At 35.8% G+C, this 144,179-nt stretch overlaps 1 protein-coding gene across 1 annotated transcript; it reads right to left on the bottom strand.

The window, feature by feature from the left end:
- Nucleotides 1-55,465: 55,465 nt before the first annotated feature.
- On the bottom strand, nt 55,466-123,257 carry LOC149566948 (signal peptide peptidase-like 2). The gene is made up of 8 exons (XM_089820164.1): nt 122,993-123,257; nt 102,646-102,804; nt 84,256-84,367; nt 83,955-84,074; nt 75,177-75,334; nt 74,807-74,989; nt 55,910-55,944; nt 55,466-55,760 (listed from the first exon to the last, which is right to left on the bottom strand). Exons 1-8 carry the CDS (start codon nt 123,116-123,118, stop codon nt 55,499-55,501), a joined length of 1,155 nt encoding a protein of 384 aa, XP_089676290.1. The 5' UTR covers nt 123,119-123,257; the 3' UTR covers nt 55,466-55,498.
- Nucleotides 123,258-144,179: the final 20,922 nt, after the last annotated feature.

Raw genomic sequence — 144,179 nt, 5'->3', positions numbered from 1 at the left:
AGTTTCTTAATGTGGTGTAGAGAAAAATAAATCATCAGCTTCCTGGTGAAATGGTGCTCTTGATTAGCATTACATAGTTGTGAAGAAATTTGAAACTGAAAGGAGTTTCTTCCAAGTGATTGTGTAGGATTTTACAAGTCTTGTGACTACAACTCAAGTTGATCTAGTTACTAATGTTTGGGGTAATCAGGCTAGTGAATTGATTCTTGCTATCTCTCCAAATATGGGTTGGAATGTAGCTCTACCCTCAAAAATAGTGTTTTGGCTATCAATAGTGGTGATATTGCTTTACTTATAGGGAAGAGTTATGATATTTCTCCAAAGGTGGGATTTTCCTCTCTGTTGACACTCTTTCCAAGGTTATTGGTGGTACCTTGTATGACTTGATGGCTTAGGAAGTTGAGGTTGTGAAAGTGGAAGAGGGTGGACAACTATTATGGGTAAAAAGGCTAAGATGTCCCAACCCTCTTTTGACAAGACTATTTGCTCCCACAAGAGTTGTGCTAAAGGTAGATCTTGATGGCTCTTTGTTGGGAAAGCTTGGGTTGGGATCCCTCTAGCCCTTTCATTGTTTGATGGTTATTTTCTTGTAGTTTTCATTTTTGGGTTATGGGAGCCTATTGGCTTTTCCATGTTGTTTGTTCATTTTAGTTTAGGTGAACTTTCTTGGTATATCTTATGTGATCTTGTCGTAAAGGGTTTAGGGTCCCTTCAAAACCTATTTTACTTTAATAAAAGAAATTTAGACTCCAACAAACTTGAGCTCAAGATGACTTATTTAGACTAGTGCTTATTTAAAAATTATTGTTGTTGGGTTTATTTTGAATAATGTTTATACAAGTTCTTATATTATCCTATGTACAATGTTGCTAAAACCATTAAGTATTCTTTTTTGTTTTTTTAGGAAATAGGTTGGTTTAATAATCTAGAAGAACAATTTCTTGGTGTTTAAATTTTATTTGGTTTTGTGAAATCTTTTGAAAACTTCTTTGATACTGTAGTTTAACTTATTTATATTCGATGGCACTTGGGGAAGGTTGGGAATAATTAGGTGGTTAAATAAAGACACTTATTGACTAATTGGGAGCTCACATTCTCATTAGGTTCCAAGTTACCATGATTATGAAGATTAGAAATTAAATCTTATAATTGATGGACCATGGGAAATTTTTGTTTCAAAAGTCTAATATAGTGCAAGATCCATCATGAAAAGACATTTATTGAAATAATAGATGGTTGAAAGATAGTGAGACTATAAGATATCATGAAATAGTAGATGGTTGGGCTATAGTGAGAATATAAGATATTATGAATTCTACCCTACTAGTTTGTGTTGGAAGTTTAACTAGGAAACTAAGATATTAAGAGAGCCGGGTGGGGGAGGTGAATCAAGATCTATAAAACTTTTATCCTTCAAAACAACTTTATTGTGTTCACCATGTTAACCATCTCATATCTAGTTTATGCATGACATAACTTGAGATATCAAATGCTGAAATATATCTAACTATCAATCACATCCATGAAATGTAAACACATAACACAAAAATTTGATAATCCAAAAATACTTCAAGTTAAAGGTAAAACTGGGGTGAGGATGACACCCACAAATCTTCACTATTGTAATAATAAAGTTAACCTGTTAGCTTTTAATCACTTTTGATGATCTACCCTATCAGGGGTCATCTCTGCTAAAATATTTTAAGACTATTAGGTCTTACCTTGATTAAAGGATTTTACACTTACAATGAAGTAAGGACTCTACTAGGAAATTTATAAGGGTCTGTTAAAACCACTCTATTAAGAGATTTACCCTGATTCAATCTATCAAAATTGATTTAGTTCCTAATCCTTTGGTCTGCACTTATAATTTCTACAAATCTTCTCCTCCCAATCTCTAATCTAATCTCCAATATGATATAGCTATTCTTTATCCTTCCCTGCTTCATTAGGTCGCTAAACTTTGTTCTTCACAACTTTTGCATGCAACATCAAAAAATTAACTCCTTTACACAATACTCTACTTCCTTAACACATTTCACAATCTTTTTTACAATAGCTCATTCCACACTTATGAAAAATAAGGTTTGGATCTTCCTATTTAAAGAAATCTATAGAGTCTTCTAGACAATTCCCTTTTTCCCTCTTCATATAAAATGTTGTTCTTTTCTCATAGGGATTGATGATCCATATTAGAATGTGCAATAACCTCTATAATAAACTCTACGATCATTAAATGTCATGCTCATGTTAGCTTGAGATAGTTTACCTCAATGTTCATATCATTCCAAACTTTTATGTTCTATCTATGTTACTCGACATACATTATTTCTAATGCTCAGTCATAATTGTTCTTTCTATTGTTGTTCGGCCTTAACTATACTCAACTCCTATATAACTCAAAGTTTATGTAGTTTATCTGCTCGATACTAGGCTTGGATTATACTAAAATTATTCATTGATCAAATACTTTCTCAACTCTTATAGAGCTTGGCATATACATGATTCTTTACAAGTATTTGCATGGCTCGACCTATATAGAGTAGCTCAGTCACAATGATGATTGATTGACTCTGCCTTATTTATAACTAAGTGTTTGACACTAATAAACAACAAGACTTAGAGATACCAACAATCTCCCCCTTTGATATTATTAGCAAAAACACTTTTTCATGATTACATCTTTATAGTACATAAATAATAGTACTCCCCCTAAGCCTATGACTTGGTTCTTATAGAACTTCAAAACTTTTTCTTTTACAATACAATATACAATACATACTTTACAAGAATCAAATTAGTCTAATTATAGCTTGGTCATACCTTGTCTGCTTTCTATCTTTCTAAGCTCTAAATCTTTACATTCTCTCGTAACTCATCATTCCCCCTTGATGATTTCACTTCATTCCACCTTGTTTTTGACGCTTATGTCTATTGCTAGGGTTTTTGTTGTAGGGGTTGCATGGATGAAATCAAATTGGATTTATCAATGAATGAATTTGATTTATCATGGCATGATCATGATCCCATGTGGTTCTTGTTGATACCAAACATGAATCTTCAACTCCAGATTTGCTGCCAAGTTAGTTAAGTTTTCATCAATTGAAAGATTATGATCTTTTTACAATAGATCTTTTTCTAAACTTAGCTCATGTTGCATAATCTCCAATTGACGTATCAACATTGATTGGATGGAGATGAGTTTGGTCCACATTCTACTATCTTCTATCTATAGCTCACCCAACCTCACTTGTGGAAACAACAATATGTTATAATGAATTGAGCTTGATCTAACTAACTAAGAGATAGAACTACCTGATTTCTCCATGTCAGCTTGAATCTGTAGGACTAGAAAATGGGTTAGAAGCATTACATACTATGAGCAAATCACAAACTCAATCAACATATATTAGCACCCACTAGTCTACCATGAAAGCAAAACTAATCAAAAGAAAGCAAACATAATTAAAAACTCCCTTTTTCGTTTGTAGCTCCCATGTTCTTCTTTCTTCTCCAAATGATTGTAGCTCCAATTTGACTATAGTGCACACAAGATTGAAGCAAAGAGCCTATGATAGGGATAAAGCCATGAGAATACTTGAAGTGTGATTTAATGTGAGAGCAAGAATGCAACATGCAAAGAAGTAGAGGCTCAAAGACTCAAAGATTTGGATTTTCAAAACTTAAGCCTTCGGATTTGAAATGAGAGGAAGGGTGTCCATTTTATAATTTTCATGGAGGGTGAGAGCATTGGATTTTTCATCCATAGATATGCAATGTGGCAAGAGATTCCTATAACGCATATGACAGAATATGCCAATTGTGAGATTCTATGACACATGAGAGTCAAACCTGGCTAAATGTGGAAGAGAATCTATGACGCATCATAAGACACCTCAACCCACTTAAAGCCAAGAATCTATGAGGAATAAGCCAAATAGGGACGTGCGTAAGAGGTAATAATATTTGATTATGACAAATCTCAGCCAAGTGTCAAAGGAGAATCCACGAGGTGTCACATCCAAGTGTCACTATGATGCAATATTTTATGGAATATTTGAATTAAAAATCCTCTTATTCCACAAAATAAGAATTAGTAGAAAATGGAATTAATGATGGAAAATGGAACTTAAGAAATTAAGAATTTCCATGGTTTGAAGATAATGAATCAATTAATTAATAAAATTAATTAATTGAGGATGATAATTGGGAAGAATAATTAGAAAGAATAGGATTAAATTATGGGTTATTTAATCCTATAGAGAAAATTAGCAGATGATTGGCCAAATTGATTAAATGAATGCGACTGTACCCTTCGATGGAAATGTGACAATGATGGATATTGAATAAGATGATGGAAGGTAGACCAAAGCCATGGTCAGATTGATTGATTGAAGCTAATAACATGCCAAGGAAACATGACATGAATTGGTTGATATGTAACATTTAATCGACATTGTAAATGCTATAGGATTGAAATTGATTGATAAGGTTTGATCATAATAACATTGACCGACATTGTCAATGTTATTAAAATGGTCGATGATGCCATGATTTGACATTGAAAGCCTCAACAATGTCAAAGATTGAATGACATGAATGCTAGTTTGACCTAGCACTGAGAGCCACGATAGTACTAAGGTCGGATTGATAAGATTGATAAGTTGATAGGTTTCCAAGACACTGAAAGCCACAACAATGCCTAGGAGCGAATAAATGATGATTGATTTGGGATGTTTGATATGTTTTCGGTTGATTAGGACCGATTTCAAGTGATTTTGAGTTGATTTGGGGTGATTCAGAGTTGATTTGATATGATTCTAAAATTGATGTGAAAGGGGATACAAATGACAAAATATGGTCAATCTGGCCAAAAGATCGAAGTTAGTAGAATGAGAAAATGGGACAAATTAGTATGAAGAAGTGATGAGGTCGTAGATGCAAACCATTTTTGAGTGTCTACATTTTGCCCCTCTTTGATACAATGTGATTTAGAGCGTTGTATCAAAGAATAACTAATGAGAAAGCCACAACATGCCCCAGTAGGGATGATATATATGGGTGTCCCCTCAAGAAATTCACTAAGATAAGAATATTATAAGTCAATTTTTTGACAAAAAGAAGACAAAACCATAGCAATTGACATATTGCAAATCAGAGCTAAGATGTGAAAGTTATGAGGCCTAGAGTGTAGAACAGGATCAACTAGTAGCCTGAGAGTGATTGCATAGGTTACCACTCAAGAAAGACACAAAATGATGAAAATGATAGCTCATTTTGTCTGCAACAAAGATAGGAATCCAACGCAACTGACGGATTGCAAATCCGAGTTAAAATGCAAAAGTTATGGGCTCCGAAGTGCAACATAGGGGCTTCGGGAGCAGTTCTGGGTATCCTAGGTCACCAACTGCGGCCAAAACTCAACCAAGTGCATCATTGACGCACTTGGTAAGCCCAAGTGTGCCATGACAGTACCAAGTGCATCAATGATGCACTTGGGAAGCCCAAGTGGTCTCAAAAAGTACAAAATGTGCCCGAGAAGGCCCTGGGGTCCAAAATCAACATGACAGGGGGCAACTAGGAACCCAAGAGTAATTGCAAGGATTAACACTCCATACAGTGACCAAATAATGAAAATGATAGCTCATTTTGTTCACAAGAAAGATATGAGTCCAACGCAACTGACGGTTCGCAAATCAGAGTTGAAACGCAAAAGTTATGGCCTCCGGAGTGCAACCTAGGGGTTTTGGGAGCAGTTTTGGATAACCTAGGTTCCCAAGTGTGCCCAAACTCTACCAAGTGCGTCAATGATGCAGTTGGCATGACCAAGTGCATCAGTGACATAGTTGGGAACCCCAACTGTGCCCTGAAAGTGCAGATTGCACCCTAAAAGGCTCTGGGGCACAGAATTAGCTCGATTGGACTCGAAATGACTTGAAACTGTGCGTGCATGCCCAAAATGATGGAAAGATGTCATAACATGAAGGAAATCATCAAAAATGCTAAGATTTGGTCAAAGATGATGAGACAAATGTCATACTAAGGTTGAACCAGGTGGAAAGCCATAGAAAGTTGATTGATAGTGTAGGATGAGGCAGGAATGCATGAATGCAAGATGAAGATGATTTGGTGAATTAGAAGACATGATTATGGTGATAGAGCATGAGATGAAGAAGAAAGATGAGATGAGGAGATGTTAGTATGATGGAAAGACTTTTGCTTCTAGAAAGTTCACTATATGTCAAATGGAGCTTTATTTTGATATGGCAAAGGGAATGCAACGCATCATGGCATAAAGGGCCAAAGCGCAAATGCAAGCCTTTTGCGTAAACAAGCACAACACAAACAAAGAATGACCTTGTCCTTCCTAAGGCATATGTACATGCCCCAGACTCTCAAAGGTACATTGTAACAGACAGAAATGAAAAAAGATGACCATGAACCATCCCGGCCAGTCTCATAGATTAGTTTATATCATCGAGTAGCATAGGGACATGATCAAAGAAAAATAAAGAAAAAAATAAATCACTCACTAAATAGCATGAGGCAATAGCTATTCTTGTCCATTATTACGTTCTTGTTAATGTTTTAGGTGTGTAGATAGTGTTTGACATGTTGATAATGTGATAGTTCTGGTTGTGGGTTCAGTTGATAAGTTCATAGTGACTGGTTGGATTGATTGTTGGTTCATGTTGCACAGATATTGTGATTGGCACTGAAGTGTAGTGCTTTGATTTTCAGTTTGCAAAGTGCAAGTGTTTAGGCAAAAGGGGTGGTTATCTACAGTGAACATGTACAAGGTTTATTGCAAATTTTTGACGAGTTTTGTGATTTTTAGGGTTTTTTGAGGATATTGATGTTTTTGTGTGACTGATTTCTCCAGATCATTTTATGATTTTTAGGTTTTTTTCCAAGATATTTTATGATTTTTAGGAATTTTTCAGGATCGTATTTGAATTTTTAAGGATTTTTTCAGGACATTATGTGATTTTTATAGATTTTCTCAAGACATTTTATGATTTTTTAGGGATTTTTTCAGGATCGTATTTAAATTTTTTTAAGGATTTTTTTCAGGACATTATGTGATTTTTTTTATAGATTTTCTCAGGACATTTTATGATTTTTAGGGATTTTTTCAGGATTGTATAAGCATATACAAGTGTTAGCTCCAATCCGTTGTGCGATAGATCTAATGGATAAAAGCACCTAGGGGTATGCCCCTAGTTCAAATTCAAACTTATGCACCATGTAGGTAATATGCCCCCAGACAAGACGCAAATTACGTACAAAGGCCAATGACAGAGTGTGTGTGTAGACTGGTGATGCTTAAGCAAGGTAACGAAGGACATTAACCAGTTCTTGAGCCATGATAAGGAACCAAGGATGTCTTGCAATATGAAGGATATGATCAAAGAATGATAGAGGGGGAAAAGACCAGATGGAATCTTGATAGATGGAGGAGCAATAACTGATTACACATGGCGCCTGTTTGCTAGGTTTTCACCATGGTACTTGCCCAAAGCGCCTGTTTGCCAGGTTTGCACTTTTGGACGAAATTTTTCTCTTGACTCAAATTTTCGTGCCAAGATGCCTGTTTGCTAGGTTTTCATCCAAGCATCCATTTTTTCATGACTTTTTTCACTTTTTTCTTTGCTTTTTTCATAACTTTTTGTTAATTTTTTTGATATTTTTCATGACTTTTTGCTATTTTTCTTTGCTTTTTTCATGACTTTTTGCTATTTTTTAAAATATTTTTTCAAGATTTTTTGCTATTTTTCTTTGCCTCTTTCATGACTTTTTGCTATTTTTTTAAAATATTTTTTCAGGATTTTTTGCAATTTTTGTGATATTTTTTCATGACTTTTAGATGGAATCAAGAAATTGAAGATATCTATTGTTGATGTTGCTAGCTAATGAGCTCTGAATCGATGACTGACCATAACTACATAGGATTTGTTCCGAGTCTGTAGCAAAAATCAAACCACTAGAAAGGTCTTGAGATATACCATCGTGTACCATATGTAAGACAATGTCTGTCTCTTGCAAATCAAGGCATCTAAGGATAATTGGGTCAATAGAAATGTCATGTGGGATGTCACTAATGATGACATATGCAAAGGCTTCTTGGATAAAGGACTGAGTTTGGTTATTGGACAAATTAGGTTGTTGGATTTGGGGATAAACAAAGGGATATAAGGGAGGGTTGGCAGGGTTGAGAGTAATGACCTTCCACATGAATGCTGATTTAGAGAGCTCCCAAAGACTTTGTGGCATGTTGAACATTGGAACACTGATATTCATGGCATCATATTTTTCATTTTGTATCATTGGGAGCTACTTAGCTTTTGATTTTTTATAGTCTAATGGTGCCTTTCGATTTTCACCAAGAGACCTATGCTTGTTATATCTTTCTCTTTTTGCTTTGTAAGTAGAAGGTGGAGTAGGCTCCCCAAAGTATGCCAATTTATTCTCTTTAGGAGAAACTGCTTCTTTATAATCTTCAGTCATAATGCCTTCAAAGTCTATTATGAGAGTGTCATCATCGTTCAATTGATCAAAAATTGGTGGTCCACGTTGGTCCCAATCCAAAGGTTTAGGATAACTTGAGGAGATGTCATCATCAGTGTTGAATGGGCTTTGGTTGAAGGTAGATATATAGGTATCTGACTCAACTGGGTCATTGGGGTTATGCACAGAAGCTAGAGGATTGTTGGTTTCAGGTGGGATATCCTTAGATGCCTTTTCTTCGTTCAAAACATCCATAGTCTTACATGTAGGTACCATGGTACTGGGAGGACCTATTCGTAATGGTTTAAATCCAAGCCCTAAACTAGGAGATCATCCTTCTATAGTGATAGGTTCAGTGATTCCTTATTTCTGAGATCCAAGACCACTATAGCCATCATAGCCTTGTTTTTGCATGATAGTAAACCCAAGTCCATACTTGTTAGGAGATATCAAAGTGGGTTCTCATTCTGCTTTTGCTTTCTCAATACATACAGATGTATTCTCATTTGTAGAAGTATCATTCTTTGTACTGATCTCTGAATGTTGTGCTTGAAGTGGTTGTGATTTACCATGAGATTGGGGAGAAATTAGTGACTCCCTCCTGTGAAAGACTTGAGACATAAAGTACTCTCCACACCCATTGTCTTCAATCTTCATCTTTTCCTTGGCTTTACTGAGCAGTATATCAGCATCCGCATACTTAGAGGAATTTGTGGGTTGTGCTTCATTGTTTGTTGGGATTTGGAATGCAATAGCATCTCTTAGATTAGCACAAAATTGAAAAGGATCTGGATCGCCAGGGATGGTAACCTCTACGTTGTGATAGGAAAACTTTAGACATTGATGATATGTAGAAGGGACTGCTTTCATAGCATGAAGCCAAGGGTGTCCTAGTATCATGTTGCAATTCATTTCTATATCTAGGACATGGAACAATGTATCTTCAGTAGCTGGACCAACTCTAATAGGTAGTGTGATGACGCCCCTGCAGAAGCGTTCACCATCATCATACGCTTTTATTGTGATTCTTCGAGATGGATCCACATCATCTTCAAAATAACCCAAACTATTGACAACCTTAAGAGTACAGATGTTCAGTCCTGCTCCTCCATCTATTAAGACACGTCTGACTTTGGCATTATGGATGAAGATTTCGAGATAAAGGGGATCATTATGGTTAGGTTTGTCCTTAGGAATATCACGGGGTGAAAAAGTGATATGTTGTGATGCAGATAGGTTCCCAACCATGGCTTGGAACTGGACAACATCCATGTTATCTGGGACTATTGAATCTTTAAGGGCTTGCTCCAAGATCTTTTGGTGTTGGGGGGATGCACGCAGTAGGTCCAAAATGGATATTTGTGCAGGGGTTTTGCCGAGTTGTTCAACAAGGCTATAATCAGATGAAGTAGGAGCAGTAGGTCTAGATGGGGCTCCAGGTAGGGTGATCTTGCTATGGCGTGTAGTGACAGTACAACGAGGGTCTTCAGCCTTCAATGTGAATGTGGATATGTGAAAGTCAAACTCATTAAAGCAATTGATGGTGTAGTCATAGCTGGTGCGTGTGTAATTCACATTACCTTGCGAGTTTGAGTTTGAACTTGAGGGTTTCTCTTTGTCATGATTACCCAAAGGATCTTTGAAAATAGTGTGATCAGAGTTGGATGCTAATAGTGACGGATCAACTGCGATGACACCATCATCAATAAGGTCTTGTATTGCATGTTTCAATTGGAAGCATGATGGAGTCTTGTGTCCTTTGGTGCGATGATAATCACAATACTTTTTTCATCCCACCAATCAACTTTAGTCAATGGTTCATCTTTGATTGGGGGTAATTGCAGGAAGTTATTACTCAGTAACTATTGTAATGCAATCTCAAGTGGTATTCCCAATGGTGTGAATTTTCTATCCTTGGTTCTAGGATGTCTTTTTTCTTGTGTGGAAGTCTCAATTTTCTGTTGTGGAGCTGATGTTTGATTAGAGGTTTGTGAATTTGTATGGTTTACACCTTTCAAAGTCAATTGAGGTTGTGTTGCGCTAATCGTGCGAGCATCCACAATGCCATCATTAGTCACATTCTTGTTTTTGGAGAAAAATTTTGCCTTGTCATTAAACGATTTGGTGTTTGTGTTTTCTTTGTTTATCTTGAGGATTCCCTTACGGATAAGAGCATCTTCAATACTAGCCCCTACTTTCATTAGTTTAGAAATGGTGCTTGGACTCTTGCTTTTGAGTTCATACATTAAGTCCAGGACTAAGTTTTCAATGCACAAGTTTACTTGTTCTTCAGGAGTGTCTAGTGGGCATTGACTAACTAAGCTTCTCCAACACAATAAGAATGTGATGAATGATTCTCCTGTCTTCTGTTTAGTTGAGCACAAATCAGAAAGTGTCACCTCATTTGTGATGTTAAAGGAAAAGTGGGAGATAAACTTGTCTGCTAGCTCTGACCAAGATTTGATATTACCAGGAAGTTTGGAGTACCATTCAGGTGCAGGCCCACCTAGAGAACGAGGGAACAATCTCATAAGGTAAGTGGGCTCATCACTGAGTTCGGTACATGAAGCACAAAATTCTCGGATGTGATCAATAGGGTTTCCTTTTCCTCAGTATTTTTCAAATTCTCGGATGTCGAATGGATTAGGACGTAGGTCCCTTTCTGTATATAGAGCCTGTTTCTTTTGGACTCCCAATGCCTCGACACTTTTGGAAAGTTGTTTGAATTGTTGTAATAGTTCTTCATTGGGGTTTTGCATGATGGTCTTTCCTTCAAGTCTTTTGTGTCTATGAGTAGACCATTTGCTGTGGCGAGAACTATGTCTACTTGGTTCTGACATTTTTGTGTCCGATGAGTCTGATGAAGTGTTGCTAGGTGGTGGAGGTATGTTGGCACCTCGAAGACAGAAAGGTCCCTGTTGTTGGGGAACTTGTTGTGGTATTTGATGTGGCACTTGTTGTGGGATTGACTGCGATTGTTGTACCATGTGTTGTTGTTGTGCCATGTGTTGTGGTAGTTGTTGGGATACTTCTGTTGGTTGTATGTGAGACCATGTGCGTGCTTGTTGTTGTAGAGGTATTTGTTGAGGTTGTTGTGGCACATGTTGTTGTCGTAACAAATGTTGCTGGTATGTGATTTGTTGCTCAAGGCATCTTTGGTATTCCAATTGTTGCTTGAGTTGCTCTTGTTGTTTAGCAAACATCATTTGTTGTTGTTGGAATTGCTGCTGAAATTGTTGTTGATAAATTGTGTGTAAGTCAAGTGGGTCCACATGGGATTGCGTTTTAGGAATGTTGGATGTTTGCCCCACTTGTGGTTGTTGTCATTTTGTTTGACTTGGTTGTGCCTCGGAAGTGCTGAGTCCTTGTACCATTGTAGGTTGTTGTTGTTGTGGGGGTTGATTAAATCCTTGAGAATTGAACGTCATGTTTGGATTGTGGTTTTGGTACCTTTGTGTGTTAGATGTTCCTTCTTGTGACATCATATTGATTTGACTGAGATGTGTCCCTATTGGGAATGGGCATAATATCAATAAGACTTTTCCTTTGTGTGTCCATAGGGATGGTTGCACTTGATGTCTTACATCTTGTACTTATGAGAGATTCTATAGTGTTGGATGTCGTAGCACTTGGTAAAGTTAGGAGCAAAGTTGTACTTTGTTGATTTGCCTCCAAAGAAGGTATGTTTGGCATTCCTAGAGCACAAGTCCCTTTAGGTGCATCTTGTTGTTGCATCATGTGACTAAAATCAAGTCTTAATGTCCTTTTGGGGTGTTTAGGGATTGGTGGTATTTCATCAAACAAGGGGTTAACATTGATGTGTTCAAATGTACTTTGGAGGATTTCAATTGTTGGTTCTTGATGGGACCTTATAGGTGCCATTATTGTGTTTGAAAACTCCAAAGGTTGTTTTCCCTTGTCTAAGTCCAAATTTATCATGGGTTGGATGTTTTCAATTGTTGTGTTGGTTTGATTTTTGCACCTAGGATCTTCCAAGTTTGGGTTAAATTTGACAATTTCTTGGGCTGCCAAACATTTGAAGTTCTTGCGAATTTTTTTTTCTTGACATGCCCTAGCCATTTCTTCATCAGTGATGCCATAATCAGTGTCAGAGTCACCACTTAGGTGTATAGTACCTTGTTGTATGTTTGATGTGTTAGGTTGGTTGAATTCAAAGGAATGTGATTGTTCATTTTCAGGTGAGGTTGGTACACTTCCTCCTCCCGGTGGCATTGGCATGAATATAGGTTCAAACTCAAAACTCCATTGGACCATACCATGTGTGGGGGAAGTGTTTGGAGGAAATCTCATGGTAGATGCATTGTTCAAGGTTTGTTGTACCATAGCTTGATTATGAGGATCTTGCAGATACATATTCAAGGGTTCTGCTAGTAATGGTTGTGATGCCTCGATTTGGTCTTCGTCAAAGGTTTGTTGGATTTTCTTGCTCTTTCTTTATCTTGGACGAGGTTTTGGTTGTGCTTGTGCCTCAAAAAAAAAAGGTTGATAGAGTTCCTTGGGTCTCTGAGCTGATTGTGTCCTAGTAAGTGCTGGCATGATACCTAACAGTGCAAATGCAATGGAATTTTTGCATGTTTTGTGTGATTTAGAGTGGTGGGTATGCAAGATATGAGTGTTTTTGGGATTTTTAATTGTTTAGGAATGTTATGAAATGTGAGAAAATTCTAGATGAATTATGGATTTGATGTGCAAAGTGCAAATGTCCTAGGGATGTTATGTAAATGCAAATGCAAGGTGATGTTTTGAAGTTTGACTAGAAGAGATGAAAATGACTCTAAGGTATGCAAAATGACAATTAGGGTTATGTTTTGGACTTGGTAATGATACTAAAGGTAGGTGTATGCAAGGTAGACTATGCAAAGGATGGTGTTCTAGGGTTCGTAATGACGTTTGGGACATGCAAAATGAGGGTAAATGCTCAAGAAGGCAATTTGGTTGATGGACAATTTGATAGGGTTTGGTAGTGAAAATGATGCTAAGGATTTTGATCAATTCAATATGAAGGGGATATACCACTAGGGTAAGTAAAAATGACGTTTGGGGATGCTACGGATATGATTATGCTATGACAAGGGTATATGGAAAGTTTTGAACTTAGGTAAAACCTTTTAGAAAGTATTTTGTCTAGGAGTTTAACCTTGTAATAAAGGACTTTGGATCTTGACCAAAAACTGATAAAAGACGAAAAGATCAAATTGATAAAAGATGAAAAGGTCAAATATATCAAGACATAGACAGATTTTGACCAAAGAAAATGATAAGAAAAGATAAAAAGACTAGTCAAGATCCATTATCCATCAACACTAGGAGATACTCTAAGCCTCATACTTTGTTTAGATTTTTGACTAAATTCAAAGGTTTTGGGGGTTCAAAATGACGTTTAGAGGACTCAAAATGGTGGTGATGCTGAGCGGATATGTGATATGGACAATTCCTATGATGCAAAACGAGATTTTGGGTGCAAGGTACGGTTTTGGGTCAAGTGCAAAATGGGTAGGTGTAGAGGCTCCTAGATGCAGTTTTGGGGTCCTAAAGTGCAGTTCGGAGGCCCAAAATGGTCATGCAAGTACCCAAGTGCACCCTAAAAGTGCCAAGTGCACCTTAATAGTACCAACTACGTCATTGATGCACTTGGAGCTAGTTTGGGCGCAGTTGGTAGTTTCTGGGCGTAGTTGGTAAGCTAGGAAGAATGTTTGTTGATTCTGAAGGGTATGGTTACCAAACTGACATGCCAGGAAGCTAAGATGTTGGGGTTGATGTTAGGATGGGTTGGGAGATGAAAAATGAAGGTTATGACATATAGAATGATCTATTAAGTGAAGGTGATGAAGATTAGGTGATGTAGAATGCAGATCTGGGCAAGCTAGTGCAAGGGGAGCTAACCAGGTACCTAAGGACACTGTTGAAGCCCCAAAATGTTATCTGGAACCCAAAACTGGATCTCAGGACCACCAAGTGCACCCAGATAGTGCAAACTATGTCAATAATGTAGTTGGGGCCTAGTTGGGTGCAGTTGGTAGTTTTTGGGCGCAGTTGGTAAACTGGGCTAAAACTGAGGCAATTCTGGAAGCTATGATTTCAAGATTGATGTCACAGAGAGGTAAATAGTAGAGGAAAGTGTTAGAGCTAGTATAAATGCTCAAAATGATGGTTAGGACACTCAGAATTATGGATAAAGTGGTCAAGATGACGAATAGGTATGCAAGGATGCAAGGTGGTGAATGCAAAGTGCTGATTTTGATATGGGAATATAAAAACTAAGAAAGGTAAACTAAACCTAAATGGATGCAATATGAAAAGTAATAGATACTAAATGAGGACTAAAAGGTGCAATATGAAGTCTATATGATGCAAGAATGAAGCCTAGACTAGGGTGAATGTAAGTTAAGTCTATGCAAGTGTAGGATCTACATTTTGCCAAGCACATTTAGGAGCACAAGTCACCATGTTTTCCAAGGTTTGAGTGTGTTGAACCAAAGTTGGCAAAGTTTGATAAAGGTTGAAATGTTTTGGTGATGTGTGATGTTTTGACAAGTTCAAATGATATCTAAGGTGTAAATTTAAAAGTTTGGCTTTTATCTTGATTATGTTTTACACACATGCAAGACACATTAAGACAAGAATAGCTGTTGTAAAAAGTTAACAAACACACCACAACCTAGGCTTTTAGGACTGTATCCACTGAATTCCTACTTGAACCAAAGTTCAACTGTGCTTATCCAGAGTGGACAACCTAGGATCTTGGCACCATAGGCTCCCCCTTACAGCGCACTCACTTCTCGGGGCTACCAAGATCCGCTTCCCAAGGGGCATGACTTCCCTAGGGATTGTTGCCTCTACTAAGGACTGCGAGAATGTAGGATGTCTTCATGGGCATGGGTGACACCTTGAGCCAGTGGATAGAAAGGATTTTGGCCACTAAAACATGATTTTTAGTAAGGGCATTTCGTTCGGCAAGTGCATGATAAACTTCTGCAGAAGGTCTCCCAGCCCCAAGAACCAGGGTTTGACGCACCACAAGGGTACTGGAGGAGAGCTATCACGCAACAATACCACCAACATAGATTTCACCGTAATCAAATTTTATATAGCGGCTGGAACGTTGACCTGGCTTTGGCCCATTACTGCTCTGAGGTCGTCCCCTGACATACCCAATATCGAGTATCTTGGTCCAAGGCAGGCCTCCTATAGAAGTTACATAGATTTCTCTTACACCCAAGATCCACGAATGGCCAGGGGAGAGGATACGTCCAATGCAACTCCTAGGGATTTAACACTGTAGACACGCCAACCAGAAAAGAAAAAGGTTCTTTTTAAACACCAAATGAAATGTTATCTAATCTAGGAAATCCACACACATAGTTTTGAAAGACACACAAAGTCTTCGACAACGTCCTGCAAAGCACAATTAGTAGTTTGTTATAAGCACTATTAGTAACACAAAATCACCTGATCTATGTCCTAGAGAGTGATAGGAAATTGAAATGTGGATTTTGATTGATGCATGTGCTTACTGTGAACCCAGGTGTACTCTGATAGAGCAAATTGCACCCCAGAAGGCCAAAATGGCTCAAAACACTCCCAAGTGTGCCCAAATAGTTCCAACTATGTCAATGATGTAGTTGGGGCCCAGTTGGGTGCAGTTGGTAGTTTTAGGGCGCAGTTGGGAAGTCAGGTGAAAAGTGTGGGGAAATGGTGCCTAGACAACACCCAGAAATTGGAATTTTCAAAGCTACACTCCCAAGTGCGCCCAAACAGTGCAGACTACGTCAATGACATAGTTGGGGCCCAGTTAGGTGCAGTTGGTAAGTTAGAAACAACAAAAAGAGGTTTTGGTGGCTTCTAGGCTCCTAAAACTTCTCCTAGGGGTCCCAAGTGCGCCCTAGGACAGAAAGCTAACAGAATGCATGAAACAAGAGCATATAAGCATTTTACTGGACCCCCTAATTAATCTAGGTGTGAAAAGGAAGAGCAGATAGTCGTTATACCCTTCCAAGTGAGCTCCTTCCTTGCACCTACAAGCACAAAACAAGAAAACCCAAGTTAGATATGCATGTTCACGTCGGGTTCACCAAATGTAGGACCAGAAAATGGGTTAGAAGCATAACATACTATGAGAAAATCACAAACTCAATCAACATATATTTGCACCCACTAGTCTACCATGAAAGCCAAACTAATCAAAAGAAAGCAAACATAATTAAAAACTCCCTTTTCCGTTTGTAGCTCCCATGTTCTTCTTTCTTCTCCAAATGATTGTAGCTCCAATTTGACTATAGTGCACACAAGATTGAAGCAAAGAGCCTATGATAGGGATAAAGCCATGAGAATAGTTGAAGTGTGATTTAATGTGAGAGCAAGAATGTAACATGCAAAGAAGTAGAGACTCAAAGACTCAAAGATTTGGATTTTCAAAACTTAAGCCTTCGGATCCGAAATGAGAGGAAGGGTGTCCATTTTATAATTTTCATGGAGGGTGAGAGCATTGGATTTGTCACCCATAGATATGCGATGTGGCAAGAGATTCCTAAGACGCATATGACAGAATATGCCAATTGTGAGATTCTATGACACATGAGAGTCAAACCTGGCTAAATGTGGAAGAGAATCTATGACGCGTCATAAGACACCTCAATCCACTTAAAGCCTAGAATCTATGACGAATAAGCCAAATAGGAACATGTGTAAGAGGTAATAATGTTTGATTATGACAAATCTCAGCCAAGTGTCACTATGATGCAATATTTTATTGAATATTTGAATTAAAAATCCTCTTATTCCACAAAATAAGAATTAGTAAAAAATGGAATTAATGATGGAAAATGGAACTTAGGAAATTAAGAATTTCCATGGTTTGAAGATAATGAATCAATTAATTAATAAAATTAATTAATTGAGGATGATAATTGGGAAGAATAATTAGAAAGAATACGATTAAATTATGGGTTATTTAATCCTATAGAGAAAATTAGCAGATGATTGGCCAAATTGATTAAATGAATGTGAATGTACCCTTTAATGGAAATGTGACAATGATGGATATCGAATAAGATGATGGAAGGTAGACCAAAACCATGGTCAGATTGATTGATTGAAGCTGAAAACATGCCAAGGACACATGACATGAATTGGTTGATATGTAACATTTAACCGACATTGTAAATGCTACAGGATTGCAATTGATTGATAAGGTTTGATCATAATAACATTGACTGACATTGTCAATGTAATTAAAATGGTCGATGATGCCATGATCTAACATTGAAAGCCTCAACAATGTCAAAGATTGAATGACATGAATGATAGTTTGACCTAGCACTGAGAGCCACGACAGTACTAAGGTTAGATTGATAAGATTGATAAGTTGATAGGTTTCCAAGACACTGAAAGCCACAACAATGCCTAGGAGCAGATAAATGATGATTTATTTGGGATGTTTGATATGTTTTGGGTTGATTAGGACCGATTTTGAGTGATTCTGAGTTGATTTGGGGTTATTCCGAGTTGATTTGATATGATTTCGAGTTGATTTGATATGATTCTGAAATTGATGTGAAAGGGGATACAAATGACAAAATATGGTCAATCTGGCCAAAAGATCAAAGTTAGTAGAATGAGAAAATGGGACAAATTAGTATGAAGAAGTGATGAGGTCGTAGATGTGAACCATTTTTGAGTGTCTACAGAATCATCTGAATGTTTTCCTAAAATTCATTTGTAAACCTTGGCACATCACAAAGTATATTGTATAGATCTTGTACTTTCTTTAAAATTTCTTCTATGTTATATACTAGTGCTTGTAACTCATCTTTTCTAATTGCAATGACAGTAGAAACTTTCTCCAATACTCTCTTCTCAAATTTCTTCTTAAACCAGGCCATTAGTTTTTCATTTGCCTCAATATCATCAGTATTAAATTTCTCAATGATTTGAACTAACTACGATATGATGGAGGTTGTTCATCAAAGGTTTGAATATTGAAGGCATACAACACCTATTTTTGTTTTTGTTCTTGCCTCATCTCTTCTTGCTTTTTCTTTCTTGTTAATATGTACTATAAGATGACAGTTTGCTCATAAGTGAGATTAGCTAGATCCCATTTTGGTATATCAATTACTCCATCCAAACTAATAGTATTATCTGGAGAACTATCCTTTGTCTTCTTTCCTTTACTTTTCTTTAAAGTGTTGTTGATCAACACTACTAGAGTAAGAATAGGTGGTGAGGTTTCACCACTTGGTCTTGCTTGTACTTTAGTGCTTGGAACAAAAATGGGAACACTCTACATTGTAATTTCTCCTCCTTTATTTATAGTCTCCTTATTTACCTCTTCCTGAAGTCCTGAGACATGTGGTCCTTCTTGACCTGTAGTAGATATTCTACATTTATTTTCTTGTTTTATTCCTCTTTCTCTTGCTTCTCCTTTTTTGATTCTTTGGCTTCTGAGGTTTTCATTTGTTCATCAATATTTTGTACATGTACTTCTCCTTCCTTGGGACAATCCCTTATTTGGAATACATGAGTATAAGGTGTAGTATCATGAATTGGTGATACATTTCCATGCAATCTCATCATACTTGAAATTTCTTCATCACTTTGATCATCTTCAATGGTAATTGTGTCCACTTCTTTCTCTTATTTTCCTTCTTTTGTGGTTAATCAAAAATACTCTTCCATAATAATTCATTTTGTTGTACAACAACTTCAATCTTATTCTGCAAAATCATGAATTTTCTAAACTTAGGAAGAAATTGGTTCCTATGCTTCTCTAAAAATGTTGTCTTTTTTTATTTGTCAATTCATGCATAATCTTGGCCATTGTGCCTTCTCTTATTTGCTTCTCAGCTTATGTTGCATGTTGCAATTTTCTATCAAGTCTACTATACAAATCATTTGGAACCATTTTTTCCAATTCAATAGGAGAAAGTTTATTGTTAGCAATCATATCTATCATGCCTCTTCTACCTTGGATTTATCAACATTTATCAATGTATCATACTTCACATATCTAAAACTTGATAGACCTGTAGAGCTTTTGATGTTGGCACATACCTTGTCAATATTTCTAGGCTTGGTAGGTACAATGACTCGGTGATGACTAGGTTCATCATACTTAGTCATCTCTGCATTTTCCTCTTTGATACCTTTCGACTTTATGAGCCTTCTTTTCTTTGTCTAGCCTTTGGTGTCTAGCACTTTCTTCCATTCTACACTTGAGCCACTAGCTTTTGTGATTTTAACCACTCCTTTCTTGACTGGTGGCTCGACACTAATTGTTTTTGTTGCCCTGGTCCTTGGTCTTTTTGGTGTAGGAGAGAGGGGCTTAGATGTCATCTTCTTTGCATCCTTCCTTGCTTTAGGATTTTTTATTTCCACTGTTTTAGCCTTCTTTGCTGGTGGGAAGACTAGTGCTAAGGCTTTACCCTTTTTCTCTGTACTTTCTTCCTCTTCCTCATCATCGTTGCCATTTTCTTCATCTTCTCCAAGACCTTGAGTTAGAACCAAAGGTTCTTTGATTTTTGTCTATTTTCTTAGCTTTCCTTCTAGGTATTCAATCATCTTCTTTCTCTTCTTATCAGTAGAATCAATCTTGATTTCTACTATTATTCTAGTATTTGCTTCATCATACTTGCCAAAGGACTCAACTTCTACGTCAATTTATTTATATAGCAATGCAACAATACTTGCACTTACATCATCAACTTCAATTTCATAGCCAAAGGTCTTAAGGCAGGCTATCCTTGACTTATTTGCCTATACAAATATGTGATTTGTATCAACTATAAAACATATATCATTATAACTTTTCAAAACTAGTGATGTTGGGATGCTCAAACTCTTTTTCATTTTCTATTTGAACTCTTCAAAATATCCGTTTAGAATATCTTCAAAATTTTCTTCCAATTGTGTTATATACTCAGTAATTTGCCTTGTAATAGGCTTGTCTTGTTCCCATACAATATTCCCAATAGCAAGAAAATAATTCTTAGTGTAAAATAAAATACACATAATTAATGATCCAAACTTGCACATTGAATTCTTCACTTTCTTGATTGATGTTAGGTTCTCTACTAGTTGTAACTATTGTAACTCGGCAAGATCATATTCATAATCCTTCATCACGATCTTCAATGCCTGATCAACTTCCATGCATGACACACTATTTAGTCATCTTGACTAATAAAACTTATGAGAGATTACTCTTATAGAAAATTTGTTCAATGGATTGGTGATGGTAGAAATAGATAGCCCACATCCATTCCACTCGGCTTTTGTATTTTCCTTGATAGCTTCTTTAGTTTGGCACCACATTGTCTTCCTTTTATTAAATTTAGGGTAACCAATAATAGTAAGAATTGCCTTCTTTGTAACCTTTACTAGTCCATTCTCTAACCACAATTTCATGTCATGAATTATGCTCAGAATTTCCTTAATCCATTCAATCTTGAAATTCCTCAAAAAATCTAGGGCATGGGTTAACCCTTTCCTCTCAACAATTTTGAACTCATTCTTTAATATTCCCTCATCACACAATTTTTCATAAGCCACAAGAACTTTGTGGTCTCCAACTCCACCAATTTTGCACATGTAACAACTCATCACATCATGAATCATAATGACTTTAGGTGGTATTGATGATAACACATCCATTGAATCTCCTTTCGTGACAATCTTAGGTATAGCATGAAACTTACGTGGAGGAAAAGTGTCACTCTTCACCAATTGAATATTTCTTACCTCCTTGATTCTTTGTTGTAGATGATAAAGATGTCATTTTCTTATGTTAGGGATATGAAACTCTTTTCTCTGAACAACTCAGCACAATTGAGAATTAATACTCGATCACTCTTTTGCTACTAGTTCACTTCAAATCGCCTTTGATATTGCTTCATTAATTGCTCAAATTTCTCTGTGATCTTGAAAGCTAAATGAAAGGTGCATAAAATATCTTCAAATTCTCAATATATAGCTCCATTCATTCAAATTAGGGTCTCCATTAATGTTGATATTTGTTAGGTGGAATCTAGTTGTCTTGGTCATTACTTAACTTTATGAACTTGATCTCCATTATACAACTTAGTCAATTCCATCTAACTTGGCCTATACATCAATTTGAATTGGAGTACTTGGTCCATATCGCAAAAATCTACCAATGTAGACAGTGTTATTGATGCTCAAGATCCAAACATGTAAATGATTCTTTTGCACTATTCTTTGCTTATATTTGTTCTAATGCATATTTTCTCATGCTAATATGAACTTTTGCACATTTTATGTCAGTAACTAATGTAAGATAATTCATTAAGTATATAGTTCCTTACATACCTTTCTTTATTAGTTTGAGGTGGTGTGATCACCTTCTCCATTGGATTTGGTGATTTTGACTTCATTTGTTCCACTACCTCTAGCTCCCACCTTTTTCTTCTAGATTTGATTCATCTCCTTCTTTTTCTGTTCAACATCCACTTTTCCTTTACCCTTGATGTGTTCATTATTTGGCATTGGTGCTTGGGTCCTACAATTCTTATTCACATGTCCAACTTTTTGACAATTAGAACAAACTATCTTTAGTGCATTCATGTTTGTCTAGTTAGGTTTTTCTTGTGATTAGTATTCATATGCTCTATGTCCAAAATTTTGAAAATTGTAATAATATCCCTCAAATCTAGGTGCAATAATGTCTTGTTCATTCTTGATCTAAATTTATATATTTGGTGTCTTTTCTTCTTGTAGTAAAAACAATAACCAATAAACTTAGGTTAAGGGTTTTGCATACCATTCTTGCTTCAACAAATGTTTATAGTATGCCCAAGTTTACTACAATGATAACATGTAGGTCTTCCTTTTGATTTTACATTCCTTATCTCTCTAGTCTTGGATGATTCTTTTTTTAGTAGATGAATGTTTCTTTGTATGTCCTAGTCTAGAAGTGTTGCTAGATGACCTAGGTGATCTCATCAATTCTTCAAAGTATCTTAATGCTTCACTAGGCTTGTTTATCATTTCCAAAATTTCTTTCTTAGATCTTAACTCATTCCTTAGTAGGTCACTCTGTGATCTTAAGATTTTTTATATCTATGCCTTTCTTATTCAATTCTTGATTTGCAAGCATTAGTTGATTCATTATGTCTAGCTGAGCATTTGTAAGATTTTTTACATCAGATGACCTCTCTTCAAGTCTAATACCCATTTTTCTTTTGTCTTCCTCAATTGTAACTTTGTCTTCTTCATATTTCTTCTTCTATTCAATCACTTCACATAGCCTTACCAACTAGATTTCATATTTTCTTTTCAATCCTCTAACTTCTTCATTCAAGATATTGTTCTTCTCCAGTAGATCTACAATGGCTTCATCAATATCATTTGAATTTCTATTGTCAAAAAATCCTTGTGTATCAACTTCTTCATAAAGTGTGTCATTCTATTGAATGGCCTTATCATATGAGTTGGATGCCAATCACTTGATTGTCAATAACCTTTCCCAATTTATAAGCTTCCATCTCCAAGATTTGAACTCACAAGTTGTTAGACTTCTTTCAAGAGAACCAATGCTCTGGTACTAATTATTAGAAGTTTAATTGGGAAACTAAGATACTGAGAAAAAGGGGGGGGGGGGGGGGGGGGGTGTTGAATTAGGATCTATACAACTTTTATCCATCAAAACAACTTTACTATATTCACTATGTTAACCATCTTATATCTAGTTTATGCATGACATAACTTGAGATATCAAATGCTAGAATACATCTAACTATCAATCACATCCATGAAATGTAAACACATAATGTAAAAATTTGGTAACCTACAAACACTTCAAGTTGAAGGTAAAACTAGGGTGGGGATGACACCCACAAATGTTCACTACTATAGTAACAAAGTTATTAGGGTTACAATTTTGATTAGTTCTGATGATCTACCTTGTGAGAGGTCTACTATGCTAAAATATTTTAAGCCTATTAGGTCTTACCTTGATTAAAAGATTTTACAGTTACAATGAAGTAAGGACTCTGTTAGGAGATTTACAAAAGTATGTTAAAACCACTTTGTTAATAGATTTATGGTTTATAATCAAAATTGATTCAACACACGATCCTTCGATTTCCCCTTATAATTGTTGATTACAGATCTCCTCCTTCCAATCTCTAATTTGATCTCCAATCTGATATGTCATTTTCCTCCACTACTTCATTAGGTTGTTAAACTCTATTCTTCACAAATTTTTCATGTAGCATCCAAAACTTAACTCCTTCACACAATACTTCACTTCCTTTGCACACTTCACAATCTTTTCTACGATAGCTCACTCTACAATTATGAAAAATAAGGTTTGGACCTATCTATTTAAAGACATCTGACATGATGTCTCAAACAAGGAATTTATCAATGAGTTTTCCAGTCACTTTACTATTTCTATAAAATCTTCATTGCATTTAAACTTGGTGACCATAATATGTTTTTCAGGGGTAAATAAGCATTATATGTAATCTAGGATATGGTTCTATGATGCAATACTTTGATACTAAAATAAGGTGTAGTTAGTAGATTCTTTCTTCACGGCTTGTGCTAGCTATTTCATTATTTTGGTTGACATGGCTTATATTGTGTAATGTTGATTATATGCAATATTATTAGAAATTGCATGGCAATAACTTATAAAAGATCAATGATAGCATGAAATATTCTAGGTTCACCATTTTCTTTATAGGATTTTTAACCAACTATAGATACAACCTTTTTATTTTAGTTATTAAGAAAATTTTGGACCTAATAATAATTTGTCAATTGCAAAGTATTTCTAAATTTATTAGTTAATTGATATTTTTCACTTATCATATATTAATCCCAAGGCAAAATTTGTACATTCTTAATTTTTTTTAGGGAGTTTTCACTATCAAATTTGAAGTAAATATAGATGGTTTATGTAATATTAGAAGTTAATTCCAGAATGAGTGTGTACTTGTGATATAACTTCTAATGTGCTCATCAATTTTGGTTCAGACACCTCCTCCCCCTCATAGAAGAATAGCTTTATATGTAAAAACACATTCTAACAAATATAAATATTTATTGCTAATTGTAATACACATAGATAAAAGTATGTACAAACCTCTATAAACACACACGTAGACATATAAGTAGAGATATATATGTACACATGTATGCATACATGTATACTTATACTTATACTTATATATATATATATATATATATATATATATATATATATATATATATATATATATATATATATATATATATATATATATATATATATATATATATATATATATATAAACAACTAAAGAATAGTTCAAACTATCAAAATTAAATGAAAAAAATAAGTCACGAATGGCATAAAGCATCCAAATTTTCACATCAAATACATTATATAAGATTATGTGGACTATGTGCTTTTTGTCCAAGCTATATCCAAAATGAATATGCACCCTACATATTTTGTGCTTTGAATGATTAGAAATGAATCTACAACCACACAAATATGAAATTGAGCTCCTTTACTAAATGCGATAGTTATAATCTCAAATCTTTCATATACAAACCCCAAATATTCCCCCAAACCCACAACTTGTTCAAAACCACATCACCATAAAAAATGAGGAAATAAAAAACCCAGTAACACAAGGGTAGAGCTCAATATCACCTAAGACTAATGGTATCCAAGAGTTGGTAACCCAACAATGCATATATAGAAATAGGACCAAGGCCCATGAATTTTCCATCCAATCCATGACTCTAGTAGAAATCCACATCATCCACCATTCAAGGCCAAAAAATTACCATAGTTGAGGTCTTTGTACAAGAAAAGTAATGAGCTTTCACCTTAGAAGGGATGGTAGCAACAATTTTGGAAGCATAAGCATAGCTCCTACCAATAACAACAGATATTTTTCATTTTTTTTTTGGAGGGAGGGAACACTTCCCTTGTCACCAACACCTATAGTCAAAACAATAGTCTCCAACCTGAGCAGGGGGCACAAGAACATTGCCCAATAAAAAGAGCAAAGGGAGACTCAAGACTAGGGCCAACACCCAATAGAGAGGAGGTATTAGTAAAAATCATAGAATCACCAATGCATGCCCATTGGGAAGTGGTCATAAAGCACAAGAGACACAAACATGGCAGGAAACAAACTATTAGCAAGTGCAGAGGATACACACGATGCAAAAGAAATGCAAAAATCTCCAATCAATGTAGAAGGCACATAAATTTCAACCTTGATGCATCTATGTGTTTAGCAAGCCAGAGAAACAAGATGCTCCCCCACAATGACATGAACCCCCAAACTAGGCATACCATTCTCTACCTGGTCAAAACCAAACCCAACTACATAACTATTTGAAATTCTCGAGCAAGAAAAGCAAGAAGAGATGTTAGTGTTCTCTAAATTCATCCTAGGATTTTATCTCAGGTGTCCCAAGGAGGTTTTGGGGATGAATTTAAGACTTGAAATTTGATGATGGTGGTGGTGTAATCCTAAGGAAATGTGTAGGTAGAGCACTGGTAAGATTCCAACATCAAGTTGTGTTTTTAATGCAGAACAAAGAGGAAGAACAAAAGAAAGAACAATCCTAAGAGAAAATCATAGGGAAGATCAAAATCAAGAGGTAAATAAACTAGTTGCTAGTATTGTGGCAAACAAGGCCATGTCAAAATGAACTGTTAAAATTATAAGAAAACATTAAATAAAAAAAAGGAAAAGAAGTCAATGTAGTAGAGCAAGAAGACAATATTCTTATAATTTTAACCTCCAAAATAATTTTGACCAATGTTTGGTTCCTTGATTAAGGAGCATCATTTCATGTCACTTTGTGCAAGAAGTATTTCAAAAATTTACAAAGCGATGTTTTTAATAAGGAGTTTCTTAGGGACAATATTTCATATGATATATTTGGCAAGGGGGATATTTCATTAAAACGAAAAAAATAGAAATATTTGGTTGTTCCCAAAATGTTAGATATGTTTCCTAGCTTGAATAGATTTTAATTTTTGATGGTCAGATGAATTCTCAAGGTTGTGAAATTAGTTTGGAATACAATGGATGGAAAGTAAAAAATGGGGCCTCCCTAATTGCTTAGGGAAATAAATTAGGAACATTGTATGTAATAGATGGTCAAGCTAAAGTGGTTTTTATTCATTCCATATCAATTCATTATGTGAGAGGTCTTTGGAACAATTAGATGCAGATTCAAATATGGATTGGTTCCTTCATATATTTGAATATGGTAGTGACAAAAAAAAAATTAAAAAATTGGGGATTGATTTGAATTGCAAGTTAGGTGAGATGAATGGATGTGTTTCATTTGAATTTCTACCTTTCATTTTGAGTTTGGAATTTGATACCAATTTAGGAGAACAAAGTATATGGATTTGGGTCAAGATTTGGAACATGCAATAGAAGAAATCAGTGGCAATTTTCCCAAGGAGTAGAGGGATTAAAATACTTCTTCATTACTAAAGGTGGTGTCGAAATTCAGGTGGTATAGAGATATGACAACGAAGAAGATTAGATAGTATGATTCTAATCACTTGTTGAATGAGCACCTAAATAGGCTGACCAAATTACAACTTGATATTAAATATGCCTGAGTACCAAAATCAACAAATTTCAATGAGTTAGCTAATAGAGAATCATGATTGTCCTCAACCAAATTGGCTATGAAACCAAATGTGTTGTTTTGAAGGAAAGGGACAAGTGGTCTAGTGGCTCTAAATTTGGACTTTGATGAGGTGGTTTTCTTTGTCAAGGAGTGTCTAGGAAATGAGGTTGAGAAGGGGGGTGCAAACACCCATGATGACATTCACTATGGATTCATTTGTTTTGTACAATGTAAAGTATTATCATTTAATAGTCTCAAACTACCTTGGCTCAAACATTAAGGTTCTTAGAGTGCATGAGCATTAAATTTGAAGAAAATTAGAGCAAGGATAACATGTTACTTGCCCTAAAGGAAAATATATTGAGAATGGGATCATGTGCACCCATGATTGCAATTCTTATATTATTGAATTAAGAAAAAATTAAGGCTTTTATAAGAGGAATTTTAACTGCATTTCTAGATTTGGACTTCACTTATTTGGAGATAATCCTTTGATGCGGCTTAATGGAGAGGCCTGCCCTTCGAACATGCAAGGTGAACTAGACAATGCAACCACTTTTAAGAACTTAAGAAATGAGGAACTATTTTATTTCCAATGTTTTTGCACAAGGTAGTGATTCCCTCAAGGAGTGACATACATGCCATGGATGACAATACAAGTTCCTCACTAAAGTATTGTATCCTAAAATACAAAGAGACAATGGAAGAGGTTGAAGCAACTTGAGCACTTATATAATAAAGAGAAAGAAAAGATGAAATGGATAATATCTTGAGTGAGAAACATAATTGGGTATTAAAAATACTTAAATATAATAAGAAAGCAAGATTGAGATTAGGTTGAAGCAACTTGAGCACTTAAATAATAAAGAGAAAGAAAAGACAAAATGGATAATGTCTTGAGTGAGAAACATAATTGGGTATTGAAAATATTGAAATATAATATAAAAGCAAGATTGAGATTCTTACACATGGTGTCTCTAATAATGTATTTCTGAGAAAATTTGTAAGAGATGATTTTGGCTCCACAATCATTTGGAAAAGATTGATCTGAAGCATTTGTGACAAGTTTTGGCATAGTTAAAGTCTTGTATTATTTATTTGGACTTGGTTACAAAGTGATGGTATGCATGGAAATGCAAGCAATATGCAAACAAAAAATGTTGGATTGCAATTGCACTAGTTGGGTTTAAAGTGGGAGATTGCGGCATGTAAAACCCAACAGTCACATTTTCCCCTCAAGTCTCTTGGCTCTTCATATCATTGATGTTGTTGTTGTATATGCTTAGAAACAACATATTGTTGTTGCTTTCTTTATATCTAAAAATCATAAACAGTTGTTGAATATATAGTCCTACTTGAGGGTGGGCATAGCCTTTATGGTGAAGCACTATAAATTTGTGTTGTATTATTTTTTAATCTCTATTTTTTATGTTTAGTTTTTTTATTTTGTTGTTGATTATTTTAACACTATATATGCACTATCTTGAATTTTACATTGCATTTTTCTTAGCATTTGTAAAGTTTAGTGTATATGGTGGTCTTGTGTTGATTTATCTTGATTGTTGCAAATGTATTAGCATCACTTGTTTACTATGTGTTTTACAAAGGCAATTTTCTCTTTGAATTTATATTGATAATGAGACAAGAAGAGACATGTCCCTTAATGGGATATGTCCCCACACCCACACACACACACACACACACACACGTGTGTGTGTGTGTGTGTGTGTGTGTGTGTGTGTGTGTGTGTGTGTGTGTGTGTGTGTGTGTGTATACATACATACATAAATATGTATGTATGTATCCAATTTAGTCTCATGAGTTTAACTGATTGAAGATATCAAACATCAACACTCCCTCTTAGCTAGGGAGGATAAACATAAGATATAATATTACCTCTATATATCCAATTTAGTCTCATGAGTTTAACTGGCTGAAGCTATCAAACATCAACACTCCCTCTTAGCTAGGGAGGATAAATACAAGACATAATATTACCTCAATGTAAAATTAGGAAAGACAAGTTTTAAGGATATCCATCATTTAGATATCATCTCATGATATCAAGTGTAATGACCTCATGAATGTCAAGTCACATGAAATTCATGAAGCACTCAAAGAAAAATATTATGAGTAATGGCCTTCTACATGTTAGATCACATGACATTCACTAAGTACTTTTTTTAATGAATAATGACCTAAACATTGAGTTTGCAACATATTCACCATGTACTCTAAGTAATGGCCTCCTAGACATCAAGTTGCATGATATTCACCAAGGACTCTGAGTAATGGCCTCCAAAACATAAGTTGCATGACATTCACCAAGTACTCAGAAATGTTCATATGGTATGTGTAAACGTATCCTCAATGATAGTTACCATCAAAACATTCATGATATGTTTAAGGAACTTAATCCACTATGCAAGTTATCATCTATCATGATTTGTTTCATGCATCATGAGAAGTCTATCACAATAGAAAGTTAAGTTATTGAAAGATCGTCACCTTCCAATAATTTTACAAGTGATAATCATTTGGAAGTCATCACTTTCTCATGATGTACACATGGGGTAGGCCCATCAAGATCATGCAATCACAAACATGGATATTTAGACTCCCTTTGAATATTAGTCTTCTAAACTCCTCATCTAGTGTTGCCTCCATAGTTGGAGAACTCACCGAGCCCCCCAAAAGTTTAATTAGGAAAAACTTGACAATTTTTTTTAAAAATTGGGAAAACTCGAGAACATAAAAGAAACAAGTAGAGTTTAGATGCATAGTGGGTACAAAATTGCATTTTCATGCTGAATGCTCATTGCGGGAAGCAAAATAGTAAATAGTTTCAATCTGTCAAATTAGAAGTAAATACTAAATACATCAATGCAATCACATCTTCCTCTTTCCAGTTGCACTAGTAGGAAAGTGAGGGGGTCTAGTCCTTGAAGAAGTTCCCCGTACTGGGATAGGGCATGAGCTATATGACTATGAAGTTTGTGGCTGTGCCTCGTTGCTTGACATCCCTACTGAATGGCTCAACATCCTGAAAGAGGATGTATCTCCTCCTATATGCGGCACTGTAATGCATTGTCCTCTAAGCTTGAATCATCATCGTCCTCATCCTCAGTGTCATCCATTATGAAATAAAAATCTATTCCAGCATCCCCCTCTATGGACTGGCTCTCCAAATCAACAATCTCATCAGGTGAAAAAAATGGACCTAGCTCTTGTGTCATCCAATCAGAATAAGGATCTATCTCTTCCAGCTCAAGTGGACTAGGTATTGCTGAACTATGTACCCTTTTTATGAGTAAGTTAAGATTATAGTGCACATAAACAAGGTAATTAAGCCATTTTTGAGTCATTATGTTTCTTTTCTTTGTGTGGATGGACTCAAATAAGCTCTAATTGTACTCACAATGGGATGGACTACAAGGTTGGCATATGACTTGTTGGAAATATAATAGGGAAAGTAAACTCTAAGAGAGGGGGTGGGGGGGGTAAGGGCCAAGGGGGTGTGGGGTGGTGAATCAATCATAAAAAATTTAACCATAAATTCATTCACCATACATCCATCTCCCAGTTTGCATGTAAATTAAAATAGCTAACTAAACATATTCATCCATAGTATGAAAGAAAATACCATTCAATAGATATATGACACAAGATATTTGGTTATCCAGAAACCCCCCAATGAGAAGGTAAAACTAGGGTGGGGATGACACCCACAAATTTCCACTACTGTAGTAATAAATTATATCCAATGAAGGCTACAATGTTTGATCATAAACTATGATCTACCCTATGAAAGGTTTGTTATGTTAAAGACTTACAAGATTGTTAGATCTTACTTTGTTAAAGGATTTCAACACCCTATTAGAAGTGTGATTGATTAAAGGACTTTAACTTACAATGAAGTAAGCACCTTGTTAAATGATTTACAACAATCTATTAGGATGATATTTAATTGATTCACCTATTAGAGTGTATCAGCAATGATCCTTCAATTAGCACTCTGCTACTAGATAACAAATCATTGTTGTGATGTGGAGCCTAATCAAAATCAAATGTTTATTCGGTGTAGTTTCCTTTTAGATTATTTCTATGGGGGTTTGGGGGTAGCACCCCCAAGACAGGGTCAAGGGGCAGTGCTTCTGCAGGATCCCGGGGGAGCGCCCCAAGTGTGTTTCTTTTCACAGTATAGGTTGGGGTTGAGGGGAAATGCTCCACGGGGGTTTTCATGGGAAATGCCCATGAAGCCAAAAATGTCCTTATATTGTAAAAGGCATCAGTTGCTATTATTCTATTATTCTAGCCCTAATTTTGTAAGCGGCATAAAACTTGTATAAAAAGGGCTTAAGGTTAGGAATTTTCATAATGTGTGATGCAAAAATTGGTCCTTGTGGTAGAATTGAGTTATGAATGATTATGGATTATGAATTGTAATAAGGTTGTAATCACTAGAAAGTTACATTAAATCTTGGTGTCTTGTGTTCTTTTATGTGCAATCTATTATTTTCTGATATTAGTTATATTTGCATGTAATTGTTATTTCTGTCTAAGGTTAATCCTAACAAGTGGTATTAAAGCTAGACGGTCATCTTTTTTTTTAAGCCAGACCATAAGCATTTTTTTTATCAATCCTATATAGGAAAGTCTCACAGTTGAGTGGGAGTAATGGCAGACAAGGGTAAGTTGAGGGTTGACAAGTTTAATGGGCATAACTTTCAGTTATGGAAGATGCAAATGGAGGACTAGCTCTATCAAAAGGATTTATAGAAGTCATTGGCAGGAAAAACTAAAAACTAGGGAACTATGACAAATGAGGAATGAGAGATTTTAGATAGAAAGACACTTGGAAGCATTTAGTTATGCTTGGCACCATTAGTGACATTTAACATTACAAAAGTGAAGACGATGGAAGAATTGATGGAAACCCTAGCAAAATTGTATTAAAAGCCCTCCACTTCAAATAAGGTATTTCTCATGAAGCATTAATTTAATATGAAAATGACAGAAGGTGGATCTATTGCAGATCATTTAAATGAGTTTAATACTATTACTAGTCAATTATCTTCTATGGGTATTAATTTTGATGAAGAAATTAGGGCTCTCTTGATTTCATGTTCTTTGTTTCAAAGCTAGAATGGCTTGGTAATGGCTGTGTGTAATTCTATTTCTATTTCTAATACCCTAAAACATGATGATGTGATCGGTGTTATTTTGAGTGAGAAAACTCATAGAAAAACCTCAGGTGGATCTACATTAGGAAGTTCTTTTAACACACAAAGCAGAGGTAGAATGGCCGAGAGAGGAAATAATTCCATAAATCAAGAGAAATCAAGAGGAAAGTCAAAGGGTAATAGGTCTCAATCTAGAGGACCGAGAGATTGTTGGTACAATGGTAAAATAGGGCATAAGAAGAAAGATTGTTGGACTCGAAAGAATAATGGAGATAAACTAGAAGGGAACAAGGAGGCAAATGTGGTAAGTAACAAATCTGTAGAGGATTCTTTGCTTCTGTCTTTAGAAAGTGTTGATGATTCATGGGTTTTAGATTATGGTGCTTCATTTTATGCTACACCTCATAGAGGTTATTTTATTGATTATGTCCAAGGGGATTTTGGGCTTGTATTTTTGGGGATAATGAACCTTGTCAGATTGTTGGAAAGGGAAAAGTTAAGATTAAGTTGCAGAATGGGAATCATTGGCTACTACATGAGGTAAGACATGTTCTAAGGTTGAGTAGGAATTTAATTTCAGCAAGGCAACTCAGTGATGATGGTTGTGTAGTTACTTTTAATGATAAAAATTGGAAGGTTTCAAAAGGTTCTTTTGTAGTAGCAAAAGGTGTGAAAGTAGGCACCTTATATCTTTGTATAGGGCATATTGTTCCTTCTACTTTTATTGTTTCCAATAAAAATGAATGTTCAGGAATAGTTGCTATAGTTGAGTAGGGAGAACAAATAGTTGTTGTAGATTCCAATACAATGATGTGGCACAATAGACTTGGGCACATGAGTGAGAAATATATGATAATACTTTATTAAAAGAAAATTTTACCAAGTCTAAAATGTGTTAATATGGAGTTCTGTGAAAGTTGTGTGTATGAAAAATAAAAGAGAGTGAGTTTTGTGAAGACTAAGAAGGAAAAAAAAAAGTGAGAAATTAGAGCTTGTGCATACAGACGTAGGGAGACCAGCTTAGGTATCTTCCCTTGGTGACTCTTATTATTATGTTACATTTATTAATGATGTAGCTAGAAAAGTATGAATTTATTTCCTTAGACAAAAGTCTGAATGTATTACAAACTTATAAGAAATGGAAATGCTTGGTTGAAAATGAGAATGGAAAGAAATTAAAATATCTCATATCTGATAATGGTGGTGAGTATTGCAGTCATGAATTTGATGATTATTGCTCCACTAATGGTATTCATAGACATAATTTTTTTCTAAGGATACCACAGGAAAATGAAGTGGTTGAATGCATGAACAAGACAATAATGGAGTGTGCAAGAAGCATAAGGTTGTATGCAGGGTTTGCCTAGTTTTGAGTAATTAATGAAGAGATTGCATCAGTCCAGTGCTAACAAAGCATTAATTATTTGTCTAGACTGGATGCTTGTTGCTTCCTCAATGGGGAAGTATCTGTGCTTGAGCTGAGTCATTGAGGACTCTTGGTAATTGGTATTTAATAGTGTCTTTGGACACTTCTGCTTATTGCGGGTCTTACTTAGAGAATTGACATAATGATGTCTTTGTCATTGATGTCAATGGGGGAGAGAGTAGTACATGAAAAACATCCTGTGATATGTTTGGGAGAGAGTAGCAAATTGACTAATATCAATGGGAGAGAAGATTTGAGAGATTTATGTTGATTGATGAAGAGGATTTGAAAAGATGCTTATGTATGGGGGAGATTAACACCTTCTTTATGCATGTTGATTACAGTAAAGGTGACATTCATGGACAGCATGAATGGAAGAGCATTTGCTGCACAGATATATTTGGTATTCATGGAACTTAGATGTTTTCCATATATGTTGTCATCAATGCCAAATGGGGAGATTGTTAGTATGAATGCTGATGATAGTCCTATGAGGAAGTATCCTTGTAGTGTTGGAGACATGATTCAATGGTTGTGTGTTGCATTCATGATAGATTTTGTCATTGATGTCAACGTACTGGTTATTTTGTGAAAACTCGTAGTGCAGTAGAGAGAGTTGTGTTTGTATGGTTCGAGGATTGAAGATCACCTTATGCATGTTTAACTGGATTTTCAGAGATGTCTATTAATGCTATGGTTAAGAGCATGTATGGAAAGATGAAGACTAGACAAAGTTATGAAGGATTTAGTGAAGACTGGTTTAAGGCAGCGTATACAAAGAATAGTTACTGGTAATTGGTTTTATCTCCTAACAGAGACAGAATTTGGATGAGCGGGACTTAGACACATGTTGAAGACATGTTGGAGATGCTATGGTTTAGTAGGCAAAACCTGATTGTCAATGAGTAAAGAGTTATGAAGGTTTTGCTGACAGATTGCTTATAATTGTGAAAAGATGTAATATTGTAGTGTATCATGTAGATGTAATATCTCAAGTTGGTCCTACAATATTATTGTAATCAAGAAAGCCTCAAGGCCTACTTAATCATTTGTTGAAGGACTTGGCATAAAGGAAAGTCATTTTCCTTGTGGTTAATCAACCAGTGTGGATATCATGTATTGAATTGTATTGGGTGAGCTTACATGCAAATATCATTTGGATCAAAGAAGAGGTTGGTGTAGTAGAGGCATAGTGAGCTTACAAGGGAACAATTATTGATGTACACTTGTATCATTCGGTGAGGATAGTACTAAAGCTGCATGAACACTAGGTCCATCTATCTTCCTATCAACTCTTTACAGGGATTCAAAGTCTCCTAACAAGGACTCATATGTACTAAATGTATTTCATTCACTCTTAACAGGGTCCATCCTTTCACAAAGAACTTTTAAATTAGTACATCATTTCGTTGCTACCATCCCCAACAGGGTTTTCCCTTTGATCAAGGGTTTCTATAGTTAACAAATCTTGTGATATTGTATATGTTATCTTTTTGTGGTTATTACATCTATCGTTTACATGTTTCAGGATAAATAAGGATAATGAGTGTTGTTTTAATGGCATAATTGATTTATCCCCTCCCCTCTCTTAGTTATCTTGGTTGACTTTACTTTCGAACACCTTAGACCCCCGCAAGCCATCCCCAACCCCAACACGGACATTGGCAGAAGAAGCCAAACGTGTCACCAAATACCCCCAAACATTCACAACATCCCATTGTAATCGCCCAAACATGGTCATCTAGACTATAATCCCCCTTTCTAGGAATTTTGCATAATTTATCTATTGCTTATCTTTGATCAAATCATCATTTTGCTATTTATTCAATTTTATCCTCTAGTTTGATCACTATATCCTAAGTCATTATTTAATTAAAAGGAACATATCCCCCTTTAATTAAATAAAAGACCCCAATCCCCACTTATCCTAAGTTGTGCACACACAAAGTATTATTCCCACTTTCCCAAGTTAAAAATAAAATAAAAGCCTTTTTCTCTCACATGGGGCACAAAAGTCAACTCTTGATTACGATTGACGAAAATGCTTGTGCACATGGATTATTCCACCTTCATCCTCCACCCTTGATTAGATCCCTCTTGCCTCATGATCTCCATCGTCCATTATTTTTTTAAAGGGAGAGCTCTCTCCTCATCTCATATCACTTATTTTTGTACTAACGTTATGCTACAGGAATTCTAGGTACTCTTGGGAGCTTTTGAAGACTTCTTGCATCACCTCATCTCTTGCATATCATAGTAGCATAGTAGCATATCTTGCATTAGTATAGCTTCTCTTCTCATGCATTAGAATAGTACATCTAGGTTAAATAGGAGGATTGTAACACTTTCATGCTTGCTGGTTTAGCTTTGCATTTCTCATTCTCTTAAGTTTAGCTTCATTTGCACTGCATAGCATCTTTGGTTCTTGGATATTTGCACTCTTGCTCTTGTTCTTGAATCTCCCATTTCATGATGCACCTAGCAAGGGGCTGTATATCTAAGCTCATTTGAGAGCCATAACATTCCTTTTACACCCTTTGCACATCATGACTAGGGAGCTCTAGGTCGGCATTCAAGCTTCTCAATCCATGAGATCCCTTGGATAGATGGACTCACTTAGACCAAAAAACTAGCTACTTGTTGATTTTTATTTTGCCTTTCAAGGTCAAATGGTATTTATATGAACTTAACTTCAATAATTGCTTGCACATTGATATGCATAGATGGATGATATTAATGGAATGGTAGTAGTTTAAAGATCTTACATTTACCTTAGAAGATTACACTAGTTGGGTTGATGTTGCAGGCTGAACTAAGTCTAATAGAGTCACAAAGACATTCATAGTTTCTTACATTCTAAGAATAAAGCAACTTTCTAAACCCTTATCCTTAATGGTAGTAGTTTATACATCTTACATTTGCCTTAGAAGATTACACTAGTTGGGTTGATGTTGCAGGCTGAACTAAGTCTACTAGAGTCACAAAGGCATTCATAGTTTCTTACATTCTAGGAATACAGTAACTTTCTAAACCCTTATCCTTTTAAGTTTATTGGTTGGAAGAAATTAAAGTCAAGTTCATATCCATCAAATGAATAGAGTAAGTCCATGTGTGATGACTAGCATATCACATTATAAAACTAAGTAATAGTCCACAATAAATAAGGAAACATGAGGATGTCTCATTTGATCACAAAATACGTAAGTATTCTTTAGCATATGAGCATCCTTATTCAAGAAACATGGAAATTTGAAGTTTCATTCAACAATACTAAGTATGCAATTCTCTATGTTGTAGAGGAACAAAACTTGCATCAACACGCCCTCTATATTCATGATAGGGTTCCTATGTTTTTTTGGGCTTTATCAGTGCTCTCAAGTTTTTTCTACGTCCCATTCTTACATGAAAAGGGCTTTTGTGCTTTTTTTTGATACATCACCTAGTGACGAGAGTTTTTTGTCTGCAGATCGTGTATGTTTGACACAGTTGTGGCTAGGGTTTTTTATATATCCTCTATTGCAATTTTAGGCATTTAGGTGTTATTTTTGACCTAGGGTTTGAAGAACCTTTTTGTTTTCAATGAATTTTTTGGGTACTCTTCAAAAAGCTTAAATCTCAATTAGGCCAAGCTTAAGGAAGAGAGGGCATGACAAGTCTCCCTTTCCTAAAATTACTTTCCCACAAGTAATCTCTAATTAGGAATGCTCCAAAACCTACTCACTCTCCCATGTAGAATGTTCAATTGAAAAGTCCTTCCACTTGATATGATACTATTTGATTGTACAAGACATGAGCCTCCTCTCTCTAAAATATATGACCTCAATTAGCTTCATTGCAAGCTTGCCTATATCATCAAAGGTGGAAGCTCCCTTAAAACTATAAATCATAGCCAAAAAGTCATCTTGGGGTAAGAGAGATGAAATACATTACGTATCATGTTCTCCAAAAGATCCAACTCTTATGCCACCTCTCTAATCCGACTAATCACTCTTATTGAGAAATTGGTGGATCTTTGAAATATTTGTTGTTTGATCTTAAAGATCTGATTAGAGGCTTGAAATATCTTATAAAATCAGTAAAGGGACATTTCAGCTATAACCTATCACCAATGTTGGAGCTTTCACTGGCTACCCTCTGCTATGTTTCCCATCTGTCTCTTGACTGATAGAGAGAGTCAGCAACCCGTAAGTGATGGAAATGGTCAATGTCGTGACCAACTTGTTGTTGTCGTGAGACCCTGACAATGACGAGAGTCCAACCTATTGTGGCCACCTTGCTGGACGAGAGTTTAGATGCTTCAAGCTGGTGAAATCTGCTACTCGTGACCCCCCTGTAGTAACATGGCTTCTAGACTAAGGCTCGTCCCTGACCCGAGGGAGTATGTCTTACTGTCAGTGTTCCAATACTGCCAAAATGTTACAGTATATGGGTGTGAGAAACACTAATGGTTTAATTGGTGTTTGGAGTGCTGACTCACTCTCTCGCTGTAGACGTCCTCCAGCTGCTATGATGATGTTCACGTACCAAGAGGAAAAAAATTATTTACTGCTATCACCCAAACTCTCTTCCTTTATGGCCAAGATGACTATTCTTTCAAATGTAAATCAAATAATGTACTCAACCTTATACTGCTAGGAAAATCGATTTACTTACCTCCAACTGATCCCACTATTCAACCTTGCCGATTTCTACCTGTACTGTGCATTAACTTCAAAGAGGAAAATTTGGGATGACGTCCAATTTCCTCATAAAACTAAACTCGAGGGATTTCATCCTCAGAGTTTTCTGACCAGTCACATTAAAGCAACAAGATCATGTAAATGCATTGATTTTATAAATTCATTGTGTGTTCAAATCCCAAGGCAAAGTCTTTTATTTATAACCTCGAAGTGAGGGGAAAAGTGTTGGAATAAGAGATGTGGGATTAAACAACAATTTCGTCTTGTAGTCACTTAAGTCATTTTATAAAGTAAATGACTTTATAAACATAAAGTAACTTTGTCCAAGAACTTTTAATTTAATAAATGATGCGCTTAAGATAACACTCAGGTGTGACTAGTAAGCATCCTGACTATCGATGTCGTTAATCTATCTGGATGTGGAGATAGATTAACCCGGCGCCATAACACTAGTATGGAGAAGGGGACATGACAATTCTCCCTTCCCAGGATTGCTTGCCCTCAAGCAATCTCAATGCTGGGTGCTGCAAAAAGACTCACCTTCCCAAGTGGTGTCCTCATACGGTAAGTCCTTCCAACGAACTAGATATTCTCTGACAACCCTATTTCACAACTTCCTTTCCCTCGTCTCAATCACCTCAGCCAGCTCCAAAACAAGCTCACCCTCCACATCAAGTGGAGGCAAACCCTCTGAAGGAACAATCTGCTAGCCAATGGCCCTTCTTAAGGCATGAGACATGAAATATGTTGTGGATTCGGTTGTCACCCGGCAAATCCAACTCGTAAACAACCTCTCTAACCCTCTTGGTGATGCAATAAGGTCCGTAAAATTTGGGCTTAAGTTTTACTGACCCACTTATCTTCAGAGAGCTCTATCTATATGGTTGTAGACGAAGATAAACCATGTCACCCAACTCAATACAATGTCGATCAGCATATAACTTTTGCTAGTTCTGTGCCTATTGAATATTATCTCTAAGAGCTCCGAGGATATACTATTGATCCAAAATCCAATCTTTGGCTAAGGGCGCCCTGCTGTCATGTAACACTAAATCAATGAAAAAGAGAGTTTCACAACCATAAAGAGCGTGGAAAGGAGTGATCCAAATAGACATATGATATGTGGAGTTATAGCAATACTCCCCCAAATACAGCCACTTAACCCATGCTCTTTGTTGACCTGCAATGTAATTTCTCAAATACCCTTCCACCCATTTATTCACTATTTCGATTTGACCATCCATCTGCGGGTGATAGCTAGTACTGGGAGTTAACTATGTACCTGTCAATCTAAAAATATCCTGCCAAAAGGTGCTGAGAAACCTGTTGTCCCTATCACTCATGATAGTCTTGGGTAATCCGTGGAGACAAAAAACCTCTCGAAAGAACAACTCAATCACCTGAGAGGTTGGCTAGTCGCAGCAATAGCAAAGAAATGCATGAACTTAATCAATCTATCTACCACCACAAAAGTGCAATCTCTGCCCTAGACCCTAGGCAACCCATTGATAAAATCCATGGAGATACTCTCCCACCTCTGAGCTGGAATAGGGAGGGGCCGAAGTAAACCTGCAGGAAAGACTTGTTCTAACTTGCTCTGCTAACAAGTCTGACACTCTCTAACATGTTGCAATACATCATCCTTTAGCCCCTTTCAAGAGAATCTCTCTCTAATCTGCTTATAGGTTTAAAAAAAAACTAGGTGCCCTACTGAAGTTGCATCATGTATAGTGTGCATAATATCCCTTTCAGTTTGAATTCGAGTACTAAGTAGATTCTATCCTTGTAATATATAATATCATTCATTACCTTGTACCGATCATCTTAAAGTATACTATCCATAATCTGACATGCGTGAGTAGTTTTAGAATACTCTACTAACAACTAGGATCTCCAATTTGCTGAAATCTCAAAAATGGCACAACACTCTAGCACTGGGGGTCTTCCGGAAAGTGCATCAACAACTATATTATTTTTCCATTTGACATATTCAATCTCAAAATCGTATGCTTGAATCTTGTTGACCCATTTTTGTTGTCTTTCGAATAGCTCCTTTTGTTCCAGGAAGTAACATAAACTATTATGATCAGTCTTCATTATAAATTTACTTCCCACCAAGTATTGTCTAAACTTAGCTAAGGCGTGCATTATGGCGAACATCTCCTTATCATATGTAGAATATAGTAACTCACTGCCCCTAAGTTTCCTGTTTTCAAAAGCTATGGGATGACGATCATGCATCAAAACTGCCCCAATTCCGCTTCCCAAAGCATTGTACTACAAAACAAATGGTCTAGAAAAATCAAGAAGTGTTAGTACTGGACATGTGCTCATCACCTATTTTAGTCTATCAAAGACTGCCTCTAAATCCTCTGTCCATCTAAATACTTCTTTCCGTGTCAGATCGGTAAGGGGTGCTACTACCTAAGAAAAACCTTTGGTGAATCGCCTGTAATAAGAACAAAGGCCAAGGAAGCCTCGCAACTCAGATACATCTCTCGATGGTGTCCAATCCAGGATTGCCTGTATCTTTTCCTAATGTACCTTAACTCCCTCTGCACCAATCACGTGACCCAGATAGAGAATCTCAGTTAACCCAAATTTGCACTTAGACTCTTTTGCGAATAAAAAGTGTTCTTCCATGAGGCTAAGGATCTCATCTAAGTGCTGCAAATGTTCTTCCCAAGTCTTGCTAAAGATTAGTATGTCATCAAAGAAGACCAGCGCACTTTTTTATAATTGCTTTTTGAAGATATGGTTCATGCATGACTAAAAAGTGGCTGATGCTTTAGTGAGCCCAAATGGCATCACCAAAAACTCGTAGTGTCTATAGTGGCATCTGAAGGTTGTCTTATGCACATTCTCCTCTTGGACTCATATCTAATGGTATCCTGATCGAAGATCTATCTTCGAGAAAGAAACAGCTTCATGAAGCTCATCTAGTAACTCATCAATGCGTGGAATCAGACACTTGTTTTTAATGGTTCTCTTATTAAGGGCGCGGTAACCTATACACATTCGAAGGGTGTCATCTTTCTTCTTAACCAACACTACTGAAGAGGCAAAGGGCTGGAACTAGGCCTCATATGTCCCATATCTAGAAGTTCCTTAATTGTCTTCTCTATTTCTTCCTTGTAATGTCTGGAGTGACGATAAGGAGTGGTAATGACAAGTTTGGCGCCCTCCTCTAGCTCAATGATATGCTCAAACCCTCTATCTAGTGGAATACCTGGAGTTAAATCCTCAAATACTCTCCCGTGCTTGCCTAGCACCATTTGAATATAACAATGGTATTGTTGTCCTGTATCCTGTATCTCCTTAGAAGAGATGAAACACTATGTCGCCCATTCGTTATCATCATGCCTCAAAATGGCTTCCATCCTGTGGGTTGTTATCAACCTGGGTCCACTATTGGGTATGGCTTTTAGGACTACCAACCAATCACCCTATGAGAATTCCAACTGCATGGTCTCGTGATCAAATATGTACCTACGGAGAGTCCTTAACTATTGTCTACCCAGAATGGTGTCCAACACATCCAAATCAACAACATAGAAATCAATCTCTAAAAGATAATCATCAAACTGTATCTAAAGACTATATACTTTCTCTTGCAACTCAAAACCTCACCACTAGCTACCTTCACTTCAAACTCGAGTATGTCAATTGTCTGCAATCCTCTCTTAGATACCATCTACGTGCTAATGAAATTATGGGATGCTCCTGTATCCAAAAGACAAACAATGCGCTGTCGTCTAACAACACCCTTCACCCTGAAAGGATGACATGTTAGATCACTAGAAAGAGTGGCTATAACAGGAGGTTGTTCTGAAGTAGCTTTCTTCATTTTATCTTTAGGGGGCGGCTCTTCAACTTCTTCCTCCTCGCTGTCCTCAACATCATCACCTTCATGTTGCTCTCCTTCATCCTCGGATAGAACCTCAACATAATGAATCTTGCCTTTACTAAGCCATCTGTGATCAAGTGTCCAAGGTTCCCTATAAGTGAAGCACAATTTCTTCCTCCTGAGTTCATTACGTGTATCAAAATCCAATCTAGGAGGATTTGCTTTTTGCTGGTTTTTGTTCCCTTAGGACAATGTAGACCCTCTATAGAGTTTCTACTGAGGCTGCAATAGTGAAGAAGGTGAATCCAAATCATGGGCAATCTTAATCACATCATTCAAGGTGTTTGGTTTAAGGACCTTAACCAAACCTCTAAATCTGTCATGTAACCCCTCTGTGAACAACATCACCTTGCGCTACTCTATCATATCTGATACCATCACTAATATATGTTGAAACTCATCAATGAAGTTATTCAAGGACCCAATTTGTTGTAACTGAGTCACATCCCTATAATAAACTTCAATATCCTTCCTATCAAAACAAGTAAACAACTTGGAGCTGAAACTCTCGTATGAAGTTATGAGGCCATGATCCTGAGTGACTAAACTATGATGCCACCAATCATACGTTGCTCCCTCCAGGTGCATTGTGGCAAATCTGATGGCTTCCGCTTCTACCATGGGTTTAAGTGTCAAATAGGTATCAAGCTTGTGAATCCAAGCTCTAGCGAATGTCTGACTGCTGCCATCAAAGGTAGGGAGAGTTAACTTGTTCATAGCATGTTTTAGGTCCCTGTTCGCTGCTCTCGATCTCTTATCCTGATGTTGTCTATCAACCTCCCTTTTCTGATTTAAGTATTGGACAAAGGTCAAATTTTCTTTGATAGGGTCAGGAAACAAATCTCATTCATCAAACATTGCCATAACATTGTCCGGTCGTAAATTTGGTGCTGCTGGTGGTACTACTTCTTCTGCATTAAACATTGGCATTAAAGGCCTGTCAGTGTTACGTGTGGGATCTCTAACAACCCGAGGAGATCCAACTACACTACCACCTCCACTGTGATGGCTCGGAGCTCCTCTATGGACTGAGGCCAACTACTGCATAGTACCTGCGAGTTGCTGAAGGGCATTAGCAATGTTGTTGTAAGGTCCTGACCAAGTAAGGACTAGAAGGATCATTAATTTGTCTGCAATATAATTTGATTAGAAGTAAATATTAATTTTGTCATTAGAGAACATTATATGGCTTATGTAATAACATGACTAGGGAGGATCCTTATGTGACTTGCTATGATTAGTATTTCTTAAATAAGATTGATTTATCTTTTGTAACCATCTGAATATTAGGTGCAAATGTGTATGTGATACTTTGTATAGTAGAATCTTGCTTATTTAATTAATGTGCAAAGTTAGACTCAACTTATGATAAACTATTGATGCTGGATTGTCGGATGATGCCTCTGACGTTTCTCCCTCTGATGAGGAGGTCATCCTTCCTGGTCCTGCTGTTGTTCAGCCTGGTCCTGTTGGGGGCCTGGTCCCTGGCCTGTCCCATGCCCCCTCTCAGCCGGTCCTTTCTCCTGGCCCCAAGGGGGGGCTGTCGACTTCTAAGGTGTTGGTTGTGGTTTCGGATTCCCCTGTTCCTGCTTCTGGGGATTGGTTCGCTGCAGCAGCTTTGGTGGAGGAAGGTTGGACTGCGGTTATAAGAAAGAAATCTAAGCCTTCGGCTCCGCCTTTAGATATGAATCTTCGATCGAGCAAGGGAGGTTCTAAGTCTAAGGCCAAATCGTGATACATCTGGCATTGCTTCCCAGCTGGTTCTTCCTTCGTGGTTGGTGATAGGTTCTTTTATCACCTTGGCGACCCTCTGTTTGGGTGTGCCCAGTTCTGTGCTGGCTCGTTTTACTTTTGTCCATGCACTTATTGAATATCTTTCGAATTGTACAGGGTTTCAAGCACCCTTCAAAACCTGTTTTATAATCAAAAACTTATGATAAACTATAGATTTTGTACATACAACTGGCATTGATTACAAATAGAAATGATTGGATCTCTTTACATATGACATGATAGTTTATGAGACTGGTAGCATTAGACCTAATTCACACTATAATAGAGTATCTAATTTATGTTAAAACCTTGATTAGCTAATGTGAGTTACCTTATGGGTAAATACCTTATACTGTTCATCTTACCTCATCATGATAATTAGATAGTTTTTGTAATTGAAATTATGGCCAATTGAATTAAATAGATATTTTGTTGTGATGAATACATTTTACATAAGGTCACTGTGAAAATGGAAATCAAGTTCGGGTTATGTGATTATTGTTTTGAAGTGAATTATGCATCATTTAATTTAAAATAAAGAAGTACAAAAATGATTAGAATGTAGATAACTCAGTGAATATTAGTGATACTTGTTATGTTATTCTAAGAGATGTTATGAGTTGAATCCTATAATTAGTGGAAGTACCTATGATTGATGAATATTTTTAGAAATTGCCAATCAATTTAAATGAAAAGATCGTTGATGTGAATAAAAATCTAACTATGGGAGTGATTTCACAAAACATTGGTGACTTCTAGGAGAAAGTCAATGGAAAAAGGGGTAGTATGTAATATCCCATCTCATTATATATTTAGACTCAATAGTAAGAACTTGATTTAATGTATGTGTAAGGTGTTATGATACATATGTTATGAATTATTAATGTGGCTACTATTCTTGAAAATGTTGTAATTAGAGAAGCAGTTATAGTAGAATGAATGATACACATTTGCAAATAAATTTTCATAGACATATGATTCTTAAGAAAATGATGTTAGAAAATGATGTTGGTCTAATGTGTTGATCTATGGTTCAATCAAGGATATATATATTAATGTTTACAATTATATATTTATAGGTTTGGGTTGCTTATGTTTAATTTGAATTGTGCAGAGGATGATTATGAAGACCTTCGAAGATACTATGCCAACTCCTGTAAAATAATCAAAGTCTATCTCCATGCAAATTCTTGTAAAATCGGATGTAAACTAAAGTTGGACATTAGAGGCATTAAAATGGACCCTAGAGTGCATTTTGGGTTAAAATAACCTAACCCACCTATACTACCTAAGGTTGGGGGTTAGGTTGAGGGTCAAATCATGGTCAAAACTTACATTATGACACCTTAAAAGGGCCCCACTTCAAATATGACGAAAATGAATAGTGGGAGACAATGGGTTATGACACATTGATAAGAAAGACATGTGCCTTCATTAAAGGAGGATAGGGTTTTGGAAGAAGGGGAGGAAGACTTTGGAGGATGGACCATTCACCATTGTTAGAGATGAAAAGGGGAACTTATATGCAGAATAGGGGAATTGAGAAGGGGAGATGATGGTAGAACCAGTATGAGGAGAAGAAGATCAAGAGGGAACTTGAGAGAGAGATGAGTCTTTCTATCCCTTTTCTTTTGTAGTATTTCTCTTTGAGTCGGATTCATGTAAGTCTGAAATGTGCAACAAGTGTAGTTTAAAATATTGTTCTTGAATTAGGAACTCACGCACATGATAACCTCTATGATCCTTAAATGCAGTGAGTTCTTGCTCGAGGGTATGGCTAGGGCACAAGAGGCCTCATGATGTCATTAATTGGTAGGGTGGAAAACGAGCATTGTTTGAGTATTTGTAGTTTTCTTTGCAACTTATAAAAACTAAGTCTTGTTATTTGATTCAAGCTTGTGTATATGACTCTATGCAAAAGAGAAGTTTGTGATCTTACATTTGTGATGTATGAAAGGTTTCCTATTTGAATACAAGAAAACAAAAAACAAAATAGTTATATGTCTTATTAAGATTTATATTTGAAGGACTTTAAAATGGAAATCTAAATGTAATGCTCTTTCAAGTTGGATAATTTAGTTAATCAAAGTTTTGTTTCCTTATAGTGCAGATCTGAAATTTGTAGTAGAAAATAGTGCTTTCCTTTAAAAGAATCTATGTTTTATTTTGGGTATGAAATTATGGGCATGACATTTGTTCTATCCATCTCTGATAGCCCGCAATGTTTCCCTTATGAAATTATGGGCATGACATTTGTTCTATCCATCTCTGATAGCCCGCAATGTTTCCCTTACTTCACGTTCCTGTTCCATCTCATTATGTGCCATTTGAATGTTGTTTTCCTATGCAATCTGAGTAATCTGTTCGACCTATTCCAGAAATTAATTCCTCATCCATTGTATATGTCTTCAATCTCAATATGTTCAGAAGAATCTGCTTGTTCCAGCTGTAGATGACTAAATTTATACTGTAGTTTACTCATTCTCGGCTGTCATTTTTGGATAAAACAAATTGATCTGGAAAAATTCAGTTATTTCCCACAAGATGGAAAGTCTTATGGCTCCAATACCACTGTAATAAACTTACTAATTCTCACCAATACATTCTGAACTGTAACTGGGGTATTTCGTCAAACAGTTAACAGATATGCATTTAATACAATCTAATCCATAGTTTTTTTTTTTTTTTGAATCAAATACTAGAAGCTAATAGGATTAACCAGTAATATTTCAAAAAAGAAAACATCAAGATGGACCAGACTAAACTTATCATCTAATTTGCATGACACATTGTAAATAGTAAGACAAAGAGTCCACTATATTCAGCAATGAAAATTGACATGTATTATGACCTGGACAATTCCAATGATATGCAGAAGGCAAGGGAAATGACAGACCCGACTTAATGGTGTGGCGTTGGGAGGTGTTTAACTGCAGTGCTATAACCTGTCACCAATGTCAGAGCTTTCACTGGCCACCCTCTACTATGTTTCCCGTCTGCCGCTTGACTGATAGAGAGTCGAAAACCCATGAGTGATGGAAATGGTCAATGTCGTGACCAACCTGCTGTTGCTATGAGACCCTGACAATGATGGGAGTTCCACCTACTATGGCCACCTTGTCGGATGAGAGTTCGGACACTTGAAGCTGGTGAAGTCTGCTGCTTGTGACCCCCCGTAGTACCGTGGCTTCTATACTAAGGCTTGTCCCTGACCCGAGGGAGTATTTCTTACTGTCAACATTCTAATACTACCAAAATGTTACAGTATACGAGTGAGAGCAACACTAATGGTTCAATTGGTATTTGGAGTGCTGATTCACTCTCTCCTTGTACATGTCCTCCAACTACTATGATGGTGTTCACGTACCAAGAGGAAAAGACTTATTTACTGTTATCACCCAAACTCTCTTCCTTTACAGCCAGGGTGACTATTCTTTCAAATGTAAATCAAAAAATGTACTCAACCTTATACTACTAGAAAAATCAATTTACTTACCTCCAACTGGTCCCACTATTCAACCTTGTCGATTTCTACCTATACTATGCATTAACTTCAAAGAGGAAAATTTGGGGTGACGTCCAATTTCCTCGAAAAACTAAACTCGAGAGATTTTGTCCTTAGAGTTTTCTAACCAGTCACATTAAAGCAACCAGAACATGTAAATGCATTGATTTCATAAATTCATTGTGTTCAAATCCCAAGGCAAAGTCTCTTATTTATAACCTCAAAGTGAGGGGAAAAGCATTGGAATAAGAGATGTGGGATTAAACAACAATTTTGTCCTGTAGTCACGTCACTTTATAAAGTAAATGACTTTACAAGCATTAAGCAACTTTGTCCACGAACTTTTAATTTAATAAATGATGCGCTTAAGATAGCACTCATGTGTGACTGCCGACTAGTAAGCATCATGACTGTCGATGCCATTAATCTATCAAAATGTGGAGATAGATTAACTCGTCACCATAACACTAGTATGGAGAAGGGGACATGACATATTTATACAACCGATCCTCACACACTGGCACTATAAGGTTTCATCAACCCTAAATTAGCCATTTACATAAAGATGACCCTAAACACTACACAGGCACAAGGCCATTTATATAGAGATAAGTGACGTCCCTATCCGGCACTATGGGTTTTTAATCATTTTTGAAGAAAATATATAGACCAAATAACTAAATTATGTCTAAATATCATTACTAAAATACCTTGTTAATACCTGCATATATTATTGTTAATTTTATATATATATATATATATATATATATATATATATAGCTAAATCTGTAACTTTGATTACCATACTAATCTAATTGTACAAATCTGATCATGCATGGAATGCCTTATGAAGGCCTATATATAATTGTTCCTTGTCTAGGCATGATCGGCGTCCCCTTTGGAATAATTGTATTTGAGTATTAACTTAACTAATCTTAGTGAAGCTTGATTGCAAGCCTATTCCTCCTTTGGCGCCGATTATGAGAATACAATTATGGGCCGACCTCGATAGGGTCATGTCCCTTCAAGGGACATGCCCTTTGGTTGTCGTATTTATATAGGGTGTGGTTGTAGATAAAAGACACACAACAATAACATGGCCTGCTCCTTTAACAATACTGCCATAGACGAATACTTACAGAGATAAAACATTTCCAAAATAATATTTATATTATTGGTATCACTTCATTCAAGTCTGGTTATAGAAGATCATTAACAACAAGCATCTAAGAAGTTATTATCTCAATCTGATTCCTAGCAGAATTTGCAGAAACTTTACATGGAATCAGATCTTTGGTAGTCAAACCTGGGCTCTGCAAATTGACAATCAGACTTTATATATCTAGCAACATCCTTCTATCTTCAATGGCAAGCACAATCAGACCCGAGGACAAGTTTGATGGGAAACAACTCTTCGTTGCTTGGAAATTCAGAATTATGATGATTCTTGGAGACAGTGATGTGAAACAGTTTGTTGATTCAGCATCCATGCAACCTGATGTTGAACCTAATAAAACTATCTGGAGTAAAGGAAACAGGAAAGCCATGCAGATCATATTAGATGGAGTGAAAAAAGAAATTGTACCTATGCTAATGAAACATCAAACAACATTTCATATGATGAATGAATTATTAAATGCATATGAGGTTAACAATGCAACAAGAACCCTTGCACTATAGGCAACTAAATCATATACAAATAAAAAAGGGAGAATCTATGAACTCTTACTTGCTAAGGGTGGCTAGTCTAAGAGACGAACTTACAAGTATAGGGACCATAATTGAAGACAAAGAACTAATACTTATGGCTATAGATGGATAACCAGATTCATGGGAAACATTCTCACAAGGAGTAAGTGCTAGAGACAATCTTCCAGACTTTAATAGACTTAAAGGAGATTGCCTACAAGTAGAATCTAGGAAACTTAAGAAAGGAGGAAGATTGAAAATTGAAGATGAAGAACTTCATGTTCACAACACATATTCCTATAAAGGTAAGAAGAAGCACTTAAAGACGAAGAAGGGTAATCAAAAGAATGACAAACCTAAGAAAGATCTATCCAAAAAAAATGCTTCAAATGTGAAAAATTTGGACACTACAAATTTAATTACCCTGAGAATACAAAGTAGCAAGTAAACTGTGCAAGCATTACTAGGAAAGAAGATAACTATGATCTTGAGAATCATGTATTGTATTCTGCACTATCAAATGAAGTATCAAGCAAAGCATGGGTGATTGATAGTCGATCATCTCGACACATTACAAGATACAAAGAAGTACTAGACTCTATATCATAAGAAGTTGATGTCGAAGTTACCATCGATGACAATTCAGATCATTCAGTCAAAGGAATTGGGAATTGCACCTTGAAACTGAAATCAGGTAGTTCCCTACATCTCAAATGAGTACTCTATATACCAGGAATAAAAATAAATCTAATCTTTGTTATAGCACTTGAAGATGATGGACATAATGTTGCATTCATGGATGGTAAGTAATGGCATGGTCTAAGAACTCTTAAAGGAGTACTCTATGTACCAGGAATAAAAAGAAATATAATCTCTATCACACCACTTGAAAATGATGGACATAATGTTACATTCATGGATGCTAAAGTAATGACATGGTCTAAGAACTCTTCATTTGAGAAAACAAAAGTGATTGGTCAAAGAAAGGGATGCTTGTATGAAGTAAATACAAAACCTAGTCAAACTATTCAAGCCTTAATTCATGAAGCTTCTAATATAAACGAAATATCGCACAGAAAGTTAGGACATCTAAATTTCAAAACCTTATCGACTATGGAGAAGATGGTTACTGGTTTGCCTAAGTTGAATAAAGATCATTCAAGCATATGCAAAGGATGTGCTCTGGGTAAGAACACCAAAAGTCCATTTCATGATAGCGCTAGGAAAACTAACAAAGTTTTGGAATTAGTCAACTCAAATTTAAGTGGACCTATGTTCTTTCTCTTGGAGGATTCTGGTACTATATACTTTTTATAGATGACTTCTCTAAGAAAACTTGGATTTACTTCTTAAAATGTAAATAATCAAAAGAAATCCTTAAGAGATTTAAATAATTCAAAACCTTAACTGAAAACTTATCAGGACATAAAATTAAAACTCTTAGGACTGATAATTGAGGGGAATATACTTCAGATTTGTTTAAAGAGTTTTTAAAGAAGTAGGAATTAAGAGGGAATATATTGTTCGTATAACTCACAACAAAATGAGGTAGCAGAAATGAAGAATAGAGAAATTATAAAAGCAACAAAAGCTATCATATTTGATCAAAATTTAGAATATTATCTTTTGGCAGAAGTCTATTGTACTGTTGTATATATTCAAAACAGAAGTCCTCACTCCTACCTTGGAGATAAAACTCCTGAAGAAGTCTTTACTAAGGTTAAACCTAATATAAGCCATCTTACGATATTTGGGTGCCTAGATATATACATGTTCCAAAAGAAAAGAGAATTAAGTTAGAACCCTCCGAGAAGAAAGGTATTTTTGTTGGGTATAGTGAAACATCTAAAGCATATAGGATTTTCATACCTTATCAGAAAAATATTGAACTTAGTAGGGATGTAATATTTGAAGAAGATTTAACATTCAAAGGAGCCCTAAGTTCTGAAGATCCCTCTCCCTTACCTAGTTCTAAAGAAAATACTGAATCTTAGTTTCAGAGGGAGAACATTGAAGAAATTGAAGATGAAATTCAAAATCACAATCTTGAGGAAACTCAAAATCCAAAGAAAAGACCACTTTGGGCCATTAAGACAGTAGAGGAAGCACAAGACTTCGTTGCACCATCTGGAACCTTCATAGAAAGCAAAAGACCCAAAACATTTTCTAGTTATGCAGCAAACATGAATGATTTATCGAAATCAAAACCAACCAATGTTTCAAATGCTATTAAACATACAACTTGGAAGGATGCTATGACGGAAGAATACCAATCCATTATTAAGAATGATGTTTGGCAAATTGTTCCAAGACCTGAAGGAAAATCTGTTGTTTCTTCTAAGTGAATATTTAAAATCAAGCATTAAAAAATATAAAGCCAAATTTGTAGTCAGGGGATTCTCTCAGAAAGAGGGAATTGATTATGAAGAAACCTTTGCTCATGTTGCTAGATACACCTTTGTAAGAGCAATCCTAGCTATTGCAGCATCAAAGGGATGGAAAGTACATCAGATGGATGTAAAAATAACATTTTTGAATGGAAAGATTACAGAAGAGGTATATTTGGAACAACCTGAAGGATTTGAAAGTCATAACCCTAAAGTTTTTGTTTGCAAGCTCAACAAAGCTCTCTATGTGCTTAAACAGGCTCCAAGGGCCTGGTATGAAAGAATTGATAAGTATCTCACCAGTTTAGGATTCTCAAAGAATGAAGCTGATCCAAATCTCTATTATAAAAAGGATAAAGATGATATGATAATATTGATACTATATGTTGATGATTTACTAATTACAGGTGATGATCATCTTATAGAGCAATGCAATAAAGATCTAATCGAAGAATTTGAAATGAAAGATTAGGACTCCTTCATTACTTCCCAGGACTGGAAGTATGGACTAACAACATCATACTTAATCAAGGAAAGTATACATTAGACATCTTGAAAAGATTTGGAATGTGGAACTACAAACCTATGTCTTCTCCAATGGAGACTAATCTACATAAACTTAAGGAAGCAGCAACAGAATCACCCTCCATAGATTCTACTATTTACAGACAAATGATTGGGTCTCTTATGTACTTGGCAAATACAAGACCTGATATTCGCTATGTTGTTAATGCCTTAAGTCAGTTTATGTGTGAGCCAAAGCAGATTCACCTAGTTGCAGTTAAACACATTATGAAATACTTACAAGGCACTCTTAACCTTGGGCTCAAATATGAGAAAGTTAACTTGGACTTACATGGATTCACAGACTTAGATTGGGGTGGAAGTTTTAATAATAGAAAAAGCACTTCAGGATGTTGTTTCAATTTAGGATCAGCAATGATATTATGGATATGCAAAAAGCAGTCATCAATAGCACAAAGTTCCACATAAGTTTAATACATTGCAGCAACAATGGCCTCTCGAGAAGCACTCTGGCTTAGAAAGTTACTTGTGGGATTATTTGGTTAACCCATGAATCCTACTATTATTCATTGTCATAATCAAAGTTCCATCAAGCTTTCTATGAATCCAGTTTTCCATAACAGGTCCAAGCATATTGAAATTCCTTACCATTATGTAAGAAATATGTAGACAGGAATACTATAGAATTAGAGTACATTTGCACTGCAGATCAAACTACAAATATTCTTACCAAAACCTCTCTGTGGAGTTGAGATAGATCACTTCAAGAAAAGACTTAGTATGGTTGAATTATAAAACATTTGTATTCTTTAAATTATTAATAAAATAATTTTTATTGTCAAATTATTGACTATTATGGGTTTCACCGTTTGTATTCATTATCTAAGAGGTGACGATCTGTGAGATAATGAACACTTGTATAAAAGACATTACGAGAGATGACAATCTCTTAGATAATGTGATGAACAGTAGAGAACTATTGTCAAATCTAGGTGAGTTTAAGATCATATTGTGATATAGACATTTCTATTTCTATGAGTCACAATTTGGATAAATGAAGAATTTAATCATTCTCTGGATTTAAATCTGTATTCTGGTAGATCTTAAACTCAGGATCATGTTGTGTTATAGGACTGTCAGTACCTATGAGTCACAACTTAGACAAATGAAGAATTTAATCATTCTTCGGATTTTATCCTATATGTTGTATAATTCGAAATATTGTTATCACTAGTATCAATGATAAGTCATATCACAGGTATAGTAATATGACATAGTATCATGTGTTCGATGATACCACATGCTTAGAAGATTCAGATAGATACAGAGTATCAATCTATGCTTATTCATCGTAATTGATGATGCTAGATATGTTATCTCTCAATATGATTATCAAGTTAAGAGGGAGTGCTAAATCTATAATTTCGATTACCATACTGATCTAATTGTACAAATCTTATCATGCATGGAATGCCTTATGAAGGCCTATATATAATTGTTCTTTGTCTAGGCATGATCGTCGTCTCCTTTGGAATAATTGTATTTGTATATTAACTTTACTAATCTTAGTTTGATTACAAACGTATTCCTCCTTTGGCATCGATTATGAGAATAAAATTATGGGCCGACCTAGATAGGGTCATGTCCCTTCAAGGGACATGCCCTTTGGTTGCCGTATTTATATAGGGTGTGGTTGTAGATAAGGACGCACAACAATAACATAGTCTGCTCCTTTAACAATACTGCCCTAGACAAATACTTGCAGAGGTAAAACATTTCTAGAATAATATTTATATTATTGGTAACACTTCATTCAAGTCTGGTTATAGAAGATCATCAACAGCAAGCATCTAAGAAGGTATTATCTCAATCTGATTCCTAGCAGAATTTGCAGAAACTTTACATACATACATACATACATATATATATATATATATATAGAGAGAGAGAGAGAGATGACAATAATAATGTAAGGAAATATACATTACCTCACTACCATAACAATAACAACAATATTGCAAAGTCGATATACATTACTTTAACTTTGGTGCATGATATCCTATGTCTTTTTAATCCAATCAGTTGTTCGTAGCACACCCCTAGCTCATGTGTGGGGCCCGATGCCCATTCGCACTGATATTTATCACTTGCCATTATGTTGTCCTTCGGGATTCGTTGTTTGGTTCTTCCAATGTTTGGCTTGGCAATGATTGGGATCTTTGGTCTATTGATGCCACCTAGCCAACGTGACATTATGTATCTATTACTCCCTTCACTTGTGTTGTATGTCCTTCATCGGCAACTTTCTTCATGTTATAGTCCTACATAGATGCCAAGTGACTTCTCGTGTGTGGATTGTTAAACTGCCTCTCTTGTGTGTTGAATCCCATCCTTTTGTGATGCCAATTCGTTTGACCTTTTATACACGGTGGGCCTGCCACCTCGCAACCCTTTCTCTAAGGGTCACGATTAGTATGTCTTTTGTTCATATTAATATATTGTGCTTAGTCATTCATATCCGCAATTATTCTTTAGTATAAATGTAGTTAGTTTAATAATTTATTTGTCTAATCATTTAATGAATAATGTTATTATTTTATATAATTAAATCAATGTATTAGGATTGCTTATTATTATGTCTTCTTAATATCTATTGCTAATTATTATCGTTCGAATAATATATAAGACATCTCATATTATTATTATTATAGGCAATGTCATTTGTCCCAACAAGTTAATGATTTGAATATATGTTTATATCGAAATTAATAGATATTAAATATATTTATAGTTGTTACATGTCAATAGGGGGTTATTACATTTTCGAGTTTTGTGTCTATTCATTAGAATTTGCTTCTTGTTTGCCCCATGCTGGTTCTCCCTAGGTTCAGCCTCATCATAATTTGTATGCACCCCATTGTCAGGTCCTCTATCTTTGAAAAAAAAAATTCTCAGAGGGTAGGACACTATGTAGCTGGGCAAAATCTTACTTTTATCTATAGTGGGACAATCTATGTTATCCTTTTTATCTATAGAGCGACAATCTATGTTATTCCAAATTCATAATCTTACAATCTTAAGAAATAATACTAAGTAGAGGTCTTAGGAAGCCTAGGATTAATGTAACACTTCCTAACAGATATGATTGTGGGGGCATGACTCTTGGTGACATTTCATTGGTCACTTTACATATACCAAGTGTTAAGAAGCTCCCTGAGGGTGCAAGTGATGCCCCACTTGTAAAAAAACAAAACGATTTAGCCTCATTTATCTACTAGTTAATAATCAAAGAGTAACAGATATTAAAAGAACATATTTTTTTATGTAATACATGAAAAAAAAAAATTGGAAGAGTGAGAAGAAATAGAATAAATATTACTAGAACATCTTGTCCAATCCATGCATAGGAAGCATGTTGCTTTGCGGCCCAAAAAACTGCAAAAGCAATGCAACAAGGCAAAAGTGCCATTGATAGCAATGAGACCTCCCCCAAAACGGGAACCTTCATTCTCATATCAGCGACGCGGCTTAGTGGCCTAGCAAAAACATCAATTAGACAGGAACAGAATTACATAAGAAAAGCTCATGACATGTCCAATGTTAGCAACATGAATTATACATTTTAGTGCTCAAGAAAGAAGTGATAATGGCAGTACAAATAAAATTAGAGAGAGTTTTGTAGTACCTTGAAAGTAAAGCCATCAAACAAACATACAAGCCCTGTATGACAAAGTTTTGTAACTTTCGTCAGAAAGAGTTTAACACAAATGTTTAAATGCATGCAAATAAAATGAAAATATATTACGGAAAAAGTGAGTGGTGTTATCCTTTACAAAGCAATATTTCTCTTTAAACCCAGACAACTTGCAAACTTGCAATCAGATTAAATCTAGTAAATTGATTTGCAAGAAATAAAGAAGTTGGGAAATTCTAGAAGAATAATCACCCAGAAAGTTCTCAAATTTTTCAACTTATTCAAATAAAGAAAGACGATTTTGTATAAGCAAAAAAATATGGAAGTGAAGGATGCGATGGGGCAGCAACCAAAATGATATAATGCATGGCAGTTTGAGATGGATAAATAATTTCCTCCCCACCCTGCCCAATTTGCATAAAATCAAAGATCATTTCTTCCTCCAAACAAAGAAATCATTTGCCAATCTTCTAAATACAAATGCAGTAAATTTGGAGCAAATACCAAACATGCAAATGCTCTAACAAATATGCTTTAGTACATTTACCTTGGGCATTAATTCGTGAAATTATAAACAAACATTGTGTTCCTGACAAAAATATTTCCCAACTAAATTACCAGATATAAATAATTAGTACCCTCTATTTCTGACTTTTATTTTTGTGTAAAAATTACAAACCTATGCCAAACTTTTTGGTCACAGTTGGCTGGAAACAAATACAGTATCAGAAATGAGCACGGTATCAGATGCAAATATGGCAAATTTTCAAGTTATTAACATCAACTTTTAAGTTGGCCGGCTATTTATTAGAGGATTAAATTGTCTCTTCCAAACAACTAATGTCAAATTACTCAACTCAATACATGAGACACTTCAGCGGTCCTCAAGTATAGCTTCCATATGCAACTTTTGACGAGTCAAGGCACAGCTCCCCTCACCCCTCTCAGCCAGACATCACCAGGCATCATATACTCATTTGACCTCACTGCAATCCACATCAGTAAAGATACATGTGAAATTCAAATGAGATTTGTTTGTAGCTTCTGGATTTTGACTGTGTAGCACTTTTTTCATTAATGTTTCGGATCACACTCCATAATTATTACTTTTTTTTCAAACGAGATACTTGTAAGGTGACTCTTGGATTCTTATGGGTCACCTCCTAACAGTCATTTCAGCTTTAGTACAAACTTACAAATCCCTACACATCTCTTATTGTACAGTCAGCCAGTGCAAAAGTTATCTCCCTTACACCCCCACCAACAAAGATATCATAATGCAGCTTACCATTATAGCTTCTGTAATGTTCAAAAAATTTAAAGTGACAATTAAGTAAATTAATTTTTTATTAAGACATCAAAAATGGATGACAAATTTAATGATGACTTAATATCAATTAATTTAATTAACTTAAAATAAAATATTCTTCTGGATGCTTCAAATGCATTTCTGGATGTTAACGGCAAATGGCTTTTCATGAGTACTCGCCTATCTTGGTGTGAAATAATTTTATTTAAACTGATAAACTATAAGATTGTTTTTTTCAAAATCTCTCTGTGTATTTGATGGTGGAAGGTTATATTGTTTGGAGTTCCTATCATAAATTAGGAGCTTTCCTATGAAGACATTATATTCAGCAGGCCCCGGTTTAAGCGGATGAGAAATAATGTTTTCTATGGGCCGATTCTAATTGAAATCCTTTGCCATAAAGCATAGCATGTTGAAATAATCTGGGTGATTGTACTAAGTTTGGAGATTTTAATACAATGTAACTTTACTGATATTGGTGGCAACATATTTATCATCTCACCTGTGGTTTAATACTGCCCGCAGGTATTCAGAATATTGTTGTTCAATCTCATTGTGCAATTCACTGAAGACAAGTATGTTTGAAGATTAATAATTGGGGATGTGGTTATAATTTATAAATGGTTTTCACCCGCCACTTGTTATTCTTTATGCTGGGTGGCATGTATGGTCACACTCCAGTTTGTAACACTCAAGGAAGGATTGTACTGGGATTCTTATGGGCATGTTTGGGTATCGGGAGGACATTGGAGAATTTGCTGAAACAGGAACTTCGCTTGGTTATACAGACTGCAAGTCTGAGGACAATACCCCTCATAGACTTAGAGTACTGGACAATAACCCAGTCTCTCATTCGGAGAAAGCTCATTTGAGAGTTTACCATTGCATTGACAGGATTATGACATACTGTAGCGGATATGTTGAAGGCATTTCAAACTTTCTGAGTTGGTGACTGCTATCATGGAGCAAGAAGTATAATTCAAAAAAACTCATACAAGCTATGCCATAAGTTTCCTAAGTACATAAACGGTGATCATAAGTTCATTTGCATCTGCAACTACAGTTGGTTGGAATCTATATTCAGGAAAGCTGAGATGTTTGATCATAACGCTGGAATGGAGATAGTTGTTGAAGTTCTCTGCTATTGAACCATGTCGGGTAGCATTTCAAGAGGTCGAGCCATTCACATATTGAACTGTGATCATTGTTAGTTGCAGAAATCTTTGTAATGGCAGACAGGAATCCAGCTTTGCCTCCCATTCTGGCTACCATCATCTATGGGTGCCTGAAATCTATGCTGCCGCAATTATGTTTATAAAAGTTTTACTTCTGTAATTTATTCAAACTGTTTACATTTAGAAATGTGTTATGTGTGTAACTTGGTCTAGACTTTTGATGGTTTAATGATTAACACATTATTACTCTTTGTGTACAGCTTGTATTTGCATGGCTTAGATTCAGAGAATTAGTACATTCTGATTTATATTTCAATCTACTTCATAATCATTGAGGTTCGAACATGTCATTTGTTATTGCAGAGCTATCTCTGCATATTATATGAACTTTAGCCAGGGGACTGAGATGAACCATATTTCAACATCCATGAAGCTCTTGAACAATCCAGGGAAGTTAACATTTATTTCTTGCAGATCGGGCATCTGAAAATAAAAATAAAAACCATTTAAAGACAGCATTAAGTCAAAATCGATCAGGGGATATTACAGCTTCACAGATACATCATATTATGCCCTGATGCTAATCCAAGCCTGCCCACAAGCTAAAAAGTAAAAATGTACATATAATTTACTCTCCTTGTGTAGAAAGTCTAATACACAATCTAAGATGTTTAATACATTAATATACACTTCAATAATCCAAGCTTTATTCTTGTATTCTGTAGCCACTATTAACATGAGCCGATTCAAGTTGCAACCACGACCATGACCCACATCTGAGTCAGAGAAAGAAATGTTCACTTAATTCCCTCTATCTTGAAAAGAATATCTAGACATGGACCTCCAGGCTGCAACAACTGTCACTTGGGCACATGAAGGGCAGCACGACTTTCAAATGTTATAATATGGACTTATGTCTAGAATGTAATATCAACCAACACACCTCTAAAGAAGAATCAAACCCCTAATTGTATTTGAGTAATGTTTTATTATAGCTCACCTTCAAACACAAAATGAGCAAAAAGTTGTGAAAATTGATTGTCCAGATTTCATCTGAGAAAAACAATAAACAGAAACAGTAAACAAACAAATTTAAGTGGAAATCCTGGTAAAATTATAACACGGAGAAATCATGGGATATGATCTTCCATATTTTTATTTCTCAGAAAACTATCCACTGTTACAAAAAAAAATGCTACAATGCATTGACCAAAAACTACATCCCTCAAAACGAAGAGAGACCAAAAAAATCATGTCATCCACATGTCACATGCTCAAGTAAATTCCATCTTCGACATGGCAAGGGGAGCTACAACCGCCCCCTTGACACCCCCCATCACTTCAACCTTTGGAAGAATTTAAAAGCCCTCGGCCCCACACAAGTACAAAGTGTAGATTATTATGGTACTCAATTTTTACTCCACATCACTACTGGAATAAGAAAATGATTTCATATTCCAACAATTTCCAACTTGAAGTCAAGTTTCTGCTTCATGAATATCTCCACCATTGAAAGAGCAAGCATAGACAAGTTTTACACCATATGACCATCTTTCTACCTATGGATATCTGCTAGGTTTGTAAAAGTATAAATGTTGATCAAACAGATCTGGCCACCTTCAACCACCACTAATTTGAAGTGATATTGATTATCAATATACCTTTCTTTCTGGCATGATATGTTGGGTTTTCTGTTACATGTAAAGCACAGTGGTCGTCACAATGCAATGCCATGTTATCCTTTTCAAACTGTGATTCCTCGAAAAGTCTTGTGAAAACAGATTGCCTCATTTTTATTCTGCCATGTATTCAGCTTCAATAGTGCACAAGGTCACTGCTTCTACAACTTTGAGACCAGTTAACAACACATCCACCTAAGGAGAATACATACCCTGCAGTAGACTTTCTCTTATCTTTATCTCCACCAAAACTCTATATCCACGTGCCCATCAACCTAAAGAATGCTCTCTCTTTAACAAAAGATTACCATAAGAACTGCCCATAAAATACCTGAAGATTCACATCACAGCCATCCAATGATCACAACCTAGATTTATCATGAAACAATTGACTACTTCTACTGCTTGGGCAATGTCTAGTCTGCTACACATTGTAGAAAACATAAGACTACCAAATGCCAATGTATAAACTACAGACATTTGTATCTTCTCCACTTATGTGCTAGGGCACTCTTATGAAGGCAATTTAATATGAACCGGAAATGGAGTACTTTGGTTGTGCATGCTTACAGTGCTCCACAGGAATGCTTAACCCCCACATAAACTTGTGTCCTCTACATGGGGATGTTTCCAAGACCTGGAGACTTGGAGGAAACATCCTCCCACAACACTACAACTTCTACCACCACCACCTCTATCAGGAATGCCACCAAATTGCTTGCAAAATGCCACATGCCATTACATACTGATTGCAACCTTTAACTTCATGAAAACTAGTTGAACTTTCATGAAGCACTCACAGAGATGTTATATTGCAGATTTTGCCTTGAAGATTTTGAATCACCTCTTCTTGTATAGCAGCATTGTCCCCCTCCTCCCTCCTCTCTCCATCATCCCTCTCTCAGCATCCCCTCGACATCCCCAAACTTTAGCCCTTGATCCTCTAATCCCTGAAACCTATCCCTCCATCCCCCCATCAAGAAACTTTGTGGAAGTATGGCATTCTACATGTTGAAGCGCTACAAAATCATCTTTCAATAGGTCTTCTAGGAAAATCAAATTTCCCTGTTCTTTTTGCCCCTATGTATCCCCATTCCAACAATCTGAGTTGCATTTCCTAAGTTCTTCATTTCAAATTCCCTATCAAGCTAAGCTGTTAGCTTGGTGATGATATGCATGTTGGAACTTGCTACCAACATATCATCAACATACAAAAGCAAAATAATGAAATTGCCATCATCACACCTTTGAAAGAAAGCACAATGAATGGCCTTGTATCTACTAAAACCCAAACTAGCCATAAAGAAATCAAACTGCTTTGACCAACACGTTGGTGCTGTTTCAATGCACATAGTAATTTGTTCAACTTGCAAACTACATTTTCCTAGCCTTTTTCTTCAAAACCTTCTGTTTGTTCCATGTAAATTTTCTCAGAGAGGTCACCATGCAAGAAGGTTGTTTTAACTACAAATAAAGAGCAGCAACAAGAGTTGTAGTGGCTGATCTATTGATCAAGAAACAAGTTGTAGAAACAACCTCATCCCAAAATTTCTACTCCAAACTAGCAATGCTCAACATGCATCCAGCTCAGTCCATGATCGTATGATTCATGCAATTAGCAACACTATTTTGTTGTGTTGTCGCCCTAGCAACCTTCAAGTGCCTTGCAATGCCATGATAACTACAAAATTCGTTAAACTCACCTGGATAAAACTCCCCTCTCTTATCTATTCTCAAACATTTTTAGAGCTTTAAAACTCTTGAAATAAGAAGATACTTAATACATATTGAAAATATAAATCCACACCTTACAAGAAGAGTCATCTATAATGAAACAAAATATGACAAACCTCAATAGACATTGAAGAAGCTTCCCACATATCTACATAAATTGATTTTAAAACTTCTTTTCTTTTGGTAGCATTTCTACAAAAATAATCTATTTTGTTTCCCAACAAACAATATTGACAAAACTTTAAATCTCTAGATTGGAAATATCACACAATTTCACTAGTACACAAAATGGTCCAATTGATAAGTAAAACTTAAAACATACCATTCATACCATAATACCAGTACGCAAGGAAATGAATTCTTTATTAATACCAAAAACCAACATGAGTACATTACCAATGTTCCAGACATTTATAGAAGGGTCGGTTAGTTGGAAACCAACTGACGCATTTCCTCACCACCTAACTACCCAACCCGACTAGCTTTAACAAGTACTAAACATAATAGTTACTTTATTCTGACTACATCTATCCCCCCCCAAAAAAAGAAGTCGTCTGGAAGACGACTATAGAACATGAAACCAACAAAAACAACTTTGACTTCAAGAGGGAGGATGGGAGGACATCCCTGTGCTCGAAGCTCCCCTTAGCCGTTGCAGGTCTCGCTCAGCTGTCTTCTACTTTGTCCGAACACCCTGCAATACCCGTAATGCGTCCATCTTTTTGGCTTCTACAGTGGTGACCTTGCTCTCCAATTCAGCTTTTTCTTTATTCCAGGCTTCCTACATAGCAACTTTCTCTTCTGCCCATTATTGTTGAAGACTCTTTCTTTCTAGCCCCCAATCTTTAGCTAGGTTTTTTTCCTTCTTAAGTTTCAAAAAAGGTTCCTCGAAAGGCAACCTCCATAGATGTTAGCACCTCTATGAGAGGCGCTTGTTCCTGTCCCATGGAAATGATTGAGTTGCCCATCCATGTAGTGGCCATGTCCTCCTCTAAATAGCCACCTTGTTCTAGTAGTCCCCAATCTGTGTGGTAGTCAGTTTGCATAAAGGCAGCCAATGCCTCTACTGTCGTGATGATAGTTTCCAGATTCTGAGTCCTGGCCTGCTGCACGATTTGCCTAGTAGAATGCTCCATGGCATGAACCTCAGTGAGGAACAGTTCGGCCTTGGCTGCAAAAGAGGTTGTGTCTGGTGGTTCCCCACACTCACTTTGTATCTCTACCTGCTCCTCAGCAGTTGTCTCTAAGGGTGAAGACACCATGTCTTCTTCCTCAAGTAACCTATTCCCTTCCTCCAGGACGGTATCTATCTTGGCCACACCCGTACCAGCCACTGTCGTCATGCTACCCTGAGTGTGAATTTTCTTGGTTTTCTCCTCTCCTACTAGTTGTACCACAAGAGCAATCAGATAGACTATTTTTCGGCCAAGAGGTTTCACTAGGTAGTTTCTGGTAAAGTTCAGGCAGTTCTGCTACTCCTACTGGAAGTGGCCCTTCTGTAGGTGGTAAAAATGTCACCGCCTGTGGAGTCCCCTACAGATGACTCGAGCGGATCTCTGCATCCTATGAGTTGGAGGAGGATGGATCCATATCACTGCCTTCTTCTCCTGAACTTTCATCATCCTCCTCGTCTGCTTCTTCAATCACTACTGTTTGTTTCGGCTTCTTTTTCTTGGGTTCACCTCCATTGTGGGATCTTATGGTATCCATATGGAGCCAGTATGTCATAGCCAACTTGTATGGCTCCACCCTATTAGCCGGTACCAAAATTACTTAGTGCTCACTGCTCACCTGAGTGCGTACCACTTCTAAGAACAAGGCCACCGTATGATGAGGCATATAAAAGGCTTTGTGTTTCAACTCCATGAATTCTCTAAGTCTATCAAAAAGAAATTTAGCCCAATTATATACCTACCCTTTATACAATCCCTCCACTACAAGTAACATCCAAAGGGCAATGTCGGAAGTGCAGTTGCCCGCAGTGAGCTTGCTTTTAACCAAATCTACAACACAACGCCATTCATCATTTGCTATGAAAATTTTCTTCAGACCCCTACTATTCTTCAAGATTCCTTCTCGTTCCAGACTTGTAAGATCTTTCCTGCACATTAATTTCAACCATTTCTTCTTGTCTTCTACTGTCATAGAAGTTTTATCCACTTCTTGCCCTCTATTGGGAATTTTGAAAACCCTACTTATTTTTTCTGTTGAATAAGAAATTGTCACCTGTTGCTGGAAATGTTGTACTCCAGATTTATGATATGATTTCTCATAACCTGTAATTCAATTTTGCAGTATAGGCTCGAATTCTTTTAATTCAAAAATTCTCATTAAAATTATTTTGTCTACCTCTGCTATGCACAATGCCTTTTTTAGGGGATGGTCCGCTTCCGCCTTCTCCCACCAAGCCTTGCCCTCACTTCCCATCACACTTTCAAATGTAATATTCTCAACAATGATTGTGATTTTTTGTGTCGTCCTCTCTTTACTTTTTTGTCATCTTCCTTATTTCCTTTTTGGCTTCCAGTGCTATAGGTTTCTTCTTTTTGGAGTCAATAATGTTTCCTCTGCTAGAATTCCCTGTACTTAATTTCACCATTGTGTGTTAATGAGTCAATTCCCAGATCTCTTGAACTGTTTGTCTATGTCACCTGTACCAATGGTCCTTCTGAAGTGATTGCTTGTAACCAACTTCTACAGAATGTACAGATATGACTCCTCTTGCCTTTGTATCTCATCGTACTACCTTGTCTCCTTCCTCCCTCCATACAGATTTCTTACGTACTCCCTGGTTTGACTGCTGCCATACAGAATTCCCTTCTGAAGCCTATTGTCATACGGAGTGTCGTCCTTGTCATACGGACGGGTGTCTCAGTATTATGGGCATGTGTTTCTGGCGTACGGATGTACTTCCTTGCTGTTGTACGGATGTAATTTCTTGTTGTTTCCATACGGATGTACTTTTTTGTTGTTGTACAGATGTACTTCCCTACTGTCATACAAACATACTTCATTGTTGTCGTGTACGGCCTTGTTGTCGTACAGACGTGTTCTAGAAAGGTCGTTCACTGGTCTTGCATACGTTGTGTTGCCATACGCCGTTCTCACTGTGCTGTCATACAGGTATCTCCTAGAAGTGCCCTTGTATGGCCACTCGTCCCTCTCGTATGGCTGTCCATACAGCTATCTCCTCGACCGCTCCTTTTTGTTGTACGGATATATGTACAGCTACCTCAGTTGTATCTTCCTGCCTGTCAATTCCTTTTCAATCATTTGTGGTAATGTTTTGTGACTTCATCTCTTTATAAGGACTTGTTTCAATTTTTTCTCCTTGGTCACTTTCTATTTTTGCTTTTCATCATTTTTCCTCTTTTATATTTATAAAATAGCCACTTGCCAATTTATTCCTTTTCTTATACGCTTTTCACTTAGACCCATTGACTAGGTCTCTGATAAGTTTATTATCTAGAGTAGATAATATTATGGCTCCATTCTCCTTTACTTCTAATATTTTAAATGGTCCTAGCCATCGGATTTTAAATTTTCCTAGCTTTATTTCATTTTTTCCATTATATCTTAGTACGAATTGTCCTTGCTTAAAATCCATTTTCGTTAAATGCTTGTCATGCCAAAATTTTCGCCTTTGTTGGGCCACCTCTGTACTCCATTGAGCAAATGTCCTCTTTTCATCGAGTTTGAGTAAAGTACATAATCTTCCCTTGAGGCTCTCCTCATCCCCCAATCTATTTTCGACTGCCACCCGTAAGCTTGGTACTACATGTTCCATTGGTACCACAACCTCCTGTCCGTATATAAGGAAAAAGGGAGTATGTCCAGTAATGGCCTTATACGTAGTTTCGTATGCCCAGACCACCGTTGGGATTCCTTCTTCCCAATCCTGCCTTTCTACTCCACAAGTTTTATTTAGGATTGCCACTATTACTTTGTCTGTGGCCTCTGCTTGGTCATTTGCTCTTGGATAATAAGGACTGGAGAAAGAATGAAAAAATTTGTATTCAATTGTCATCCTCCTGATGGTATGATTGACAAAATGTACTCCTCGGTCACTTGTTAGCTGGAGTGGAAACCCGAATCTCGCGATTAGTTGTTTATACAAAATCTGGCCGTACTGAGGGTCGTGTTGTCTGGAAGCGCCTGTACTTCAGCCCATTTCGTTAAGTACTCTGTTACCACCACTATGTACTTACATCGATGACTTTTGCTTACCGGTAAGGGTCCTACAAAATCTAGTCCCCACCGCTCAAATAATTCTTGTGGTTTGGACGGAAATAATAGCATGAAGTCTCTTTTGAGTGGTCTTCCTGCTCTTTGACAAGTGTCACAACTCAATCCCATTCCCTCGCATCTGCGAACAATGTCAACCACCACAATCCTCCTAGAAGTACCAACCTCACCATAGTATCTGGTCCCATGTGACCCCCTGCCAGTCCTTCATTGGCTTCGCTTAGAACCCCTGGAATTTCCTCCTCCATTACACATCTCCTCAATATTTTGTCCAGTCTCATTTTATACAATAACCCTTCAATTAGCTAGAATGTGCTACTTTTTAAGGCAATTTTTCTCCTTTCTACTATAGGCATTTCCTTTGGAAAGGTTGTTGTTGATAAGTAGTGTCCAATTTTTTCATACCATTAAGGTAACACAGCAATCTGGAATAAGTGTGCATCTGAAAAATCCTCACACACCCCATTACCCGAAGCTTCCCCTGACTTGATCCTTGACAACTGATCAACAATCACATGAGATTTTCCCAGCCTCATTATAATTTTAAATGTAAATTCTTGTAATAGAATTAGCCACCTACTTACTCTCCCTTGAATCACCGGTTTGTTTACTAAGTACATTAGCGCTTGGTGGTCCACAAAAAATGTAAAAGGTGTAGCTAGTAAGTAATGTCTGAATTTTTGTATTGCATACACCATACCTAATGCTTCCCATTCTGTGGTACTATAGTTAGGCTCTGCTTTAGATAGGAGCCTGCTTGCAAAATATATAGGATGATCCAACCCTTCCTTCCCTATTTGTGCCAAAGTAGCACCTATTCCATAATTGGAGGCGTCCACATGGACACGGAATTCTTTGTCCTAGTAGGGATATATGAGGATAGGGGCACTGACTGATCTTTTCTTCAATTCTCAGAAGGTGTCTTCTTGCTCTTCCTTCCACCCAAACCGCTCGCATTTCCTGGTTAATCTTTCCAGTGGCATTGATACTTCTGCGAATCCTTTTATAAACCTTGTATAGTATCCTACATGACCCAGAAATGACTTAATACCTGTTACATTGGACGGTGCTTCAATTTCCGAAATCACCTTGATCTTATCAGGATCTGTCCTAAATCCTTCTTTGCACACAATATGCACAAGAAGTCTCCCATGTGAAACCATGAACCTGCATTTTTTTCAATTGAGGGCTAATCCTGCTCTCCGACATTTCTCCATACATTCTCCAAGAATTTTGAGGTGTTGCTCCTGTCCACTATAAACCAACCAGTCATCTGAGAATGCTTTGAAATTCCCCACAGACATTCCATCGAAGATATGTAGCATGATCCTCTAAAAGGTGGTTGGTGCATTGCATAGTTCAAAGGGCATCCTATTACAACCATATAACCCGTCTTCGACCACAAATGTAGTTTTTAGCTTATCTTCTTCTGCAATGCTAATACGATTGTATCCTGAAAAATCCGTCCATGAAGGAATACACCTCATGGCCGGCTCCCTCCTCCAAAATGCTATCAATAAACAGAATGGGAAACGAGTCATTTATTGTCACCGCATTCAAACATCTGAAATCTACACATATCTAACTTTGAGCACCATCCTTCTTAAGTAATATGACTATCAGAGATACCCATTCACTTGTTTGTACTTTGAATATTATCCCTGCTTCTAACATCTTTGTGACTTCTTCCCCGACCCCTTCTGCATAGTTTTTGTTCATTCTATAAGGGCCTTTTCCGCACTAGTCTTGCTCCGGGTACCAATAGAATTCGATGGACACACAGTTTCGGGGGTACTCCTTTCAAGTCTTTGTACGTCCAAGCAAAGACGTCCTTATACTCCAAGAAGATTCTAAGGGTTGCTGCTTTCAGTACTAGGTCCCAATCATCTCCTATCCATATTTCCTCGGGTTGATCTCCTTCTCCGAGGTTTAACGCCTAGAGCTTGGCTTCCTCATATTCCACTTTTTTTTCAAAAATGTGTGCAAGTTTCTTGTTAAGAGTTGTCATCCCTTATACTCTATGTACCCTTCCGGGTATTGTTCCTCTAACTCAGATTCTTGTACTTCCAACATGTTACATTCCACATTGGAAAATTCATAGTCTCCCATTTACCAGTGAAATAATCCATTAAGGGAACTTGTGTCGTCTTTTGAGCATTCCCCTAATCTAAGTACTCCTTCCTCATCTGGTTCCATCCCTCCATAGTCTTTTCCTTCTGAGTCTGATGCCAAGTCCTGGCTTACTGACTAATTCTTGAGGTCTATGATGTACTTTCTTCCCTCCGACTCAATAGATAGTGTTTCACTTCTAGTTATGGGTAGCTTTTGCTGCAACCAACCATCCCCTTCCCAACAGAGCATCATATCCTTTCTTCTCTAGGGTGATAACCACAAAATCAAGAAAAAATTGTTGTGTACCAACTATGACTTTTTGTCCCATCAGCGTTCCTATACTCTTGATTCCATGTTCCTCCACTCCCACTAGTTGAAATGTCGGGGGCCAAAGTGTAGGTTTCCCTATTTCTTTCCATGTTTCTTCTAATAAGACATTTACACTGGAACCTCCATCCACAATGGTATTTGAGAGTTTGCACCCTACTATCTCCATCTCTACTATCATTGGTGTTCTCCCCATCCCTATGGTGAACAATGTATTGTCTTCTATCCATACTTCTCCCTCCTCTTTCTTTGAGGTTATCCCTTTCGAGTTTGCCCCTTGTTTTAGTTGGGGTAGTGTTTCTAATAAATCACCTATTTTCACTGGGTCGTTACACCCCTGTTTGAAGTATGCTTTTCTGATTTTGTCCTTCCTTCCTCTCTCATGCTATCTTGAATGTGTTTCTTTGTTTCCTGAAATCTTTCGGTCTCTATAGTAGCATATGGATAGGTTAATTTTTTGGCTTGCATCCTGATGACTGCAAAAATCTCTCGGGCAATTTGCATCCTCATGGTTGCCTATCCCACACCATTTGCAGAGCATCCCTCCGTTTTGTCCTCATTAATTTTGACAATCTCATGCAAAATGTCCCCATTCATTACATCTCCTACATTGAATCATCGGCCCCCCTTGAAATCATACTGGAGTGGCCGCTGCGGTGGGTTGTTATTGCTATTGTTGTTGCTATTATTGTTACTTCCTCTCCTGTTATTCCTATATCCTCCTGGTGAGGCTTCCGTATTTGTGTTCTTTGGTGGAGTGGAGGGAGGTGTGGATTGCCCCCCTTGGGTCAAGAAGACTTGAGCGCTTCTCGTTTTCAAATTATAGGGGCAATCTTTAATTGCGTGCCCTAGTACCTGACAAATCTCACAAAATGCTTTCTTCGGGCATGCTCCTTTAGTGTGTCCCTTTTCACACTCAGTACACCAAAGTTCTCTTCCTTCTTTCTTTTCTTCCTTACTCCCTACCACTTCCTTCATCAAATGCCTTAGGTCTTTTCTCAGGGCTTGAATGGTTTTGGATTCTTCTTCGCTCTCCTCTGAGCTTTCACTTGAGCTTCCATGCCTTCTTGCCTTGGAAGTTTTACTCTCGCTTTCTATGTCCATGGCATGAGTACATGCATCGGCAAAGGTATTTGGTGGGACTATCTTCATCTAATTTCCCTATCAGCTCTTTCATTCTTCTGCTATAGGCTTTGACAGATTCACTCTTCCCTTGTCTTGTGTTATAAATCTCTGTTGCTATTTCATCGTCATCTCTTAAGAGTCTGAATTCTTCTTCAAAGGCTGTGTGGATATTACTCCATATGTTTTTATTTGCTGCCTCCAAATCCGTATACCAATCAATGGCAATACCCCTTAATGTGGCCGGAAATTTAACCATTCTGCCGCATCATTTTGTCCATTCGCTTGCCATATTGATATACATGTTTTACTATGGCAAGCGAGGTCCTCCGAGCCGTCCCCTGTGAACCTGGGTAATTTTTGTTTGTCTATTGCCAATATGTGAACACCTCCTGATGGAACACCTCCCGATGGAACACCTCCTGATGGAACTCCTACCGATGGAACACCTCCTGATGGAACACTTCTTCCCGATGGAACACTTCCTCCAGATGGAACACTACCTCTTGACTGGAAGTTCGTTCTCGAGGATGAACTACTGAAAGTATCCCTTCCTTCTTGACTTTGCTCCTGTAGGAAGTCTCTCCTTGTCGATGTTTCTGGATTTTTGTATCCCAACTTCTTTGCTGGTGTCTCCTCTGAGATGACCAAGTTTGGTATACCTTCAATTGTATGCTCGATCAACCCTTCTTGGATTCTCGTGCAATCCCCTTGTCCTCCTTTCCAGTTACAACATCTCTCCTCCTGCTGCTAGAGACATAGTATCCACAAGGTGACTTCTTCCTCATTTTCTTCTCCCTATGCCCACCTAGGATATATTTTTGGAATCAAGGGCATGAATCATTTTAATGTTTGTTTCCCTTATTCAAATCTTCAAGTCGTTCTTTGCGCTCCCTCATCCTTCTTCTCGCAAATTGTTGTGGTAGTTTTTGTCTCCTCTGTTTCCTTTGTGTCTCAGCTCTTTCCTCTTCCACTCATAACAAATTTCGTGCTAACAAGCAAGAGATCTCTCCCAGGAGATCGTACACTGTTGGTCGCACCGAAAGTTCATCACATACTGTACCTTCAGGGACCGTTCTCTCACGGGCTTCCCTTTGTACGTACTAATTGACCGCAACTTCCTAGGCCATAACCAAATCACATGTCAATTGATCTTCCCTGGTTATTTCCTCCTCTTCCCCATCACTATTTGTTACTTAGATGAGCGGTACAAAGGGCCTTCCCATTACTCAATCCTGCTGACCTCCAGGTCCGCACTTAGGCAATGGCACCAAAAATGTAGATTGAAAATATCACACAATTTCACAGGTACACAAAATGGTCCAATTGATACATATGAAGTAAAACCTAAAACATATCATTCGTACCATAATACTAGTAGGCGAGGAAATGATTTCTTTATTAATACCAAAAACCAACATGAGTATATTACCAATTTTCCAAACATTTATAGAAGGGTCGGTTAGTTGGAAATCAACTGATGCATTTCCTCAACACCTAACTACCCAACCCGACTAGCTTTAAAAAGTACTAAACATAATAGTTACTTTTATTCCGACTACAAGAGTTCTATTTAGCAGTACCTTGAGACCATGATCACTCATTGTGTAGTCATTGATGTTAGATTGATACTGAACCCATTTTTGCATCAAGCACCATTGCAACCTCTCCACTACTAGTTTCTCCAACCAGCATATAGAGATTGCCAACACTTTCAACCTTTCACACAACCAACCTCCCTCCATTACCTTGAGAAAGCTATATTCACTCCTACATTGGTAACCTTATCCATCAAAAACTACAAGTAACATGTTTTTCTTTAATTTTGTAACATGTCTGACATGCTAAATAGTGCTTTTCATTCCATAAAACATCTTAATTCTTATCTCACCTTCCCCAATAGCTTCACAAATGTTGTCATCTCCATGTATAACATACCTCCATCACATGATTGGTAACAAAAAATCCAATCTCCTTCTGTTGTCATGTGAAAGGAGGCACCAAAATCAAGAATCCAAACATGAAGAAAAGAGCTTCTTAGATTAGCAAATATTACTTCTCTATCTTCCAATCGTCTTTGAAATTATGTTGTCCTTAGCTCAGATGATTGCAAACTACGATTTCATTTGGTTGCTTCAAGCAACCTGCAATCCTTTTTGAAATGTCCGTTTTTGCGACAATTCAAACATTTTACTCTTTTGCAGCTTGAGCCCCTTGGGTTCAACCCTCATTTGTCTAAAATCAATATTTCCTCTTTCTAGAGTTTTGTCTCTTGCAATTAGGGCTTCATTGTCAGGAGATCCTTGAGATATCTTCTACCTTGAATCTTTAGAAATTGCTGTGACCACGCCATTGTCAAAACCAATTTGCCACCCGCTACTGAGTTACTAAGAGCCATAGTCAACTTGCTTGCTACTGTGTTGAAACTGTTCTGATTATCTGTGACAGATCAGTCATCACACGTTTTCAAACTATGCAATTGTTAATGTAACATAAAAAAAAGTTGCCAATGACTTCATCTCATACAACATTTTGAGCTTCGTCCAAAGGTCAAATGTAGTTTTTACCTCTACAACAGCCAATAGTACTGAACTTTCTACAGATAACTGTATTGTTGTTCTAACTAGAGATCCCAAAATCGTTGCGATTCAGACGATTCTGGCAATGTTACGATTCAATTCAACCTTGCCGAGTTTTGGTGACTCGGTAACTCAGATCGGCGATTAAAAATTATTAGGATTCGCCTAACTCAGCAATTCATGAGATTCAAGCAAAAATCACCAGAAATCACTCCCATGAATCAGGATTCTAAAACTGCATATTACCAAAATCACACTTAATTTCACCCAAGTTAGGATGCAAGATTAAAATGACATGTACAGACAGTATTTTACCATGAATTTGTTACTATATAATCATCAGGTGTGAATTAGAACAGTTACTGTTTACATCCAAGATTTCATACAATTTAGGTGAACTTAATCACAAGACTAGTCAATTAAGATCAACCTACAAACATTAATTTCTACAAAGACAGAGTATGAACAACAATGTGCACAGTTACCAGTGATTAACAGTTATCTCGCTGAACCGTGGATCCTCGCCACCAACAAGTAATATAAATGTCTTTTAATATTTAGAAAGAATACATTAAGAAAATTTGAGGTAAGATTTTGGGAGGGAAATTGGGAAAATTCTCTCAATCCTCTAAGCATTGTAAACATGTGCATCCTAAAAACCTCCATTTTCATTTAAGTCATGAGAAATAAGTGAATGTTATTTAAAATTTTGGGTTCCCATAAAATGAACTATAATTAAACCATAGCACTGAATGGAGTAATTCTAAAAAGGCAAGTAAACATTAAAAGCAACATGAAAATCAGCAGCATATGCAACAAAATTGGGGGCATTCTAAATAACTGCACTTATCATTTTTCGTATGTGATGGATTTATCATTTATGTTCCTTGTTTATATATGTTAGCTTCTATTTGATGACGTTATAGTGTGTTTAAGTTAAATTCAATAAAGGGGACATGAAATAAGTTTTAAATCATTAAAATCTCTAAATTTCAAGGGTTTTTTTACTTTGCCAAATCATAGCTGATTCACAAGTCAAGTCGGCCTTGTCGATTCCAAGTTTTGGTTCTTTGCTTCTACCCATGCTACTCTTTTCATCCATCACAATATCCCTAGATTATCCCTAGATTGTGGCTGCAGGTTTTGATGCTATACATTTGAAAACCAAGGAACATGAATCCTTCACCAAGAAAGATTGAATCTTAGCTCCCATTGAGTGAAATTCGAACCATCAAACTTTATGTGTAAGTATTTTATTAAGTTTCTGGGTTCTTCCCAATGCTTTTGTAGAGTTTTTAAATTTGAGGTCTGCAAGTTCAAGGTGAGTCCAAGTTTGTGAATGATGGTCCCAAGTCTACCTAGCAAAAAGGCATGAGTTGCAGAAAGTCAAACAACCAAAACATTGCTGAAAAATATGGTAATATTTCCAGCCTGGATACTAGTCTTAACTATGAAAAACCCAAAACTACCTACCTTATTTAGAACTCAAAGGAAACACATTACAATATTTGAACTTCCTTAAAAAACTTAACTCTAGAGAAATCCCAATATCTTATCCCAAGTTCATTTAAACTTGAAATTTCCTTTAAACGAGTCCCTACCTACCTCTCTCGCATGCAAAAAAGAAAAATCATATAAATATACACCTTTGTTGGCCTAGTGCTGGAGAACTTGTAGAGGGGTAAGATATGTATGCCTTGTTTATAGCTCAGTTAGGTGCCTCAAGCAAGGAGTACAAGGTAGACCCATATTACTATAAGCCATCTATAGACCCATATATAGATAGCCCAATATCGTGGACTATAAAAGAATCTTTCTTTCTTTCTTTCTATCTTTCTAAACCTCCATCCCACAAAAGTATTGTATTTCCTGTCATCCACAAAACAGTGTGGAACATAGCAAAAGGGTATGTGTGTTCTCTAATCAAAATTCACTTATGAGATTCCTCATTCTTTACATTTACATTCAAAATATTTCCCATCCAGAAAGTATTATCAAATGCAAAATCTTTTCGTTTCATTTCTTTGAAGTTTAATCATATATATTCTTCGGCATCAGGTTTTCCTCTCTTATAGGTAATGGTTGATTTTAACATTTGCAATGCATGTTTCTGTCTTCCTAATATTTGAGGGTTTCTCATAGATGGGTTCACCACCATTGTCAGCTATGGCTCATTTATTTGTGAGATTTAGGTTTTAGTTTTAGCCTGAAGCTACTTTTGGTTTCTATTGACACTCCATGCTAGCCTAAAGGTTATACTGTAATGTCTCATTAACCTATTTCATTTTGGACATTAGTAAAATTTATGTCTTGCTTTGTTTAAAAAACAAACCATCCATTGAATCCAAATCAGAAACGAAATGATTTCATCCATTTGGAAGCATGCATATGTACTGCAAGAGTAATAAACAGTATTAATTAGGTGTTAAAAGTTTCGAATAATTACATTTATGGAAAGCATTTCAAAAGAAGCTTCCACTTCAGTACTAAATCTTACAACATATGAAAATTATTTAGGTCAAGAATATGTTATGCAAATCTTTACAAACAAACGTAAACTTACAATTTATTAATTTTATCCAGTGAAAAGAGCAAAATGTTCTTACCTGAATGCCACCAATGCAGAAAAGAACAATAAGAATCCAGATGATCCACTGAGACATGAAGAAATAGAGGAGCATCAAAAAGATTGAAGATATCAATATGAAAAAGGCTGCTGCTTTAGTGCTTATTTGCACAATATCCTTCTCCATAGCAGCTTTGCTTGCAGATATATCTCCCAATGTTTCCTGTGCATATAGTACAACATGAAAACCAACTTAGCATCTACTGTTGTATCTTGATGTGTATAATACAACTCAAAAGAACAAAATGCTCTTAAATATAAAGATGACAATAAGTATCTCCACAGACCATTTGTAATCACAAATGCATAACAAAAAAAGGCACTTTCACGAAGTAGGAGAAGGGAGTCACCTTTATTGACAACTGCTTATAGTGATCGTCAGGTTCTTCATTTGCAACAACTTTTGCCCATATTGAAGAGCATACTATGGTCCCAACAGCCATCATCCACAAGATAACTTCAGACAAATCCACAACTGGTCGATTGGGTGAATAGAGTTGCAATTCCACTGAACAAAGAACCACATGGGCAGAAGCAAGCATTTTATTAGTCTAGAAACTTACAATGAAAAAAATCAATGCATTTAGATAGATTGAAGATATTACGTTCTTGAAATAAAAGTATTTACAAGAAAACAACTGTTAGTGTTGACCACTTCTGCTTAATGCAGATTCGGCTATGTATTCTTGTTACAGTTTCTGGATTCAATTGTACACAATTTTTTGTATCAACATTTTGGATCACACACTGTGATCCATCATTAGGATTTTCTATAAAGATGGAATACACATAAATATACACACAATCAAATCAAGAAAGTGCAACAAGAATGATCGTGGATTGTGGAAAACTGATAGACTGAATTTGATATACATTGTTTGGTGATACATTCCAGCAACTTTGTTAAATTTGCCAGCAGCTGCCTCAGATCCCATCTAATTATGGGGTGATCTTTATATGTGTTTAGGACCCCTCATTCAAAATTAATATTCATGATCACTCCGGGGATCAACTTATTCTTTCTATGATTACACTGATACAACTATGTTTTTCACTCATAAGCATTCAGTACTACTTTTTTTTATTGCATTTTCTTGCTTTGCAACCACAGTATACTTTGTGAACTGTGATTGCAAACCTTGGATGTGACATGGTCAAGGGTACGGCTTATATTTAACTAAATTCATTCACAAAAGTTATTGAAGAAGCATCTGGTAACCATCAGCAAGTTAATTAGAAATTGAACCCTGTCATCCTAGTTGGTAACAATGAATTTCCCTAGACTTATTTGTTAGTGTAGCACTAAACCGAAGAGGCCCAGAGTCATTCTAGTAATAGTTTATTGTTACAAATATATAGAAGGCTCAGGAAAGCTTCACCACCAAACCATAGAAATAAAGCTTGTATTATTCACAAATACTGTACACTCTTCGTGATTGTTCCTGGCCTCGTGGACGAATGATATGGACATTAATGATTTCTTCATTTTTGTGAGGATACAATAACAACCAAGAGATTTGAAGGTCTATATGCAAACCAGGGAAACCAGATACCCATTGTAGAGAAAACAACATTTTAACTCCAAAGGTAAAAGGAGGACAGTGTTAGCTGAAATATATCCAAGGTTTACCTGCTATGTGATTTTTGGACTAGATCTTTGCCCATCAACACAGATAAGTAACAATGAATTTTTTTCCTAATTTATCTAGCAGACATGCTAAAGAAGTCCATAGGCTAAGATAAGGGTAGTTATCAAATGATTAGATTGGTTATACCAATCTCCGAGTAATTAAGCAGGTCTGACTATTCATAACAGAAATCATTATGAATTACTGCTGTCCCAGAGTACTTTGCTTGAGAAAACAGTTTTCACAAAGAATTAGAGTGTTTGGTAAAGTACTAGAAATGAAACAGTAGATGACGAGTTACAAATATGGGAAAGAGATCAACTCAGCACACAAGCACAAGACCATAAGATTTACCCTACAGAAACCCACTATGGGTGGACATTTTAGTGAGATGGAACTGTGCTTATTTTCCAAACAACAAATATAACAGATTGTTAACCAAGTTGCTCTTTATTAAATCCAAATACAACTGCATGGGGTCAATAGCAAATCCAAAGAAACTACAAGAGATCATAATGAAGACAACAAAGGAGGACTACAAGAAATGTACAAGGAAGAATCTAAACAGGAGAATAAAAAATGACTTAAAGAAACGTACAAAGAAAAATCTAAACAAGAGAACAAGGAAAAATACAAACCAACAGATTAAAAACGCAGATGCTTCTGAAAAAACTTCGCACCCTTCCCCTAGTAAAGAGCTAAAGAAATGGGGTGGATGACAAGGTCGAAGAGTTTCTTTAAAAAAAGAATCAAAGTCTACAAAAGTTGTATTAACAATCAGATCAACGCTAAAAGAACAAGGGGGCATGGAGTATTAGAAGAAAAATGACCACAGATATGCATGGAATCAAGGACGCAGAGGCTATGAATATGTTGGCACCCAATGCATACTCATTATAAATGTATATGCCATTGATGAATCAAGCATTAGAGATAGTTTTGATAGTATGATATTCTTGAAAATAAATACAGAAATGTGTAAAATAGAAGACCACTTTGAGGGAGTGACCTCAGTTGATCAGATAATAATATATGAATTCAATATTTGATGATATGATGGTTTGGAAGAAACATGTCGTCCTTATTTATAGACTTGTCACTTAACTATGTAGAGCCACACCCCTTTGTATGCCAAAAGTGCATATCCTTATTATACTTGGGAAAATATGATGCCAGAATCATAGCAGTAGGCAATGTAGGAGCAATAGCTATGGAAATTCATGAAATCTAAGAGGCAACAAGTACAACTAGAGCCTTGTTATCCATCACTCCCATCCACTGGATTTATTTTTAGATGCTCTCAACAAGGCCTTCCTTCTAAAATATTGTTTGTATTATTTAGAATAGATGTAATCTAGCTCTAACTGCAACCTATAACTAGTTTAGTCATACACAAGTATGAATTTTGACATGAAGGTGATCAATAAGCCATTACATGCTCAAAAAGTTAATCTAAAGATAAAAGGCCAAAGTTAAAAATCCAAAATCAACTTTACATTCACCATTACCCCCCACTAAAAATGCTTTAAAACATGGTTAAGTGGATTCCCTTGCCTTGTATTTTGCCTAAGATGGAAGCATAAATGTCAATAGTGTAATGACTACACATGGAGGTTATTTGAGGACGACTTACAAGACCCACAAGTCAAAGCTACTAAAAATATTAACGAACTAATTATTTACCTCATTTTAGTTTTGGATGCTTTACCATTAGGTGTTGTTCCTTTAGGCACTCTTAATTAGCTACCACAAATTGTCACACTGACTTATATTATCTGATAAAGAAGTTCTTCATTCTCTTTCACAAAGCTTACCATTTTTTTGAGAATAACAATCTCCTAAATATATATTATGCTCTAAATGAACATTTTGGCAAATTACACTTAATGATTTGACTTGTGTTTCTAATTCACATTATGTTATAGCATGGTGTGGGAAGAACTAAAATAACTAATACAAAGCTAGTTTTTCTTTAAAAACGGATAGCTTTCAGCTAGTTGCAAATGGATAGCCTATGGAATTCTCCATTTCACATTGCAGAACCAAAAAATCTCAAACATGTTCAACTCTTCCATCGAAACTCTCTCACATTCTCATTCAACAACATATATAGTTACCAGTTACAACAGCTTTCACGCCAGGAATTTTAATGTCTCAAGCAGCACTAAGAGAATCCCATCATTTAAAACCCTCCAAAGTTCTGCCCTCAAGTTTGGCTGTAATATGCACCCTTATATCCCCTTGACTTTTTTTGTTTTTTCTTTCAAGAATGCTTGACAGAGATAATAGAAAGAGTTGAATTATATTGCCACAAATATAATATTACCACAGCAAATATAAAGGAAATGCTTGCAATATTCACTTCTAAAATCAGCCCAAAACAGAAAGTACAATACAAAGACAAAACTGAAGATACCTGGATGGATAAATCTGATTATTAACACTGATACAGGTTATACAACTACATGCCCATTTGCTGGTAACAAAGATAGATTACCACAGCAATAATAACCACCAAGTAAAATTCTACAAAGCCTACGTTCTTCACCAAAATGCTCCAAACGATACGGCTGGTCTAAAGTGTCAAACAGAAGCTGGGATCTTTAGTGAATTCAGATATTATCTTCTTATACCCCAATTGCTGCTGTAGAATCCACGAGTTGACCCTCAAGAAGTGATATGACTGGCTGGAAATGATATGGCCGGCAAGAAAGAGGATACAACCAGCAAAATATAAGTTTAAAACTTTAACCCTCCTAAATCTCCAAAAAAAATTATCTACAAATCTGATAAACAATAAGCTCTACAACTCTAAAAAATAGAAACTCTAATATGCCCAAATGTGACCTCTAAATTAAATCACCAGACCATTCTCCACATTGTATCTCTCAACATTGAGACTGTTATTTGGAAGGGTGTTCATCCTCACAAACCAAAGATGAAGAAACAATCTCCTCCAAACAGAAGCAATATCAAAAATAAAATTCAACACTTCCTAATGCGAACCCAATCCTCCTTTTATAGCTATTTGGCTGCTTTTTTGAAAAAGCACTTATTGCCTTCTATTTTTTGGGGAATGATTTTTCCCTTATTTCTTTTTTGAAGAAGCATTTTTCTCTTTTTTGTTTTTTTTCCAAAAAATGAATTTTGTTGCTTTTATTCAATAGCAATCATTTCCCTTTTTAATCTATCAATGTAGCATTAAATAATAGAAGTCAATCAATTGACACAAGAGCCTACAACACAAGGGTAAGTTGCGAGCCTCTCATCTGGGAGGTCTTGGGTTCAAGTCTACTCGAGCTTAACAAATAATAATAATCAATTTCGGCAAATAATAATAAATAATCTAGGTTTCAGCCCATTACCTATCAAAAAAGGGTCAACGGAATGAAATAAATCACCTTTATTTAAATATTTGGCCTCTACAATTTCTTCATTAAATAAATAAACTAAGATAGCAATGAAGTTAAATCTTTAATTTCCCTTTATCAACTTACTTGTTATTTAATTTAAACTTTAAAGTTCGTGGACTATCTATATCAGAGTCAAGATGATCATCAAAACTGGACCCACTGACAATACTAAAAATAGCAAGCATGCCACTTAACTCAGTCAGAAACCAAAACTGTCTTACTAAAAATAGTAAGAGTGGGAGAATCGACCCAAAAAGGCTCCAGGAAAAAGTGTTGTGCTCATTCAACTGTCAGCATATGAGATCGCACCTGATACTGCTTTCCCTAAGCCTAATCATAAGCCCGCGGGAATCGACTAAATAGGTTAATGACTTCACCGCACTGAACTAGCTTAGGAAGGGAACATCACATTAGTATCCAAAGATTTCAGATAAAAATAATTTGTAGTTTATGATGTAGTTCTGGCTCAGGTCAGCAGGTTCAGTTTGCAGATTTGGGGAAAACGAAATTAGTGGTTGGGTTTGTTTTGGGCTCGTCAATTCAAAAATATTTAAGCATCATATATATACACATATTTGCAATCTAAAAACTCAAATGTTAGAAGTATTTTACATATTTCCTAATATTTTCACTATACATGAATATTTGCAAATCTTAAATAATAAAACACAGGGCATGAGTTGTGGGTTGCAGCTGTAGAAAACAGCAAATAGTGGGTGGCATGTCTCAATCTCTATCAGGTAAAATGTCATTGCAATGTTTATGATTTGAAAAAAATGCTTTCATGCTGCACCTCCGGAAAAAAACATTTTTTTAGAAAGTCTACATTTTTTTTTTTTCGCAGTTGAGAATTGGAAGCTTGAGAGAATAAGTCATTTAATGTGATATACACAGTGTTTTATTGTGATTTACTAATTTATCTATGCACCAAAAGTCAAAATGATCAAGTTTCTCTGAATATAAATTCTCAATCAGTTGTCATAACCTATAATTAACATTGTACAGTGTATTGAACATTAATTTTGAGATATATATATATATATATGAAGGATATTGTAGTGTGTTCCATAAGTAAAGTAATATGCATGTTTGTGAAGGATATTTTTGATGTTTAAAAAATTGCTGAATTTCTCTCCAAGTTATTGCAGACTCTTGAAGTCAGACAAGTAATTGATATATTGCCCCCTATTTGAGCTAAGTGTTAAAAAATATTCAAAAAAACACATTATTTGGAAACAGCTCCTTTGGGATTTATATCAAACAAATTTTGATGGAACCTCCAAAGGTAAACTGAGTCTGTCCATGAGCGGTATTCTTATCAGCAGTCAAAAGGTTGTCTAATTCAAGAGACATGGATGACTGCAATGACCACTTTAAATTTCTCTCTGGAAAGTAGTTGTAAACAGGTTTTTGTTGAAGAGGATTCACAGAATGTCATCTTGGGTCTTCAAAACAAGTTTGTGTCAATTAGAAACTTCTGAAATTGTTGGATGACACCAAAAAGTCAGATAAAAAATTCTCTAGGTTATCGTTATTGCATTCTTATGACCAAGGGAAAAGATTGGCTGATGGAAGAGAATAAAATGACTAATGTCCTTGCCAATGCAGTGATTTCCCACACTACCCTATCCGCTCCCTTCAGTGGTGGATGTGTCACATGGCCATAATTATGGAGGTTGCTGTTGGACATTTAGCCAGCTTGATTTCTTTGGAAGTATGTTTATCTCCAGTTGTACCTACATGTTTGTATGACATTTTCTGCCTCATTTGGGCTGCAGCTAGTGTAGTATATTTACAAGTAGTTTTGATCTCCATTCAGCCAAACAAGTCAAGCACATATTGAACAATCTATCACTCATGGCTTCCTATGGTCTTGTTGGTCTCCATTGTACTTGAGTGGCTTCTTGCTTGTTGCTTTCCAAGGCCTGTTTTAACATTGGTAGTATATGTATGCGTCTGTTGGCTTTAATATCTCCTAAGCAACATTCTTTTACTTTGAGCACATTAGGTCTGGGGCTTCTCTTTGCTGATTTTAAGACCCAATTTCCAACAGCAGAGGTTTCAGAAGATCTGTAGTGATGGCTTGATAGTCTGGTTTTACAGCCTAAGATATAAAAGACCCAGTTTTAGGGGCAGCAGGTGTGGGTGGTGTGACACCGTTGCCTGGGAAGAGAAGGTTTGGTTGCTAATGAATGCTGCACAGGGTATAAAGGCCTTCAATGCTCCCCAGTCTCCTTCAGCAAGCAACTTGAGGGCTTTGCACTTTGAGGTGCAGGCTTTTCAGCAGGAATTCCAATCTCTCTCTTCATTCGACGTGAACCTCCATCCATGGTCGTCAGGACTTCCTTCTTCCCATGTGAATGGAAATTTGGATGTTGCTAGTGCTTTACACTAACTAATTTTGCAGGGGAAGTTATGGTGCACAGAAAGAAAAGATAAGAGGCTATCACAAGGTATGTTCTAAGTTCCCAGCATATTTAGGTGGTGGCAAGAATTCAGCTCCCAAGCTGGTTGTGATTGTCCAAAAGGTGGGTGGAAGGGGCGTTAAGAAGTTTTAGGTATTTACTGTCTCTTTAGTTGGTTATTTTGTTTCTTTCAGTTTAATTGGTATTTTTTGATGGCATTGGTTGTTTGGCCCTACTTCTTAGAGGCTTTTCGGTGACCTTAATTTTGAGGTTGGTTAGTGGCTTCATCCTGTTAGTGTAAAGTTTTTGCTTGTTCACTTTCTGCTCCTTTAGCCTCCTCGAAGTCTGCTTTGTTGGAAAGCTTATCCAATCAGGATAATTGATAAAAGAATTTTCATTTTACAGGGTCAAGGATCCCACTGGATTCTTCTCTGGTACCATCAATATATATATATAATGGCAATCCACCCTTTAATGTATCAAGAGGTCTAGAGATTTTGCATATATCGGCTAAATGGCACCAAGGAAGAATTGAGAGAAAAGCACCAGAAAAGATACCAGCCAATTCTATGCAGGGATCAATTTGCTTTCATTCTACCTGTAAAGACAAAAAAATACTTTGGTTGTTTTTAAGCAATGGGTATATGCGCAGAGTGTAGCAAAGAAGACTCACAAGAAGAAAGAAACTGGAAGTAGATCACTAGAGTAGGACAGTAGATGAACAACTGGACAATTCATACATCACAAGAGCACCAACAAGTAGCAGTTCCAAGCATTTCACCTGCAGCTTCTCATGCTCGGGCATATGCAAAGACCTGTCATAGAACTATTGACTAGGGTCAATCAAATAGGATGTAGCTCCATTTAGCATAATGGCTATAAAATTGCTGCCAGATAGCATTAGTGAGGAGGCTTTAGTAAATGGATTTGTACTAGTAAAAGTCTTAAAGAAGGCAACAATTGTGGATGTTATTTCCTAACTCTTTAAATATCCAGCACACAGCACTCCACACAGTATTTTGAGAAGCAAATGCATGGCTTTGCTTTATGGGAAAGAAACCCGTTTAATTTTAGTATTAGTATTACCAATCAAAAAAAAAGGAAAACACTTAGGAAAAAAAAATTTTTAACTCTGGTGGTTCTGTTTAGAACCCTCTTTCCAAAATTCATTATGGCCTAGTAAATTTTAGATTTACCAAGCATTAGATCAACATTATTCTCACCATAAATAAGGATCTTTATAAGCCCACCTGATTACCAATACACTATTCTTCATCTAAAAATTGTTTATTTTTATCAAATATAATAACTAAGAAGTTAAAAACAATTATTGCATTTGGCAACCTTGCTTAACTTTAACATCTTAATAAATACTTTGCATCTTTTATGTGGCAACTTTGCTTGATTCTATCAACTATAACACACTTTTTTTAACTTTTCTTGGTGTTATCATTGTTGATTTTATCATTTTGCTTGAGGTAAATGGAATATATTACATATTCTTCCTCTACAAATTGCTTGATTTTATCAAATATAATATCCAAAAACAACTGTTGCATGGGGCAACCTTGCTTGACTTCAACATCTTTATAAATACTTATCTTTTATAGGGTGAATATATTGGTTAAAAGGTAATTAAATTTTGCAAAACCAACAGACTTTCAAAAATAGTATAACTTTACCATTTTTGCCTGCAGCTAAATGATCTTGAAGTTCTCGTCCTGCCGATGCTGGGATCATAACCACAGGAATCTTGATGACCAGTGAAGTATCATTTTCGGTGCAAACCATCTTATATAGGTCTGTACAAATACACAATTTGACATGCAATTCAAAAACAATTGATATGATATCAATTGTTAAACAACTGAGCGAATATAAAACCAAGAACGCAAGGCAATATGCATGGTATCTAGTCCATTACCCTGCCATTTACAATGATTTTCAATACATGATAAAACTATAAAAAAAAAAAGGCATAACCTTCTTCATCATTCATTACAATTAATGCCACTGTTCCCCCTGCTTCTGCGATCTTTGCCTTTGTAGTGAAAGCACAATCTCCCCTCTTAGAAAATGCCGCTGATCCTAATAGCTGCCAAGTAAATATATTCCAAAGCATTTTCAGATCTGAATATGCTTTTCAAAATAACCAGTGGAATAGACTAAAATTGTATATGTTAGCACCATTAGGGTAATGTAGTATTCAGAGCAGATTATGATCAAAATTTTAAAAAACATCAGTGTCATCAGTATCACAAGGTTGAAGAGATTTAGAATGCTAACTCAAAGGGATATCTCTGAACATATTCAATGCTGATTTCCATAATCTGTACTGTTTAAATGCAGATATTCTAGTTCTAACAGACAACATGCAATTACTCTTCAAAAAATTAAATTATTACAAAGAAGGCACGTTTCTCAACCCACAATGATTGCAATTAAATTATAAAGCAATGCTGCTAACCCTCTATTTCGGTGACCATGTATTTTCTCTAAAACTAGTTCATGTGGAGTAGTGTTTATCTTGCAGCTGCTTCTAGTAATTAAGATTAAAACATCTAGTCTCATACTTTCCTCCATCTCCTGATATCAAGATAGTTATCTTCATAAACATGGCAGACTGAGATATAAAAATATAATGGTAAAACCTTTCAGATATAAAATGAATTGAAGGTCAGGCTACAAGCCATGTAGTAATTACGACCTCTTCATAAACTACTGTTTGCATACAAATAAGTTAGAAGTGATTGATGTTTGCACAAAAGAGACATGCCTGTATGTGTGATACATAGAAGTACACAAAAAGAAAAAGAAAAAGATGGAAAACCCAAGTGCTTTCAGCTGGTTCAGAAAAAAACATTTAAATGACTACACTTGTGGAAGAACTTTTCCTTTATCAAGGTCAAGAACAGACATGTAAAAGGATACAGCCATGTTCAAGAACAGCAATAAGTTATTCATCATATGATGACTAATGCAGGTACTAAGCATTCACTTGTTCCATATGACCTTTTGGGGACTTCTAAGTTGGGCTGAGAGGAGAAATGATTAAAAATAAAGAACACAAACATCATTAGCATATTTGACCAAAAACTAAGATGAATGGCTAATTTCTTCTTATGTTTCACCAGTATGTTATTGTTTTATGTATCAAAGCTACCTACCAAGAATTTGGAGCAGATTTTTAGCACAAAAAAAGGGATTTCACATTTTGCCAAAAAAGAGCATTTCAAATTATGGATGAACTAATCGTATGTACTAGAAGACTGAAGTTGCCCAAGTGTGTGATGCAATATTAAGATAAGATTTTTTGAAGATAGATAAGATAAGATAAATTTATTAATGTCCAACAAGAGACCACAAGGGTCTAAGGGACTGAAAGACAAACAACAAGGCAGCAGTCAGCAGCAGAAGCACCAAACAGTGTCCGTGGAAAGAACAAACAGTATAGCGAAGGAACCAAAAAAATAGAACAAGGAAAGACTAGCTACTCCTCACAAACAAGAAATGGCCCAGCATCTAAGGATATGGCCTGAGGCGAGGGCGCACCTCGGGCCATCTCAAGGATTTGCTGGTGCATGATGGTGCAGGTGTTTATAAGTAGGCTCTCTGTAGGATCTCAAGGAATTTGTGTGTCTAGAAGGCAAGTCGAGAAGCTGCTTCGTCCCACGGACACAAGACACTAGAGTGAAAAAGGAGGTGATAAGCTGCTCTGAAGTCAGCCTAGGCAGATACTGAAGCTGCAAGGTATAGCCGCAAAGTTACATGGCCTCCTAAAAGATGAGGTTCAAGGCACCATTGATCAATGCATCTGAAAAATGAAGAATTGGTGTGCACTCTTTGAACAAGCAATAGAAACTCCCCCTGACCTCGTAGTAAATGGCACAATGGAAAACAAAAAATGTCTTAGTTTCCATCTCCCCAAGATGGCAAAGGCAGCAAAATCTCTCCTCTTTGTCAATCTGGTGATCAGTCTATATGCATAACTAATGAGAACCAACTCTGAAGGACAGGACCCCAAAGAGGTGCAGACGGCATGAGTCCAGCGCCTAGTGAGGTACCAAGGACACATAATAATCTCGTCTTGGATATCCATGTAGTGCTCAACATAGAGGGCCATGCTCAGGTGGAACCCCCTTGGAGGTTTCCTCCATGTCGTGATTATATACTACTTGTGGATATCGAGTCTCGTGTGCTCATTCAGCTCCTACTGTGAGGGAAGAAGGTGAGCAAGGGCATCCAAGAAGAATTGGGAGGAAGGCGATCCATCGCAATCCCAATCAAGTCAAGAAGAGAAGAAGCCGAGGCAAACCAACAACAAGATCTACCAGTAGGATCAGAGACTGTTGCTGGCTCAGAGGAGCAATAAGCCACGTAGAAAAAGCTATGGCGGCCCTTAGTAGAGTCTTTAAATCTCCAAAGCCGATGGAGACACCAAACCAAATCAAAGATGGTCCCAAGTTTGGAAGGACGAGCCCCAAACACATCCAAGATGATATTGTGGGGAGTGGTTTAGTAACATCTGATAATACGCCGAAGGAGGGTGTAGACTCTCTCAACTGAAGCCCAATCACAAGCCACAAGAGAGGACACAATAGAGTCATTGGGGACGGTCGGTCTGACCAAGGAGTTCAGGAGGGGCATCTTGTGGTGGTTTCCTAGACGTTGATATCTGAAGCATTGTCTCTCAAGCATAGCCAACAAACCAAACCCCTTATTAACTCGAGGTTGCATGGTAGGTCTCAAGCTTAAGTGACACTTAGAGAACTTAACCCCCAAGTAAGTATAGGAGGATGAGATCTCAACCTCTGTGCTCTAAAAGTGGAAGTGGACATGTGAGTTCTTCAATTAGTTGAATAACATCGCCCGGGTCTTGTCCAAGTTCATAACTAACTGTCGCAAGTCACAGGAGGCCAACCCATCTAGGAATCATTGGAGCCCCTCAAGGGAGGAGGAAAAAAGAGCCACATCATCATTAAATAGTAGAATGGAGATCAAAACCTTGTACAAATGAAACCCATCGCCATGGAGAAGTCGTGGAGGAAAATCTTGAGCTCATCAATATAGATATCGAAGAGAGTAGGGGAGAGAGGGCATCCTTGCTTTACCATGATGATGCTTTGCATAGGATTAGAAAAATCCTGAGGAGTCCTGAACCTACCCACAATGCCCTCATAAAGCCTCGTGATAGTCGTCAAGAGAGTCTCTGAAATCCCTATGTCCCTAAGTCTCCAAAAAAAATAGTCATCTAAGGAACAAAAACAACAGCTTTGCAAAAATCAACAAAGCAACAATAAACCTTGGCCGAACAGTGTCGTGCCTCCTCAATGATAGATCACAAGGTCAGAATATGGTCCATGGTCTAAAAGTCAGTTTAAAAACCAGCCTTCCCTCTAACCTAATAATGCCACTAATCAATCTCCCTAGATAAAATAGTGTTCATCACAGTGGCATAAAGTTCGGTTAATGTATGCCCTACCATGATGGTCCTATAGTTGTTCGGATCAGAAATTTACCCAGTCTTATAGATCGGATAGATAATGTGCCATGACTAGGAGTCAGGAAAACTAGTACAAACCACTCTATTAAGGAGTACTGTGAGAAAGGACTCCAAAATAGTGATGTCAAGCTTGAAGAGCTCTTCTTGGAACCCTTCCTCACTCGTTGCCCTACTATTGTTCATGTATCTGACAACCTCACTGATGTTGGAACAACTGATGAGATGGCACTAAGGTGGGGGTGGGGGGGAGTGCAAGGGTGGAGAGAAGGCTAGTCGAGGATATCGTAGAGGATGGAGGTGTGGAAAACAAGGGAGTTGTGGTCCAGGGTGGAGGGAAGGTGGGGTGGCAAGGGAACATGGTGTGCTAGAAGAGCTTCAAAGACTGCAGGAGAGAAGCACAAAGGGAAGTGCATTGCCTCACAAAAAAGGTATTCTACTTGTGGCAAAGAAAGCAGCGGTAAGAGATCCTCAACTGAGCAAACGAGGGGGAAGAGCGGAAAAGGCTAAGCAAATCAAGTAGTCAAAGGATTTACAATCCTCTTAAACCACTAATTCATAGGGAAAGTGTTCCTACGCTTGGGGCTACGAGAAAGGGAGGAGTTGTAGTAGGGAATAGAGAGGAGGGCGGACTCCCATAAAGAAGCTCCCAGCGACTCAAACATGGAGGGACGTCCCCAAAATTGGTGAAAGAATCATGGGGAAGGACACATCTAAGGTGGAGGACAAAGAGGTTCACTCTCGAAGAAGCAAAAGAGATACGAGTGGAGGTGGGGGTGGTAAAATCCGAGGGGGGTGAGAGGGAACAAAGGAGCAGGGGGTAGGGGAGACGTTGAGGGTAAGGCTAAGGAGGGCGTGATCAGCCACAGGGAGGCAGGAGATGGTAAAGCAACAGATGGAAGGGATGAGGGAAGCATTGAAGAGAACATAGTCAACAACACTAGCACTACCATAGTGAGATGAGTCGGTGAAAGTATCAGACCCAAGAAAGTAGGAAAGCCCGCTCAGGGTCACCAAGCTCGAAGACTTGCATAACTGTAAGAGATGGAGGTTGTACCTAGTGAGGGGTCCCTAACCGTCCTCAAAAAAATGCTATAAGCCGTAGTTGTCCAGGTTCAATTCGACTGCACAAACTACGTTGGACCTACAAGCTTGGAGGGGTGTCTGAAGGTCTCTAGTCTAAGCATTATAGTCCCCTAAGATGATGATGTCACCCATAGTTCAAAATCAAGTTCTTTGCCACTTATTGGCGAGGCAAAAAAAAAAAATCTTGACAAATATTGGAGATATATTGATAACTTCTCGAGAAAATATCAAGAATCTTTAAAATGACTCAAAATGCATGTTTTTTGCAATATTGAATAAGGAGATGCATCTAATGAGTTGATAAATAATTAAACAAACTAAACAAGCTGATATATATATATATGTAACAAAGCAAATACAAATGTCAAGTACAATATGGCACTAGTCTACATCTTCCTCTTCCCCTTCCTAGTAGATCTAGTTCACTGTGGCTGTTGTTGTGACTATGACTCGATATTCATCCTCGATGTAGCTAGTGTTGGCACTGACAATGACTCCTCATCATCTGCATCCTCACTCTTAGTGTCCTCACTCTCACTGCCCTCCTTCCAAATGTCATCCAATCCTAATGCAAAACTACCCTCTTTTGAATCCAGATTTGCTTGAAAATCTTTTTGAATCCGCTTCAAATATACTTCAAATCCACTTGCAATCGATCTACAAGGCTGCCAATGACTATTTCTCTCCACCAAAGCACTTCTCTCCTCCAAAGGCTATAAACTGTAAACTGGGCCACTAAATGGTAACTCATTGGTCGTCCTAGTTTTTATGTTGTTGCTTGTGAGATTTTTTCAACTTCTCGGAGAAGTATGCAACTTCTCGAGAGAAGTAATGCCACTTCTTGCCAAGAATTTGAGAACTTCTCATGAGAAAACTATAAGTTTTCTCGTTTTCTATAACTTCTCATGACAAGTAGAGTTCTCTACCACTTCTTGGAGAGATTTTGATCTATGATGTCATCCATGGCAGAAAATCTAGTAATACACTCATGCAAATCCTCATAAAGGTCATTGTACTTTGTGCTATGGAGGCTGGAGAAAAATAGCACAAAGCAATGAAGGTATCCCTGATGTGAGACACAATCCCACCAATACAGACCCACAAGAATCTTGCTAAACTATCAGAATAAACAACGAAAATCGTGTTGAAGAGGTGGACACAGACCAAACAAGCAACTCCTCCTAACCCTCTAACCTCACCAGAACAACTGGCCTTGTCCCTAAAAGTAGACAATCACTGGTAACTAAAGATGCCTGGGAGAGGACGAATAAGGCTCTCATGAGTTTCCATAACAAGAAGAGTGTCAACAAAGCAAAGGGCATCCTAAGAAGCTTGACAAGAACCAAAAGGTGTCAGTCATTCCAATAGTTGACATGTAGGGAACTACTGTGTGATTCAAACATGCCCAATTACTAACGAGACTGTCGTTTGGCCATGGTGACTGATTCGATTACCATCCAAAAGGAGGAGAATCCCAAATAATTGCTTTGAGGTTCCTGATAACAACTCACATCCCACTATATCTAGCCTTTGCAACAAGTCCATGGGAATGCTTCAACTCGGTCACTTGAGATCTAGTGAGATCCTCATCAAGATAAATTTAAGTGGGAAGAGGAAAAAGTTTCCTCTTCGCCCTAAGAGCTCAAAGATGGTCAACCAAAGAAAGAGGATGTCATCTTGCTCCACCCAGGCCCTGTCAAATGTAATGTCTGAGATGCATAGTTGGTCATTGAGGAAATAGTAGCTTGTGGAGAGGGGGCCCATGGAAGAGGAGGAGAGGCCACGCACTCTAAGATTGAGCTCACAAGCCCACCCAATCCACTCATAAAACAACCTAGCCTGAACAAGTTCCTCTACGCCAGAGAGGAGCACGAAGGAAGTGGTACTAAACAAGGAGGCCAAGACTTGAGCTGTGCTCTGAAGACAACTCCTTTAATTCATCATTCAAATGACTATCAAGTCTAAAAGCACAAATGACCTTGGTGAAAGCATAAGATTCAAGACTAAACACTGATACTCATCAAAAGAATAAAAACAATATATGTGCAGCTACCTTTTAGGATCATACTATATCAATACAAGGCTCACTGATATATGTACTTTTCTAAAGATTGGCATAGTTTCTATATATTGAAACCAAAAAAAATTACAACATTCACATTCCTTATGACCAATAGTCGCCATCAGAAGAGTACTATGTTTCCTGCATGTTGTGTTCATATGTAATGAGGAAAGGAATGAAAAATCATAAGTCCCATACTTCTTGGTAGTGTAACAAAAATAGACTTGGAAACAAAAATACCACATATCACCTATATGCATCCTTCAAGGCTTCTCCATCAGTGATGCTAGTGTCATACCAACCTCAGTTGCAAAGCCTCTAAGATTCTTTCCCGCAAATTTTTTTACAACTAGCACATATCACCTATATACATCCTTCAAAGGTTCTCCATGAGCAAGGGTAGTGTCATACCAACCTCGGTCCATGAATGACCCCAGATTAAAAAAAAAACATGGGCTTACATAAGTAATGCTAGAGTCATATGAACATAGCCAAACTTTCTTTGGCAAATTACTTAATACAGAACCCCCTAGAAAGTTCAATTATGAAAAATTATTAATTTAAGAGATAAGTAGAACAGGACACCACACCTACAAGTTGCATATGTGCAACACATGAAAACGGGGCTTTAAAATAGCAAGAAGGAAAAAAGAGATTTAAAGGAGGAACATTTCAAAACAAAATTTTGTACAGATCTGAGATCATGGGATGGACCAACCAAAAGATGACAAGCCTTAGAAGTCTAAAATCAACATACTTATGACATCAAAACTTACTTGGTAGTTAAAAAAAATTATTAACCTAATGTAACATATTATTCCTAGAAGGTTGTACAGTAGTCACACAGCTCTACTCATGCACATCTTATAATCTATTTACTAACTATCGTTCGTTTGACTATCCACGTCCATACAAATTAAATTCATTTCTTCACACATTTATTTAAATACTCCTTTGAGCGTGAATTTAACACTCCAAGAAATAGCTGACCCTCTTTTCTTTCATATTCTTTGGCCCACCTTGTTTCATTGCGATCAGTAGCATAGCAGAATGTGGTTAAAACTTAAGATGGTAATGTATAATATATAATTCAGCGCTAAACCATATATGCTATAACCCCTTAAACCTGAGACATAACATAACCATAATAGAAAATGGAGCCTTTTTTCAGAGCATGACTGACATTAAATCCAACTTTATCTATATATATATATATATATATATATACAAGTATTTAATTTGATTTGATGAACTGAACTGATTGTATGGATACCCTTAAAGGCCAAATGAAGCTAACCGGATTGAAGACAGTCAAATTATTTTCTAGGTTTTTAAAAAAATCATTTCTTTTCATTTGTGCTTATTCTTAGGTGTTTATTGATTTCAATTACTGCAGCCTCCTTGCTCCGACTGCAACTGGTGTACTTAACATTTTCAAACAGAAGAAAATATGCTATATGTGAAGCGGCAATTTCATAATCAATAGGTATGTCTAATAATTCATACTATTACATTTCTGAATCTAATAAACGTTAGATGTGTTCCTGCTCAGGGGCTAAGTGGAATAAAAGTTGGTGGAAAGAATATTGGTTTCAGACCTGGTGGCAACAGAAAGGAATTTTGGTCTCCTCCGCCAGAAGAATTTTCCAAATTAAAGTTTAACGGGACTTAAAGGGGCAATCCAGGATCTGTAGGAAGAGGCTTTGCTATCAAGAACTCCTACTGCGATTTGATTTATCAACACAAATAATGAAGTTGAATAGGAGGCACTAAATGGAAGTTTAGGAGCGGCTGCCTCTCAGAAGTAATCTGATCCAATAATGGAAAGTGACTCAATAATAGTGATCGATGCTATAAGGTTACGAACAAGGAAATAAGCACAAGCTAGAAAATGAATTCATACATAGAAAACGTTAAAGTTTTAAATTAAAACATTTGAAAAGGTTAATGTTTTAAATCAAAATTTTAATAAATCAAGTATATAAATTGCAAACGACATTTAATCGTTATTGCAGACTGATTGGCCAATGAATATGTGAATCAGGCTCTGATTATGTGTAATGTCACCTGCTGGGACTTTACTTAAATATTTCCCTATTAAGTTATTTGTAGATTTACTCCATATATACTCTCCATATTTTTCATTCTTGAATGCCCCTTTCCTCAATATTATATATTGTTTTATTCTCAAGAGTCGTGTCTTTCCATAATTGATAAAATCTTGCTAATAATTATATTATATTAGAAACACATATCATATATATCAAATATATTTCTTATTGTTAATATTATTTACTTCTTTTTTTTTAATATTAACATAATACTTTCACTTATGTATTACGACTATTAATCATCAATATTCAATATATTATAATATGATCATAACTTTATTTAAATTATATTATTATTATCTTATTTATTTATTTATACCCTATTTTGACGGGGATATCATAGTCCTCCCCTCTCAAATTTTGCTTCTCCTCAAGCAAAGAAGTCATTTATACATAACTTTTTTTGTAGAACCATCATACAAAGCATATAATTAGATGCAAGAGGATTTTATGTTACATCCCAATTTTTGACCTGGCTTGGAATATAGCCGTTGAAGTTCACATGAAGTCGGTTGGCAATTTAATTTGATATAATCTGGCGAGATGGTAAGATAGTTGGTCATTATGATTTCAAGTGCAGATGACATGTTAGTTGATCGTTAATCGTGAATTCATGGAATTAAGATGAAAGATTAACTATTACGATTATTTAAGATTATATAATTTATAATTTAATTACAGGGAAATTCTTTGCGGGGAGCGTGTTAGAGGGGTGGAAGCATTATCAAAAAAGAATTAGGCAGGGCATTACCATCATTGGACAGACAGGTAGAAGACCTAGCGATTTGAAACAAGACACATCCCTGGAATTGCATGAGTTGTTAATAATTAATTTAATTAATTAAGTTTAAATACAAATGTATTCTTAAAGGATTTTAAATCATCTTTTGTCGTATTATTTCTAATAATGATTTGTATATGTGCATTTGAATATAAAAATGTTTTGGCATCTTTATATTTTAATAATTTAATAAAATGATGTTTTAAAGTATTTATAAGATTTTAATAATTTTCGCATTATAATAATATTTGAGTTATTACAACCTTCCAACTCTATTATTTCTAATTTAATATTCTTTAACGATATAACTTGGCATAATTAATCGATTTGAGGGAATTCGTATGGGTTCTTTATAACTGCTGGGTAGCCGTAAGGTCGGCTTAAAAATATATTTATGTTAGCTTTGTTGTATCCAACATCCATGTTTGTTTCCAGTTTCCTTTGCTTTACTTTTTCCTTCCAAATACATCCCTACTCTGCTACAGTGTTAATAGCACCCATCTGTATTTTCTCATGCATTCCAACCCAAGTGCAACCCATGGATAGTTCAGTTGGAGACAACTGGAAGTTAGAGAAGGCACTTCGATTGCAGAACCATTGTTTTATCATTTACCTTCCATACGTGAATGATCCCTATTTCCATTGAACATAATATTGTGCCTTAACGCCGAAGTCTAATAACTTTACATTTATTTTCATTGCTACCAATCACCGCTACATATAGAGTATAGAAGCGAGGTGAAGCCAAGCAGAAGCCTCTTCGATTATAGTGGCAGTGTGTCTCGTAAGGGACGTCTTCCTTTCTTTTTTTTCAATTATTTTTCCTTTATTATGCTGAGTTGGCCATACGTATGTTCTACATAAAATTTGATGTTTCCAATAAGAAAGGCAAGATTGTTGTTTTTCCCTTATCTGAACGGGAACATGAACTGTAAGAAGGTCAAATGTATCACATGCAGATCACTCGTAAATTGTTAATGATGCAAAATACTAGTTGAGCCGACTGTAGACTTATTTCTAGTTTTAAAATACGTTTCAAGAATAAATCAACTGCCCTTAGTATTGTTTTAGATAAAGAAATTCATCATTATATTAACCGATCAAGTATTTTTCTACAAGTCTTCTTGAATGTTTTCTTTTCTTGATAAAGAGGTTTACAATATGGAATAATATTCATATCTGCAACGAGTAACAAATCAGAGTACCAAGAAATTCACAGGCTGAAGAGCCAGAATATTGTGAAGAGGAACAAGATATATTAGTAAAAGTTAATTGTTCAGGCACCAAGGATAATATAAAAAAAAAAAAAGTAATAAAATAAATAACGCTTAAGCTCATATATGCTCCATTCATGTTGAATGATTGTCAAAGTTGTTGTCAATTTTATGATCTTTAAAGAAAAAAATCATAAAATGTGAAATATGAAATCTTTTTGAATAATTGTTAGAACCGTTCGCTTTGAGATTTTCGGCTGTGTAGCCGAGAAGACGAGTGATGAGGTGTAAGAAAGGAATCGTCAATAATATGAACTCGTATAAGTAATGACATTTCAATATTTATCATTTAATATGAATTAATTAATAGCTCATGCATATTCCTATTATAATGATTTTCTGCTACCAAGTCGTATGGCGTGTTTATGTCTTGAAGTTCAGTGGATGGTAAGATGTTCCCTGTCAATTCCGAGTAGGGAGGGCCTTTCTCATTAGAGATCGTGTGGGGATATGTTGTGGTCCGTGGTTGGGTGGTAAAGCCCCTCACAATGTTCCACCCCTCTCAAGATGTCGAATGTGCGTCGGACAGAGATAAGCCATGCATTCAATTGTTTTATAAGAATACAGGTATTATCATTTTTTATTATGAAGAGGTAAGATCGAACTGAATTAAATACATTGTTATCATTATTTTACACCTGGATTGATTTGTGAAATTGTTTTCATTAATATGAATATTGAATATAAGTATTTATCTAATCTTGAGAAACTATCACAGATAGGTAACCGAAAGGAAAAGAAAACGGAAGCCCTAATTGAATTGGGTGACAGCTGGAATCTTAAATGATACAGTGATATTAGAAGCCCTAGTTGAATCCATGGTCACAGAAGCCCTAAATTGAATCCGTGGTCGCGGAAGCCCTAAATTGAATCCGTGGTCTTGGAAGCCCTAAATTGAATCCGTGGTCTCGAAAGCCCTAAATGGATCCGTGGTATTGGAAGCCCTAAGTAAGATAGTGGTATCAGAAGCCCTAAATGAACCGAAGGTAAACAATGCCCTAAATGATACAATGGTATGTGATGCCCTAATTTAAAATAATAAAAGTATTTATCATTTGATTATAAGATAGCAGTTGTTAGATGATAATTGTCTTGTGAAATTATTATAGTGTATTTGTGGACTAATCTGGATGGTTGCAGAAGCATCCTAAGTTGATTTTTCAGTCTCAGTTTTCCGAGGTATGTGATTTCAATTTCTGAAGTTATTCATTTTATGGTATTTCAAGTATTTAATTAAGAAACTTTGTTTAACTGGTTTTAACGGTAAATTTTATTCACATGAACATGAATGATATAACTGTCTTCCTATGAAATTGAAGTTATAACTGTATTTCCTTGAGTATGGCATTAGTTAAATTAGACCCTGGAAAACAGGATGTTACTTTTTAGTATACATTATAATGCATGAAAACACAAAGCATACACGAAGTAGGCATATCAATGCATGAAAATACAAAGCATACACGAAGTAGACATGTAAATGCATGAAAACACGAAGCAAACAAATGAATGCATGAAAACACGAAGCACACACATGAATGCATGAAAACACAAAGCAGACACAATGTAGACACATAATACATGCATTCTTGACTAATGGCTTTCAGTTCACTAGAGTCGAGAAGATGATTTACAAATTTTACTTCTTCAATAGAATCCTGCAACCACAAGTGATTATTAGTATATATGTGTATGTATAAGTTTCAAGAAAATGTGGGTCAAGATAATTTATTCCAAGCCAATCCCATACTTCCACACGAGGTGGCGTACTTAGGGGGATGTTTGTTTTGTTTTACACTTATTATCACTCATTAGTCGAGAAGAATACTTAGGATGTAAACAGATTGCTTAGGCACCAAACTCAACGGTATTCCTCAAGAATTATGTGGATACAAGCCCACCGTCCCATCTTGGAATGACCTCAAGACAAATTGATCCCATCTTGGTGAAACCTCAAGGCAACTATAGGGACGCTAATCCTACCCATCTTGGAATAACTGATTGGTTGGACCAGCCTGAATACACCTTTATTCTCTCTCCTGGGCTACCTTTATAGGTAAGTAATAAACTATATGTGAATTAAAAAGGTCATGTTATTCTGATTATGACTCCGGTCTAGAAGGAATTATAAGCTGCACTAGGTCGCTTTGACACCAAACTCAACGATCTTCCTCAAGGTTCCTATGGATCCAAGCCCATGGTCCCGTCTTGGAATGACCTCAAGGCAACTTAATCCCATCTTGGTCAAACCTCAAGGCAACTACAGGGATGCTGATCCTACCCATCTCAGATGATGTGTTGGTTGGATTTATAAAGGTTTTTCCCATGTTGTATCCCCATCTAGCCCTTCTAGCCTAGATTTTATAATGGGATGGAGCATGGATATTATTTAAATGCATTGATTCATAAATAACATACTTACCTCAAAGTTGCATGTCTTAACAGAATCTTTCCTTCTGTGTTGTTTATGTGTTTTAAGCCTAACTATATCATATGTAAATTGCAGAACAATCCTTACTTGTTTATACCTGCCCCTGGGTATGGTGTGCAATAAGATGTATGCTGGTTATATATCCTGTTTAGGCTATATGTGCCATATGTACTACGCTTCCTCTTAAACCACTTTCATAAATACTGTCACTGTTCTATATTCACTGAATTGCAATATTTCTTAATAAGATTTTCATGTATATTCACTAATTGCTTGTTTGATTGTATGTGGATGATTTTGAATCTTAATGTCTCCCTGCACTTCTGAGATATGGATAAAATGACTGGTTTTCTTTTTCAATAATATAAATTCATAAATCACAGTACAAATCATCAACCCCTTCTTGAGAGCAGCAACTCTTTCAAACTTCAAGCACCAACTTAACCAAAAAGGGCTCAATCTCAATCTAAACTTTTCTCAACACAAATTCTGTAGATATGAAATTGAGAAACTGATGTCAAATTATACAAGAGTCTTCAGCCAGATAGACTTCTGTAATGCAATATATAACTTCTAAGAGAGAGACGATCCACTGAAAGAAAATGGTAGTATAACCTTCTGAGACGGATATCATGAAGAATTGCTTTGACTGGAACTTATTATTCCATTTCAACAATTCTTTCTCGAATCTGAAAATGTTACTCTAGTTGCTGTCTTGATGAATTGTTTTGCAGAGTATTTAAATCCTCAAACTTATTCTCAAAAAAGCTGACTCCAGTTTTCTTGTCAGCCTCTGAAATGTTATTCCAGTCTCTTCCTAGTACCAAAATAATGGTGCTGATATGCTCATACTGTTTCATCAAATTAATTTCTATTGCACATAAATGTTGGCTTTCCCTTTGTCGATATTCTTCCTTCTTATCGGTCTATGTACCCAATGATGTGTTGACTGTTCGTTCTTTCTATTTTATATCCATCCTACCTTATTGAATAGAATAATACATATATATTCTTTTATATTTCTTCTTTACTCTTGTAATTCTGATTATTTATATACCAGACTCATAAGCTTCATTGAATGTTACAATCTTCTATTCCCTTATATCCTGTTGTATTCAATGATATTGTCTAATCAAATGCTATATGTGGCGCTTCACATAAATCCAAGAGGTATAGTTCTTGTCTATGTAGGGAATAGTGGGCGCTTTATGACCAAGCTCCATCATATATTTCCCTCAGTCCTCAGACAATTCTCAGTTTGTGTATGGAACTCCTAGACTTGCAGAAATCACGTTCTAATCGCTACCGATCAAGAAGACATCACAATATGTTAACTGCTATCAACTGCGGTAAATTCAAGATTCTTCTCGACATGAGGTCCACGCTGAAATGGAACAGCTTCCAGGATCAAAATACCATGGATATATCTGTCATGCACTTTGGTATATCCCATTGTTGAGTCAGCAGAATGTGTTGGGGCCCACAGTTTATGTAATTGATGCTGATGTCGTTTTCTAATTGCATACAATTATTGATTTAGGTTCTACAAGTTGTCTTCATATGTATGCATTCAAAGATAATATATTTCTTAATCGCCAGCATTGTTTGATCATCATTTGCTTCTATTCAAGTTGCAGAACAAATTGAATACTGGTTGATGTATAAACTCCCCTTCTCATTAATTTGAAATGGTTTTTCTTATCAATCTGATTTATATCATGTTCTGATGTATTCATCTTCCTTCCTGTGGGTGATGGTGTCATTATTCCTGTTCCTCTTCGATCAAAGATTTGCTGATGATCTATATTCTTGACTATGATCGGCTAATGATCTATATTCTTGACTATGTCCCAAATGTATTGTTTCTTATCACTGGCTAAACAAAATATTTAATATAGTTATTCATCTTCTGTCAGCAGTAATCATATCAATCAGCACTGTATGCCAATAGTCCATTACTATAGTTGCAAAAATCGTCAATTATTGTTCTTTATTGAGCACCTCTGTCTCCATTGTTAATAATATATAATTTTCCACTAGAATCTCCCAATTTAGTTTCTAACTGTGCGTATTATAAGATGCTTATACACTTGAGTCAAATCTCTGACAACCTTCTATTTTTTTTCAATGTTTTTTTTTTTTGTTTAGCACTTTTCCTTGCAGGATGGCAGGATCATGCTTTGATACCAATGGTAATGTTCCCTGATGGGACTTTACTTAAATATTTCCCTATTAAGCTATTTGCAGACTTATTCAATATATACTCCCTGTATTTTTCATTCTTGAATGCCCCTTTCCTCAAAGTTAATGTTATATATATAGTTTTATTCTCAAAAGTCATGCCTTTCCATAATTGATAAAATCTTGTCAATAATTATATTATATTAATAACATATTATATATGTCAAATATATTTCTTATTATCAATAATATTTACTCTTTTTTTTAATATTAATATATTACTTTCACTTATGTATTACAACTATTAATTAACAAAATTTTGATATATTATAATATGATCATAACTTATTAATATTATATTATAATTATCTAATTTATTTATCTATACCCTATTTTGACAGGGATATCACATTGTAGCTGTTGCTAAAGGAATGGCTCTTGGGTAAACATAGAACTGTTGCAAGCTTCTAAAGCCCCTTAATTTTTCATAATCTCTAAATAGACAATGCAGATGCAGATTTAAGCAATGTCTCTTAGGTATATTTTGTATGGTATTTGGGAGGCCGTTGTGCATAAAATTAAATGATTTGAGATATTGGCAGAATACAAAGAGTTGAGTATTCTGATTGCACTGGGTAATGTGCAGAAATGCCCACATGTAGAGCAGCACTGATGCATGATGAAGTTACAAAGAGTTGGATGGATTGTCAATTCCCCTCAGTAGTAAGATTGGGGCACTAAGGCTTTGATTTCAAGTTTAGGTGTTGGCTCCTTGTGCTGAATGGAGGACCAGCTGTGGGAGGTCCACATTAGTATTCAAGTGATGCAGGAGATAATTTAAATTACGAATAGAAGGTTGCCATGTAGGTTTTCCGATTAAGATCTAGTTATTTTAGGTTAAATCAAGGGAGTACTGAGGGAAAAAGCTTCGTTGGCTGTGCATTGCTTCAAAGCTGCCATCCAAGGCGCTTTCATCATCAATCTTGTGTATCACCTCCCAAATGTTTCTATTCATCTCAAGCTTTTGCAACTCTTCATTATAGATCAGTTCTCTAGCATGTCCCAGCATTTTTGGTTGGAGGCTGGCGAGGATGTTCAACTCTGACTCAACATATGGGTTCAATAAATGCTTATTGAGGAGCTATGATGTAAAGTTAGAATTCTTTGAGCCTTCTGCAATGATGCTGGCAAAGTTTTGACCACTCTGCATGTTCATCACTACAAGGGGCAGTTTGAAATCATTTTAGCAAATATACAATCTCATTAATATGGCCCTTCTATGCACAGGTCCATGTGACATCGATATAACATGGCATGAGACATCTATCTTTGGTAAGTAATCATAGAGGCAGGACAACCAATGCGATTGAGCCCTGGTATAAAGGAGGTAGTTGACAAAAGGCATGCTTTGCCAGTTCGTATGAACCTATGGGAATTGTTTAATGTTTTTATGGTTTCTTGTCTATTAGTTTGTTCTATGTCCTTGATAGTGCTCTTGTTCTATGTCCTTGAATTCCATTAAATATAAATGCTTATTGAGGAGCTATGATGTAAAGTTAGAATTCTTTGAGCCTTCTGCAATGATGCTGGCAAAGTTTTGACCACTCTGCATGTTCATCACTACAAGGGGCAGTTTGAAATCATTTTAGCAAATATACAATCTCATTAATATGGCCCTTCTATGCACAGGTCCATGTGACATCGATATAACATGGCATGAGACATCTATCTTTGGTAAGTAATCATAGAGGCAGGACAACCAATGCGATTGAGCCCTGGTATAAAGGAGGTAGTTGACAAAAGGCATGCTTTGCCAGTTCGTATGAACCTATGGGAATTGTTTAATGTTTTTATGGTTTCTTGTCTATTAGTTTGTTCTATGTCCTTGATAGTGCTCTTGTTTAAGATTTGAATTCCATTATAATTTGTAATTTCATATAGCTCTTTGTCTTTGGCTTTCTATAGCCTATGTATCCATGGTAATGCTATTCATGTTTGGTTGATTGTAGCTTCTTCATATAGCAGAATTTTGTTGGCAGATTTCTATGGATAGATATATGCTCATTTTATCAAATGTTTATATCAAGAGCCAGGACCCCTCTAAAAACCCCACTATTATATCTGAAAAAAAAATGTCGGAAGTCAAAAATGAATAAATAAAGCAATGTACAAAACTTGGGAATACTTTTATTCTCCTCTAAATAAAAATGAATTAATTATTAATAGTTTACAAAGTATAATGTATATGTTGATTGTTGCACTCAATTTCATGATCTACCTCAAGTGGACTAGACATTGTTGAACAATATGAAAAAAAATGTTCCTTGTGTGCCTAGGATCCAATTCACATTACACAGAATGATCCATGCTCATTGTAGTTCGTAAATAGCAATGTCCACAAAACCTTGTCCCTGGGGATATGGGTGACATCCTCCATACCTCAGATGTCCCAAAAACTTAGGGAGGGAATATCCCATTTTTCAGGACTGGAAAGCCTGCTCCATTTGGTCCATACAAATAAACAAGTTAACTTTTTGAGATTTCAAGGGAAAATCGTAAAAAACCAGTAAAATGCTGAAAGGGGAATGATTGGCATTGCAAATTGTATTTAAAATTTCCTGCTTTTACTTTGCTTAACTTATTTTAATATTCCTCCCACTGCACCCAAAATTTGGGAAGAAATTTGGTCCTTAACACCATGTCCCTGCATTGCCACATACCCATTCTGGAAACACTGAGAAATATTAAATGTAATCCATTTCAAGCATGTTAAGACAATTACAAATATAAAATTGCGTATATCAATGCCTCCAATTGTTCTTTTTTTTCCTGGACAGAAGCTAGTAAATACGAAATTTATTTCTAAACAAGTAAACTCAAAGCTTGGAGCTCTGTATCATAAAGAACCCTTAGCAAGGCACCAAGTAGTTATAAAAGCCACACAGGCCTTTGTTGAAGAGTTCTCACAGCAATCCAGAGGATTTGCCTCAATAAGAGTCATCCGATGAGCTTCATTTTCTTCATGTGGTAAAGGAATGCCAAATCTGGCACTCACACCAACTAAGCTTCTTGCTTTTGCACCATCAATCCAGTTGTTTAATTTTACCTGAATTAAGAAACAGAAAAAGCAATCATTGAATATGTATCAGACCATCAAAAACACCAACAAAGGTACTAAATATTTTGGGAAATAAACCAAGTAAACATTACAAACAACCATATTATCAATTAGATTATAGATATCAATATCATACCACAGCACTGGTTAGGACACCTATTTAATTAAGAGAGAGAGAGCAACCTGTCCTAAAACAAAGGCCAAAGTGCTTGACTAAAGCGCAAGAAAATTCGTAGTCACCCATTTTTTTTGTTCTTTCAAAGTGAAACAAAATTCAAAAAAAATATTTGAGACTTGCATGACAAGTGTATTCTTTCAAATGGCTACCCATGAAATGGTGACACCATTGTTTCAGAACATGGGCCACAACTAACATCACTTTTTCACATATTGATCAAGCTAAATACTTCCCCTCCAAATATTATTAGTCATACAATTTTCAAGAAGATAAACTCCAAGGCAATATACCATAACACAGAGATTTACACAGTAAGAACCTTTTCAAGAGAAAAAAAAAATCCACACTCCAAAGCAACTCAATATATTATTCAACACTCAAATGGTTGCAATACACTTGCAGAAACTAAGCCTTTACGGGAGCATCAACAATAAAATATGTAAAGCAATTCAAGCAACATAATAATACTTACACAACTCACTATCAAACCTTCATCTCAAGCACCAAGTGAATAGGAAAAACAAGATGTGAACTATTAAATGTTAATTAGGAAAGCATGGGATAAAACAACCCAAAATGTAGTGCTCAAATCCTTACTTGAAATCCAACACCCAAATCCCAAGTTGAGTCCATGGATTAAAAACAGCATATTTCTTCATCCACTCACCAACTTGGGTTCTCCATTTTAGTTCCATTATCTCCATTCCAGATGCATTACGAAATGTCATAACATGCATCAAAAACTGGTCAAGTGTAACTCCCTCTTACAACTCTCTTATGTGTTGTAGATGCTCTTATGTTTTTCTTGTGGAAGGCCATAACACTTTTTTTTAATGGAAGATATAAAAGATGTCCATGTCACCTTAATCTATTTGTTCTAATTAAGGTCCATTTCAACATTTATTGGGGTAAAAATCAACTAGTAAAGCCTTGAAAACTGCATTTTGTGTGTTCTATAGCCCAAAAAAAAAAAAAAAAATCTACGATTATTACGACACCTTTCCTAACACCATTGCCTATTTTCAAATGTTAATAGACAACTCTCTTGCACTAAAATACTCCAATCCTCTGTTTTGGAGAAAGAGATTCTACAATGAATATATTTGTAAACCACTTAGTGAAAAGAACTAGTGCAAGTTGTTGAGTAACATGGATCATTTTCTGCAAATGTAATAACATCACCATCGTATTGATGTGCTCCCAATGCAGATGTGAATCTCATATAAATATGACAGGAGAAGACATGTCTCATGAAGAGACATGTCTCTATGGTTTAATCATCATTTAATTAATAATAATATATAAACAAAAATAATAATATGTATAACAATATATATATATATATATATATATATATATATATATAATATGAGTAAGTATATATAAGAAATGATGATTTACCAATAACAATAATGTATCTCAGATTGAATCAATTCGAATTGATGGAACTCAGAAATTTTGGGCATTTTCCTGAGATGCATTTGCAGTTGGCATTGACCGTTTGTAGGTAATTTTTTATGTTTCTTCTGGGATCCATGGCTTGGAGAGATTTGTTTTCACTATGGCAAACAGTAAAGCAAGGAAAGTTTGTGATTCAGATTTAACAATGTTTTTTTGGCCTGAGAACCTGATGGATCAGATAAATAAAGTTTCTTCGAGTAATGCAGCAAGGAGAGCTTTTTCGAAGTTTTGTTCTTGATATTCTATTTAATCTTCTGACAAAGTTTTAGTAGATGCTGAAGCCATAGTTTATACAACCTCTGCTGATTACAATGAGTCTTTCATTAAAACAGAACATGGATAATTTTACAGTATATGATAACTATTGCAGAATATAAGGCTGGGAGTTATATATTGGCTTCATTTTGTCTTACACTTGGAAAGGTGAATTGATGTATATGGTCTTCATATGATGCAGACATGATTCTATTTGGCTACTCACAGTAACGTATTTGATCACTTCTCTATGTTAGAAGCATTATTTGCAATTCAGGAAAGGCAACCTGTTTGGAAATACAATAGTTGCTATTATCATCTTACTTGAAGGGAATGAAAAGGGAGTTTCTCAAAGTTTATTCGATCATTTTGATAATTGTAAATGTTCAGAAGCAGATACAACCTCTGTCTGTGCTTTGTCCCTTTGCTGAAGATTGTGATTAGCATGACATCTCTTTGCTGTAGATATTGAAGACTCAAAATGGGATTCCATAAATACAAAATCTGAATTTGGTTGCAATAGACTTCCAAATTTCGAATTCCACAACCACCAGATTTATCAAAATTTCCTGCAGATTTTGTGGCTCTCTCATTCTATAAGATATTTGGCTATCCAACAGGGCTTGGAGCACTCCTAGTTGGAACTGATTCATCTCAAAAGCTACAAAAATCATACTTTGGTTGAGGAATTGTTGCTGCATCGATTGCAGATATTGACTTTGTAAGAAAAAGAGAAAGTTTAGAACAATGGTTTGAGGATGGCACATCATCATTTCGCAGCCTTTCGGCTCTTCAACACGAGTTTTATAGAGATGTCTGGAGACGTGGCTGAATTCATGAAAGTATGGTGAAGCCTTCTCCCATCAGCAATATCCGTATGGAGGACGTTCTTTATCCCGCATCTGGAGTCACTGTGTGAACATGATTTGCCGGAGGAGAGCCATTAAAACGTTAATCTTTATTAAACGTTGCCCATCCGCTTACTTCTAATACTCTCTTTTGTTTTATTGCAGGGCCGAGTGCGTGGGAAAATATCAGAACCTTCCTGCGGCAAGGATAATCATTCGAATATTGCTTTGCATTCCCGCGTCCATAAGCATATTGAACTTCTATCTCGAGGTCCGGAGATTTATGTGAGAATCAACAGGAAGGAAGGACAAAATATACGCGAGGAAGTCTGGATATATACGGGGGCGGAGAAGAAGAAATATGCGCATGTTCAATTGCATACTGTTGAAACATTACTGTGGAACAAAGTGATCGCGTGAGGGAGAGTTCAGAATGTTGTGGCATAATCCTAGCCTTGTCAGATTGCAGAATGGATATGTTTAATTTGTTGCAGGCACGTCAATAAAAAGGGAGAACGAATTTCGGCAGATATGTGATATTGTGGTTGAATATCGCAAAGTTTGGCTTGCAAATTATTGTTAAATGGAGGTTACAAGTATAAGTTGTCAGTTGTATTTTAATTAAAACCATGCCAAGTGCTTAACATTGGTGGTTATTTGTTATGAAGGGGTGTGATCTTTGGATGAGAAACCGACACCCCTTATGTGTTTATAAATATGTGTAAGGCAAGGACTGAAAACACATCATTATTCATTTCTTTTGCTTTAAAAAGGACAGCAGCCATCTATTCTCAGGCATACATTTTAAATTCTCTTTAAAGGAAGAGTTGTAGTTTTGAACTAAGCAAAGGAGATTATGATTTTTTAAGCACTAATTCAGGCATTGTATGGATCGAACTGTGCTGAATAGAGCATCAGGAGGTTGAGTGTCTTCAATACAGTCTGTCCTGCAATAAAATCAGTAAGGATTTTAATTGTTTTAGAGTTGGAACATATGTAATTCATCCTTTGTGGGGTTGTTGTCTATTTGTTTATGATTTACTGATTTGATAGGTACACTAAATTGTTTATTGCTAGTCAGATTTGACAAGTACAAATAAGTGCAGGATATAAGTTCTTTCTTATCATTTGTATCTATTGTGTCCGCATAATGGTTAAAGCATAATAGACTAATCTGAATACGCTAAAATATAACAATTTGTGGCATCCTAATTAGTGAATTTTTAGCAAAAGTTACATCATCAATGTCATAAAGTTGTATGTAAAAAATATATGTTTGACTCTATTACCCAATTAGAATTTGACACTGATCATAAATCTGCTTATAAACATTGAATCAAATGCTGGCATTTCTCTATCTTCTTTCTTTAAGGATTTCGATTTTATTTAATAACTCGTTTTAACCTTTTCTTTCAGCAACACACAAATCTTAATAAAGTAATCAAAGTTTGAAGATAAATAATCATTAACTGCAATCCAAAAAGTTTCCTCGATACTTGCTAGTTGAGGAGTTTGTTTTATTGTTGTAATCCACTATAAATCCTCTTGGATCCGAGTTTTGTTATCCAGGATTTACGTAAACAGGCCTTGGTCCAGCGGAACCAAAAGCGCAGAGAATTTGATTCAATCCTGTCAAGTTGGCCAAAATCAGTTAGATACCCAGCATTGAGCAGGCAAGGCTCGCAGATTTCTAACCAGCGATTTTGATAACCAACACGACTGAAGCTACAACCTTAACACTCCCTCTTAGCTAGAGAGGATTTATAGAACACATTATACTCTCAAGCATATAGAGAGATATCATCTCAATATGATATTCCCGGAATGGCATATTTAGGGATATAACATATATCCATCAAATCAGATGTAATTCAACCATAACACTCCCTCTTAGTGAGAGAGGATTTAAACAACACAACCATCTCACAAAATGGTGATCTGATTATGAACAATCTTATCAATCTCGCATCCTTGTGATATGAGCACTAGCATCAACACCAAGATGCCTATCAACAATTATATTATCTAACCTCTGGCACATTGTGGGACAACAACTGAATATCGTCAATCAGATAACAACATGATCTTAGTGACATCAACTTAATATAGTCTCCATTATGACAAGTATCATGACCTCCAACACACTCTGGAACATCAACTAAATGTAGTCTATCATGATATGTTTGTTATCATGATAATAGAGCAAGAACACAAGAACAACAAATGTAGTGAAGAACTAAGCATGATCATAAAGTATCAAATAGCTTGTAATATCAATATGTGGAGGAAATCAAACCTATACATATATGAATGTATATGTATACATATATATGTATATATGTATATACATATGTATATGTATGTGTAAACTTGTTCAATATTATCAATTTTATCAGATCCAACCGAAGCTATTACTTTAACACTCCCTCTTAGCGAGGGAGAATATGATCAACTTCTTAATCTCATATTCGAGTTTGCATCAAAAACACTTTTACACAATTATATCCCTTTATGAATATATATACTATCCGATTTCTAGCACATTCTGGGACACAAACATAGTCGATCAGATAGCCAGTCTCGATCTCAAGATTTCCAGCTGAATCTAGGACTATCATGATTTACTTATTGCCATGCCTTTCGACAAAGTCCAAGACAGCAAGTCTAATATAGTCTATCATGACAATGGATCAAGAATACAACACAACAACCATAGTATCATGATTTCTAGCTCATTCTGGGACAACAATTTAATGTAGTCGATCATTATACATTTTGTTAACATGACTACTAGCACATTCCAGGACAACTGAATGAAGTCTGTCATGGTAACATGGTCATACTATTGTTACGAATGTCACATTACAATAGCGGCCTCACACATATCAAATGAAAGATCCTCACCTTTCATGACATAAATGACAATAGCATCATGTAGTAACTCACATGATATCCACCATGAACCAAGTCAGAGGGTGGACCCACCATAGCTGCTCTTAGAGGGTAGAACAAGGGTTTTCACCTCAAACTTCTCTATCAAGGAATTTCACTTAAAACTTTTCTTTTGTAGAGAAATCATTAACAAGGAATTGCACCTTGTAATTCTCCCTCTAAACAAAGATTATGGTAAGTCAGGTCCTCTAGTTACTCCCTTAGAGGCTCTCTTTGCCAAAGCATGCCTGTCAAACTCCCTCTGAATTTGACAAATCACTACTTCCAACTTTCGGGTGACAAATCACTACTTCCTCGTGATGTATACAGAGGTAGGCCCATCAAAATCATGTAGTGTTGTACTTGTATTTTTAGACGCCCTCTAAATATCAATCTTTTGAACTCTTACATTGCCTTTGAAGAAGTGTTAGACTCCCTCTTAATGAAAGAATACTCATAATCTCAATTATCAAGAATATTTGCTTCTAGATGACTAATGAATTCTAGATCACAACTTCTTTGAAGCTACTATCATAAGATTGAGTCTCCACAAAATTTGATAAAGTACCAACCTTCTTTTCCTACAAGAACATCTTCAGACATAAAGACAAAGATCAAGGCAAATAACTCTTGTAATACATGTAGAATTACAAATAGGAGAGAGACTACAATGAGTAGATAAATGTAAAAGATAAGATTATTTATCTGCACATGAGGGTCCATAGGCATTTGATGATGGAACATCCCCTTTCAAAGAATGGTTCAAGTGGGAATGAAACATTTGTTATTATTCATCCCCACAATGTAAATTCCCATTTATTCCATTGTTTATAGAGTTTTCAGGCTGTTACATCCCAAATTTTGACCTAACTTTAAATTTGTTCATAGTCGTTGGATTTAACAAGTTTTTCGTTCATAATCATGTGAAGTAGGTAGTTGTTTATATCCGTTGTATTAACTTTTAATGAAGATGGTCGTTAACCATTATTTGTTATATGATGTTTAGCAGTTGCTTGATTATGGAATTATGGCTAATAATTAAATTCTTTTAAATGTTTCTATGAAAATTATTATGGAATTTGTTATTACGGTGGAAGTGTTTCACGGGTGATTGCAGGAGAAGATGAAGGGGGGAAGCATTGCTAAACGGGATCAACGGAATGGGATACTAGCTTAGTCCAATTAATAGGATTGACAGGTATGACCTTAGACTTATTTGGTAAGGACCTAGCGACTTGAACCTCAGGATATATCTGTAGGACCCGCATGAGCTATTAAATAAATAATTTAAGAACATAAAATAATTTAATTAAAATATAATACGTACCTCTAAGGATTTTAAATGATCTTTCACCCTTTATTCTTTCTTTTTCTTTTAAAGACCGATTTAACACTCGGCATTTTTTATTGGCATTCAAAGAGCCAAGATATTCTTTATGTTACGAAAGCCAAGCAGTCACATTTTTCCTTTTTAATAGAAGTTGAGAGTGAGAGGCGGATATCTATTTAAGCACTTGACTACCTTTCTCAAGATCGGCTCCCTTTATCATTTCCGACTTCTTCATTATTTCCATCTTTCCTTTGCTCATATTTCCAGCTTCCACTTACCATTCGAATCTTTGCAAACTCCAACCAAAATCTCTGCAGATTATAGTGTTGCCATTCTTGTTACAAGCTGTCGTGTATTGTTCTTCCTTGCTGAAGTTGAGGTTGCATTTACATACTACAGTTACACCAAGTAATCAATTTGAAGAAGAGCTGATACACAAGCATCTAGCAAGACTCGAGCATTTCCAAAATTTATACCAGGTCATGTGGTTGATCATTCTCCAAATATTGCTATAATTCCTTTAACAACTATTAATGTAGTTCAATTTCCATAGCAGTAAACTGCAGATTATACTCATTCATACTTGAATAACCTTAGGAAGTTGTCACTATAAATAATAGCAAAGTATCCAAGACATGGAATCATGAACTATTGCCATTGGAAATCTAGTTCCAATGATTTTATTTCTACAAGTCTTAAAGAGTATAATCTCTCAAATCACAGAATGTGAAATGCTGGAAGCATCTAATTGTCATGAATTAACTAGAACAGAGCCGATTGCTCTGAGAATCTTAACAACTAGGACTCACTGGCTGTATAGTCATGGAAAGGTGAAGAGGTGAGATGAAATCTGCAAGAACACAGAAGTGGAATCAAATATGATTAGAAAAATTAAATAATCTTACTTAATAGCCCATGCTCGTCCTTATTAATGTTTCTTGTTGTCAAGTCGAGCGGTGGTGATCAAGTCATTGAACCCATCAAAAAAGTTTGGCCACAGTAGTCAAAAGGCATGTTTGCCATCTATTGATCACTTGATATCAATGGTGCCAGTTATGCAAACATGTTCGTCCATAACTGTACGGACATTCTAAACACCAGTATGCTCAGGTGGCTAGACTGAGTACCCTAAGCCCAATCCTAGGAGTATCCTAAGAGTATTCTAATTCAACAGATTGTGTGGGGATAAGTATGGTCTGAGGTTGGGAGGTTAAGCCTAAGTGAACGCTTCTCCTCTTACCGAAAGTCGAGGCTTGTACAACCAGCTAAATGACTCACAGGATGATACTTGCATGTTTTTTTTTATCTTCTTTCCATAATAAGCATTTACTTTACTTTATCTTCGCCACCAAATAGTGAAGAAGAACCAATTGGAAGAGGGTGCGTCCACACCAAAGGGAGTTTGGGTAGATGTCTCGCTACTCGAAGAAGAGGGGGAAAGTAGTGGTAAGCGTTGTCGGGAGAGGCGAGGGATTTCAGCGATGGACGATCGATCAACACCAACCTTTACTCATGAGGAAGCAGCGTGTTGGTTAAAGGAGTAACAATACCAAACGGTGGTGACTTCAGCAAATGCAAGAGGATACCCTGTTTCATTTTGTTTTGTTCTTTTTTGTATATGGGATGAGTGGTCTAGTCTTTTGCAGAGTGTTCATACTCTAAATTTTTGTGTAATGGCATAGTTATGGCCAAGAAATGGGTAGTTATGGCAGTAAGGTATTCGGCCATACCACTAATAATGGAACTATCTTTAATTATTCATATAATACCAATAATCTTACCTATCAAAAAAAATAATGCAACTCAATGAATAATAAATAAATAAAAGCTCATGCAATTCTTAACCTGATTAACTGCAGATGACGACCAACTGCCAAGCCACCCACTACACTGCCCAAAATAGCAACTACTAAAAATAGTAAATCCATTACTGAGACCCCCAAAACGCCCTGTCAACTCACGAGGATCGCTATGGTGAACTAATTTGGCCAACTGCAAGAACCTGCTAAAGATGGGGACATTACACTAGTTTTGCAGCCTTGCTCTTATACCATGTTGAGTAACATGGATTGTTTTTTGCAAATGTAATAACATCGCCATCATATTGATGTGTTCCAAATGCAGATTTGAATGTCATATAAATATGAGAGGAGACATGTCTCATGAAGTGACATGTCTCCATGGTTTAATCGTCATTCAATTAATAATAAGATATTAACAAAAATAATAATGTATAACAATATATATAATATAATATATAGATATATATATTATATACTATATTATGTATGTATGTATGTATAACATGAATAAGTATATATAAGAAATGATAATTTACCAATAGCAATAATGTATCTCAGATCGAATCAATCCGACTGAAGCTACAACCTTAACATAAACCATATATATATTTATAAACCACTTAGTGAAAAGAGCTAGTGCAAGTGATGCTTCTAGAGCAATTGAAATACTTGAATGGTCATTTAAGACTGCTCAAAAGATATTTTCTTCCACAAGGCTATCAACCATACAATAATGTGCACGAAATTGCTTGAAAAAATGACAGCAGTATCTTCATAGGCCCTTAAAACCCTCAAAACACATCAATAGCAGTAGTATCTTCATTTTCTGGAAAAAAAAATGACAGTATTTTCTTCACTTTCTTACCACTTTAATCTTGTAGATGTACGCTGAAACCTTTATGTAACACATGGCCCAAGCAATTCAATTCATACATCCCAAACACAATTTGACATCTTTTCATAGAGCCAAGATTCCTCCAAGACATGCAAAAACTTATCCATGTGACCCAAGTGTTCATCTCAATCTTTGTTTCAAATAAAAAATAAGATCAAAACACCAGAACAAATTCTTGAGAGAAGTTTTATAACTAATATTCCAGAGAATTTGTAAAGTAAGAGTATTAACAAGGCCAAATAACAACATCAAAAAAATCAAAGTTTCCTACATAAGCTTTAAAGTTGTTTTATGCACATCTTTCATGAGGATCTATCAATACCCACAATGTAAGATCTACCATGGCGCAGCAAACTGCTCCTTGCAGCTCCTCCAGTACCTTGCTGATGATAGGAATAGAAAACTTGTAATTCAGTATAACTACGTTGTAGGCACATCCTCCAAGGATACATAGCAGAAGGGGGTGAATAAGTAATTTTATTTAGGCTAGTTACTGGTCACTTTTTCAATCCAATTATTTTGCTCATATAGATTGCAAAAAAGGATGATATTGGGAGTCTAACTACATGGAAATAAATATAAACCCTGGATCACATTCAGAGGTAGATCCTTCAAGACTGCTCTTGTGAATTTGCTTCCATCTAATGTACAAGAAGAGGATCCTTTCATAATGGAGGAAACAAAGGAAATGACAAGAATATTTTATAAATTTTATTTTTTACTTTCAGCTTGTCATGGTTCACTGGATACCTTTCTATAAGCATTTAGGAAATGGTAAGAAAGGTGGTTTTTTCCTATTTTTTCTTTCTTACCTATGCTCAGCCTGATCCACCCAAAATAAAAGCTCATCCTCATGGATCCACTTAACTTAAGAAAACTAATGAAGACAAGGAGTCCAAGATATCTGTTACACTTAACTAGGAGGACTTATAGAACACATTATGCTCTCAAGAATATGAAGAGATATCATCTCAGTATGATATTCAATTCACTATAAGGCTAGATTTCTCACCTTTCATAACACACAATAGAAGCAATTTCCATAACTTTAGAACACCACCTTAAGTGTGGTCTATAGTAGTAACTATGTCATGGTGTCCGGCAAGATCCAACCCAAAGAACCATAACAAATCAGTTATCATGATGTCTGGCAAATCCAGCCCAAAGAACCATGATAACAGGTCAACCATTTATAAAATCGCCACCTTACAATGCTTACCTTTTGTCTATTCATTATCATGAATCCCAGCACTCTAGGACAACAACTTAATGAAGTTTGTCATGATAACAAGACTACCATTTATAAGATTGTCACCTTATAATGGTTACCTTTGATTTATATATGTCAATGAAAGATCATCACCTTTCATTACATATCATATGTGAAATAGTAACCACCATGAACTAAGTCATAGGGTGGTGCAAAGGCTTTCACCTCAATTCTCACTCATAAAGAAAAATGCATTACAAGGAATTTCACTTAGAACTTACCCTCATAGAAAAGATATCATTCACAAGGATTGCACCTCAAAAATTTTCCCTCTAAACAATGATCCTGGGAAGTTAGGTCCAATAGTTACTCCCTTAAAAAATCTCTTCCCCGAAGGATTCTTGTCAGACTCACTCGGAATCTGATATCAATTTTCTGATTTTCTAGTGATAAGTCATCACTACCTCATGATATGCATAGGAGTAGGCCCATCAACATCATGCAATCACACACATGCATTTCTAGGTCCTCCCTCTGAGTATTAATCTTCTAAGCTCCTACGTTGCTTTAGAAGTATCATCCTCCCTCTTAATGTAGAAGGATCTCATAATCTCAATCATCAAAGATATTTTCTTCAAGAGCCTCACTTTATCCATCTTGATCATCAAGGTCTTTGGAGCTACTATCATTAGATTGAGTCTGCACAATATTTGGTAGCATTTGTAAAGTACCAACTTTCTTTTCTTGTAAGAACATCTTCAAAAACATAAACGAAAAAATCAAGGCAAATAACCCTTATAGTATGTAAAGAATTACAAATAAGAGAGAGATAAATGTAAAAAATAGGAATACTTATCTACACATGAAGATTCAAAAATTGTCTTCTTAGATTATTTGAGAATGGAACATCTCCCCTCTAAAAAAGGTTCAAGTGGGAATGGAGCATTGACTATTATTCCCCCTACAATGTAAAATTTCCACTCATTCTATATTGTTGAACAATTTTGCATTATATCAAATATGGATTCCTTTGACACCATCTCTCGTGTCGATTTCCCCAAATCTAAGATCTACCCCTTCTGCCAGTAAAGAGCTGATGCAAATATCGGATCTAAATCAACCCATATATGTGCTCTCATGTTATGTGTGGCCCAATGATTTCTTTCCAACCAAGACACTCTTCAATTGTCGGGTTGTCTATTCGAGATGATTTTAGACAATGCTTGATCCACTTATCCAATCTGATTTGTGTTGCCATTTCTATTCAAAATGAGCTAAAGACCTTGATCAAGTAGTTAGAATTTCCACTCATTTCATTCTATGGAGTCCGAAAACTTCTACCAATTTGCTTTAGGAGTAAGCTTGTAATCTATTTGTGATCTCAATGTATACGTACCCTATTGACAAAGCATTGTTTAACTAAATCACATATTTCCTATCTCAGCTACCACTATCATGACCCCTCTCCTTAGTAAATTTTCTCTCAAAAAGGTGGTAGTTAAAATGAATATCTTATTTTAACAGTAAATGTACATTCTTATTCATTGAATTTACATTCCCATTTCATACTTCCTTCCTTATCACTAAAATTATGCTATCAACACTAGAGAATCCATCTCAACATTGCTTACTCTCTGTCAATCAATAAGACGGAGATCACTAAAGGTTAAGTGAATAACATCCTCAGTCTACTCCCTCTCTTTCAAGGTTTCCTCTAATGAAATGTAATGCTCCCTCTGAATCTCAATCTCGCTCTTCCTGCAATAACATTCTCGAAAGAAAAGATCAAGGCACATAGCTCTTATAATATAAACAAGAATGTTAGTAGTTTAACTCATGTGTGTTGCTAACAACAAAAATTTATTATAATGATTCTTATAATTGTCAATTGCATAAGTTCATATATGGTTACTAATATCTTACATTCGCACGACAGCCATTTATACGAGGATCTCGCTTCCTACACTAACACAATGAGGTGCCATTTATTACTTATCTAGCCATCCATATGGAGAGAACCTCAAACTCTACACCGCCACATAGCCATTCATATAGGGATGAGTGTTATCCCTACACTACCACTTTGGAAGTTATCGTTAATCAATTAGATCTACAAGAATGTATACTGCTATCTTACTACACATCTATTAGTCACTTATGATTAATAATGTTAGATTACCAAATATATTAACTTTGATTTACATTTACCATTATTAAAAAAATATCATTCTCCTAGATTCTCATGTATATGTTTTCATGTTTATTTATGTACCGACCACACCTTAATAATGCAAATATCTTAAGGTGTATATTTCATAATAATACCAAAAGAACATTATTAATACTCCACCATTATTACTTACTACCTTCCCACTTGTATGCAAGGTCTACCTTGTCTAATCATCCTTCACCATGGGATTAACAGTCATCCACATGCAGGCTAAGTCATATATGATTGTCATTGGCAGATTGTATTTCAAAGTCATCCTTGGTATAAAGAATAACTTGTATTTTCTTCTTCTCTTTACTACTTTTCCTACCAAATCATAGTTTTCACATGGTTCAGTGTCTTAGAAATTACCCCGTCCAAGCTAATCTTGGATTTGTTTGCACTCATCTATTCTATATGTTGCCAATACCACGTCTTTACATTCACGTACAGTTCTTTTTAAAAATCCCTTTGTCAAAATTTGATTTTCTCCTTTATTGTGTATCTTGATGTATTTGTGTGGGTCTTGGTTTATACAAATCTCCTTCATGATGGCACGTAGGATTTTACCTTTCACTATGTGCCTTTCTTGTACGTGCTAGGCAATGCCACATAGGAATTCAGCTTTGCTCCTTGTTTCATTTGCCAATGGGATATCTCCTTTGTTGTCTGCAATATGTATTGTAAACATATTGTTTCCAATCTGTTGAATGATATTTCCCATTCCATACTGTCGAAGGATGGTTCCAATTATGGATGTCTCGCACGCTGGGTACCCTAAATTTTTATTTTTATTTTTTTTAAATGATTTTCAGACATCTTAAACTTTTACCAAATATAGCAATTGGGGTTTCAGATCCATTATACATGAGTACAAATAATGGTTTAAAATGACTTGATGCCCACATCTAGAATGAGTCGGGAATGGGGGTAATTTTTGATTCTCATCAGTTTCTACTTTGCTTGCATCTTTAATACGATTACTCCAATTCATTACTAAACTTCCATATTCTTTAGATGTGATAACCATAGATCCTTAGTGCCTTTGAACTATTGTATTTGGTTGCAAGTGCTCACCAGGATTATTAGACACTAACTTCTCTTCCGTCATTAATACCCTCTTTTAGTTGTTAATACATGGAGATTTCAAGCCAATTACTTTGCATGTATGGGAGTTTGATGTGTCTGTTAGGGTAAGAAAAATTAATTCTATGAATGTCATACAGTCTTCAACACCAAAGTTACTTCTCTATATGTTGATGTCATAACTTGTGTTCGTAGAGCTCAACTATGGTGGTATACTATTCTGTGAATCCTGATTGCAATGTCTTATGTTGTTTTCACTTGATTTTATATTCGCTACCTGCTCTGATACCATGTTATTTTAGGATTGTTTCTGTAAATGTAGAATCATAGCCATTGTTATTGATGATCTCCAAATGCAATTTGAAGGCTATTAAATATGTGAAGAAGAGACACGTCTCTATGGTTAACCAACACTAGTTAAACATATTATTTATATTATTAATATAAATAACCATACATATAAACAATCTTAAGCATATATGTAATATTAATATGTTAACCATATATGTAATATATTATTATATAATAATATATAATATATAATATTATATAATAATGTATAATGTATAATATATATAATATAAATTATATTATTAGATATTTATCTTAAAGATGATTTACCATCAATAAGGTATCTCGTGTCAAAATCAATCCGACAAAAGCTACAACCTTAACAAAAACATCTGATAAGAAATCATTACAAAACATTCAACCTGATGTTGGATAACGGAACTGATCAGACCCAACAAGATGGCAGGGTCAAGGCTCTGATACTACAGAAATATCCCTAACTGGATATTTACTCGTTTTTCCCTTTAAAATATATTCAGAACTAAACATATGCAGATGTATTACGAACACAATTGAAACCAGTAGAAATTCCAACAGGTATTTACTCAACTTCTTCTTGAACATAATATTCAAAACCCAATCATAGGCAAATGCAATACGATACAACAATAAAACCAGAAGATTCTCCACAAGATAATAACCCGTTCTTTCCAAAATAATATTCAAGATTCAAGCATATAACAATGTGTTACAAACCAATAATATAAAAACCAGCAAACTCTTATAACTCCTTAAAATATGTTATTGCATTATATAACAGCAATACAATAACCAGCACTAACAAATCCAATCCTAAATACAGTTTAACAGTCAGATTGAAATACTAGAATAAGAACCTATAAGCGCATATGAAACACCTGAATTGATGTCTTCCTGGACAATGGGTTTGCGTCCATTATTTGTCGGCACAAGGGGCTACGTCCTCATACTAGCTAAAAGCTGAAGCTTTCTAAATAACTCTCACAAGAGAGAAAACTGAAACTGAATCATAAATCAAGCATCCCCAAATAAAAGAGTCTCTTCCTTTTTTATCCTCGCAACTATGACTCTTCAACTCCCCTCTTGGCTTTTCATATTATCTCTCCTTGTCCTTTTTTCCCACTTTGTAAAATTAAATTGACCTTTTAAATTTTGAGTCCATGCTCTCCAAGTCAATTTTAAGATTATATATAATATTTCTTCAATATTTCCAATGTCTTAAAAAGGGGACATTACAGAAATTCCATGCTGATATCACATTGACTAATTTCGTAATGGGCACTTGTGTATATGCTTCTTTTCACGCATTGGAGTAGTTGTGGTGGACATCATGTTGAGATATTCCATGACATCATGTTGACTGACCTGTAATGTGAGCTTGTATATATGTTTCTTTCCACACATGGGAGTAACCATGGTGGACATCTTGTGAGTGATCCCATGATGTTATCACCTTGAGATATTTCGTGATAAAAATCTCTTCTACAAATGGGTGTAGCCATTGTGGGTGGTATGTTGAGAGATTCCATGACATGGATAGCTGGAAAGATACCTTCCTAACTAAGAGGGAGTGTCAAGATATATCTTTCTCCCAATTTAAAATATATAAATAATCTATTTTTTATTCAAGACATCAAAGGGTCCTTAGTTTGAAAGGACAAGGCATTGAAGAATTAAGAGCTGAGACAATGAAGGGTCGAGACAACGAAGTGCCTTCACCTTGTAACAGCAAGACAGTGAAGCGTCAAGGTAATGTTTTATATTCTTCAAGAAGGTATTCATTGATATAGATCAATATTCTTTGTTGAGTGATGATAACAAAGGGCTATTTCATTTATTGTCTATAGATAATAGGGATGATGATAATTGCTTCAATTTTGACCTAGTTTTGGGCAACATTGTAAATATGTTTATTGCTCTTTCATTAATAAAGTGATTCTTGTGTGATTGGCATTTTTCCCTTCAAGTTGGAGGGCTTTTCCAGAATAAATTGTTTTATCTTGACTTTGTTATTTTTTTGTTTGTTGTTTATCTTCTTTCTAATCATTAAAACCAACACATTCATTGCAAACATTCTCGTCCAAGCCATTGAGCAACTTGACCCTCAAAATGTTGTTCACTTAAAAACTGGCAATGCCTATAATTATAGGGTTGTCGGGATATTGGATGAGGAGCGCTTCAAACACATTTTTTGGACAGACTGTGCTGTCCACTCACTCAACCTAATGCAGCAAAATATTGGCAAGAAAATTGAATGGATCAAAAAAATGTATGAAGATGCCTAAGAGATCCAAATGTTCGTCATGAACCACCATATGACGCAAGCTATATTTAATCAATTCTCGAGATTGGAGCTCTTGTAGATAAATTATTTAAAACTTAAATATGTTTTAGAATTTAGTTTAGTAAATTGTCTATGTTTTTTATTTTAATGTATTATGTTTTGATTTTGTAACAAGGTGTTGAGACCCATTTTGCCTCCAGCGCTATTGTTTTGAGATGCCTTGTGAAGGTTAAAAAGGCATTGTCTAGAATGATAATCAATGTTAATTGAAGCTTATGGAGGCAATCCAATAGTATAAGGGAAGCTGTCATTAAGGCAATGATACTAGATTACTCTTGGTGGGATCACGTTGGGTACCTCTTGAGATTCACTGAACCTATATTGAGCATGACTCGATACACTGGCATGGATAGGCCTTGCTTGGGCAAGGTATGTGATGGCATATACTCCATAATTGAAAATACTAAAAAAAATCATAAATGAGAAAGAGCAAGATCCTAAAGAAGCATTCTTCAAGGAACTAAAAATAATCATGATCCAGAGATGGAACAAACATGATTACCACTTTGCATCTCCTTGTCTTTGTATTGATCCCCATGTTCTATAGACATTCGGTCCTCAAGCAAAGTATCACTAGAGTTGCCCTGTATAAAGATACTATAGTTGCTCACGAGTACAAGGAAACCATTCATAAACTCTATCCCAATCACATATAACCTACAGTGAGGGCTGAATTCATGAGTTTCACAAGCACCAATGATTATGGTCATGACGGTCTTGAAGACAAGAACAATGTTGGTGGTCATATACGGTGGTACTTCCATGGAGAAATGTAAGAGCACTTACTACCCATTGCCATCAAAATTTTACCACAAGTTATTAACTCTTAAGATTCCAATTTCTAAATTCTTGTTGATGAATATTGAATTCATAATTTTAATTATTTTTATTCAAAACTCTTGACTCTCTAATTTCAAAATTGAAAATCTCAATAGGTTGCTAGTTCATCATCATCTGAGAGGGAGCTAGAGCACATACTCCTTCATCCACTCAATAAAATGCAATAAATTACATTACAAGAAAGCAGAAGACTTGAACTGTGTGCATTCAAACTTGAGGCTCATTACACACAAAGACAATACCTACAAAAAATGGGAGGCAAAGCATTGGGATGTTGAACCAGACTATGTAGTGTTGGAAGATTCGACTGTTCGCCTTATGCATTTACAATTGATGACGATGCTCACGAACTACCTAGTGATACTGTGGCTGCTATTGAGGCCGACATTGCTAGTATCAATGCCAATTGCACTGCTTGTGCTTCTGTTTTGCCACAGTCGGATGATAATGATTTTTTACGATATTTGATCAGTAAAAGTTGATTGTTAATGTTGATATTACTATTATTGAACTGAACATTGATATGGTGGTGTATTCTGGCATTTTGTTATGTTGCTTTTATATTCGCATACTAGTGTGTGAACTTATTTGCGGCTGCATATATATACATAAATATATTAAAATAAAAAGCATTTATTTTTATACGAGCGAACCCAAAACGAATTTGAACCCATCCAAAGAAAAAATTGAACGATTTCTGAGCCCAAATCTAAAACAGAAACTTACCTTATGAGAGCAATGGAATCCAATGCCACTATTTTTCGGAGAAATGATGAGAAGTCACAGGGTACAAGTAGCAACATATGATTTTTTTATTATATTTTGTTATTTGCTTATTTTTATCCTATGTATAAAGTAATGTGTGAAAACTTAAAAGTCAAATGTCAGTTTCCTAGTTGTTATGAAGTTAGCAAAAAATAGAAATATGTTAGGAAATTAGTTTGGGTTAGAAAATTGCTATTTTTCGGTCATTTACACTTCACATGAAAAGTTGGATGATACTCCACATCCATAACTTTGGCATTCATAATGTCTATGTAATAATGTAATTTCCTTCTTCCAAGAGCATATTGGAAATACAACTCAGCAGTTTTATTTGCAGAGAATAATGTCATTATTTGAATTTGTTCTGACTGCCAAGATTTTCCTCTTATTGTAGAATTGAATCTATGTTCCCTGCTCATCCTTTTGCTTGTTTCCATATCAAAAATGGTGAGCGTAAAAGCACTTAATTTTCACAGTTATTTCCTTTGGTTTGATTTTTGTTTGTGTATGTTCTCTCTCTAAACTTTTTGTTGTAAATATTCAGAAACAGTATATAAATAGAAAATTATTCTTCAAATTTTTCGTCACGAGTCGCCTGATTTATTTATAATAAAACTGCTGTGGATGAAGAAACCTATGTATTAATAACTGATTCCCAAAATCAATGTATTAATAATTGATTCCCAAAATTAATCACATGCTAACCAAACATTATACCTTAATTCCTTAACACGGTGATGACACTATAAAGAAATTTCTATCCTGAAGAGTTATAGTAATAATCAATAAAACCATGCATACATAACTAGATAGAATCGACAGAAAAGATGTAACCTTGAACAAAAAGATTAAGTGCCGGTATAAATAGCCATCTGCAGGAATTAATGCCAATGCGAATGAAGATCAAAGCTAGATTGCAAAACTTAAATCAAGATCTACCACACATCTAAAACTAGAGAAACTCAAGGAATTTCAAGCGTTACTGTAAGTGAAGAAGAACAAAAACTTCAATTTTGCCAGGCTGGAAAAGGTTCAATTGTTGTGAAGCAATCTTAGGTCCCCTGTGGTCGAAAGCATTCCAATGAGTAAAAATGCATTGCCCAGAATTCAATTGTTGTTGAGCAATCTACTAGGTTACCAATGCTCGAAAGGCATCCCAATGGATAAAAATGCTTTCACCAATCTAATAGGTTGCCTATGGTCGATGGGCATTCCAATGGATAAAAATGCTTCCAGCAATCTACTAGGTTGACTATGCTCGAAGGGCATTCAATTGGACCAAAATGCTTTCTCAAGAAATATAAGTGGGAATTCCTATAGCATGGAAAGTTAATTTGGAAAGAGCCAGCGAGGTTTCCACAAGACAGACAAAATACAACACATGTTCAATGCGTATATGCGCCATACATGTACTACTTATGACTAAACACATTGGGACGCAGTTCATTTTCTCTATTTCAAAATTTTCAGGATAGTAATTTGTAAAATGAGTGCCGGAGTTAGGGTTTCCCACTTCAGTTTGTGATAACCCGAGGGCTTTCAACCTATAATTGTTGTGGCATCCATCATTGTACCCCAAATGATTTCATTCGTGTTATTAATGTGACTTAGCGGTTCTAATCGACTAAATGGGCGAAAGGATCGTTTATTAAATATAATTGAAGTGAATTTGTTTGATGCAAATATTCATACCAATTGAAATTTATTGTTGCAGCCGGAGGACATGGGACCCGTGTAGTCATCGTTGGCTATATCGTCGCATAAACATCCCTGAAAAAGAAGAAACACCAGTAGCAAGATCGAAAGGTCGAATCCCATTGCGCCCGACTGGATGTCCACAATTTTGTCACTTTTGCCCTGCAAAGTTCATTAGAAGGCCATTGCTCCAGATGATGCACTGTCGTGTCTAATCGGAACCAGACAGCAACGATTTGGGGGCTCTCCTTGTTTGACCAACCTCCCCTTTTCTATAATTATTTTATAATGAATATTTGCTCTTCAACTTAAGAAGGGATCTATTTGTGGTAGAATGCAAATTCATGTAAGGGGAAAGCAACTTCTTTTATTTATCTGTTAAATAAATTGAAAGTTAAGAATAATTAAATTACTTATAAATAATAAAAATAAAGTGATATTGTCTCTAATTTCTCTTCAATTGTTTTGTGTGCTTGTGATTGCTCTTATACTCTTTCTTTTATTTTGTGGATAAATTGTTATGATGGCTTATCTAATTTGATTTGCCAACACTAAGCCCCTCCTTTGTCCTTCCCAAGTCCAATGGTTGTGTGTTAACTTTTTCTCCTCTTTGCATCCCATTTGGTGTTTGCCCTGAGTTCATCTCCCCTCTCCTTGAATTGTGCACCAATTCCCTTCCTCCCCAAACAACTTTTACTTAGTGATTGGTATTCTAATTTGGCAGTGCACCTTTCACATGTCTTCATTAATCTTTTGTCTTTCAACTTCCTCAAGTGTGGGTTGAGCTTTGCCCCTACCCCATGTTTCATTCCCCTTGTTGACTTCTTTACTGAAATTGAGAGCATTGTTTGTACTCTTCCTTCTAAGGTGGAAGTTCGAAAAGATTGTGTATTTTCTCTTAGGCGTGCAAAATCTTCTAGGCGCAATATTCTTAATATTGAATTTTTCGCCACATAAAGATCTCTTGAACAATGATGACTTAACCATCTCCAAAGTAGATAAAGGCAATGCCACAATCATTATGAATAGGCAAGACTATATATCCAAGATGAATGACCTTCCCATAGGTACCAGTAGTTGTCGAATTGTTGTGTGCAACCATTTCTCTAAGATCTTCAAAAAAGTAATGGCGGCAATAAATTTCTCTTTGCTTAAAGAGGCCTCTAAGAGACACCTTATATCCTCTAAGGAGGTCACCCCACCCCCTACATTAATTAAGGGGTTCCCAAAATAAAGCCAACACCTTGTTGAGACCCATAGTTAACACCATTGGCTCACCCACTTTTCGATTAACTTCCTTCCTTGTAAAGTCCATTGTGACCCTTGTGGGTAAAGTTCACTCCTTTATCAAGGATTTTACCCATTTTGTGTATTTCATCAAAGGAGATAAATTGGAAAGTGGTGACATTTTGGTCAGCTTTGATGTGGTCTCCCTCTTTTCCAAGGTTCTCAAACCTAACTCCATTGAGATCATCGAGTACAAATTTAGTGTCAAGTTCGCCTCCTCGGTGGAGTTATGCTTGAGATCCACTTTCTTTCCCTTTGAAGGTGCTATCTATGAATAGGTTGATAGTGTGTCCACAGGCTCCCCTCTATCCCATGTCATCTTCAATATTTACATAGAGCACCTTGAGGAGATGACCTTGCATTATTTTTCCTCTTAAATCTAAGTGGTGGAAATGTTATGTTGAGGACACTAATGTATGTTTGCCACTTGGTCTATACAATTTGGAAGAATTTTATGTTCACCTTAATCGTTTGTTTATGTGCATGTCCTTCACCAAGGAGCTTAAGTCGGATAATTGTCTACCTTTTCTCAATGTCTTATTCCTCAAGAAAGTTAATGGCTCTTTAGAATGTGTATTCTATAATGTCACCCACAGTGATCTTTATCTCCATTTTTCTTCTCATCGCCACTTGAGGCAAAAATTTTGAATTCTCAAGATCCTAGCTCTAGAGCATTTCATATTTATGATGAAGAGAATGTTAACCAAGAGTTGTCTCATCTTTTTCAAGTCTTTAGGCTTAATGGGTATTTCAACAAGCAAATCTCTAGAGCCTTTCAATAAGCCACGTCCTTTCATTTTATCACCAATCCTGCTTCTTCCCAAACTTTGATTTCTCCTACTAATATCCTCCATTTTTTTGAAGGCATATCTCACACATTAATAAAATTTAGCTCATTTTTTGACACAAATTCTTTGATTTTTCGATGAGAAATGGTTGAATGTATGACAATTGTTATCGTCGTAATTTTTTTGTCGGATGGCCAACGACCAAGTTTATCGTCATCATTGTGATGAATTTTTTGTCATAAAAGAAGGCAAACATTGTCAAAAGTTGTCATTGGAATCCATAATTGATCATTAGAATTACAACGAACAATTCATTGAAAAAAATAAAAAAGGTCAAGATCTGTCGTCAAAATTTGTGTTTGTGATGCTAGCAAAAAAAGAATTTGACGAGGAAGCTATATAAGTGACACAGTTTTTGTCGTTGTTGTCTTGGGTGTTCATCAGAATTGTGATAAAAACTAATAGTCAACAAAACTAAGTTTTAACAAGGTTGCTATATATGCAACGGGGTCAACATTGAAATGTTCAAATAGATGTCAAATTACGACACCAATTATTTGTTTTTGAAAAAAAAACTATTTTTACTGATGTTATTTTGCACTGTTAGTTTGTTTAGGTATATATATAGTGTATGTATATATTTATGTACACACATTACCAATAAATACACACATTACCATCCATATAAATTTTGATACTTATATCCTTTTAATTTTGAAAAATAGAAGTAACACAACACAAAGGTTAGATAACGGAAGGCACAAAACTTTGTTAGATTACAAAATCAGCTATCAAATATGCAAATAGTGTTGGAAATATAAGAGGAGTAACTAAGAGGGGAGGGGTGAATTAGTCACCACAAAAACAGTTCCAAATTCCTTAGATGTCAAAACAAACTTATTAACTCAAATCCTTGCATCGCTTAATTAGAACTAGATATTCACTGTAACTCGGTTAACAAATCAATCTTGAGATATTAATGTGTATTAACCTTTAGTAACTTAATTGTAGAAAGATAAAGCAATAAGAAAATAACATAAACACATGAGACACCAAGATTTAATGTGGGAACCCAATTTGGGAAAACCACCAATGCAACTAGTTACAACTTTTCACTCTTTTGAAGTGAGCCCTATTAGGAATCAACCCTATTAAAGGTTACAAAAGACATTGTAAGGTGTGACCCTATTAAAGGACTTAAATCACCTTGTTAGGAGTGGCCTTGTTAGAGGTCTTAAGATACTTCAATCTAGAAGTGCCACCTTGTTAGAGGATTTACAAAAATGATTATTAAGTCAAATGTGTTAAGAGATTTCTTCAAAGCTACAATTGTTAGAGAGTAACAATGATTGACCTAATTAATGGAGCAACTGATGTGCAGATTTAGATTATTATTCTAGCTTATCCTTTGGACCCTCCTTGATCAAAATATTATTTGTAGCTCTTTGGATGTTCTTCCCTTAATTAGATATCCTTCTTTATTCACATCTTATCTTCTTCCACAACTTCCATATTTCAATCCACAACTTGACCTTTCATATATATGAAACTCAATGTCAAGTTGGTTTGAATACCTTTACAAAAAAGTAATTAACATCCACTAAGTTGGCTCACATAAACAAAATAATAAACAAAACTATTCTATTGTAGGTCAACTAAAGCTGAAACTGGGTCACTTGGTTACCACTGAGTTCCTTGGTAACTGACCTAACTTAGCTTACATTGAACCCCTTTTGTAACCAGCCTAACTCGATTAACACTTGAATCCTTCAATGACCAACCTAGCTTAGTTTGCACTTGATTGTTGAACTTGGCTTCTTCTAAACTTTTGCTCAGCAGATACTAAAGTCTTTTGAGCTTGGTTACTACTGGTAGTGCTCCGTTAGAGTGTAACATTTGTGTAACATCAATGACAATATACAATTGAATAATTGTTTTCACCAAATAGATGTATTCATTTCTATATCTTACCATCTATTATGCAACTGATAGACTATTATCCACTAAATGATATGGCATTCCTAATAGCTCAATGTACTATTTTATTTTTCTATCTCTGATCGTTCAATGCTTACTAATATATTATGTTCACTTTTGTTTTTGTCTATGCTCTCAAATTTTTGTTTCTAACTAGTGTAATCACTTTTCAATCTTTTGAATCATTTATGTGTTCTAATTGAGTAATTTAAACCATATTCAATTCTACATACCAACAAGAGAAAGAGAGATCTTATACAAACTACTCTGCAATGGTAAGCAAATTTAACAAATCAAGATTTAAAAGAAACAATACTCCTTTGAATTTTGTTAAAAAAATTCCATATCCAATGGGCGATATGAATGAGATATAAAGATCCAAATAATGATAGGTAAAATTTTAGAAAGGAAAATTCATGGACATAACATCGTTTATACATTCTATTGCTTGCATGTTGACTGATGAAGCAACCAAGTACATCTCCACTTCAACACGAGACTTGAAATTGAAAAAAGAAAATGCAAAGATCTCAATCATTTAGGAACATAGGCCAACTAACAAAGTAAAGGGATAACAATAATCTTCTATTTGGTTATGTTACATGGCTATGTAGTCATATTACAAATATGGTGCAAAAGCACCTAAGAACCAAGAGGAAAACTTGTATACATTAAGTTATGATAAATATTTTTCTTTACCATATATCATCTTTAGTTTTAATAATAAATGAAGATGCATATCTGCCGCATATATCATAACTCTTTCAACAAATGTCACTATCCAACTTTTGACACTAGTTTATTGAAGAGGAAGATCAACAAATGAAGAAATGGATGCAAATTATTAACTTGTAAGATAAGGAAAATATAAGGTGTATCAACATGCAAATCATGTATCGATATTGAAAAGTACAACCTTTATTTGCCATTACAATTCTTACCATCAACATCCATGATAAGATCCAGTGCAAAGCATTTCACAAAGAACTAAGTGTTATGTTTCATTGCCTACCCATTAAAGTGTGTTTAGTAAAGCAAGGCCAATTTGATTTGTAGGATAGGCACATTGATATGCTTATCCACCTATGTCATGATCCATTCCATACGATGAATATAAAATATAAATGCATGCAAAGTTTCTATAAATGAAGAATTAAGGCAATAAGAAAAACCCTATAGGTTATCTACAATTCAACTTCAATTGTCTCTATATCAAAGGCATGCCTGATAATATCAAACATGCCTTTGGTATAGACAATCATTGCCCCTTCATGAATGACTCAAATACTTCTAATTAAATCAGCAAAGACACATTATGAAATTTTATGTTTCCTAGTTGTTTTTATTAGAAGTCTTCAAGACGTTGTACATAATCTCTAAAATGATCACAAAATGATTAGCTCCAACTGCCCAAAGTAAATTAATTTTAGGAATTGGGAAAGTGTTGATTGGTTTCAAGTTTGAGCTTCACTTGGTTTTGATAATACTTTAATATTCTCTACTTAACAAGGCCAACCACATAAAGGCAGAAGATAATTTTCCCCCTCCCCCCAACGTCACTCTAAATTCCCCATTAACATCTAATTACATTCATTCACCCATTTATGAAATATAACATTCATCATTGTAATCACATAAACATTCATTAACACATAAAATTCATTAATACACAAGATTAATCAATAATTCAATAACACATCATTCATCAAAATTTAGTAGCACAAAATTACATTCATTAAGACAACGTTCTTTTATTATCAGGCAAGGTTTATAGTTACAATCATTTATATTTTCATTTTTTCTTCAATTTTTAAAGGTAATGGCTAAGTGGAGCATCAATTTCTCCATCATTCCCCTCTTCTTCTATTTGTGATCTCAACATATGCTTCTTCCTCATGTGTTGATGAGTATGAAGTTGTTGCGCCAAAGAGGGGTTCGCTGCAAAAACAAATAAATGGGTTAAATTTACAACATTATTTTTATTAATGTTACAAGTATTTCATTAATTAAAAGAACATAACATGGATTTTTCTTTACCTGATAGTGCCACATCATCTACAATAACAACTCTAATCTTAACATGTTGAACACTCAAATCATGCTACATTCGTTCACCGTGACATTTTGCTTGCTCTAAAATATACACAAAAAGGTTACACCAATTGCAATTTAAGATGTTAAATTGTATTAAGAATTACATAATTAATTTTCAAAAGAAAATGAATACCTCCATCACTGTGATGCACATCAGGGCCTTTGTCATGTGCAGGTTTTGTGTCAGGATTAGAAGGTTGCAATGAAATGTCATGTACATTGTTATCATCATTTGCTTTATAAAACAAAAATAGTCAATTTATTTTTGAGATTAACATCAACATATTATTTCTCAAGCATTCAATTAAAAATATTTTTCATTTGGCCTATTTACCTGTGTGTGAACTGATGCACCAGAATGTTCAGTTTGGCCATAAGAATCTTGGTATATGTGTGCAACCATGACTTTAGAGCCTTGCTTGAAGGCAAGTTTTTTGTCTTCTTCTGCGGGTGCAACATCAAAGTTTGAGCCCTATTTTTTTGGCTTAATATCATCAATTTTGTATGTATTGTTTGATTAAACAACTCTTTTTGCAGTTTTATGTAAAAAAATAATTTAAAATTTTATTTATTGCTACTTACAACTCATGTGTGAAGTTTCATATAACCACTAGAGACAAATTGTGTGTTGTCCATGCTTTGCTTGACTAGCCTTTGTAGCCTTTGATGTGTCATGTAGTCTATGAAAAGTTTGAAATATGTTAGATTATGCATAATTATAAAGATCACTAATTAGTGCATATTTACATTCTACTTAATACTATCACATATATTATTTTGCCATCTTTTGGTTCAATTCACCTAGATCCATTTGTGTTATCTTATTTGCATCTACAATGATTTCATTTAACCCCCTCTTTGGACTTGAAGGAGGATGCTCGTACTTTGGGTTGGTCTTCGGATCCCTTTCGTATAGATCCCTCACATACTTTAGATATTGGAAAGCTTTCTGAAGAGTTTCAACACTATCAAATATGTTATTTACAAAGAGCTCCTCTAAAGATTTTATGAGTTGATTTTGTAAGTTGCCATCTTGATCATTCCACCTTTTAAGAAAAAAAAAAGTGTTACATAAAAAAATTAACTTAAGCTACATACCTTGAATATAGTACAATAAATAGATGAAAGGAAAAATATCTAGCAATGATATAAAGCTACATACGTTGTACGTATGGCAGGCTTGAATAGCTTCAATGTCATTTCATAAAGACTTTCATTAAAAAACACCATTTCTTGCAAAAACATCATGGAATCATTAGTCCAAAATTATTTATGAATAAATAATAAAAATAAAGTAAAAATATGGGGAAAAAATGGCAAAAAAAGTAGAGAAAGCGAAAAAAGCAACCTATTGCGAAAATAACTTTTGAGCAATTCGCAAACCTTCCTGCAGTAGAGGCAAAGTAATTTAAAATGGTTGCATAAATAATGCATTATTATCAGCAAAGAAACTGAGAGTAAGGCAGGCACACCCCTGCATTCCAATCAATAACAAATTCCAAGCACTCGTAGATGGTGATCAGAAGGAAAACTCTTTTCGAGATATGGTTAGAAGACACAAAGCTCAGATATCTAAAGAAACATTCAAGTCCAAAACCAGGCCTCTCCTTCAACCTAAGGAATATCATCTTAACCTAGTCAAACACCAACTTGAAGCATCTACAAAGTCCCAAGAGAATCAACAAAAATGCAGAACACCCAAAAAAGAAATGGGATTCAAAACCCTAATTTGGTATCATTTAGAACACAATACAAGCATTCACAAGTCTCAAAATAGTACAAAAGAACAAGAATGGAAGACCATGGTAAACAAAAAGAAGCAGAGATGAAGCAATATAAACCATGATTCAAAACAATACAAAGGGAGCGAAGATATAAACTAGCGGCTCAAAAATCAAGAGATATTTTTCAATAAAACTAAATACCCTAGTAGAGTAAATCAAAAATCTCCATTGAAGCAAAGCCAAGACTATAAGCATGTAAATTGGCCCTTCCAGATAACCGAACCCAACATCTCTAGGTTACTCATTGCCACAAACATGGGCTCCTATTGATATTAAGGAAGCATATGATTTTAGACCAAAAAAACCAACATTTATTCAGAGGGGATTCAAAGAATGGTCCTGATTAGTTTACATTTCACCTCATTGGAAGTTGCATAATATATCAAGCAAACTGAGTGATGGAAGAAACCCTAAGCAAAGCAACTCTATAGAAAAAAGACCATACCGATATTATAATCATCAACAATATATACAACGAAGAAAAATGGAAGGAATGCGTCAAAAAAAGGTATTTATGCATATTGGAATGGTCCAGACAAATAAAAAGCTAAGTTGGAAAGGTATCTAGCAAAAATCACTCAAGCAAAGGTAAGTAACATAAAATCCCACACTAAGCATTATTGATTTTTGCAATGTCTGGACATAGAATCTAGAAATGAATTTTAGAATTATCAAATTGTTATTACAAAGGGCATCATATAGATTTCATAGCATGGAAGCCAAATTTTGATGAAAATGATAATAATCATAAATAGGCAATCAAATGGATGGAATGTGCAAACATAACATTAGAATTAAATGAAAACCACATTATAAAAAGAATAGGTCAATATTTGGGAACATTAATAGGTTTTGAATCAAATAAAAACAAAATAGGAGAAATCAATAATATTATAGGAACTGACTTTAATAAAACTTAAAGAAATTACTAAGGGCAGACAAGAAAAAGGATGAAAAACTTGAGAAAAACAGGGCAAAAAGAATAACAGAGAAGGATAAAAATAAAGATGTAAAGAAAGCAAAAATAAACCAAGAGTCACAAATGGAGGACTCAAAAAGGAAAAAAAAGGTAGAGTATGGATGGATGACAAACATAGACTATCAAAATTTACTAGAGAAATACAAGAAATGTTAGGACTGCAAAACAGAGATGGATTCAATAGATGAGATAGAGAACAATGTAAAAAAAAAAAAAAATGCTCACTCATGAGTTCTTTCTATTATAGAATGATCTGGAAGACCAGTGCATCATAACAGAAGCTAATCACACAATACACAAGAGCAAGGGAATTTTGGAGATAGATGTCGAGGAAGAAAAATCAAACAACAACAATATACAAGTAGAGGAAGAAATTTGTAACAACTAGTCAGAAAAAGGGATTCACAGTGAATTTGAACTAGAGCCAAAAAAAAATCAAGAACAATATCAAACAATGAAGAAGAAAGAACAAAGCCCAATTATCCCACCAGCAGAATCAACACAATGGAGTAATATAACATTTAGGAAAAAAGAGACACCAAGTGACAGAAAGGATATGTTCAATCAAGATAAACAAGAATTAAGGAAGTAGATTGAAATATGAAAAGTGGCATCAAGAATAGTACAAACATAAAAGCAAATAAGCATGCAAAAAGAAAAACATGAAAATCAAGTAGAGAAAATAGGGGAAGATCATGGACCTTTGGTGGAAAGCACCACTAGGAAGAATGAAACAAGAGAAAAAAGACTAGAGGAAGAAGGGCGGAATCTAGAAGCATAAGAGGACCAAATAAATAACCAACTTATCAAAGAAATTTTAACAAAGGATAAACAGTTAATAGAAGAATCTGAAATTGTCGAAGAGTAATCAACCAAGCAAATATGGAAAACTTGGGTATAGCAATGAATCCAGAAGGCATAAAGACACCCATTTGTGGAAAACAAAAATAGAAAAGAGGACGAAAATCATTGAAAGAGTTAAGGGAAGCAGTACGGTAGGTAAAAGAACAAACTAAAATAAGAGAAACCTTATAAAGAGGGAAGGGGAAGAACCTTCCCAAGGAACAATGAAAATCACTACATGGAATGCTAGGGGCCTAAATGCCCCTAGCAAAAAATGCTTATTGAAGCATAACCTAACAATATTTAATATTGAGATCTATTAATTCAAGAAACTTAACTAAGCAAAGAAGAAGGTCTCAGATTAGGACAAAAACTAGAAATTTGGAAATTAGAATTTAAACCATCTCAGGGAGTCCCAGGAGGATTGGTCATTATTTGGAACAACCAAAAAGTTAATATAGAAGACATTATTGCACACTTAAACTGGATGGGAAGCAGAGTTTCCAGTACTAAGACAAACTTACAGATGATAGTACTTAATGTCTATGGACCCATACAAATAGTAGAAAAATTAATAGTCTAGAGCAAGATTAATACATACCTCAGCACATTACAGGAAGAGAACATCATTATTGGGGGCGACTTCAATGCAAGTTTAAACAGAGATGAAAAATATGGTGGGGTCAAAATAATGTCTAGAGCTACAGAAGATTTCGAAGAATGGACAGATAGAAACTCTCTCATTGACATTTCCAACATCTAATGGAGTGTACACTTGGAATAACTAAATAAAATACTTTAGGTACATAGCAGAAAGATTGAACATATTTTTCTTTAAAGGAGATTAAGCAACTTGAACAAAGAGATCAAGGTAGAAATTTTACCAATGGCAGGATCAGACCATTTTCCACTAAAAATTGAAATCAAAGAACAAACTAAACCTAGTAGAAACCCTTTCAAATGTGAAAAGATGTGGTTCATGGATAAAAATTTCATGAATAAAATAAAAAACTATTAGCAAGAAGAATAATTTCAGGGATCTAAAATGTTCTACTTTCTATCCAAACTTAAGAGCTTAAAAGAAAAGATAATTAAATGGAATAACAAAAAATTCAAAAATACATTTAAAGAAAAGTTAAATATAGAAGAGAAAACGGAAAAACTAAATAAAGAAGTCATTAAAAATGAAATGAATAATGAAACTTACCAACTAGAAAAAGAATACTTAATAAAACAAGAAGAAATATTGGCCAAAGAAGAAGTGTATTGGAAGAAAAAATCCAAAGAAAAATGGTTGGAAAAAGGAGACCATAACACAAAATACTTTCACAATAGCACCTTACACCACAGGGACTCTAATAACATACCAAAAATAAAAAACAAGCAAGGAGTACTTACTGATAATCTAGACAATACAACAAAAACATTTGCAGAATACTTTAAAGATATTCTCAATAATTATGAAACATATAATAAATTAAAACAAGAAGAAATGTTGAAAACTATACCCAAGATTATCACACCTGATGATAAAAAAATTCTCAAGAAACCATTCACACTACAAGAAATCAAAATGGCTCTCTTTAATATCAATCCAGACAAATCTTCTGGACCTGATGGATTTCAAGCTTTCTTCTTTCAACAATGTTGGGAGATAATAGGAGAAGACTTATGTAAAGCATTGGAAACATCCAGGAATGGAGGAACACTTCTAGCAAAAATTAATCACACCTTTTTGACTCTCATACCCAAGAAAAATAAGAGTGAAGAACCAAGAGACTATAGACCTATAACTCTTTGTAACACTATAAACAAGGTATTCTCCAAAACCTTAGCTAATCGCCTCAAAAAATTTCTCCCTAAGTTAATATTAGAAGAACAAACAGGTTTTGTACTTGGGAGATCTATCCTAGATGACATCTCAATCATTCAAGAAACAATCCATTCAACAATAAAAAATAACCAATCATGTATGTTACTAAAATTAGATATACAAAAAGCCTACGATAAAGTCGATTGGAGATTCTTATGTAAATCTCTAGAAGCTTTTAGATTTTCAAAACAATGGACAAATATCATCTTTCAATGTATCTCCACCCCTAAAATATCAATCCTCGTCAATGGGACCCCAGAAGGATTCTTTAGTATATCAAGGGGGATTAGACAAGGTGACCCTATTTCACCTTACCTATTTATCATTATGGCTAAATCCTTTGGAAGAGTGATCAAAGCAGTGCAAGTTCAAAACAAAATCTTAGGTGTAAAAGTCACCAAAAATGTGGAAAATACCACTCACCAACAATTTACTAATGATGCAATTCTAGCTGGAGTAAGTACTAAGAAAGAAACAAATCACTTCAAAAATATACTCAACAACTACACTAAAGCTTTTGGTCAAAAAATCAAAGCAAAAAAATCAAATTTTTTTTTCTTAATACAATAGTGGATAGAGAAGATTATATCTACAATAGACTAGGATTCAAAAAGGGTACATTCCCCTTTAAGTATCTAGGAATGTATCTAGAAAAAGGAAACCAAAAAAACCAAGACTAGGAACAAATTTTCGAAAGAATAGACAAACAAACAAAAACATGGAAAGGAAAATGGCTAACCAAGGTAGGAAAAGCTACAAAAATCAAAGCAGTATTATCAGCTTTACCCATCTATCAACTCTCATGTCTACAACTACTTAAGAACATAAATCAAAATATTGAAAAGAAGTTTAGAGACTTCTTTTGGAATGGCTTAGAGGACAAAAAGAAAGAAGCACTAATCAAATGGGAGAAAATATGTAGACCTAGAGAAGCAAGAGGTCTAGGAATCAAAAATCTAGAATGGCAGAACAAAGCTTTAGGAGCAAAACAAGTTTGGAGAATGCATCAAGAAAGAGATAGTAAATGGGATAGAATTCTATACAACAAATAACTAGATATTTAGAGCAAGGAATCCCCTCTTAATGAAGTATCATCCCCTCATAACCAAATAGACAACCTGGAATATTGGGAAAGGAGATTAAGTGTTATTTTGGGAAGACTCCTAGAATGGATACCCCCCCATTGAAAAATCAAGTTTGAATCACAATGTCATTTGTCATTAAAAAAATAAATGGGGCTCCAAGGTTAAAGATTACATTAGAGCAACCAAAACCCCCGTAGAAACCTTCTATGAATGGAAATCCTTAACTAACTATGGCCTGAATTAGACAGACCAGGAGATCCTAGAAAACATTTTGAAAGATAGGCTGATCAAAGTTAAAAATAAGGAGGATAGGCATATATGGGCAACATCCAAAGACAAAAACTATAAAGGCAAAGGAGGATATAAACAAATAATTAACTCATAGATATGGGAAACTTTAAACATCCCAATGAACCTATGTTGGGACCTAGCAAGGCTTCCAAAAGCTGGTATCTTCCTTTGGGTAGCTATCCAAAAATGAATCCTCATAGCAGACAGAATTATAAAAATGGCATTAGAAGGCCCATCAAGATGTATCTTATGCAAAGAAGAATTAGAAACTATAGAGCATCTCCTATATCAATGTAAATTTGTGAAGGAGTGCTAGATATGGCTCAAATCTAAGCTAAATTGGTCAGCCCTCCTACCAGAAAAATGGCAAGATCATATAATTGGATGGCCAAAAAAAACAAGCAAGCAAATATATGGAAAACTCTGGAACATCACCCTAGTAATTCTAGTATGGGAGATATGGAAAGAGAGAAATAGATGGATCTTTCAAGACAAAGAGCTAAATATACTATCACTCTGCACTAAAATTAAAGCTAATATAGTGGAAGTTATAAATAGCGACTTAAGAAAAAAGATGATAGAAGAAGTCTCATTCACAAAATGGCATGCTGAAATAAAAAAACACTGGAAACCTCTAATCAATCCACCCCAAATATATATGAACAATAATAAAATGGCCAGAAAATAATGTAAATGGGAACCACCCCTAAAAGGTTGGAAGAAATTTAATTTCGATGGGGCCTCCAGAGGCAATCCTGGTAAGGCTAGAATATGATGTATAGTTAAGGAAGAGATTGGGAACTGGATAGCTAAAAGAGCAAAACCTCTGGGAGTTGCATCAAATAACATGGCAAAATTAGAAGCAGTAGAAGAAGGATTAAAAATTTGTTTCAAACTAAGAATCAAGAAAATTATAATTGAAGGAGATTACAGATAATCCTAAATGCACTTAGGAAAGGAAAAACTCCAAATTTGATTATAAACTCTTGATTGGAAGCAACTTTAAAATTATTGGAAGAATTCAAAGAAGTTAGATTCTCCCATATATTTAGAGAAGGCAACTATGAAGCAGATTATCTAGCTAGCATAGGTACAAATGGAGAACACATCTTTATTTTTAATCATTGCTAGTGCATGTATTATCTGAAGACTCTCCAAATTATCCCCCTTGATAATTGGCTTTATGATTTCTCAAAGTGGTTCATATATTGGCTCATGATTCTATGATCACATAATATCAACTTGCAGAAATAAAATATATCAAAATGATACTTTAATTATGACTTGAGAGGAAAATCATCATCATAATAACTTAGGAATGGAGTTACCTTGAGTAGTTCTAGATCCTTCCATCTAGATATTATTTAAAACCCTCCGTTAATCCAATTTCCTCATTTTTAGCCCTCCTTTCTAGCAATAGGCATTGGTTAGCTTCTGCATTATGGAAACTAATATTTGCCTGTATCATACCTTTGAAAATAGAACAATGGCCTTTTGTGGCCCTATTAAGCCAAAAAGATGAGACCGGTTGTTTCAACCCATTGATGACATGAATAGAGTGGATATTAGTAGGGTCCTAGGGGAAGGGGTTTTCAACTATGAATACTCATGGAAAACCAACCGTGATATACTAGGGTTATGGATAGGTTGCCTAGCAAGGGTCAGAGTAGTAAAATGGGACATTATTAGATTGAGCCTCAACCTGTTCGACCCAAGTTGGTTGATAGGTTTGGAGGAAGTAGTATTCAACATTGATGACAAATTAAAAATTCCTTTGTTGGAGGCTTATATGGAGTACTAGTTAGGCAGCCCTGAACTAGCTAGAAGCCTAAAATGCCCTAGTTTGGTTATTTGAGACAACATCCTCTTTTATAGAGAATGACCAAGAATGTAGGTAAGTGTGAAATTTTTATTGCATTGGTGAGCTATCATAGAGGACCCTACAAGGGATTGACTCACAAATTACTTACAGGCCTTTGATGCCTACATTCACTCGAAGGTGGATTTTTCTAACTTGGATGGAATTAAATTCTGCCTATTCACCAAGGGCTAGCAATGATACTTTAGAACTAGGATACACCATCACTGAAAAAGGAGAGTCATCCAAGACTGCAAAAGAAAGAAGTAACAAAGGTAAGAACACTAAACCTACTTGTCATTTCTGTACTAAAAAGGGACATACCTCTAATGTATGGAGGAGCAAGAATGCCCATCAGCATGAAAAACCTAAGAATGTGGGTCACTATCATAAGTGCAACAAGCAAGGACATCAAGCACATAACTGTAGGACTAGGACTATCGGAACATCGAGATTTGAAGGTCACTGCTACAATTGCAAAAAGTATGGATATAGAGCTTTTGAGTGCAGATCAAAGCCTATGTGGATACCTAATTAGCCAGTAAGGGGAAATAATTATGGACATCACTATAATTGGGACTACAACACTAAGTATAGCTATCATTACTGTCAGGAATATGGATATATTCTTGAAAATTTCATACGAACACATTTCAATAGAAACTACAACATATGGCTCAGTCAAACTACATGCTTCAGTTGTTTGAAGACTAGTCATATAAGTAGAAATTGCCCAACAAGGTCAAAGGCACCCAATTCAGAGTCCAACAAAGGAAAAGAGAAGGTAGATGTTGAACACATCAGAGGAGAAATGAATAAGACATGGAAGAAGAAATATGGGAGCAACACATCAAATGAAGGGATCACTTCACCTAAAAGGTCAAGTGGTCACACTTCATCAAACTAAGCACAAGAAAGAATGTGGAACTGATATACAAAGCTTTATCATACATCAGTTCCTAAACAAGCAAGTACTGGAAAGAAGAGATCAGCATGAATAGAGATGCAAATTTAAAATTTCAAGATTGCATAAGTGTTACCAAATTTCCTTTAGATGCCAAGTAAAATTCTAGTTCAAGCCGAGTTGATTGCCGAAGTTAGTAGAAGTCAAATGATTAGTTGTAGCCAAGTTGGTAGTGGAAGCCGAGTAATGCAGAAATGCTAAAGAAGCCAAGTGGAGAGCTGTAAATGCACTAAGCATTAAATGCTATGAAAATAGGGTATATTATCACATTTTGAATCATTTTTCTCCATCGCAAAAAAGGAGCAAAGACAAAGAAGAGTGCAAAATGACTTCAAAGGAGAGAATCTAGCATTTGAGCTAATTTCAACAACGATTCAACACAGTTTCATCGATTTCAAGGTATTTACATTTGTGCTGAGCTACGCAATTTTAAATTTCTTTGTGTTAAAACCCTAGCTAGCACAAATGGCCTCCAGTTCTAGGAAACCACAAGAGAAAGAACCATTTGAGGTACAACTAGTGTCAAATGAAGCGAAACAACTAGATTTCCAGCCAATCCCATAAGTGGCATACAAAAATGACCCAGCTGGAGCCCTATTCATTATACCCCCTAAAGTAGTTATGGTCCAAGATGTTAGAAGATATTACAACTAAAAAATTGGAGCCATAGGAGATATTAGATATGAGGGAAGCCTATGACAAATTGTGTGAAAATAGAGTTTTGAAAGAAGAGTATTAAATTTTTAAAAAGAAGGGTTTGAAACGTGCCCTAGAATTCCCCAGTTTTCAAAACTAAATGGATTAGGATAATGCTTAACAGGGTTCATGATGGAAGTTTATGGTTGGAGGATGGTCTAGTGAAAATAACAAAAAGGATTGTACATAGAGTGACAGGTAATCCAACCCTAGATCGGCCAAAGACCCTTAGAAGTGATTCTAAAGAAGCAATTGAAAAGAACACAGGTGCTAAATGGAACAAGAGAGGAATACCAATAGACATTATCCAAGACCCTCTTGTTGACTTTTCTGTTAGGGTTATTGCACATAAATTTTACCAATCCAGTAGACTTAACAGTGTACCTTGCATTGTAGTGGATGTGGGTTACAAACTAGTGAAAAAGGATCATACTTATGATCTTGTAGAACTACAATAGTAAAAAATCAATGAGAACTTAACAACAATAAGAAGAACCAAGGGAGCACAGTGCAAGTTTGGTGTAATTTTGATTTGGATATTTTTCTATGTACAGAATGAATTTCCATCTTTTGGAAAAGTTATCTAGAAAGCAAATAGGTCTATAATAGCTCAAGTAAATGAATATATCGAACAAATGGGAGCTAATTTTGAGACCCTAATGACTAGCTATTTTGAAGACTTCAAGAATACCATGAAGTAGAGGCTAAGAATACCAATTTCATTGGTAGAAAAACATGTAAATGATGTATGCTTTCTTGTAGATATTGATTATACTTATATACAAGCTGCCCTACCAAGAGTTAGATGGCTAAGACCTCTTGGCTATGAGGTAAATATAGATGAAGCATCTGCATCTATAACTGCATTATTAACTGAGGAAGTGGACAAGAGTGCATCACATTTTGGTACGTATGATATGGTAAGGTCAAAGGTGGACATGGAGTTGAAGACTGCCTCCACACTGAAGAAGAAGGATAAACTTGTGAAGAAACTTAAAACCAAATTTGGTGAAGGCACTGTAGAAGAAGAAGAAGATGATGAAGAAGAACAAGGGCAGGAGACACTTGCATTGATCCAAGGCATGGGCGAGGACACAGAAGAAGAAGAAGGTGCTGAGCAAGAAGCACCCAAGTTTGAACCAAAGAAGAGAAAGGCATAGAAATAACTAGTTACACTGCCCAAGGGGAAGAAGAAAGCAACAAAGCTAAGCCTAGCCAAGCCAACTACAAGGGTAGACACTAGGGAAACAACACAAGTGGCAAAGGAATAGGGGAATCAAAAAGCCACAGAGCAAGGAGGGCCTGCAAAATAAAAAAGAAAAGAAGAAAATATGTTGCACCCCTAGAGTCAAATGAAGAAAAGATAGAATTTGACAATGATCAATTCAGATTGGTAAGACATTCCACCAAATCTAATTTGGAAAATATTTGTGATAACATTAGGGACAATGCAAATTTAACTGGATTAAAAGGAATTGATTTTAATAAATTTTCAAGAGAAGAACAAAACATAGTGGAAGAGTCTATCTACACTATGATGGCCAAGTTCAAGATCAACCCACTTGAACTAGACAATTCTATGCCTAAGGAGCTAAGCTCCATTGTAGAAAATAAATGACATTACTATCTTAATATGGAAAAAGAAATAAGGGAGTCAGCATTGGATCGTGTGATGCCAGACCTTACAAAAGGTCAAATAAGCAAGGTCAATAAGAAACATGGGAGCAAATTTGAACCCAACTATAGGGCCTTTAGTATTTTACAGAATAAAATAGAGGATGTTGTAAAGAAATCCACACAAATGTGGAAATTAATTTATGGATTGACTACTGTCAAGGAAGGGCAAGAAGATCCCTTTGAGGGAAGAAATGACAAGGAAGAAGAGGAGAATGAAAAGGATGAAGAAGGAGAGAAAGAGAAAGAAGAGGTAACAGTGGAGAAGACACAACAAGGTGACGAGGCAACAACTAAGGAGAAACAACTAGAACAGAGTGTCTAAGACACCCATTTGCCACCACCAAGTCCTCCACATATAGCACCTGCAGAAACTATAACTGTAAAGGATGTTCCTGACACCTCAAGTCAGAACATCAATCCACTAACTATAAAGGATCTCAAAAAGATCCTTCACTAAACAAGATTGCAATCACAATTGTGCACAAATCCTATTTCAATGAATGTAGAAGAGTTGCAAAAAGCTATAGCAAAAATTACCAAGGAGAAGGTGAACACACAAGAACCACCTTCACAACCTCCCATAGCTACAGATGATCAACCAAAAGAGCAAGTAGCACAAGACACAACTGCTAAGGTTGATCCCACAGTCATAGCAACAACAACTACCGAGGAGCCAACAAAAGAGTAGATAGGACCAGATATTCCTACAACACAGAGCCAAGGTGCACCTCCTCAAATCATTTTCATTGATTAGGGCATAAGAGAAGAAGATAAGGAAGAGAAGAAAACCCCCAAGGAAAGAGAGCAAGAGGCAATATAGACACTTGCCTATGTTAGGGACTCCTACCAAACATCTGAGCACTAATGTAGTACCACTACAAATCTCAACACCAGGCTCAAGCTCCACCAAGGTAGCAAGGGTACTTCACTATGGAGACCCTGCACTTGATGAAGAAATAGTCATACCAAGTTATGACTTTAAAACAATGAACCTAGCACAAATAAATGAAGTCTAAGAGGCACTAGAGAGAAAGAAGAAGTAGGAGATACTCACAAATGAGTATAGACAAAAGAAAGCACTAGTAGAAATCAAAGACATATTCCTTGATGCATTCAGCTTTCCTGTAACTAATGAAACAATGCTCATTATGGAGCAATTTTCCAACATAGTGGACCAGGTACAAAATGAAGACCTTGATACTAATGTCAAATTATTAGAATGGTCTGAAAAGAAATTTCAAATGAAGGTTAATGAGAAGATATCCAGTGAAATAGCACTATCATAGGTTGAAGTGGCTAAGAAAGTAGAAAAAGTGAAAATAGTACTTGAGAACGTATTCTCATTATACTCCAAATTGTGTGACTCATCATATTTCACACAAGAAACTAGCTAGAGAATACTGAGCTTGGAACAGAATCTTAAGATATCTAGCACATAGCTACCTAAAGATCTAGCTCAAAGTGAGAAGCATTTTGCAACAACGCTTCACACTCAGAAGGATTTAGCTATATTGACAACAAAAGAGGCCAATGTTAAGGCTAAACTAATATAGATTCAATCTGCTATTACTCCACATCTGGAAGTACTACATAAGGAAATGACCTATGCAAAAATTGTTTTAAAGAAAGATCCTAATCTTTCTACCTTAGAAGGCCTAGTACATCTTGCAGCAAAGACAACCATCCAAGTCAAAGCATTGGAAATAGCATTGGACAACTAGGATGCTTCTCTAAAGATGATAATGGAGGTAAATAAAACATTTTTGGCTAAATATTCTATTCATTCTTAGGACCCTTTGACATAAGTGTCAAAAAATGGGGAGATAATACATTATGCATATAATAAGAATGGGGGAGATAATGCATTATGTAAATAAAAGGGGGAGATATAAAGATAGGGGATAATAAGAATGGAGGTGTAAATAAAGAGAGTAATACTCAAAGGGGGAAAGATTCAAATTTTGAATCTTGAGGAGAAATAAGTGAATAAAGTCAAAAGAACAATAAGAACTACAAGAAGATGTGTGAAAGGGGGAGCAGAAACAAAGGCGAAGTACAAACAAAGCAGAAATAGGGTACACAAAAATAGAGACAAAGGAATGATAAGGTAGATAATGAAATACTAGCATGAGACAAATTTAGCTTAAGGGAATTTTGGTTACAGAAATGACACATCAGCTCAGGGGGAGTTACAAGTTTTTGAGGTATATAGTCTTCTACAAAATTTTGAACAAGTTTTTGAAATTTTGTACATATGCCGAACATAATGTGTAGTATACTCATAGAAATTAGGTTCATAATGCTTTGTTAAGTGTTTTTGCCACTCATGTCAAAGGGGGAGATTGTTGGTCTCAGATTGGTTTTGACAATTGAGTGTCAACACACTTAACTAATTCTTAAGTTGATGCCGAGTATAATACATATGTTGAGCTATGTGCTGAGCCATAAATTCAACATGTGCCAAGTGAATTTCAGGTGCCGAGCAAGTATCATGTGCTGAGTCATCAGTGATGCCGAGTCACTATAGGTGCCTAGCAAAGTAGAATTACTATAGGAGCTGAGTGAGATAAAATTCCTATATGTGTCAAGCATAAGCAATTAGTAAGTGTCGAGTAACATAGAATTAGCATATGAGTTTGTGCTTTCACAAATTTAGATGTAAACCATTTTTTAGCCAACTTAGGATGAATTTCGAAGGATCTTGAAGATAAGATTGAATCTTTTGCATTACGTATGTAATCAACATGCAACCAATAAGAAAAATGGAGAAAGCATGCAACCAATAGGAAAAGTGAAAGAATTGAGTGGGAAAAGAAGAATGAATTTTGATCATAGATTCATACCTAACCCTAAGTCTTCGAAGCCTTTAAAAGGAGGATGAAACTCCATTGTGTGTGTGTGCATGAGAAAGGGATTATGGGAGAATGCTAGCGAAGTGCAGAGGGGTGTAAAGACTTAGAAAGAGTAGAACAACATTGCAGTATTCAA

The sequence above is a fragment of the Cupressus sempervirens genome, chromosome 3 (genome assembly GCF_028749045.1).
Source record: "Cupressus sempervirens isolate cs-2001-9-10 chromosome 3, ASM2874904v1, whole genome shotgun sequence".
Classification (NCBI taxonomy): domain Eukaryota; kingdom Viridiplantae; phylum Streptophyta; class Pinopsida; order Cupressales; family Cupressaceae; genus Cupressus; species Cupressus sempervirens.
The sequence above is the reverse complement of the archived record's forward strand: the minus strand, read 5'-3'. Positions and strand labels throughout refer to the sequence as shown.

What these genes read in the sequence shown, in the direction of transcription:
- LOC149566948 (XM_089820164.1), bottom strand. Translation starts at nt 123,118, where the DNA reads ATGGGATTCGACCTTTCGATCTTGCTACTGGTGTTTCTTCTTTTTCAG. An exon ending in GTGAGAACTCTTCAACAAAG is followed by an intron (nt 84,368 to 102,645) that starts GCCTGTGTGGCT and finishes TTTACTTGGCAG; the next exon opens with CTATTAGGATCAGCGGCATT. An exon ending in TTTAGCTGCAGGCAAAAATG is followed by an intron (nt 75,335 to 83,954) that starts GTAAAGTTATAC and finishes TTCTTTGTTCAG; the next exon opens with TGGAATTGCAACTCTATTCA.